Below are 144,179 nucleotides of genomic sequence, written 5' to 3'. Positions count from 1 at the left end.
AACAAACAAAAAAACCCATACAGTTCAAAGATGGAAAATGTTTTAAAAACAATTATACTCAAGTATACTTAGGCATTTGATCACTGTTCAAATCATTTTCTGAAATAGGTGAACTGATTTATAGATTAGGAAATGACAACCATTTAGATTTACTTAATAACCTATTAAATATACATTACCTATATCTGTATCTAGCCCAACTTAATCTGAAAGAATTGAAAATGGTATTCTTTATTACTAATTCAAAAATCACAAGTAAATTAGGTTAATATTCTCAGTGGTATAATTTGACCTATTTAACCTTAACTCTTATTTTTGATAGTAGCTGTAATTTATTGAAATAAAAGATGAGTCACTATCATGTCTTAAGTACTATTTACATACAATTTATAAATATCTCCAAAAGTACTATTCTTATCTTTAACACATTCATTCAGTTCAATAGTAAATCATACAGAACATACTTCTCTTCTAGAACACAGCACGTGTCTTCTTCTGCATAAGTGCTGCTTAAAAATTTTTTTTAATAAGGAAATGTATGCATGTGGTTAAATAACTTCAACAGTACAAAGAAAATAACTCTTTTTTTCACTCCAGACCTCCTGAAGTAACTATAATTAATGGATCCTCAAAGACAAAAAGCTATAGTTTCTCCCCCACGAAAAGCATTTTAGTATGAGACCTTAAGCCAAAGGAGGTCTGATACTAAAGGCATAAGGGTTTGATATTTTAAGTAAAATTCCTAAACTTAAAAACAGAATATATTAATAACAAAGGGTTTAATTGGATTACACTATTGTGATTCAAATCCCATGTAATGAAATACCTGAAGGTTAGAATCAGATCGTTTATGCCACCGAAAAATACAACTGAAAGCCCCCTCAAATAAAATCTGCCTCTAACTATGAATTCATTGGTTAGCATACCCACAACTCATTATATTTGGTATTGTCATTCCACACCCCCAACTGTTAATGCCAAACTAAATACTGAACAATTCAACTTCACAAACATTTCTTACCTTCAATAAAAGAAATAATTTTAAATGACAGAATATGAGACACAGCAACTTCTTTTTAAAGATCAGTTTTATCTTAGTACAAAGTGTCCTTTTGGTGTTTTTAATGTTTTACAAAGGGCTAAAAAATGGTTACTTGTTGGGTGGGTGACAGAGTGGAGACTCCAAAACCATTTCTAAATAAGAGCTTACTAAAAAAGTAGAATACTTTTATAAATTGCTATTTTTCATTTTAAAAGAAATGTAACTTCTCTTAATGACATACAGGTTCTATACAAAGTATAAAGACATACCAAATATAAAACAAGAAAAAAAATTTAAATATTTCCTGATAAACGAATGTTTCCACTTTCATGCCCATTTAAAATCTAAATGTCACTGACACCAATAAAGGTAGTTCTAGTTTCTTTAAAAGGTGGGTGAGGAGGGACTGTAAATATTTTCAATCCTTCTAAGTAAGCTAAAAATCATTAAGTATTATATGCTACAAGAAACAAAACTTATTTTAATGTATAATCCATTCTCAAACAACCAGACACATTAAAACTTAAGAAAATCTATAAAGTTTTGCTATAAATTAAATCTTTAAAATAGTATTTTAAGTGCATACCCATTAAATCCAGTGACAATTTTCAGTATTCTTTCCTTCATTTCATCAAACGGAATATATTCAACATTAGGGTTGGGAGGACCTCTTGGTTCAGGAGCTGAAGTTCTGAAATCATCCATCACTTTCTCCAGTTTGAAAATAAAATAGCCTTTAAATTGGGACCACTGGATCCTAGAACCAAAAAATTAAAAAAATATATAATACCATGTAGCTTTACAATTCTTGAACACAGAGCACAAATACAGAATATACCACGACACAAAATTAAGTGTGAATAATCAGCAATGAGAAGGTCTTTGTTCAGGAGCAAGCATCGGCATGCCTGGTCAATCTCACAGGCTATAAGCTGGTTCCATCCAACTTCCCCGACCTAAACAAAACCCAAATCTCTGATTAAAACCTTTAAAATGAACCACCTCTGGTTGAAAGCCTATGGTGTGCTAGGTCCCATTCTTAGCATGTTTAAAATAATATTTCTTTTTGACTCTATCCCTCATAACAAATCTAACCAGGGAGGTGCTTGTTAGTGTTCCATTAAGGCAAGTCAGAATGAATCCATCCCTTAACCTCTTAACATCCAAACTGTAATGCTTACATGGATTAATAAAGTTTCTTGTCTTGCATCTGCTAAATAACAGAATAAACTTTAATTTCTCCTTTTTCTTTCTCTTTTAGTGAGTATTTTCAGGTTCTTTTGTCACTTAAGAGGTACATGTTATATGTTTTACCCAACCAGTACTTGTGTAGTGAAAATACACAATTCCCTTATGTTTTATTTTCACATGTCTTCATTAAATTAATATAAACACCTTTCTATCCCTCTTCCCTCACATTTTACCACTAATATAACAGGCAATTTTATAATTTTATCTGTCTGAATGGCCTAGCCTCCAGGAGATATAAGAATCAGGAATGCCAACCATTTCCTCAGGCAGACAGAACCAGCACATCAATCTCTTATGCAGGTGGTGGACTACTTAAAATTACACAAAATAAAGGGAATGCTAATCTGTAAATACCCTTCCATCCCATCCAGCAACCCTTAAGTAGGGCAGCAGTTTTCAAATTGTGGTCTAAGAGGTCAAAGCTATTGTCACAGAGCTGACTTTTTCATTATGTTGACATTTGCACCGAAAGGTACCAAAGCAATGGTGGGTACAACTGATGGCAATTTACCAAGAATCAAGGCAACAGCACCAAACTGTACTGCCAGCAGTAGTGGTCATCACCTTCTTCGTCACCACCCTCTCATAGTTTTACAAAAAAAAAGTCTGTTTCACTTAAAATGTAATAAAGAAAAATTACAAATTTTATTAAGTCTCAATCCTTGAATACACATCTTTTAATAGTCTGTGTCACGAGATGAGAAATATACACAGAAGAACTTAAGAACTTATACTGCTTATCAAAGTGGCATGGAAATCTCTTGAATATTGCTGCCAACTAAACTAGCTGCCATTTTTCACGGAACACCATTTTTATGTGAAAGGGCTGCCACACAAAGAATGCTAACAGACCAGGAAAATGTGGTGGACATGTTCTTGAAAATTAATAAAGTGAGCCTAACATTTCAAAAGAAACAGATGAAAATACTTGTTACCAATGATAAAATGTGAACTTCCAAGCAAAAAACTAAAAGTTTGGAAAATTTTTATTCTTCATCAGGAACTTGGAAGGCTCCTGTTACAATCCCAAGACATTTTGAAAGCAATCTATGTTGATACAAAGAGATACTGTGTGACACCAAAAACACAAGTGACAAATAAACTGGTCTACACAAAACTTGAAAATGTTGTGCATCAAACAACACTATCAATAGAGTGAAAAGACAACCCACGAAATGGGAGAAAATACCTCGAAATTCTTATGTCTGTTAAGTGGTTAATATTAAAAAACTCCTACAACTTAACCAAAAAAGACAACCCAATTAAAAGATGGGCAAAGTACTTGTACATTTCTGCAAAGAAGATATGCAAATGGCCAACAAGCACATGAGAAGATACTCAGATCACTAATCTTAGGAAAATATAAACCAAAACCATAATGAAATAAAACATCGCATCTATTAGGTTGGTTATTATCCAAAAACCAAATAACAAGTATTGGGGTTGGCAAGTATGTAGAGAAACTGAAATCTTGTGCATTGCTGGTGAGACTCTCGCCACAATGGAAAACAGAATGGTTCCTCAAAATCAAACAAACAAACAAAAAAACCACTAAACTTATAATATCCAGCAATTCCATTTCTGGGTAGATCCTCAAAAGAATTCAGAGGAACTCAATCAGACACTTGAACACCAATGTTCATAGCAATATTATTCACAATAGCCAAATGGTAAAAATAACCCCAATTGTCCATCAACAGACGAGGGGATAAAATGTGATATATTACATAAAATAAAATACTGTTCGGCCTTTAAAAGGATGGAAATTCTGACATGCTACCTCATGGATTAACCTTGAAGACAGTGTGCAAAATGTAATAAGCCAGACACAAAAGAATAAATATTGTATGATTCCACTTCTATGAAGTATCTAGAACAGTCAAGTTCAGAGACAGGAGAATGGTATTGTCAGGGGCTGAGCAGATGGAGGTGTGGGGAGTTATTGTTTAATGTGTATGGTTTCAGTCTGGGTAACAAAAAGTTTTGAGAAGGGATAGTAGTGATGGTTGTACAACATTGTGAATGCACTTAACAGCAATGAATTGTATACTTACAATGGTAAAGTTTATGTTATATGTATTTTACAATAAAAAGTTTTTTTTTAATGGGCAAAAAATTTAAATAGGCATACATCAAAGAAGTTACACGAATAGCCAATAAACATGATGTTGCTCACCATTATTATCTATTAGGGAAATGCAAGTCAAAACCACAATGAGACACCAATTTCACACCTACCAGGGTGGCTATAGTCAAAAAGATGGATAAAAAACAAGATGTGGGGATACTGGAAATCTCATATACACGGCCTGTTGGAAGGTAAAATGGTACAGATGCTTTGGAAAATATTTGAGCAGTTCCTCAGCAAGTTAAATGTAGAACTGACAATGTGACCAACAATTCCATCCTATTAAATGAGTGAAGTATATGGTGTCTAAAATTTATTATTATTATTTTTAAAACTGGTCAAGATGATCACTAAAAGCTATTTGCATGATTACTTTTTTCCTACTTTCCCTAGTCTATTTTGGATAGGGAAATTTGAGGTTTAACAAACAGAAGCAGCACACATTATAATTTTTGATATGCCAATATTAATTTCTGGTTAATATACAATTGCCAACAGCTCCTAAAATTTAGCTTTCGATTTTATGAGACTCCCTACATGCACTTAATTAATACCTAAACACACCGGGGAAGTTTATACTGAAATAGGAGTTCCCATACTTTTCATTTCCTTATTTATAGTTTTATTAATAATCACCCACTATTCAGAATGTTCTGAGTTTAGATTTCCGTATGTACAAGGTTTGTTTTTTAACCCCATCTTTCCATTAACCACTTGGCATGACATCCATGAGATCCCAGAAAAGGGCATTAACAAGAATAGCCAGAAATGAAGTGAAGGACTTCAGTTAAGGGAAATTATGGAGTGCTTTGAAGACTCTATGACACTTATTCATGAAACAGGAATTAACCCTTTGCACTCGGATGTCGAGTATGACTCGACACGGTTAGCATCGGTGGCAGCAAGAGAAAAAAGCAAGCAAGTGCAAAGGGTTAAGTCCTATAAACTGAACATGAATTGCCCACACATGGTATTTTAACTTTCAAATGCATCAAGCAGAGTTATTTTAAATTAGATTCAAGAGATGCAATTCAAGTGATACTATACCACATACAGATGGGAAAAAAGCCTCCATAAAATGTGAAAGATACAGCTTTTTGTTGGAATACAGCTATTTGATGAAAACAAAAACAGAAAATGCTTCCCCAAAAGTTATATAATACAGGCACAAAAACAGGCCATGAGCAAATACTAAAAATTTGGCAACAAAAATAATATTCTTAGGAAATGTACTCACTGGATGAATAGAAACTAGGAAAAGAACAATTTTAAAAAGCCCTTGTTTTCAATATCAAAATGAAATTCTAAACATGCTCATGAAATACATTTTCACCTTCGGAATCAACTTCCCCTCGAAATAAAACACATATCCAGAATTCAAATCTTTGCTGAAATTAGCTCAAGAATTTGCTGAAATTCCATTACCCATTAATTTTTTTAAGTAGCCTCATCTCTCTTTACTTCCATTTCTTCACTTTCCCTTCCATTTTTCCCTTTTGCAGTTTTCTCCTTTAGGAAGACATTACAGCTTACAGCTCTAATAAATGTATCCTGCTAAAACTCCACACTGACCTATTCTTTTTTCACCACAGAAACTCTTAAGTCCATATTAAAACATGTTTCCCTCACAATTCTCTAAAGGCTAATGGTATTTTTCAGAGGCTCAAGGACAGAAAATTCATCTTTTCCTTTCCCAACTGGTATTACAACAATTTAATGGCCAGTGACCACGACCTTAACTTGTTGCCTCTTACCACTCCAAATTCTATGAAGATTACTCTATGCAGCCCAATCGCTACTCCGCACAAAATCGTGGGGGAGCTAACATAAGCAAGCACCGGAGAGCTCTACTGCTACTACCACCTACTCCAAGGGCACATCAAACACTGCATGCATCATTTGTAAACATCAAAGAGGAATATGAGAATGAATAAATAAAATCTAATGGAGCTGATCACTCATTAAAGGTGACAGGTTTATGTAACAATCTTCAAAAAGCAGATATTTGAATCAGAAGACTTAATTATATGACTTAGGCAAACAAACAGGTAAATTTAATCTGGATATTAAATAAGTAAAAAATGACAAAAATAAGAACATGTGTATCACTTACAAAAATCATGACATATAAAATACTAATTACTAGTTCAGAAAACCTCTACAAGTGGGGCCCCAAACAAGTGAGGGTTCTTTTTACATTAGCATACCACATCATCCTATATTTTACTGATTAATGGAACATTAAAATACATCAGTGGAACAGAAAAGAGAGCCCAGAAGCAGACCCACATGTACGTGAAAACTGGTATATGGTAAAAGACAAATTACTCACTAGTCATAGTCTCAGAACTATTAGGACTACTCCAAAATTTTACTAGAGTTTAAAAATAGAAGAAATAACATGATTTTTTCCTTTTCTGATTATATTAACAGTACAGTCATTGTGAAAAGTGAGAATACAGATAATTATACACACACTAAGAACCAGGTGAAACTGAAAAAAATGCATATATATAATTAAAAAATTAAAATTACCCATGATCTGCAGTCAGCAATCATTACTAAAGTATTTTTTTCAAACTACATTCTATTCCACTTATCTGACATCTAGTCCAGCGCCCCTTTATCCCCCACCTTATTCACTGCAGATACTTTCACGGGACAGTCTTTGAAACCAAGATTTTTAATTACAACACACATTTGTGACATAATTTAACCACCACCATTTTTTAAAAAATTTAGGTCACTTCTAGCTCATTACAATTAAAAGTAGTCAAGAGTATGAAGTACAGGGGAATGCAAATCAAAACTGCGATGAGATATCACTTATCTCCAGTGAGAATGGCCTTTATCAAAAAGTCCCCAAACAACAAATGCTGGCGTGGATGCGGAGAGAGAGGAACACCCCTACACTGCTGGTGGGACTGCAAACTAGTTCAACCTCTGTGGAAAGTAATACGGAGATACCTCAAAGCGATACAAGTAGATCTACCATTTGACCCAGCAATTCCACTACTAGGCATCTGCCCAAAAGATCAAAAGTCACTTTATGAAAAAGATACCTGCACTCAAATGTTTACAGCAGCACAATTCATAATTGCAAAGTTGTGGAAACAACCCAAGTGCCCATCAATACATGAGTGGATTAATAAAATGTGGTCTATGTATACCATGGAGTACTACTCAGCTGTAAGAAACAATGGTGATCTAGCACCTCTTGTATTTTCCTGGATAGAGCTGGAACCCATTCTACTAAGTGAAGTATCTCAAGAATGGAAAAACAAGCACCACATGTACTCACCAGCAAATTGGTATTAACAGATCAACTCCTAAGTGGACATATAGGAGTAACATTTATCGGGTGTTGGGCAGGTGGGAGGGGGGAGGCGGGGATGGGTATATAGACACACAATGAGTGAGATGTGCAACGTTTGGGGGTGGTCACACTTGAGGCTCTGACTCAAGGGGGGAGGGTGGGCATGAGCAATATACGTAACCTTAACATTTGTAACCCCATAATATGCTGAAATTAAAAAAAAAGTATGAAGTATACACATCAAAACATTGGATTAGATCTTCAGTAACTCCCCAGACACAAAGTACCACTTACTTTATTTATAGTGTCATCAGTATACAGAAATACCTATTTAAATTGGAGTACTGTAATCTTTCAAAAATCCTGTCAACTTGATACAAGTAGTCTGCATTTTCTTCATTGCTAGTAATATTGACTCTTTACCTATGTTTGCTGGCCACAGTGCATTTGTTCCCTGTGTTAGCAGGGCCTTTGCAACCCTTCATCCTGGGTTCTCGACTTTAGCACTGCTGACATTTTGAGCCAGGTAACTCTGTGTCATGGGGCATGCCCTGTGTAACACAGGATATTAACCAGCATCCCGGCGTCAACCCCCTAGAAAGCAGTAGCACACCCATCCACCCCAAGTTGTGACAACCATAAGTGTCTCTAAACATTGCTAAATGTTCCCTGGAAGACAAAAATTGTGCCCAGTTAAGAACCACTGCCCACATCCCCACCCTTTTAAAATTATTTGTCTTTGCTCACTCTTACGTTATCATGGAAAAAGTAAATTACTATGTGACACAAGTATTAATATAAACTTTTGGATTCTCATTTTGTACTGGCTGCTTCAAAGTTAATAAGTATTGTTGACATAAATGTTGAAGTGACACTAAGATATTTCTAATTTTTCCTATTTTGAAATTATCTTTGAAGTGTTACATGTTTTCTTGCTCAGAAGCTCATCTGAAGATGGCATGGTACCTGCTCCACAGCAGTAAAATTCTGACACAAATCCTAAAAAAAAAGTATTTGCCACTGAAAGTGAATTTTTCACGTTAGCGTGCTATCTAATGATGGTTGTACACATAAAAGATCCAATCGGATAGAAAGGAAGCTTCAGAAGGTAACACAAATTTTCAGATAATAGTTCAGCATAAACTTAGGTTTCTTTCTTGGCAACTTATATATCTATGATAAGGATTCTAACGTGCCTAAAGATTCAAATTTCTATCCACCCACCCACCTCTCCCTACCAGCTGAAACAAAAAGTCCAACAGTGAGTGTGTTCTGGTTAATTTGACTTAATTCTTAGCCTTTGAGCCATTACTTCTAGATCCCTAAAATCTATTAATATACCAAAGAAAAATCTATTAATATACCAACATAGACCCTTCCCTTCCCTTCCACATAAGCAGCTGAACCAAGATTTATCTCCTCTAACAAACAGTATGGCCCAGGCTGAAGACAGCCTACACAAAGGACTGCGTTTTTCAATAAGCACTAGCTTAATGGATCTACTTTCTTCCCTGCTACTGGGAAGTCACTCTTCTCTCACCACTTTTGCCACTACTGTTATCACTTCTTCCACAATCCAGTTGATACCAATTCTACTTGGCATTAACAAGGACAGTCCACCCCTTCAATATCACATTTGCCAGAGCCTAGGTCGGCCCTCAGACCCTTTATATTTCATGCTACCAAATCAGTCCACAACATCAAGGTTAACAGCAGTTGGGAGGTCCTAAAGAAATATAAGACTATCCTTCACTAACAGAATTAAGTTTGGAAAACAAGATATACAGATTTTAAACAAGTAGAAAATAAGACATCATAAACTATTAATTGCAGGGATTTAAGTGATGGTACCACAGAACCTCAAAAAAGATCACGATGTAGGTTTAGAGCCCATCAAGGAAAGGCCTCATGACAAAGTCTGGACTTTATGCTGGACCACAACAGGGTAAGAATAGAAAAAGGAAATGTAAAGGGATTGGACTTAAGTAGAGCAAAGAGAAAAGGCTTAGTATCGACAATAACTGAGTTTCTCAAACTCAACACGAGTAACACTTTGGGCCGGAGAGTCCTGAGTTTCGATGGCCTGTCCTGTGCATTGTAGGCTATCTGCCACGTCCCTACCTTCCATGGACTTGGTGCCAGAGGCACCCGACCACTCCAAGTGGGAACAACCAAAATGTCTCCAGACACTGCCAAATGAACTGGGAGGGGGCACGAATTGCCCCTGCTTGAGAATCACTGCAATACACAATCTCTCTTGTTGAGAAGTACACTGGTTCCTGAAAAATAATATGGCTGGAAAATTAGAATTGCAAGATCAAAGTCTCACAAATTTGAGGGATAAAATAGCAGGTGGATATATTAAAAAAAAAAAAGAGGGGAAGAGAAATTCTAAAATGTAGATCATTCAATTAAAAAATAAATAAATACTCATTGGCATTAAAATCTATTTCATGAATCTCTTCCAGTAGTACAGGATAATGTGCTGTGAAGAGCTAACCATATTTTTTTTCTTGGATATGCTCTTCTATGTATTAAGAAAGATGGAGGGGCCAGGAGAGGTGGCTCATGCCTATAATCCTAGCACTTCAGGAGGCTCAGGCAGGAGGATTGCCTCAGGCCAGGAGTTCAAGACCAGCCTGGCAAGAGCAAACTCCCATCTCTCCTAAATATAGAAAAACCAGCTGGCCCTCAAGGTGCATTTCTGTATTCTTAGCTACTTAGGAGGTTGAGGGAGGAGGATCACTTGAGCCCGGGAGTTTATGGTCAGGACACTGCACTCTAGCCCAGGTGACAAAGGTAGACCCTGTCAGGAAGGGAAGGGAGGCTTAAGGCTTAAAATTTCTGTTATTGAGGTATAAAAATGAGTTGGCACACACCCATAGGTGGTGAGAGAACACTGTACACTTTAGTACAAAGGTTTTATCCTAGAGAATCTTGAGTTTGAAGGTGAGACCCAAAGTATTAACAGTGTTTACAACACTGGCTTTTAATATTTTGTTACTTATCTTTTTTGTGTAATTTTATATACTGACTTTTTAAATTATATTTTGAAATACTGCCCAGAGTTATGTGCTACTCTGAAATTACCAATCAAATAGGTACATAATTACTTAGAAACCATTTTTCTATATCACATATTCTCAAGAGAAGAAAAAATAATCATTAAAAGCAAAGTACCTACTGCAAGAACAATTTGTACTTTGGTTCAAGAATTGTCTGAATACATGGAAAAGGAACATATCAAGACTATTATATGGATAACCATTCCTGGGAATCTCCATCTACATATGACAAAACTAAAAAGATACATTGGAAACATTTTTTATTGATACTTAGTAATTGTACATATTTATGGGGTACATGTGTTATTTTGATACATGCATATAAGTGTGTAATGATCAAATCAGGGTACGTAGGATATCCATCCCTCAAACAGTTATTATTTCTTTGTCTTGGAAACATTTCGAATCTTTTCTAGTTATTTTGAAATATACAATAAATCATTAACTGCAGTCACCCTACTATGCTATTGAATACTAGAACTTACTCCTTCTAACTATTTTCGTGCCCATTAACCTATTTCTCTTCATCCTAGGCCCTCCAACCCTTCCCAGACTCTGATAACTATCATGCTACTCTCTACCTAAATAAGATCAACTTTTGTGTTTTTAAACTCCCACATATGGGTGAGAACATGTGATGTTTTTCTTCCAGTGCCTGGCTCATTTAACACAATGATCTCCAGTTCCATCCACGTTGCTGCAAAACACATATTATTCTTTTGATGTCTGAATAGTTATCTACTGTGTATATATACAATATTTTTTCATTCACTGATGGACACTTAGGTTGATTCCGTATCTTGGCTATTATGAACAGTGCTGCAATAACACAGGAGGCGCAGATATCTCTTTGATATCTCCAGGTTATGGACAAGATTATGTTCCTCAGTATGTCTTTATGTCAGATTTGTATGTAATTTGGATCCCTGATGAACAGCGCATATATGGTAGTAATAATAACAATCGTAATTACATGATGGCTCATATGTGATAATCATACAGTACAATACTATAATAATAACAGCCTGTACTGAACAGTAAGTTACAGGAACTGTGCTTTCTTTTAATTCAAACAAACAGAACAAAAACAAAGTCATACACAGGAGGCATTTCAAAAATCAATATTAAAGGTTAACACTCACCTAATGCTGCATCACCATCTTGCTTACTATAAGGGGCATTTTGAGGCAAGGCAGGCTACCATTAATTGGAAGATGATGATGGAGACGGGGAGAGGAGAGTGGGTGCTGGAGAATCAGGATTTGATTCTGTTGCTGGAGGAGGAGGGTTTACCACTGAAGTCCATTTCTTGAAAAGGGTATCTAGGGTTGTCTGCACAGCCTTTTTCTTTTTTTCATCATAAATAGCCTTGTAGCGGCTGACGGTCTCAATAACTCCACAGTAAACCTTTATAAACCGCTCAATGTTAGGAACTTGGTCCTCAAGTTTAGCAAATCTTGCTTCAATGAGACCAAAGGCTTCAGCTAATTCTTTTGTCATAAACTTTCTTGGTTCTAGATCCCCTGATTCTTTATGTTCTTCAGTTTCTATCAGCTGTTTCTCTATCCATCTATGAGACTAGCTGCTAGCATAAAGAAGCTGCCCCAATGAACCACTTATGCCATTCGGGTTTGTTTACATGTGTGGAAGAAACTAGCTCCCAAATTATAAATGTAATTCTTTAATTATAAATTATCCTCATAGAAAGCCTTGGAAGCCCATTCATTCGGAAATATGGAACGCTGTAAATTGGGTTGTCTATAATCTGGGCAATGCCTGTACCTATTTCCTTACTTTTGCATATATACCCAGCAGTGGGAATGCTGGGTCATATGGTAGATATAGTTACAGTTTTCTAAGGAACCTGTATGCTGCTTTCCATAGTGGCTGTACTAATTTATATTCCCACCAGCATTATACTAGAATTCCCCGTTTCCTGCATCCTTGCCATCCCCTGCTATTTCTTGTCTTTTTGATAATAGCCATTTAACTGGGGTGAGATGATATTGCATTGTGGTTCTGATGTGCATTTCCCTGATAATGCTAATGTTTTCATATGCCTGCTGGTTGTTTGTATGTCATCTTCTGAGAAAAATCTGTTCAGATCACTTGCCTATTATTTAATCAGATTTCCTTTTTTTTTTTTTTTTTTTGCTATTAAGTATCACATTCTGGTTATTAAACCCTTCTTAAATAGTTTGTAAATATCTTCCTCCTTCTATAGGCTGTTTCTTCACTCTGTTGATTGACTACTGTGCAGTAGCTTTTTAAGGTTGCTGTAACCCCATTTATCTATTTTTGCTTTTGTTGCCTGTGCTTTTGAGGTTTTACCAAAAAATCTTTGCCCAGGCCAATGTCCAGCAGTGTTTGGAAATATTTTTAAAAACGAACTATAGCTTGCTGCAGTTCCATCTCTCCAAAAATAGTTATTCAAAAAGAAATACTCCTAGTTGTCAAACAAAGCTAGGATTTTTGAAGATGAAGAAATTTGAGAAAATATGCCCAAATCACTGATAGGAATCCTGAGTAATTATAGTCAGGGAGTTTTCTCAACACCTGGAAAATTCGCACAAAAAGCCTCATTCAATGATGAAAGTAAATCAGAAAATTAAATAGTAGAATGAGAGGTCCAAAGTCTAAATGACCAGAGTTTAAAAAATAAATAAAAACATAGAGAATGGAGATGAAATCAATGATTATTTTGAATCAAAAACACTTCCCCTGGCCGGGCGCTGTGGCTCACGCCTGTAATCCTAGCTCTTGGGAGGCCGAGGCGGGCGGATTGCTCAAGGTCAGGAGTTCGAAACCAGCCTGAGCAAGAGCGAGACCCCGTCTCTACTATAAACAGAAAGAAATTAATTGGCCAACTGATATATATATATAAAAAAAAAAAATTAGCCGGGCATAGCGGCGCATGCCTGTAGTCCCAGCTACTCGGGAGGCTGAGGCAGAAGGATCACTCGAGCCCAGGAGTTTGAGGTTGCTGTGAGCTAGGCTGACGCCACGGCACTCACTCTAGCCTGGACAACAAAGTGAGACTCTGTCTCAAAAAAAAAAAAACAAAAACAAAAACAAACAAAAAAAAAAAAAAAAAAAAAAACACTTCCCCAAATGGAAAATAAGAAGCATTAGTAAGGATATGGAGAAACTGGAGCCCTGTGCATTGCTATGGGAATGTAAAATGGTCCAGACAATGTGGAAAACAGTTCTTAAAAAAGTTTAACAGAACTGCCAAGTGGGGCCGGGCGTGGTGGCTCACGCCTGTAATCCTAGCACTTTGGGAGGCCAAGGCGGGCGGATTGCTCAAGGTCAGGAGTTCGAAACCAGCCTGAGCGAGACCCCGTCTCTACCAAAAATAGAAAGAAATTAATTGACCAACTAAAAAAATATATACAAAAAATTGGCCGGGCATGGTGGCGCATGCCTGTAGTCCCAGCTACTCGGGAGGCTGAGGCAGGAGGATCGCCTGAGCCCAGGAGATTGAGGTTGCTGTGAGCGAGGCTGACGCCACGGCACTCACTCTAGCCTGGGCAACAAAGTGAGACTCTGTCTCAAAAAAAAAAAAAAAAAAAAAAAAAGAACTGCCATGTGATCCAGCAATTCCACTTCTAGGTATATACAAAAAGTGAAAGCAGAGACTCAAATAGACATTTGCACACGAATGTTCACAGAAGCACTACAGCCGAAAACAATCCTAATATCCTATATCCTAATATCCACCAACAGGTGAACACTGAAAACATTATATACACTTCTCTACAAAGGGCACAGCAATTTTTTTTTAAAAAGCATTATGCTAAGTGAAATAAGCCACACACAAAAGAACAAATATTGCACAGTATATGAGGTATCTAAAATCAGTCAAACTCGAAGACACAGAGAATAGGCAGGGACTGAGAGGAAGAATGGCAAATTATTGTTTGATGGGTACAGAATTTCTGTTTGGGATGATTCAAAAGTTCTGGACATGAGCAGTGATAATGGTTACACAACATTGCAAATATACATAATGCCACTGAACAGTACATACGTAATGGCTTTAAAAAATATTAAATTTCATGTTATGCATATTTTGTCTCAATCAATCAACCGACAAATTCCCAGAATTAAACGATACTAGTTTTCAAATTGAGAAAGCTGGCAAGAATTACTGAGAGTGGCCAGCACATGGGTTAACAGACCCACAGCAAAGCACATCATAGCAGTAAAACTGCATAATTCTGAAATTAAAGAGAAGATTCTACAAAATTGCAGGGATATAAATCGGATCACAAAGCCTTAACCACTGTCATGAAAAAGCAATGAAAAATTCCTTCAAATTTCTTTCTTTTTTTTTTTGAGACAGGGTCTCGCTCTGTCACACCAGCTAGAGTGCAGTGACATCATCAAAGCTTACTGTAACATCAAACTCCTGAGCTCAAGTGATCCTCTCCATTTAGCCTCCTTGAGTGCTAGAATTACAGGCGCAAGCCAGCATGCCCAGCCAAATTTCTAAAAGACTATTATTTTCAACCTATATACCCAAGCTACCAATTAACTAAGTGGGCAGAATAAACACATTTTCAAACACGGAAATTACAAAAAATAGTAGTTGCTATTGTGCCTTCTCTCATGTCACCACAACAATGACTTAAACCACAAAGAGCATGATATGGTATCTAGAAAGCTGAGGATCCAACACAAAAAAGCAAATTTCAGGATATGATGAAGGGAGACCTTTCATCATCATAACATGGTAGGATTTCCATCTTCACCATAAAATGTTAAGATTAAGGCAGGTCTGGAGAGCAACCAGTCTAGAGCGGAGCAGTTAAGCAGGCTCCACAAGAGATTTTTTAAAACATAAAACTGATGTTAAACAACTAAAATTTGGGGCTGAATTAGTCATATATATGTAGAAAATTAAAAGAAAGCTGAGTGCAGTGCCTCATGCCTGTAATCTCAGCACTCTGGGAGGCCAAGATAGGAGGATCACTTGAGGCCAGGAGTTGGAGATCAGTCTGATCAATATAGCCAGGATCCTGTCTCTACAAAAAAAATTTTTTTAAAAATTTAAATTAAATGAAAAAATAGCACTCACAAAGGCAATGTATAAATTGAATGCCAATTTGATCAAAATTTCAATATAACTGCAGAAAATGGGCATGGAAGTAGGAAGTATGTATGTATGTATGTATGTATGTATGTATGTATGTATGTATGTATGGAGAAGGAGCAGGTAAATTAAATCTTCACTTTCATTAGTAAAAAATCAGAAATTCCAAAGAAAAACCAAGGTGAAAAAGTAACATTGTAAGAATTACCTTAGAAATGGGAAGGTAAACCCAAAAGAAACTAAATGATTTTAAAGTGGCTGTATGAGCAGGAAACACAGGAAAGCACACAGCAGGAGGCTTTTCTGCAACCTCTGCTGTATTAATGATTAGTGCATCAAACCATGTGCATGTAACTTTCATAAAAATAAAAATTAAGTGATAAGAAATATATTTTAAAAGAGTCAGGTGGTATTCCGGAGTTTAGAAGTATGGTTGGGGGTTCAAATCTTAGTTTAGCCACTTTTTCATTTGTATAGCCTAAAGCAGATAACTCTAGCCTCTCTGTTTCTCCCATCTGTGAACTGGGAAAAACAATATGCTTCTATTGCTGTAAGCTTCTATTGCTTAACACCAGTGTAAGCAGAATGCTTAGCAAAGTGGCTGACATCTAGTATGCACTCAATGGTTATTCTTCCTCAAATTCAAGACAGGGAGAATATCTTGAGTAATACAGTGGAAATATGCAGAGAGCTTTGGGAATGAATGACCGCAGTGTCCTGAGATGGCATTAGTAAGGTCTGGAACAGAGAGAGACTTCTGTTAGACCATAGTAAGATGCTTGGGCTTATACTGCACTGTCCCATGACAAATAACACTTGAGGCAGTCTCTCTGGCCTGGAAATACCTCAAGAGGCACTTTATTCCTTTTTTATTAGACAGAGGAGAAAATTCTCTACCCAATATTGCTTCTCCACCCATTCCCAAAATTGCCTATTTCCTTGAAAAAAAAAAAAGGAAATATTTCAACAGAAAAGAATTAGAGAATAGGAAAAAAGCCTATATATTACTTAGTGTTGTCAAACCTTAGCTAGTTATATTTTTATAGTTCTTAAAATAGCCAGAAGACATTTACTTATTAATATATTTTGCTTATTCCAAAAATTCTCTGACTCCACCACTGGAAATCAATTTCTAATCCATTGATTCTACCCACCTTTTTACTGTCCCTCATGCCTTTGATACTCTCTGCCCCTTCATTATCTGGTTTAAATTGTAATAATAATTATAATCACTCCCTAGCATATAGTTGATTCTCTAGCCCAAATCTGTCTCAACTATATTAAAAAAAAAAAGAAAAGAAAATCAACTTCACTGGTTAAATGCAATCCCCACCAAATCTGTACCTATACACATGGAGATGAAAATAAGATTAGAGAAAAATACACAACCATGCTGGCTGGTCGTAAGTACACTATTACAGCTGCTGTAATGTTGACAATATAAAACTTTCCTAGTCTATTCAACACTCAGACTCTTCCAGCTAACTACTCCAGCTAACTATTTCTTACTATCTCTCTCCTCAACCCTTCATTTCCCCCTTTCTCTTACATACTCACTTCCTGTTTCACTTATAAAACTGAAGCAATTGGGAGAGAATTAATTAAGTCCCATCACAGTTACCTACTTACTAGCATGCCTGTGTACATGCCCTGAATTTCCACCTGCTATTATAGATGAACTATCCATGCTCTCATCTATTTACATACCAGATTCTCCATTTGATCACCTACTCAAGAGCAACACTTGAAAAACTCTCCCTTTTCTCTTATCAATTACATCTACATTAACTATGTATTTGCTGATGGATCATTCCCACCAGCATACAAATACAAATATGCTGCGATTTCTCCCATCTTGGAAAATGTTTCTTTATTCCACTTACCCTCCACTTCCCACATCATTTGCTGTCTTTTCCAATAAAATTCCTTTAAAGAGTTGTCTCCCTCCCATGATCTCTCAAATTCACTAAAGTCAAGCTTTCAGTCACACCACTAAACCTAATCTGCTCTCATCATCACCAATGACCTCCATGTTGCTAAATCCAATGGTCAATTCTCACACCTCATCTTAACTGGTCTATCAAGAGTACTTCACACAGCTGATCCCTCCTCCTTAATTACTGGGTTTTCTTTTATCTCACTGGTGTTTCCTGTTCATTTTCCTCTTCTGGTTTTCCAAACTGCTTATTACTGGAGCACTCAGCATTTCAGCCTATCTCTTCTCTATCCTCTTGGTGATCTCATCCAATCTGGAGGTTTTTAATACTCCATATAAGCCAGTTATCTCTCTCCTGATCGCCAGACTCATCCATCCAACCACCTGGATAATTAATAATCAGCATGTCAAAACCGAACTCCTGATCTGTCCCACAACTTGCTCCTCCCGCAGGCCTTTCCCCCTCAGGTATGATGAAATCCCGCCCTTCCAGCTGCTTGTGCAAACTCTTGAGTCACTACTGACTCCTTTCTTTCTCTGCCACATCACATCCTACCAGGAAATCCTGTCAGTTGTACCTTCAAAATATATAAAGAGTGTGACTAATCCTTAACCATCTCCTGTTACCACTTAATTCAAACCACGATTATCCCTTAACCTGATTTTAAAAACCCCTGCTTCTAGCTTACTTTACTAAAAACACATTTTCTGCACAGCCATTCACTGAACAATTCTTTTAATACTTCAGTCTGATGTCCTTTCTCTGCTCAAAATTGCAATGGCTCCAGATTTCACACAAAGGAAAAGCCAAAGTCCTCACAGTAGTCCACATCGCTATGTCCCTTATTCCCTTTACGCCTCCTCTCCCTGGTCAGTCTACTCCAGCCACGCTGGCCTCCTTGTTAGCTGTTAAAAGGGTGGACACACTCCTACTTAAAAGGGCCTTTGCACCGTAAGATTCCTCTACCAGAATGTTCTTCTATATGCTGCATGGCTAACTCCTTTTACTTCCTGAGTCTTGACCAAATTTTACCTTCCAAGTAAGACTTCCCCTGACCACCTTATTTAAAATTATAACTACCTTTCTACCCTTAACTCTTGTTCTCCTTACTCTTTTTCTTAGTTGTGCACTGCCCTTATAATCTAGTAACACAATAGAGAATTTATTAATTTACTGTCTGCCCACATATTTGTTCACTAATATTTTATCACAAGTACTAAGAATAGTGTCTGGCAAATAGCAGATGTTTAATTACTTGGTACTGAATAAGTGAATATCCTGAAGCCTACTTCGTGGGAATAATATTCACAATCCACCTAGAGTAGAAGAAAAAAGAAATCAGGTAGAAAAATGCCACTTTCAAAGAAATTTGGGAATTGTGTAACTATTTTATCAATTAATAGGGGGATTAAATTCATATTTGAAATACAATGCATAATAATAATAGCAAATACATAACCACAAATGTCAGGCACTGTTCTAAGCACTCTGGACATATTAATCTACTATTCACAATCCTGCCCTAAATTAGGCAGTACTATTCTCCCCTCATCTTGTTATCAATAAGGCAACTCAGAAATAAGCTAAATAACTTGCTCATAATTGCACAGCTAGTAAGTGGGAGAGCCAGGATTTCAACCCAGGTATTTTGGCTTCAGAATCCATACCTTTTTTTTTTTTTTTTTTTTTGAGACATGGTCTCTTTCTTCCGAAACTTTGGGTAAAACAAAAAGAGAGAGAGACAGAGTCTTGCTATTTATTGACCTGGGTTGAGTACAGTGGTATCATCATAGCTCACTGCAACCTCAAACTCCTGGGCTCAAGTGATCCTCCTGCCTCGGCCTCCCAAGTAGCTAGGACCACCTACAGGAACACACCACCATGCCCAGCTAATTTTTTCTATTTTTGGTGAGACAGTGTCTTGCTCCTGCTCAGGCTGGGCTCAAACTCCTGAGCTCAAGCAACCCTCCTCCCTTGGCTTCCCAGAGTGCTAGGATTACAGGTGTGGACCAATGTGCCTGGCCAGAACCCATACTCTTAACTGCGTTAAAACACCTAGTTAGACACAAAAACAAAGTTAACCCAAATATGTATTTCCTACTTTGTGGTACGAAAAGAGATATGAAAAAGAGTCTAGGTGCCTTCAGGGAGCTCACAATATAAACAAAGAATAGCACAGCAAAATGTATATATGATCATTGAAGTAAGTGAGCTAAGTCACACCTAACCCAGGGTCAAGGAAAGTTTCTCGTAGGAGATGACCCTTAGCATATATCTTTAAAAATAAGCACAAAGGAAAAGGCTTTTGTTCCAGGGAAAAGTTACAACACAATACATAACAAAGTCACTGAGCTGAGTGAGGGAGCATTGTCTACCAGAGGAAACCATTTAGAAAACCTATACAGAAAAGCTCAAGCAGGATGAGAATTAAGAATGAAGAATAGATAGACAATGTCTACAGAACCATGACCCAATGTTGTGAGTCTTCACATCTACTACTACTAACACTGCCCTATTGCAAGTTCTCATTTCCTCTAGCTTAAATACCATAATAGCTTCCTGAGTGATTTCCCTAACTCCTCTGAATTAGACTCAATTTCCCCAGGGCAAAGCTCCAATTTATCTTTCCCTGGCTAAAAAGCCTTCATTAACTTCTAACGTCTTTCTAAATAAAAAATCCTATGTATTAGCAAGACACTCTGATCTATCTTAAATCTACGCCTATAGCCCTGCACTTTTCCCTTACTATTCCTCTGCTCACTGTTCCCTCTGCCTAGACTAAGCTGAAATACCTCCTTGAACTATGAAGCCATAGCTAACACACCTTGACAGAAATCAACTTCTCACTTTACTACTCCTAAAGCACTTTGTTTATAACTTTTTTAAAGCAACTCTATTATATTTTGCTCCAGACCATACTCATTAGTTGTCTTTTTTCCTTATAAGATAAGTTTCTTTTTTTTTTTTTTTTTGACATGAGCTCCTAGTTTCTAATAAGATAAGTTTCTATGATGTTAATAATCATGTAGGCCGGGCGTGGTGGCTCACGTCTGTAATCCTAGCACTCTGGGAGGCCGAGGCGGGTGGATTGCTCGAGGTCAGGAGTTCAAAACCAGCCTGAGCAAGAGTGAGACCCTGTCTCTACTATAAATAGAAAGAAATTAATTGGCCAACTAATATATAGAGAAAAAATTAGCCAGGCATGGTGGCACATGCCTATAGTCCCAACTACTTGGGAGGCTAAGGCAGGAGGATTGCTTGAGCCCAGGAGTTTGAGGTTGCTGTGAGCTAGGCTGATGCCATGGCACTCACTCTAGCCTGGGCGACAAAGTGAGACTGTCTCAAAAAAAAAAAAAAAATCACATACAGAAACTTTTTTGGGAGAGAACTGTTTGTGTCACAAAAACACTTTGATCTTAAATTTGCAGAAGCTACAGCCTAAAGGAATATAACCATTTCAGCAATTCAAAGATCCTGGTAAGCTTGTATGAAAATAACACATGTACCCTGTAAAGATATACAATTATGATGTACCCATAATAATAAAAAATAATAAATAAAAAAAAGACCCTGGTAAGAAAATGAATGCCTCATAAGAGAATAGGGGTTTAGTGATACATTTGTCTGGATCCTTAGCGGTCATGAGGCAATTTCTCCCTGACATTTAAGTGGTGGTTATGATCTTCACAGCAGTTTTAAGACAATTTTAAAACATTTCCCTGTATAACAAATTGGGGATACTATTATATATATGCACACATGCTGGGTACAGCATAAACCACTGAGTTAGCTCCCCAGCTCATGGTTCCCACTTTCCTAGAAAGGGACATAATACACAGGGATGGGCCTCAGAGCTACTACCTGTTTCTCTCCCCGTGCTACCTGCCAACCTGAAAAGAGTGGATTCATGCTGGGGTAGGCCAATCAGATTCTCCCTGAGAAATATGAACTATACAGCAAACCAGACAGGAACTCAGCCCTTGGCAAGAACCTAGAGGACGAGTCTAACAACTCCTGCTGCTGCTGAGGCATCTGACATGCCCATCCTAATAGCCCTGGCTTAGTGGTTTATCTCAATTAAAGTGCTACATCAATATCCTTCCAATAAATCTTACTTTCCCTTCTTTCCTCATTTTCTTGTGGGCTTAAGTGAATCAAAATCAGCTGTGCCGCTTTTGAGCAAAAATAAATAAATAAATAAAGTTTAAAATTTGATGTTTTCAGAAAGCCAACTATTCTTTTGGGTTGAAATCTTGAATGCTCTAGCTTCAAGCAAAAATCTGAGCCATTAAAAAAAAAATCTTTTGGACTTTGAAATTATAAAAGTTTATTTCTTATATTTTAATATTAAAAATGCTATTATACTAAGTAAATTAAATCCAGTCTGAGTAGATGTTCCCAAACGAACTATTTAAATATCCAGTCTACCCAACAACTTAAAGGTGCAGCCAAGGTATTCAGAGAATTTAACTTTTAGTTTTTTGCATGTAGCCCTCCATAATGTAAGAGGTCGTCCTCTCTAGTGTTCCACACGCGGACTATCTCCCTAAGACAGGATCACTACCAATAAAGTAACTTTACTGCTATTTTCCTTCTTTATTAGAACTTTATCCCTTGGTTATAATTTAGTGAATTTTATCTTTTTCCAAAATAAGTATCCTAGGTCTTCAAAAAATACAAATGTTCCTGAATCAAACGTAAAAGTTGATTTTCCTATGTTAGAAATTAAATCTGAATTTATAAATGTATATATTTATAAATTTAATTTTCTAGTCTGAAGTTGTTCATTTCAGCCAATTATACTTATAAAGATTTTTTTTGTTTTTAATGTAAGCTTTTTGCCTTTTAAAATTATTAAAAAGGTTAACTGCTTAGAGACAGTGAAACTACAGCCTGGTGCAGTGGCTCACATCTGTAGTCCCAGCTACTCAGGAGGCTGACGCAGGAGGATCACTTGATCCCAAGAATTTGAAGTTGCTGTGAGCTAGGCTAATGCCACAGCACTCTAGCTCAAGAAACAGAGCAAGACTCTGTCTCAAAAAAAAGAAAATATGAAATTACAAATTGAGAAAAATGAAGCTACTAATGGTAAAACTCTGTAATTCAGAAATAAAAACATTCAAACTGAATACCAAAAAGCAAAGATAATCCAAATTATTCCTTTAAGGAGCTACAAGTATTTCTCTTTCAAGTGTATTATACCTAAAAACCTTAATTTTAATTCCTTAAAATACAGTGGTTTGCTCAAGTATACTTTAGTTTTTGCTGGTGACTTTTTTAAAAGTACCTTACTAAAAGTACCTTACTAAATGTCTGTTTCCATTTTTTATTTTACCGAGTGCACATAAACATTAAGTATATTAAAAATTAATATGCTATTTCACTCTGGGGAATAGAAATGTGGGAGCTGTTATTATTTCCTTCCACGAACTACTACACTGTTTGAATTGTTTTAAATAAGGTATCCTGTTTTTTATGATAAAAAAAAAAATTACAGATATCCAGCCACATTTAACACTCTATGCCTCATATCAACAGTAAATTCAGTATTTTAAAAATGGGTACATTCAGAAAAACCCATGCCATTAACGTGATGCCATAATTTCAAACGTTTGTACTGTTCAACTACAAAATTTTCAAAAGCAAAATTGTAGCTAGGCGTGGTGGCATACGCCTACAGTCCCAGCTGAGGCAGGAGGACCACCTGAGCCCAGGAGCCTGGAGCTGCAGTGAGCTATGACTGTGCCACTGCACTCCAGCCCAGCCAGGGTGACATAGGGGAGGGAGGCAAAACCTTTAAACAGTCACAATTAAGGACACAATTTTATCCACAAATCCCCATATCAACCTGAATTTCTGAAGAATACTAAGTATAAAAGCAATATAGGCCGGGTGCAGTGGCTAATGCCTGTAATCCTAGCACTCTGGGAGGCCGAGGCAGGCGGATTGCTTGAGGTCAGGAGTTCGAAACCAGCCTGAGAAAGAGCAAGACCCCATCTCTACTATAAATAGAAAGAAAGAAATTGGCCAACTAATACATATAGAAAAAATTAGCTGGGCACGGTGGCGCATGCCTGTAGTCCCAGCTACTAGGAAGGCTGAGGCAGGAGGATCGCCGAAGCCCAGGAGATTAAGGTTGCTGTGAGCGAGGCTGACGCCATGGCACTCCAGCCTGGGCAAGAAAGTGAGACTCTGTCTCAAAAAAAAAAAAAAAGCAGTATAATATTTCCTAGAACTTTTTCTTACTTGAAACATACCATTACTTAAATCAGTCTACTTAACACTGAATCCTCACGGGTCTTTCTTTCAAGAGTGATTCTTCAAAATTGCTCCTACTAGCTATCCACCGTATTTAAATATGTGCTTCTCCTAAACCGTCAAAGAGATATTAATACAGCATTTGCTAAATGTAAGTCAGCATCAACTGTAAGACTACATTATTTTAAGGAAGAAAAAAATGCTGCCACCTATAATTCTAAGGCACTACTGATGTCTGAAAGACTTTCTGATTTCTGAGATATTAAATGTGGAAAAAAACAGGCCGGGCACAGTGGGTCACGCCTGTAATTCTAGCACTCTGGGAGGCCGAGGCAGGAGGATTACTTGAGCTTAGGAATTCCAAACCAGCCTGAGCATGAGCGAGACCCCATCTCTGCTATAAATAGAAAGAAATTAGCCAAACAACTAAAAACAGAAAAAAATAGCCAGGCATGGTGGCACATGCCTGTAGTTCCAGCTACTCGGGAGGCTGAGGCAGGAGGATTGCTTGAGCCCAGGAGTCTGAGGTTGCTGTGAGCTAGGCTGACGCCATGGCACTCTAGCCTGGGCTACACAGTGAGACTCTGTCTCAAAAAAATAAAAATAAATTAAAAAACAATAAATGTGGAAAAAAACAAATGCTGACGAGGAATATTAACATAAGTTTTAAAATATCTGGGTAGCAAACAGCTTCTAACATTAAACTTTGATATTAATAAAGTTTGTAAATATGTCAAAATTTTGCAAAATATCTGTAATTTACATATATAGAAAAAATTCTAAAGACAAAAATTTAAAGTAATTTCAATTTTATTCCCATCTAATCTAATCAAGCTCTATTGATCACACTTCTCACATTATGAGACCAAGTAGCCCGTGATATAACAACTTCTACCTCACCACCAAAAGCTTAAAAATAGAAATTCACAACAAAAATAATTACTGACTTTCTATACATCATTGGTCTTAAGCTCATAACATATACTGATGTAAGAATCAACTGGGAAAAAAATTTACTCCCTTAAAAAACTACATTTGTACAAGTTTCCTCCAGGCTCAATTTTAAAAACGAAGTTAACACATTTGATACAGACCAGTGCTCATAAAAGGAGTAAGCAAAATATCTTAAATAATAAATACTACTCAGCAACTAGGATTTGCTCACCACTGCATCCACAGCACAGTATTAGGAACAGAATATATATTCAAGAAATATTTGTTGACTTAAAATAAGTGACAGCTTAATAAAAATGTAAAGGAATGTAAAACTGGACAGTGCACAAATACTAATAAAGAGGCATAACAAAAAGGAGTTCCCCTTTCAAAAAATTCACATCAGTGTTTTTATTTCATAGTTTATAAGTACCTAACCTAAGGCTCCTTGGGATCAAATAAATATAGAAACAGTGAAGAATTAAAATCATTATAAATTAAATTATTAAATTTTATAAATTAAAAAAAAGTACCTAACCTGTCACATACTATGCATTTAACAAATCCCAGCCCTTTCACATTCCTAGTGTTTAAAAAACATGGCTGTATGAATACACGTAAAATGTTTACTTTACGAAACTCAATTAGCAAAAATCTTCCCAAACACACCTGCATAAAGCAACCTACACCTGAATTTAAAAGGGAAAAAATGAGCTGAGCCCAGTGGTGCGTGCCTATAGTCCCGGCTACTCAGGAGGCTGAGGCAAGAGGATCGTTGCCGGAGCCCAGGAGTTCAAGGCTGCAATGACCTATGACTGAGCCACTGAACTCCAGCCTGGGTGACAGGAGGACAGCCCATCTCAAAAGACCCAATTAATTAACTGATTAATTAAAGAGTCAGATGCCAATCATATTTTCTATTATTTTCTAAAGTTAGAGATGATCCTTCTCAATAGATGCAGAAAAGTATTCAACAAAATTCAACACCCTTTTATGATAAGAACGCTTAAAAAAAATAGGCACAGACGGGACTTACCTAAAAATGATACAAGCCGTATGACAAGCCAACAGCAGACTGAATGGGGAAAAACAAAGCATTCCCACTTACAACTGGAACCAGACAAGGTTGCCCTCTATCACTGCTTCTCTTCAACATAGTGCTGGAAGTCCTAGCCTGAGCAATCAGACAAGGGAAGGAAATCGAGGGCATTCAAATGGGGGCAGAAAAGGTCAAACCATCTCTCTTTGCTGCTGATATGATCTTTCATCTAGAAAACTTCAAAGATTCTGCCATGAGACTACTGGAATTGATAAATTCAGCAAAGTCTCAGGTTACAAAATCAATGTACAGAAATCAGTAGCATTCCTACATGCCAACAACAGTCAAACTGAGAACCAAATCAAAGACTCAATACCCTTCACAATAGCAACAACAAAAAAATACCTAGAACTGTTTTTTTTTTTTTTTTTTTTTTGAGACAGAGTCTCGCTTTGTTGTCCAGGCTAGAGTGAGTGCCGTGGCATCAGCCTAGCTCACAGCAACCTCAAACTCCTGAGCTCAAGCGATCCTCCTGCCTCAGCCTCCTGAGTAGCTGGGACTACAGGCATGCACCACCATGCCCGGCTAATTTTTTTATATATATATATCAGTTGGCCAATTAATTTCTTTCTATTTATAGTAGAGACGGGGTCTCGCTCTTGCTCAGGCTGGTTTTGAACTCCTGACCTTGAGCAATCCGCCCGCCTCGGCCTCCCAAGAGCTAGGATTACAGACGTGAGCCACAGCGCCCAGCCTACCTAGAACTGTTTTTAACTAAGGAGGTAAAAGACCTCTACGGGGAGAACTACAAAACACTGAGGACGGAAATAGCAGAGAACATAAACAGGTAGAAAACCATACTATGCAGAATCAACATTGTTAAAATGTCTATACTACCCAAGTGATCTACAGAGTCAATGCAAGCCCTATTAAAATACCAACATCATTTTTCACAGATCTAGAAAAAATAATTCTACACTTCGTATTGAACCAGAGAAGACCCTGTATAGCAAAAGCAATCTTAAGCAAAAAGAACAAATCAATTTACGAGACTTCAAGCTATACTACAAGGCTATAGTAAGTAAAACAGCATGGTATTGGCACAATAACAGAGACATAGACCAGTGGAACAGAACTGAGAACCCAGATATAAAACCATCCTCATATAGTCATCTAATCTTTGACAAAGCAGACAAAAACATACGCTGGGGAAAAGAATCCTTATTCAATAAATGATGCTGGGAAAACTGGATAGCCACATGTAGAAGAGTGAAACAGGATCCACATCTTTTACCTTTCACAAAAATCAACTCACAGTGGATAGCAGACAGAAACCTAAGGTGTGAAACTACAAGTATTCTAGAAGAAAATGTTGGAAAAACTCTTATAGACATTGGCCTAGGCAAAGAATTCATGAAGACGACACCAGAGAATGTATGAAGAAAACGCCAAAGAAAATGACAGCAACAACAAAAATAAATAAATGGGACCAGATCAAATTAAAAAGCTCTGCACAGCCAAGGAAACTATTATGAGAGCCAACAGACAACCTACAGGATGGGATAAAATATTTGCATGTTACACATTCGATAAAGCACCGATAACTAGAATTCTATATAAAACTCAGAAAAATCAGCAAAAAAAAAAATCAAACAATCCTATCACAAAGTGGGCAAAGGATATGAACACAAACTTTTCAAAAGAAGACAGACTAACAGCTAACAAACATATGAAAAAAATGCTCAGGGGAAATGCAAATCAAAACCACAATGAGATATCACTATCTCCAGTGAGAATGGCCTTTATCAAAAAGTCTCAAAAACAATAAATGTTGGCATGGAAGTGGAGAGACAGGAACACTCATACACTGCTGGTGGGACTGTGAATTAGTATCACCTCTGTGGAAAGTAATATGGAGATACCTCAAAGAGCTACAGGTAGAACTACCATTTGATCCAGCAATACCATTACTGGGCATCTACCCAAAAGAATAAAAGACATTCTACAAAAAAAAGACATCTGGATTCAACTGTTTATAGCAGCACAATTCATAATTGCAAAGATGTGGAAACAACCCAAGTGCCCATCAATACATGAGTGGATTAATAAAATGTGGTATATGTATGCCATGAAGTTCTACTCAGCCACAAACAACAGTGATATAGCACCTCTTGTATTATCCTGGATAGAGCTGGAACCCATTCTACTAAGCATCCCAAGTATGGAAAAACAAGCACCACATGTACTCACCCTCAAATTGATTTTAACTGATCAACACTTAAGTGCACATATAGTAATAACATTTATCAGGTGTTGAGCAGGTGGAAGGGGGAGGGAGTGGGTGGGTATATACACAGCTAATGGGAGTGTGCACACTGGGAGGATGGACACACTTGAAGCTCTGACTCACATGGGGCATGGGCATATATGTAACCTAAACATTTGTACCCCTGTAATATGCTGAAATAAAAAAAATTAAAAATTAAAAAGAAATAAAGTCCTTTGGTAGATGAAGACAAGGTTTTTAATTGTTTTCTGGCTGGGCGCAGTGGCTCACACCTGTAATCCTAGCTCTCTGGGAGGCTGAGGCGGGCGGATTGCTCAAGGTCAGGAGTTCGAAACCAGCCTGTGCAAGAGTGAGACCCCGTCTCTACTATAAATGGAAAGAAATTAATTGGCCAACTAATATATATAGAAAAAATTAGCCAGGCGTGGTGGCACATGCCTGTAGTCCCAGCTACTCGGGAGGCTGAGGCAGGAGGATCGCTTGAGCCCAGGAGTTTGAGGTTGCTGTGAGCTAGGCTGACACCACGGCACTCACTCTAGCCTGGGCAACAAAGTGAGACTCTGTCTCAAAAAACAAAACAAACAAAAAAAAAACACAATAAATTGTTTTCCTTCTGTAGTCATGTGTCGCTTAAAGACAGAGCTACCTTCTGGGAAAGGCATCATTAGGCAATTTCATCACTGATCATCATACCTACTAACACAAACCTAGAAGGTATAACCTACTATACACCGAGACTAGACGGTATAGCATATTGCTCCTAGGCTACAAACCCGTACAGCATGTCACCACATTGAATACCACAGGCAACTAACACAATGACAAGTATTTGTTTATCTAAACATGCCTAAACACACAAAAAAGTCTCCAGATACTGTCACCCCAGCTGAGAACCACTGCTATAAAGTACTGAAAAGTGGGCCGGGCGCGGTGGCTCACGCCTGTAATCCCAGCACTCTGGGAGGCCGAGGCGGGCGGATTGCTCGAGGTCAGGAGTTTGAAACCAGCCTGAGCAAGAGTGAGACCCTGTCTCTACTATAAATAGAAAGAAATTAATTGGCCAAATAATATATATATAAAAAACTAGCCGGGCATGGTGGTGCATGCCTGTAGTCCCAGCTACTCGGGAGGCTGAGGCAGGAGGACTGCTTGAGCTCAGGAGCCTGAGGTTGCTGTGAGCGAGGCTGACGCCACGGCACTCACTCTAGCCTGGGCAACAAAGCGAGATTCTGTCTCAAAAAAAAAAAAAAAAAAAACAATAAAGTACTGAAAAGTGAACATTATAGAATCAAATGAAAATCTGGGGAAAAAAATTCCACATCTCAATAATTTCACACATTTTCAATTAATTTTATTTCTGGTTTACTATCAAATTTTATTAGTTTAAATAGACACCATAGTTCAAATATTTTACTTATATTTAAAACTAACTTTAATATTGTCGAGAGCAATCTTAAAATGTGTCAATTTTTGTAAGCAGTGATTTCAATTCATTCCTTCTTTCTGAGAGTAGGATTTTATGACATTTCTGAGATCTCAGAATGCTCTCAGTATTTACTCAACCTAAGAGCACAATTTAGATTCTCCCTACATTCTGTCTTACTTTGGCCTATTTACAAATAAACAGGCCAGGACAGTATATTGAGGAAAAAAACTTCCAAATGTGTAATTTCAAATAGTCATAACGACGATTATATACACTGCTCACATTTTGTATGTAAAAGCTATTTTACTGGCAAATCTGACTTTTTGTCTTTGGTATGTGACTGAAAAAAAAGATACATGCCAGAAATGTTTCAATCCAGCAATCATTACAAATATTATCCTTTGTCATATAGTCATGACCATCCTTTTTAAATAACTTGTTGCTTGAGACCTTAAACTCAGATTACTCCTAACACAACAAAAGAATAATTCATTTAGAAGTAACTTTTTCAGGCTTTTATTATTTCTACCAATAAAAATCTAAAGGTTGGGGAAATGTTAGTCAAAAGATACAATATTTAGGAGGAGTAAGTTAAAGAGATATATTGTATAACGTGATGACTACAGTTAGTAACAATGTATTACATTTCTGAAAACTGCTGAGAAACTAAGTATTCTCACCACAAAAAAAAGTGAGGTAATATATGTTCATTAGATCAATTTAGCCATTCTACAATGTATACATTTGTCAATTTCAGAAAAAATTAACTAAGCTGACAAAAGAGAAAACGGAAAGAATATGTCTAGGTAGTATCTAGTGAAATGAGTAAAACACTGTTCAAATTGAACTTCATAGTAACCAAAAAGTTGATGCAAGTTCTTCTAAGAAATCCAATGAAGTAATTCTAGATTTAGAATATTACCATTTTCAAACCTCCAATGAAATGAAGGACATAGGCAATGAAAAAAAATCTACTAAAAACGTCTGAAGAACATATTTTAATAAATAAGGAAGATAGAAAAATGCAAATGACAATAAAAATGGAAAGATGCTGGCACAAAATTAAATAAAGCAAATTAAATAAAGCACTTTCATCACACAGGGGCTGGGGGGGGGGCAGAGCACGAAGGAAAAAAAACTTTTTTGAAAAAGGCATTTTTCACCTGTCAGTTTCAGACTTAAAAGCCTGACAATGCTTGGTGCTGACACCAAGGTTTCAGGGGAAACGCTCACACACTGCTGGCAGGAGCATATACTGAGAAAGTTGTTTTGGAAGCCCAGCTGGCAGTATCTGTCAAACATAGTAATGTACATAACCATCAACTCATAAATCCCATTCTTGCATCTGTCCCCAAATAAGTAAGTATGCTAATAACTTAAGCACTGTCTGAATTGTTGGTAACTGTAAACAGCCCAAAGGACCATCAAAATAGGACAGGTTAAATTAGCACCCAAAACAATGGAATACTATGCAGCCCATAAAAAGAGATGAATTTTTCTGTTTTGATAAGAAAATATATCTAAATACAGCAAGTAACAAAAAGCAAACTATAGAAATTTGATGCTGTATGTCTTTTAAAAGGATTAATATATACACATATATGCATAGAAAAATTCTGTTAAGAATATACAAGAATCAGGTAGCAGTATATTTTGATTTTTCTTTTTACTTGTGAGCAGTTGGACATTAATAAAATTTTAAATAAGAATTATTTAAAGTCATATTAATTTCAGTAATCTCTTTACATGAGTTTTTTTTACATTGTGGGCACAATAACTACTTAATTCATGAGATCCATTACACTCAAAATGCAGTTATCCTCACCAAACTCAACCAAAATGGAGATGTAAATAGAAAAAGCATGTATATGATTTTCTCTATAGTAAAGATCCTTAAAACTATGAAAGAGTAAAAGTTTTAAAACTAATTTTGAATGACTGTCCATCTATTTCGTTAGAAAATAATTTTTTAAAGTAGCCACATCCTGTCTGTGGCATTGATTTCAGCCATACCCTAAAGCAACCAAAATAGCCAAAACCAAAGACCTGAGACAATGTTTACTAGAAAATTGGATGACAAGGTAACAAGGTATCATGAACAAGTGGGGCAAGCCTAGAGAAGTATCAATATCTGTACAGAAGGAAGAGAGACAGATACTACTTGTCTTTCACTGACCCCATGAACAGGAAAATCCCAAATTCACCAACAGTACTCCGTGGGGAAAAAAGAAAACAAGCTCACAATCTACCTACATTTAAGACTGCTCCTTGCAGAAACACTCCCATATGCAAAGGCCCTAGAAAAGGTGGGCCAGTCTCTAGTTAAAGAGCTACTTTGAGGCAAAAATGGTTAACATCTCAAGTCACCAGTCACCCTTAAAGTCACCATGGACAATATCCCTAAAATAAGACCAGAATAAACTGTCTCTGTAGGTTCCACATCATGCATCCAACCAACCTGATTGAAAATATTTGGGAAAACAAAAAAGGATCTGTACTGAACATGTATAGATTTTTTTTGTTATTATTCCCAAAATGATATAGTGTAACAATTTACACAGCATTTACATTGTATTAGGTATTATAGGTAATCTAGAGATGATTTGAAGTACACAGGAGGATGTGCGTAGGTTATATGCAAACATGTCCTTTTATATCAGGGACTTGAACATCTACAGATTTTGATATCCAAGGTAAGTCCTGAAACCAATCCTCCACAGATACCAAGAGATGAATGTACTTCGCTGTTACTTGACAGAAAGCTACCTCACTCTCCCTCCCAGAGACACACAATAGTACAAAAACCACAATGGCAGCACTTTTAAGACATCCCTCAAACTTCAAATACTTTCTTCAGTTTCATCACCTTTAAATGTGAATATTACCACCTACCTCCCAGTATTGCTGTAAGGATAAGATTTTTTACTAATAACAACAAATCCAGGCTGGGCACGGTGGCTCACGCCTGTAATCCTAGCACTCTGGGAGGCTGAGGCGGGCGGATTGCTCGAGGTCAGTAGTTCGAAACCAGCCTGAGCAAGAGCGAGACCCCGTCTCTATTATAAATAGAAAGAAATTAATAGGCCAACTAATATACATTGAAAAAATTAGCCGGGCGTGGTGGCGCATGCCTGTAGTCCCAGCTACTCGGGAGGCTGAGGCAGGAGGATGGCTTGAGCCCAGGAGTCTGAGGTTGCTGTGAGCTAGGCTGACGCCACGGCACTCACTCTAGCCTGGGCAACAAAAGGAGACTTTGTCTCAAAAATAAATAAATAACAAATCCAAAATACATATATTAAAGAGAAAAGCACTGACACACTTCAAACTAATATGTATCAGTCTCAACACCTGTATGCTTCAAATATATGCCTCTACAAAATCATAATTACTAAAATATTTTAGCCTTTGAGGTCACTGGAAAACAGTCAAAACTAAAATGTTATGGGTACGTCAGTCACCTACCTTATTGACCCTTCCAATAAATATCTCCTAATATAGTTTTCCTTAAGTCACAAATCACCACACCCAACAACCTCTCCATAATTGTCACACCTCCCCCAAACTATATGGTATCAGTGCTTAGGTGATATGATGGTGCACCACAAAGGAAGGAAGGCTGGACAGGTACATGAGGTCAGGCTTAGGTAAGCAACTTGAAAATCTCAGAAATTACAGAAATAACAGTGATAATAGGTTCCTACCAAAAGCATAACTTCAAATTCTAGTGATGGTTTTGAAAGGATTCTGAGACTACTACAATAAAGAAGATGTGACAAGACAACTAGACAAGGGACAATCAGTACATAAAATACACGTTGTGAGAGGATTTGAAATCAGAATTCCTGAGGATAAATCCAAATTCCACCACTCATCAGCTGCAAATCTTGGACAAATTATTAAGCTTTATAAATCTTGCTAGCTTCTTTTTTAAAAAAGAAAGATACCTACTTCAGAGAATGCCTGCAAATTCTAGATTAGGGTGTTCATGGAACATTTGATGATGTGTAGCACAAAATAAATGTTCATTAAATGGTTGCCTTGGGGAGGCGGGCGTAGATTTTTTGTTGTTGTTGAGACAGAGTCTGGCTCTGTTGCAAGGTGCCACAGCAACCTCCTGAGTAGCTGGGATTACAGGTGCGCACCACCACCTGTTTTAGTTGCCCAGCTAATTTTTTTCTATTTTTAGTAGAGACAAGGTCTCATTCTTGCTCAGGCTGGTCTTAAACTCCTGAGCTCAAGCAAACCTCCCGCCTCGACCTCTCAGAGTGCTAGGGTTACAGGTGTGAGCCACCGTTCCTGGACAAACGGTTGCCTTTTAGGAAGAAAAGGGAGTAACAACCCAAAGCAGAATTTCCTGTATGAAAACCCTAATCTATCAAAGACAAATCATTTCAGGTTCACCATTTTAAATCAACAGTTTTACCTAGGTAGGAATAATGAAAAGAACTACATAAAACAAGAAATAACATCAGAATAAAATAACAAAAAGGTCAAAAATACTTTAAAGGTCACAGCTCCTGCAGGGAGCCTAGACAAATCATGGGAGATGGGAAGAGAAGTGCAATGCACTGCATGTCCAACAGAGCCTAAGTCAGGTCTAGTTATAGGAAAGAAAAAAAAAGTAGCTGAAGCAAAGTTTTGGCAAACACAACGAATGGCGAGCTCAGTCAGTCATGAGAACAAAGAAGCTTGATGAGACAGAAAAGTATAGGCTCTCAACAGAAATCGCTGTAACCAGTCAACATGTTTGCATTCTTAAGATTTCATTTCAGTAAGCTGTGAAACCCTTAGGCACCAAAACTGGTTATTAAAGACATGTTTTTACTACTACTAATTTTGTTTTTCTTATCACAATGTATAAACAAACTAAGGAATCTAAGATGTGTTGAATGCCTGTACTTCACAAACACCTCAAGCAGTAAGTGTGGTCACCCACATTTTGATCTGGGGAACTGAGGAAAAGAGGGCATAGATTATTTGCTCCATTACAGTCACTCAAATAGGTCACAGTCAAAACAGAGTTTTAACCAGGACTGTCTTCTAAGCTAGGATCAAAGAGATTATAAACAGAGGCAAAAGAGATACCCAGACATGTGCTGCTCCAAATGGCTCTTCATTCTACCAGCGCCTCTCAATAAACTTTGTATTTTTCACAAAGTGAAAGTGATAACAAAAAAGCCCTATTTGCATTACCACACATGCCACCTTTTTAAAAAACTATTAAGGGCACTATTACTATTGTATCATTACTAATTTGAGACCTAAATTAGCTATTATTCACTTTATAGTCAATGGTGTAAGTTCCCAAAAATAGTTGATATTCAGGTAATAAGATACCCAAGGTATCTTAGGGATAAAGTGTGCAGAGTTGGTTACTAGATTCCATACATACTGCATATACTTAAAAAGTTTAAGTAACTTAAAAAATTGAAAGCAAGATAATTAGTTATAAGCAATGTCAAACCCAAGCAGCCTGAATATATGAACAGGACTGCTGTCAGTGAAAACAGAAAGAAAAGACAAGTAATTAACACATCTGCGGGCCTAGCAAAAATGAAGATCTAAAATACATTTCTCAAGTGCAATATTTTTTTTTTTTTTGAGACAGAGTCTCACTTTGTTGCCCAGGCTAGAGTGAGTGCCGTGGCGTCAGCCTAGCTCACAGCAACCTCAAACTCCTGGGCTCAAGCAATCCTCCTGCCTCAGCCTCCCGAGTAGCTGGGACTACAGGCATGCACCACCATGCCCGGCTAATTTTTTCCATATATAATAGTTGGTCAATTAATTTCTTTCTATTTATAGTAGAGATGGGGTCTCGCTCTTGCTCAGGCTGGTTTTGAACTCCTGACCTCAAGCACTCCGCCCGCCTCGGCCTCCCAGAGTGCTAGGATTACAAGCGTGAGCCACCACACCCGGCTCAAGTGCAATATTTTTTGTAGACACATGTAACAGCTAACATTCTCATCTTCAACTGTCTATGCTCCTTATGTTTTAGTCATTAATTAAAATTATTGATCCTGAAACTCAATTTAGGTAGGTAGGCATGATCATGTGTACTCCAATAATAAACATCCATACCAGAAAGGTAAAAGACCTGTAAGTCCACAAAACAGAGGGAAAGTACAGTAATTTGTGGACTATAAATTCCTTATGTTCTTACTAACGACATGTTTTGAAGCAACATAAAGTTTTTGACAGGCTTTCAGTAACAGTCATAAGCATTATGAACCCATATATTCGTTGGTAGGCAAAAATCGGATCTAGAGCTACAGATAAAAACCACCCATAAATACAGGTAACATTTAGGATGGGCATTGTGGGAACCTCTTTGTGACCCTAAGGAGCTCAATGGTAACTCTGACTGTTCTTTCTCATCTTGTTCTCAATTTTATTGTCTCCAAACCATTCACTTGTGTAACATACTCACTCAACAGTTAAAAATCTCTCATCACCACTAATCACTATGCCCCATTCTCTATCCCTAGTCACTACTGCTATAATACTAACTTCCCACCCACCCAGACAACTCGTGCTGCAACACAAGAGATTCCTGTAAACTTTTCAAGCTGGAAGGAACCTTGGAAATCATATATTACAAGCCCCTCTTTTAGTATCTAAGGAAACCGTGGTTGACAGTAACTTAAGTGAGTTAAAGACCTGTAAGAATAATTAGCTACAGTAGCTCCTATTTGGGGAACACTGACTAGTGCCAGTCACTGTAAGCACTTCATATGTATAAACTCACTTAATCCCTACATCCCCGTAAGTAAATTTACTTTATTTCCCCTCTTTTACACACCAGGAAATTAAGGCACAGAGAACCGAGCCTTTGTCACATACCAACCGGGAGGTGGAGCTGGGAATTCAAACCCAGGGCTGTTTTGTGCTCTGCTGACTGCCAACCCCAGAGCTCTTTTCACAAGATTAAGTACCTCAGACTTATTTCTTGAGCCAAATTCATTGTATTTATGCCCAGCATACAGATAATTGTAATTTTTACTCTCCCTCAAATTTTAATATCTATAGCTATATACTTCATGTATTCAAGTGCTCACAACAGTTGAAGCAATTTTAAGGTATAAACCCCATTTTCAAGTGAGGAAATAAGCTCACAAATAATTTGCCCAAAGTCACACATAAAAACGGCCAAGCTAAATTCACAACTCAAGCTATGGTCCCTCCAATATATGACATTACATCCTCACCACAGGCTAACTCACATGAAATTAGGGCACTAGCCAACAACTAGTAAAAATCTGGACTGAGGCCGGGCGCGGTGGCTCACGCCTGTAATCCTAGCTCTCTGGGAGGCCGAGGCGGGCGGATTGCTCGAGGTCAGGAGTTCGAAACCAGCCTGAGCAAGAGCGAGACCCCGTCTCTACTATAAATAGAAAGAAATTAATTGGCCAACTAATATATATAGAAAAAATTAGCCGGGCATGGTGGCGCATGCCTGTAGTCCCAGCTACTCGGGAGGCTGAGGCAGGAGGATCACTTGAGCCCAGGAGTCTGAGGTTGCTGTGAGCTAGGCTGACGCCACGGCACTCACTCTAGCCTGGGCAACAAACAAAGCGAGACTGTCTCAAAAAAAAAAAAAAAAATATGGACTGAACATGGAAAACATGAGCTCACTTGGGCACCCAAGAGCATGAAGATTAGAAAGCTTAACTCTAGTCAGAAGACAAAGTTGGCATGCCTAAAATCTCATTCAGTAGATTTTGTACACTGTACATGACCCATCACTATTTATAGTATGATGTGATGAAAAAATGAAACTATTAATTTTCTTCATGTTCACAGCTTAATCACTGCACTTATTGGAATATTTAGAAACAAAAGGGCATCCATTTAATATTTCCTGAAAATCTCTGCTCCCTCAGCATACCACCGTGATGATAGTACACGAGGAACTTAGGTGGCACACACATAACTAACATTATTTAGTATTCATCGATTGTGAGGTGACTTAGAAAAATATTGCTATTACATCAAACCAATGATTTCACATCTTATTTCACACAGGATTAAAGAGAAAAAGTCAACATAGCGGTTATTAGGAAACTCACAGAAGGATCTATCAGCCTCCTGGGCCTAAGGAGATTTTGTTTATAATAATGCAAGTCTTAGCTGTTGATAACTCCTTTCAAGTAACCTTTCATTTTTCTTATTGATATGTCAAAATATCTGAACACAAGGAACTTGAAAGTGCAGGGAGAAAAAAGCAGAATCAAAATATGCATTACCAACAACACAGTAACTATTATTTATTGAGCACTTACTCTGTGCACCAAGCACTGTGCTGAATTTTCTATGTATTACCTGCCTACACTTTGGGGTACTATTATTATCCCATTTTATAAATAAGGAAACTGACTTAACAGGGATTAAACGTTTTCCTAAAAAGCGGAATTCTGAGAGGATGGCAGCAACGCTATAGTTTTTCATGTCTCTAAAACCCTACATTAGACAGAACAACTAGCAAGGAAAACCAAAAACCAACGGACAACATTTACGACAAAACTAGATGACTAGGTACTCCTACAAACTCCAAAAAAGGGGGTGAGGAAAAACTGACAATCACATGACCTGTACACAACTGGGACCTGTGCAAGAGAAAACAGAAGTCAGGTGCACCTCAAGGGCCTCGGAGTAGGAGAATCACAAAATAGCCGAAAGGTATTCACTGGAATCATGGCAGGCCAATTTCAGAACAGCAGCTGAAACTGAGATGGGTTTTATCCACTGCACAAGAAGGAGAAAGAGACAATAGAGAAGGAAACACAAAATCCACATAAAAGCAGGAGTGGAAAATAGAACCTGGAATTTCGGAACACAGGCTGCCATGTTCTTAAACACTTCACAGAAACAATGAGGGTTCAGTGTAGTTAGAAAAGCTGCTCTGGGCCACGCCCAGCACTATGGGAGGCCAAGGTGGGAGGACTGCTTGGGCCCAGAGTTCAAGGTTGCAGCGAGCTATCAGCATGCCACTGCACTCCAGTCTGGGTGACAAAGTGAGAGCCTATCTCAAAGAGAAGGACAGGATGGGAGGGGACAGGAGGAGCAAAGAAAAGCTACTCTGAACCATGCCTCCTCCTGAAAGTTGGAGAACACTAATTTCATATAAAAATGACAAATAGCAAAATATTACAGTCAAATTCAATACAAAGATATTACAAGAAAAAGAGAATAAGGATCAGAATAACATCCCTCCAGACAACAAAAGCAAGCCAGACAGACAGACTCATTCAAAAACACATCAGGCCGGGCGCTGTGGCTCACGCCTGTAATCCTAGCTCTTGGGAGGCCGAGGCGGGCGGATTGCTCAAGGTCAGGAGTTCAAAACCAGCCTGAGCAAGACCCCGTCTCTACTATAAATAGAAAGAAATTAATTGGCCAACTGATATATATATATAAAATTAGCCGGGCATGTTGGCGCATGCCTGTAGTCCCAGCTACTCGGGAGGCTGAGGCAGAAGGATCACTCGAGCCCAGGAGTTTGAGGTTGCTGTGAGCTAGGCTGACGCCATGGCACTCACTCTAGCCTGGGCAACAAAGCGAGACTCTGTCTCAAAAAAAAAAAAAAAAAAAACAACACATCAAAACTGCATCATGAGGCTGGGTGTGATGGCTCACGCCTGTAATCCCAGCACTCTGGGAGGCCAAGGTAGGAGGATGGCTTGAGGTCAGGAGTTAGAGACCAGCCTTAGCAAGAATGATACCCCATCTCCACTAAAAATAGAAAGAAATTAGCCAGAAAACTAAAATTATATAGAAAAAATTAGCCGGGCATGGTGGCGCATGCCTGTAGTCCCAGCTACTTGGGAGGCTGAGGCAGGAGGATCGCTTGAGCCCAGGAGTTGGAGGTTTCTGTGAACTAGGCTGACGCCACTGCACTTTAGCCCAGGCAACAGAGCAAGACTGTCTCGAAAATTAATTAATTAATTAGTTAATTAAAAAACTGCATCATACTGTTTAAAAATGAGCTGAAAGACATTGAGAAAAATGACACATAACAACATAAGTCAAAATTAGAGAAACTCAGAAATTAAAGTAATAGAATTCAGGGAAAAAATGAGCAATAAAAAATAGAAACTACTTCCAAAATAAAGACCAAACTAGGAAGTATACGAGAACAAATGAACAAAACACATAATGCAAAAAATGTCTCTCAAGGAAGGAAATTTTTACAAACTTAAATGGAATTAAATTAAAATTTTCTCTTTGAAAGACACTGGTAAGAGAATAAAAATACAAGTCACAAAGTGGTAGCAAGTATTTGCAAATCATGTCAGATAAAGGACTTGTATCCAGAGTATATGAAGAACTCTCAAGACCACAAGCAACCCAATCTTAAAATGGGCAAAGATGTGAACAACCGCTTTACCAAAGAAGATATACAGATGCCAAATACATGAAAAGATGCTCAACATCATCAGTCATTAGGGAAATGCAAACTAAAACCACTATGAAATACGCATCTACCAGAATGGCTAAAGAAAGACCAACCATAACAAGTGTTAGAAAACGTGGAGAAACTGAACACAATTCCCCTACTGACCACAAGTTCAAAGAATGCAAACTAATACAGCCATTCTGGAAAACACACAGTTTCTTAAAAAGTTCAACATACACCCACCATATGATCCAGCCATTCTACTCCTAGATATTTATCCAAGAAAAAAGAATGCCATGTCCTTACAAAGACTTGTACACAAATGTTCACAGCAGCTAGCAGCTTTACATTTATAATATAAAAACTGGAAATAACCCAAATGCCCATCAAAATGTAAATGTATAAGAAATTGTGGCATAGCCATACAATGAATACTACTAAGAAATAAAAAGGAATGAATTGCTGATATTTACGTGTCAATCTCAAAATAATTATGTTGAAAAAAAGAAACCAAAGAATACATAATGTATAATACCATTTATATAAAATCCCAGCACACGCAAACTAACCGATAGTGACATAAAGTTGTTTGCAGGGAGGGGAGCACACACAGGGAGGGAAGATAACCAAATGGCATGAGGTAACTTCTGGAAATAATGAATAAGTTTACGATCTTGATTGTGGTGATGGTTGGGTGAGTGTGTCAAAACTTAGCAACCTGCACATTTTTAATAAATGTAGTGTATTTCATGTCAATTATACCTCGATAATGCTGCTTTAAAAAATGTAACAAAAAAAGAATTCCAGATAAAATGACAAGTGTTGAAGATATGCAAAGAAGATACAATATAGAAACACAAGGACTCCCTAAAAAAGGAAACCAAGAGAATTCAAGAGTTTCCTAATAATGTTCTTAAATTTTTTGAAAAATATGAAAACACTTATCAAAAGAATACACCATATGCCTGAGTATATTGACCCCAAATGCCCAAAACTAATTTTTAAAATCTAGAAAAGTTGCCAGGCATGGTGGCTCATGCTTGAAACCCCAGCATTTTGGGAGGCCAAGACAGGAAGATCACCAGAGGCCAGGAGTTCAAGATTAGTCTGGGCAACATAGCAAGACCTCATTTCTACAAAAAAATAAAAAGATTAGCATGGTGTTACATGCCCATAGTCCCAGCTACTCAGGAAGCTGAGGCAGGAGGATCACTTGGGCCCAGGAGTTCAAGGTTATAGTTAGCTATGATCACGCCATTGTGCTCCCGCCTGGGTGACAGAGCAAGCCTCCAGCAAACAAAAAAAAAAAAAAAGAAATAATCACAAATCCTTGACTCCACTACTTACGATTAAAAAAAAAGGGGAGCGGGGGAATAGTTTACTAAAGTCACTGTGCTTAAAAGAAAAAATCTTTTAAGAAGCTAGGCAAAAAGAGTGGGTGGTTTATAAGGTTAAAAAAATTATCAGATTTTAACAGTTAACACTTTAATTGGGAGTAAACAATAGAATAACAGACTTAAGATACATAAGGATAGAAAATGTGAACCAAAGATTTTATTTCCAGTCAAACTGACCTTCAAGAGTAAGGACACAGACAACAAAGAAGACATATATACATACAAGAGCTCAGGAAATACTGGTCCCATGAGTGCTGCCTCAAGAAACTAGACAATGAGCTTTGGACAACCAAATAGACTAGAAACAATGACTAAGAACTGGTGGTAAGCATTAGATATATAGCTACTATAAAACTAAATTACCGTTAAAAGGAACAATTATGTAATAGCAATATGCTCAGATAATGTAGATACAACTTTTTTTAAATGGGGGCTACAGACTGGGAGAGCAACTGTACAAAAAATTAACATTCTTAGTAATTATACTGGTGGCAATAATACCAGTATTATCATTCTTCAACTTTCTAATGAGCAATGTTACATATAGTCAGGAACTAATTATGGGATATCCTAACTCTATCAGCCTGTGTCCCTGAGAACCAGGATTTGTGGTATGGAAGAAGTTAATAAAAATTCTATAGTACTGAGGTCCTTTCCAAGTCTGTTTGGACAACTGCTGTCTTCAAACTGGCCTTTCTGTCTCCAGGCTTGAATTCTAACTTTTTGCTTAAAGGATTATACGTTATTCACTTTGTATCTCCTGTAGTATCCAAAATAGGCTTCCAATAAATGTTTAGTCGGCCGGGCGCGGTGGCTCACGCCTGTAATCCTAGCACTCTGGGAGGCCAAGGCAGGCAGATAGCTCGAGGTCAGGAGTTAGAAACCAGCGGGAGCAAGAGTGAGACCCCGTCTCTACTATAAATAGAAAGAAATTAATTGGCCAACTAAGATATAGAGAGAGAAAAATTAGCCGGGCATGGTGGCACATGCCTGTAGTCCCAGCTACTCAGGAGGCTGAGGCAGGAGGATCACTTAAGCCCAGGAGTTTGAGGTTGCTGTGAGCTAGGCTGACGCCACGGCACTCACTCTAGCCCGGGCAACAATGCGAGACTCTGTCTCAAAAAAAAAATGAAAGAAAAAAAGAAAAAATAAATGTTTAGTCAATGAATGAATGACTGGGAGTAAAAAACAGGAAAAAGATCATACATGTGTGGAAGTTCTTTTATATATCTGTACTATACTTCAATTCACTTAATCTTTACAAAACTCTTGGTGGTTGTTGCATATACAAGATTTATTAATATGTGCATGTTCTTCCCTTCCCCCTCCTCTAATCGGTTCTCTAGAGAGAATTGTGTCAAGTTTAGTTTCTTCCCTCTCTTCCACGTCTAAGAAGAATTTTTACCCTCTGGTTCCTAGGTTCTTGTTACTCAGGATTAAAGACAATGGAGAGGCTGCATAAATCCAGGCTGAGGGAAGCTTAGTAGGATTTTTGCTGGCAGGATCTCCTTTGTTATGAAGAACTCAAGTTTAGGGCAAATTGGAGAGAACACAAAATAAAATGTAAAAAAAAAAAAAAACCAACCAAACAAACCCTGTAAGTCCTGATTCTAACTTGCAAGCCTCAGTATTTTACCTAGCTCATTAATAATAAGAATCTCTAGAACCTGGATTGTAGACTATAAACACAGTTTCCCACTAAAAGGCGGCAGCTCTTCTTCAGAAATGGCTGATCCCAGGTCTGGGGCAGGAAATGAGCTTACCACATTCATACCAGAGAACAAGGATGCTATCAAAGACTCCTAGGGTTGGCTGGGCATGGTGGCTCACACATGCAATCCTAGCACTTGAGGCCAAGAGTTCAAGACCAGTCTGAGCAAGAGCTAGACCTCGTCTCTACAAAAAAACAGAAAAATTAGATGGGCGTGGTAGCACAGGCCTATAATCCAGCTACTGGGTAGGCTGAGGCAGGTGGACAGCTTCAGCCCAGGAATTTGAGGTTGCAGTGAGCTATGATGAAACCACTGCACTCTATCCTAGGCAACAGAGTGAGACTTTGTCTCAAAAAAAAAAAAAAAAGACTCCTATGGTCTTGTCAAAAGACACTGGCCAAATGAGAGACACTCTGACCATCAAAAAGGATAATAATTGCAACTCAAACCCATCAAACATTTAAATTCATGATTGAAACCCACCTCACAGTCCTGTTTATTCAACACACACTATATATTTAGCATTATGTTTGGAACTTCAGAAAAAAGTAATCTTTTAAAGATTAAAAACAACTTACCTAAGTGGCTAGAAACAATTCAAAGATTAGTTATATACTTACACAGTAACCCTCTAACAATTTAATACACCATGTCTTGGCATCCTTCCTAACTTCCTACATCAGATGTTTTCAGGTAATTTTAATAGACCAGGAAGAAAAACCATTCCAAAGCTCTTTTATTTTCCTACATCCTCTCTTCAGTAAAAGCCTACACTTACAATTCTAAACTTCTCTAAAGCTAAAAATGCAAGTGTCAAATCAATTGTTTTCTGACAAGAAAAACAGCCTCAACTATCACTATTTTCATCCATGAGGTTTCACACACTTCTGTTAATGCTTTCTTGCTATACTGCATCAGTGAAAATAAAAATAAAGATGGAATTTTTATTTTAAGCAACCCATCCACCCTAAAACATCAGAGATCTGAAGTGCTATTTTTTACATTTTCATTCTCTTGTTACAATCTTACAAACTGCAAATGTCAGTATCAAAAGTTAAGGTAGGCCAGGAGCCGAGGCTCTCGCCTGCCTGTAATCCTAGCACTCTGGGAGGCCTAGGCGGGTGGATTGCTCAAGGTCAGGAGTTCAAAACCAGCCTGAGCAAGAGCGAGACCCCGTCTCTACTATAAATAAAAAGAAATTAACTGGCCAACTAATATATATAGAAAAAAATTAGCCAGGCATGGTGGCGCACACCTGTAGTCCCAGCTACTCAGGAGGCTGAGGCAGGAGAATCATTTGAGCCTAAGAGTTTGAGGTTGCTGTGAGCTAGGCTGACGCCACGGCACTTCAGCCAGGGCAACAAAGCAAGAATCTTCCCCACCCACAAAAAGTTAAAGTATGTCCACATTGATAAAAAGAAATCAAAGGCTAAAGCTAAATGTAAAAACACCAGCTGTTTGAATAATAAAAGAAGGAAAATATTTTCCTAACTCCTTTAAACATAAGAATAAAGAATCTACGAACACCAATCACTTCAATACAGAATACTCTAGTAAATACACAAACACCTAATACACAGTGGAGGTGGGGGAATTTAAATCCTCTATCAGGACAAAAACCTGTCCAAAAAAATCAGATAATTTCCCCGGCCACTTGGTGTTCCAGTAAGACAGGATATTAAAAAGCTATCTTTTAAAAACTTTCCAACTATTTATACATCTATAGGCAATGTATTTTATCAAAAAGGAAGCCAGTGTGTACAGACCTGATAAACTGAATAAGAGGTTTTAAGTTATTTATCTCCAAATAGTTTGATATAATCTTGTATATCAAAAAAACTTCTGAAAGTAAAATGCTTTTCATCGTAGAGGGATATATTCGGACCAACAATTGATTCAAGAGGAATAGTGGCAATCTAAGCATTTATGTTTTAGGATGAATTTATTTTTGAAAGAAGGCATCTAGTCATTTTTAGGCTTATCTATATAAATACAAATTAACTGTTCTGCATTCATTTTCTTAAATCAAAATGTTCTTCAAGACACTATAATTCAGATGTAAAAATGACTTTTACTCCTCTAGAGACTACCATTTTTAAAATGTAATAAATAGAAATATAAGATTGAACACATCGCAGTCATGGTAAGTTGACACTAAGGAGGTTCAGCTTGTCTACGTGACTGTTAACTCAAGGATTGGGGCAGCAGCAGTTTTTTTTTTCTTTCTAAAATTAGGCTAGTTTTTAGAAGAACAGACTACAACCATAAGCAAAATCTTAAGAGAAAGGAACACTTGCTAATACAACCAGAGAAATTATACATCATTTAGTGAAGGTTACACTCTTACTAAACAGAGAACCCACTTGTTAACACTGCACACAAAGAAACCTTTCCTCTTTCTGCACCCCAATCCCCACCCAAAGAAAAGACTACAAAGTAATCAGAGATGCACCGTCCTCTACAAATTAACTCAAGAGTGTGAAAACAACTACCAAAAATTCAAAATAACAATGAACTGGGATGTTCCTTTCAAAAAACTTACACTCATCTTACAGCATAAATTTCAGGTTCAGAACATTTGGAAACAAGCCTAATAAAATGCTGGGCATACGAAACAACTTAGCTATCCTAGAAAGTTTACAGGACAGTCAAAACTGTAGCATCTGGAATGTGTCAGATGATCACCCTGAGTCCCCAAGAAAATACACAGAAGTGACACTTCAAATACCCACATATATAAATATGACAACAAAAGGCTGGGTACAGGACAATATGAGAAAATACCACCACCAAGACTCTGAAACAGAATCAAAGCCACAAAATCCTGGGAATAAGCCCATTTGTTATGGCCAAAAAAGGGTCATCCTTCCTTTCCCCGGTTCTTTCAGACTAATGAGCTCCCTAAGTGTGCCAAGCACAGATATAAAGAAAACTTTAACATAAACAAGTTTAAATTCATTACAGAGAATGCACAGAGTATACAAGAAAGTACATACACTTAGTACACTCTTTAAATGACCACGACTTCTACAATTAGGCAGATGCATTATTTAATTCTCCCAACATAACACTTTTCCCCATTCCTAATAGCACTGAATGCATGTTTTCAACTCACATTGTTTCTCCAGTCTTGGCTACATGACAAAGAAACTGGTCCAGGACAGGACAGACTTCCTTTTTCCCCCTCTTCTCAAAATCTAGATAAAGAAAGAGAGAAATGTTATCGGTATCTCTCAAATGCCCTCTAAAAAAACGAACTTTCCTCCCAGTCCTTCCCCGTATTAAGCAGCAATTTTTTTAAAAAATCAGCCTCTCAACGACATAAATGCCCACCCAGACCCTTTCCCAGTCCCACTTCCAACACACCACCCTCGTCACATACTAACAAGAACCCTCCTGGAGGGGGCACCCCACCTCTCCGCGAAACCACCCTTAACCCAGGGCTTCTCAAAGAGTGGCCGAAGGGAACACTAGCAACACATTCATCTGGGAATCCAGTTGAAATTAAAAAAACAAACAAACAAACAAAAAAAAAACACCCCAGGCCCTGACCCCCACAGACTGTTTCATCTAAGGGAAGCCCATAAATCCGTCTCCCTGAGAAGCACCGGCTGCCCCGAGCGGCCGTCCCCCGAACCACCAAAGCCCTCGAGACGCCGCCGCAAGTCAGGCCAAGTTTGGGAACCGGCGCTCTCACGCCTGTTGCTCGCCAGGGGCGCGACCGCGGACCGCGCCGGGAACCCCCTCGGCGCGAGGGCGCGCGGAGGAGGGCTTGGGTGGGGGGTGGCGGGTGTAGAGGGGCCCCCCCAGGACAACTTGGGGGTCGCTCGGCCACCCCCGCCACCCCCTCACGGCGGGCGGCACCCGACCCCGGCGAGCGGGGGCTGGGGGGCGCCGACCCCGCGGGGGGGGGGGAGGGGCGGGCGGGCGGCGGCGTGGCCCCGCGGGAGCGCCCGCGCCCCTCCCCCAGCCCCGACGCCGCGGCCCACACAAAGCCCGGCGCGGGCGGGCGGGCGGCGCTGCCCACGGGGCTCCCCGCCCCCGGGAGGCGGGAGGGGGATGGGCCGGCGAGCGCGCCCCCCGCCGCCCCGCGCTCCGCCCCGGCCCCCGGCGACGCGGGCCCGGGGCCGAGGGGGGCGGGGGGCGCGGGGCGCGGGGACGGCGGCCACCCCACCTTTCAGCGCCTCCTGCAGCCTCTCGACGTCCATGGCTTCCCGGGGCCGCTCGCAGCCTCCGCCGCCCTCCGCGCGCCTCCCGGGCACCGGGGCGCCGCCCCCCGCCCCCCCGACGCCCTCGCCTCCCTCGCACACACGCCGGCACGCAGGCGGCGGGGGGCCCCGAAGGGAGCCGGGGGAAGCGAGCGACAGAGCGAGACCGGCGGAGCGAGCACCTCCCCGAGCCGCTACCACCAGCCCTCCAACATGGCGCCCGGCACGTCACGCCGCGCACGCTCCCCGCCGCCGTGCGCGCGCCCGCCGGCCGTGCGCGCGCGCGAGAGCGAGCGAGCGAGAGAGAGAGAGACACACACGGCCCGGAGCCCGAGCGCGCGTGCGCGGCGGCGGCGGCGGCGCGTGCGGCCCGGCCCGGCCGGGAGCGAGCCGGGGGCGTGGGCGCGGCCGCCTCGGCGCCTCGCTCGGACTCTGACCCCGGGGCCGGCGTGGCCTGGGGGTGAAGACGGAAGGGTAGAGGCCGGGGGGTTACCGGCAGACGCCCTGGCTTTGAGTCCCTGCCACTTGCTCGCTGTGTGACCTTGAGCTACTCACTTGGCCTCTCTGAGCCTCGTTTCCCCTCGGTGTGCAGTGAGGGCGCCGGGGCCCGGTCCCTGCACTCTGCCGTCGTGAGAACTGACCGAGCGTGCACGCAGCGCGTGCAGGGTTTGCACAAATCTGTGCCACCCAGCACTGACTGGTCCCCGGCCCCCCAGGAAGGGAAGCAATGCGTGCATGCAGCAAAGTAGGTAAGAGCTCCATTTTTGCACGCAGCAGGGTTCAAACCCCAACTCTACTGCTCGCTCCCTGGGTCACCCTGGACTAGTCCCCCGAACTGGAGCCTCAGTTTTCTTATTCGTAAAATGGGGATTGGAAAAACAGCCCTGAGGACTGGGTGCAGTGGCGACCTGCGAACCGTCTAGCACAGAGCCTGCAACTCATCTCACTCGATTGAGGAGGCTGCTGTTAATAAAGACAATAAAATAAAATAAAATAAACAATAAAAGCAATAAAGCCATCGCGATCATTATTGCATAAGCGCCCAGGAAGCAGGAAAGGGCGGGCATCTCGAAAGTCATCTTCAGCCCTGACATTTTGCAAATGAGAAAGAAAGCTGGGGCATGGAAAGCCAGTCTGGCAAGACAACGCTAGAACCCAGAACCCAACGCACCTGGCCCCCAGTCACTAGGTGGACAACCTTATACTCCAGCCTGTGAGCTTTTAAAAGAAAACTCTCTTTCTGTAAGAGTTGCTCTGTGCAATACAGTTGCCACTGGCCATGCATGGGGATTGAAATTTAAATTAACTGAAATGTGCTGTAATCCTAGCAATCTGGGAGGCCGAGGCGGGAGGATCGCTGGAGGTCAGGAGTTCTAGACCAGCCTGAGCAAGAGCCAGACCTCACCTCCACTAAAAATAGAAAAAATCAGCCAGGCAACTAAAAATAGAAACAAAAAATTAATGGGGTGTGGTGGTGTGCACCTGTAGTCCCAGCTGCTGGGGAGGCTGAGGCAGGAGGATCGCCTGAGCCCAGGAGTTTGAGGTTGCTGTGAGCGAGGCTAATGTCACGGCACTCTAGCCTAGGCAACAGAGCCAGACTATCTCAAGATAGATAGAAGGATAGAAGGATGGATAGATAGATAGATAGACAGACAGATAGATAGATAGAAGGATAGATAGACAGACAGACAGATAGATAGATAGACAGATAGATAGATAGACAGATAGATAGATAGACAGATAGATAGATAGCCAGACTCTATCTCAAGATAGATAGAAGGATGGATGGATAGATAGATAGATAGATAGATAGATAGATAGATAGATAGATAGATAGATAGATGGATAGATAGAATTTAAAATCCAGTTCCTGAGCTCTTTAATCAAATCCAGTTATTCAGTCACCCCAGCCACATTTCAAGTGCTCAACAGCCACATGTGGCTGGTGGCTTCTGTATGGTACAATGCAGATAAAGAAAATTCCCTAGATTTCAGTTTCTTGAGCAAAAAGAAAAAAAAAGAAAAAAAAAAAAGAAAATTCCCTTGACCCAGTAAGTTCTGTTGGAACTTTCTGTCAGACAACACATGATGCCAATTTCTAACACTTTGCTTTGTCTCTTTCACCACTCTCAGCTCGTCAGACTGAATTCCTTATCGCTTTCACACCTGGTCAAGGCTTGCACCTGTGGTTTTTGTTTTCTTTTTTTTTTTTTTTTTTTTTTTTTTTTGAGACAGAGTCACACTTTGTTGCCGAGGCTAGAGTGAGTGCCGTGGCGTCAGCCTCGCTCACAGCAACCTCAAACTCCTGGGCTCAAGGGATCCTCCTGCCTCAGCCTCCCGAGTAGCTGGGACTACAGGCATGCACCACCATGCCTGGCTAATTTTTTCTATATATATTAGTTGGCCAATTAATTTCTTTCTATTTATAGTAGAGACGGGGGTCTCGCTCTTGCTCAGGCTGGTTTCGAACTCCTGACCTTGAGCAATCCTCCCACCTCGGCCTCCCAGAGTGCCGGGATGACAGGCGTGAGCCAGCGCGCCCGGCCAATCTGTGGTTTTTCTGTTTGAAATCTCCTCTCCAATTCACTTCACTACCTTCCTCTCCTAATTCAGGTCTCAGCTTAAACATCACTTCCGCTGGGATGTTTTCCACGATTCCCTTAGGCTGTCTTTGCTGCGTGCGTTTTGTTTCTTATTACAGATCGTATCCACTGTTTGGAAGTTGAGACTGCAAGGGGAGAAGAGGCAAGAGATGAGGCTAAAGAATTACTTCCTTTCATTCATTTCTTCCTTGGAATCGTTCCCTGGCCAGTGGCGTATCCCAATGCCTGCTATCACTGGCGCTTCCCATTCATGCTAATTCCCTTGAAAGGAAACAGAATATGAACATGGCAGCCAGCCTCCACGACTGCCTCTAATGGACCTCGCACACTGAGGCTCAGGTCCTGTGCAACCTCCTCCCACGCTGGGTCAGAGCTGTCTGGGTGAAGGGACTGGGGCTTCTGCCTTGGACTCTTGGATTGGTCAATGGGGCCTCAAATGGAGAAGCCAGTTGCCATGTCATGAGAACATTGGACAGTCCCATGAAAAAGGCCCACAGAGAGAAGAACTGAGGCCATGGAACTGATCCCCCAGCCTCAGACATTCCTTCAGATGAATGTAGCCCCAACTGCCATCTGAATCACAACCTTACAGTAGATCCCAGAGTGCAACAGCCCACCTAAGCCACTCCCCAACTCCTGATCCACAGAAAGTATGAAAGATGACAAATGTTTATAATTGTACTAAGCCCCTAAATTTCAGGATAATTTATTACACACCAATAGATAACTAATGATGCAACAAATAAGAAATTTGATAACAACAGCTAATATTTATTAGGTACTTTCTATGTGTCTGGCATTCTTCTAAGCACTTTACAAAAACATCTAACTTTTTTTTTTGAGACAGAGTCTCGCTTTGTTGCCCAGGCTAGAGTGAGTGCCGTGGCGTCAGCCTAGCTCACAGCAACCTCAAACTCCTGGGCTCAAGCGATCCTCCTGCCTCAGCCTCCCGAGTAGCTGGGACTACAGGCATGCGCCACCATGCCCGGCTAACTTTTTATAAATATATTAGTTGGCCAATTAATTTCTTTCTATTTATAGTAGAGACGGGGGTCTCGCTCTTGCTCAGGCTGGTTTCGAACTCCTGAGCTCAAATGAACCGCCCACCTCGGCCTCCCAGAGTGCTAGGATTACAGGCATGAGCCACCTCGCCTGGCCAAAAATATCTAACTTAATCCTCAGAAAAATCCTATGACGTAGGTGATATTATTATCCCCACTGAACAAGAGAGAAAAGTGAAATATAAAGAAGTGAATTAACTTGCACAAAATCACATGGCTACCCAGGCAGGTGACTGATCCATGATCCAAACCCAAGCCGGTTTCAGAACCCCGAGCACTTTCTTGTCTTTAAGAAACTTGCAAAATACCAGGAGACATAAGAGTAAGTATAGACCCTCAGGCAGGGTACAAGGCCAGGATGTAGGTCAGGTGTTCAGAGGCCTGCGCATTCTCTTCCAGGGAGAGATGAAAGTTGCTTTTAGAAGGGGCCTCACTTAAAAACTGGAAAAGATTTGCACTGACAGAGAAGAGCTCCCCAGACAGAGGTGATGGTATTAACAAGGTAAGTCTACGAGAGCTTCCTAGGTGCTGGAGAGAAAATGGTACATAGTTTCTCTTTCCTCCGTGGAGCTCCTGGTCTAGCAGAGGAGACAGACCTTAAACCAATACAACCATGAAGGAAGCCTGGCAAGCTGAAGGCCCTGGCTCCAGTGCGTACAAAAGGGAAAGGGCCTGAACTTGGAGAAGACGCAGAGCAGATGGGGGAAGATGGAGACAGAAAGAGAGTAGGAGAGAGAAACTGGCCAGGACTGTGTCAGAGAAAGATGTAGGAGAATCTTCGTTTAACCCAAGAATTACTTGAGGTTGGTGACCTTTCTGAGATGGGTCTGTTGCAAGGAGCAAGAGGAGATTAAGGACAAATTTAGAAAAACCAACATCCAGTCTACATGAGCTTGAGAAGAGGGAACTAGCTGGGTTAAAATGCCACTCCATAAAGCCTCAGAAGTTCTTTCACTCTTGTGGCCTTTCATTCATGCCTGTAAGTCCTTATTTGTGGATCATAATGGGTACCAAAGGAAGCTGAAGTACATGGACAAATTAAACTGAATCCAATTTTCTAAACAAGTATGAGGGTAGTTTCTCACAAACCATCAGGTTTTAACTTTTTTCCAGAGACTTTGGAATGCTCTTTTTTAGTGGAAATGAAAGTAACAAAGGGTCTGTGCAAAAAACACCCTGAATTGTTGTGTCTAGGGCCACAATGGGCTGCCATGGCCATCTTGGGTTGAAGAGCAGTGTCAGAAGGCTGGGCTGGGCGTGGTGGCTCACACCTGTAGTCCCAGCACCTTGGGAGGCTGAGGCGGGAGGATCCCTGGAGGCCAGGAGTTCAAGGTTGCAGTGAGCTATGATGATACCGTTGCACTCTGGCCTGGGTGACACAGTGAGACCCTGTCTCAAAGAATAAAATAAGAAGAGTGACGTAAGAGGAGGGGACTGGCAGAGGGAGGCTGCCTAGGTGGGTGTCATGCTTGTCTGACTGCAGTAATAGAAGTTAGCTTCACATTGTGTGACAGAAAATGGGAATTTGGCCGGGCGCGGTGGCTCACTCCTGTAATCCTAGCTCTTGGGAGGCCGAGGCGGGCGGATTGCTCCAGGTCAGGAGTTCAAAACCAGCCTGAGCAAGAGCGAGACCCCGTCTCTACTATAAATAGAAATAAATTAATTGGCCAACTGATATATATAAAAAAAAAAAAAAATTAGCCGGGCATGGTGGCGCATGCCTGTAGTCCCAGCTACCCGGGAGGCTGAGGCAGAAGGATCACTCGAGCCCAGGAGTTTGAGGTTGCTGTGAGCTAGGCTGACGCCACAGCACTCACTCTAGCCTGGGCAACAAAGTGAGACTCTGTCTCAAAAAAAAAAAAAAAAAAAAAAGAAAATGGGAATTTATGGGAAGAGTAGGGTAGTCCATAGGATCTAGAACTGTCACCAAACTCAATAGTCATCTTCTGTTTTTCTTTTGAGACAGAGACTCACTTTGTTGCCCGAGCTAGAGTGCCGTGGCGTCAGCTTAGCTCACAGCAACCTCCAACTCCTGGGCTCAAGCGATCCTCCTGCCTCAGCCTCCCGAGTAGCTGGGACTACAGGCATGCACCACCATGCCTGGCTAATTTTTTCTATATATTTTTAGTTGGCCAATTAATTTCTTTCTATTTTCTATATATTTTTAGTTGGCCAATTAATTTCTTTCTATTTTTAGTAGAGACGGGATCTTGCTCTTGCTCAGGTTGGTTTCGAACTCCTGACCTTGAGCGATCCTCCTGCCTCGGCCTCCCAGAGTGCTAGGATTACAGATGTGAGCCACCGCACCCGGCCTCAACAGTCATCTTCTTCTTCAGCTCTCCACACCTGTCTCTCTCTCTCTCTACACACACACAAAAACACAACAATTCTATTGGTTCTGTTTCTCTGAAGAACCCTGACTAAACTAATATATATAGTCATATGTTGCTTAACGACAGGGGCACGTTCTAAGTCATGTGTTATTAGGTACCTTTGTCATTGTGTGAACATCATGGAGTGTGCTTACCAAGTACTAAGTACCAAGTACCAAGTACCAAGCCTGGATGGTACTCCACACCTAGTCTGCATGGGGTAGCCCATTGCTCCTAGGCTACAAACTTGTAGAGCCTGTGACTGTCGGAAATACCGCAGGCAATTGGAACACAGTATTGGAACACAGTATTTGTGTGTCAAAACATATGGAAACATGGAAAAGGTGCAGTCAAAATACAGCGTTATAATCTTATGGGATCACCATTGTATGTGCGGCCCGTTGTTAACTGAACAAATGTTATGCAGCACATGACTGTCCATACACATATATTATAGACACACACACATACACACAATATTCAATAATCGAATACAATAAAATTGAATGTCGTACTGGTTAAGAGAAAAAGGTCTAAACTCAGACTGATCTGGTTTGATTCCTGGCTTACCAGTTCCTAGCTATATAAACTCAGATAAAAGATTAATATCAGGCCGGGCGCGGTGGCTCACGCCTGTCATCCTAGCTCTCTGGGAGGCCGAGGCAGGCGGATTGCTCGAGGCCAGGAGTTCAAAACCAGCCTGAGCACGAGCGAGACCCCGTCTCTACTATAAATAGAAAGAAATTAATTGGCCAACTAATATATATATATATAAAAATTAGCCGGGCATGGTGGCGCATGCCTGTAGTCCCAGCTACTTGGGAGGCTGAGGCAGGAGGATTACTTGAGCCCAGGAGTTTGAGGTTGCTGTGAGCGAGGCTGACGCCACGGCACTCACTATAGCCTGGGCAACAAGCAAGACTCTTGTCTTAAAAAAAAACAAAAAAAGATTAATATCAAAATGCCTGATTTTCTTATTTGTAAATTGGAGTTCATAGTGGGTTTTATTTTTCTTTTCCCTTCTCCACTCTGAAGGAAATTAGTAGGTCTTTACTCATTGGTTTGCTGGGAGAATTAAGCCAGTGACATGATTCAATCAATGTTAGGTATTGTTCTTATTTACTCGGGTTAAGAATCATAAAAATAATCTTTGTGGTTTTGTTTTCTTTCTCTCGTTTTTTTTTTTTTTTCTTAGAAATGGGGTCTCTCTCTGTCACCCAGGCTGGAGTGTGACTGCAGTGGCATGATCGTAGCTCACTGCTGTCTTGAACTCCTGGGCTCAAGCCATCCTCCCGCTTCAGCCTCCCAAAGTGCTGGGATTACAGGTGTTAAACACCACACCTGGCCTTCTTTCTCTCTTTTGAAATAATCTCAAACTCACAAGAACGTCCCAAGTACGGTACAAAGAACATTTTTTTCCTTGAACTATTTGAGAGGAAGTTGCTGAACACATACCCCCAAGCCCATGAAAACTTTATTTATTTTACTTTTTTTTTATAAATTCTTTCTTTCTTTCTTTTTTATTTTTTCGTGTATCTGAGGTAAGACAGTATCTGTAGCCTGAAAACTTTAGTACACAATTCCTACAACAAAAATGTCCTCCTGCATCACCCACCATGATGCCAGTCATCAAGACCAGGAAATTAACCAGGAAATTACCAGGAAATTGATACGTTACCTACATCTGATCCTCCCACCCCATTTAAGTTGCACCAATTGACTTATTACTGTTCTTTACAGGAAAAAGAGCCAGTCACAAGCACTTGGTGTATCTTCTTAGTCTCCCTCAGGCTGAGAGACTTCCTCAGTCCTTCCTTGACTTTCATTGCCTTGGTCCTGTTGAAGGTGACGATTGGACACTGTCCCTGAGCTTGGATCCGTGTGTGTTTCCTCTTGATTAGATTCAGCCCATACATCTCTGGCAGGAAAGTCACAAAGGGATGTCGAGTTCTTCCTACTCCGTCCTATGGGATGGGACACCGTTTCAGTTTGTCCCGTTACTGACGATGTTGGCTTTGATCACGTGACCGAGATGGCACCTGCCAGATTTCTCCTCTATACAATTGCTTTTTGTTCCCCTTTGTAATTGGACTCGTTTCCTGAGGTTGCTCTAGTAACAAATTACTGCCAACGGGGAGGCTTAAAACAACAGGAATTTGTTCGCTCACAGTTGTGGAGGCCACAAGTCTGAGATCAAGGTGTCCCGAGGGCCACGGTCCTTCTGAACGCTCTGGGGGACAATCCCTGCTTCGCCGGCTCCGGCTTCTGGTGGCTGTTGGAATTCTTTGATTTGTGGCCACATGACTCCCACCTGTGCCCCTCTTGTCACATTGCCTCTTCCTCTTCTGTCTCCCAAATAGTCCTCAGCCTTTGCAGGGGCAAGATCTCATTATGTTGTGCAGGCTGGAGTGCGATCCTAGCACGCTACAACCTCAAAGTCCTGGACTCAAGCCATCCTCCCACCTCAGCCTCCCAAGTAGCTGGGACTGCAGGCATGCACCACCATGCTCGACCTCATTTATTTATTTATTTATTTGAGACAGAGTCTGGCTCTGTTGCCCGGGCAAGAGTGCCGTGACATCAGCCTAGCTCACAGCAACCTCAAACTCCTGGGCTCAAGTGATCCTCCTGACCGAGCTTCCTGAATAACTAGGACTAGAGGCCTGCACCAGGACAACACCTGGCTAGTTTTCTATTTTCAGTAGAGATGGGGGTCTCGCTCTTGCGCAGACTGGTCTCGAACTCCTGGCCTCAAGCGATCCTCCTGCCTCAGCCTCTGAAAGTGCTAGGACTACAGGCGTGAGCCACGATGCCCAGCCTAAGACAGTAGACTTTAAGTTCTCTCACCACAAATACATATGTGGAGTAATACATATGTTGTTTAGCTTGATTTAGACATTCCACAATGTGTACATATTTCAAAACATCCTGTTGCATAACATAAATAATTTATGTTATTTTTATGTCAATTAAAAAAAAAAAGCTATTCCAGGAATCAGTCACTTGTTTAAGAAGTTCTGATTCTTGGCCGGGCGCGGTGGCTCACGCCTGTAATCCTAGCACTCAGGGAGGCCGAGGTGAGTGGATTGCTCAGGTCAGGAGTTTGAAACCAGCCTGAGCAAGAGCAAGACCCCGTCTCTACTATACATAGAAAGAAATTAATTGGCCAACTAATATATATAGAAAAAATTAGCCGGGCGTGGTGGCGCATGCCTGTAGTCCCAGCTACTCGGGGAGGCTGAGGCAGGAGGATCGCTTGAGCCCAGGAGATTGAGGTTGCTGTGAGCTAGGCTGACGCCACGGCACTCACTCTAGCCTGGGCAACAAAGTGAGACGCTGTCTCAAAAAAAAAAAAAAAAAGTTTTGATTCTTTTTAGTGGAGAATGCTTTTTAGGAGCCAAGATGACAGTGCTAAGATGTTCAATGCCAGCCAGGCGAGGTGGCTCACACCTGTAATCCTAGCACTCTGGGAGGCCGAGGAGGGAGGATCGCTCAAGGTCAGGAGTTGGAAACCAACCTGAGCAAGAGCAAGACCCCGTCTCTACTATAAATAGAAAGAAATTAATTGGCCAACTAATACATATAGAAAAAATTAGCTGGGCATGGTGGCGCATGCCTGTAGTCCCAGCTACTCGGGAGGCTGAGGCAGCAGGATCGCTTGAGCCCAGGAGTTTGAGATTGCTGTGAGCTAGGCTGACACCATGGCACTCACTCTAGCCTGGGCAACAAAGTGTGACTCTGTCTCAAAAAAAAAAAAAAAGATGTTCAATGCAATTGGGCCCTGTTGGCAGACAGAGCTGAAAAATATTATACATGTAGTGATATATATGTGTGCATACACATACATTTATTTCTTTATCTTTCTATATGCACATATATACAGTATTGGAAACTATGAGTTCACAGATTCTAATTCCAATCCAATGATAGAAGATTCATTCTAGTTTTCTCCCTTTCCATACACCAACTCTCTTCTCTAATAGGAAAGACTCTGGCTGCCACTATCCTCGATATATTTATTTATTGGATCTCCTGTCGCTACCTCAAGTTCCCTTACCAGTTGCCCTTTTTACCTCTCTTGGACTCTTGACATCCTGCACCAGGCTACCCTGCCCCACCTCCTTGCAGATTCCTACTTTTCTTGGCTACATCTGACCGCTTTAAGACTGACTTCTTCTGCTAATCTCCAAATAAAGATGATTTTTTTTTCTTTTTCTTTTTTTATTTCAGCATATTATGGGGGTACAGATTTTAAGGTTTCAATAAATGCTCTTTCCCTCAAAGACAATTTTTTTTAGAAAGACTAAATTCTTCCAGAAAAGAGGGTAAAGAGTGTCAATATGTATATGATAACAACAAAAAATATAATTTTTACTACACTTGATCTTAGCCAAAAGGCCAAGAAGTGATGGGAGAAAAGTAATTTTTTTTTCTTTTTTTGTTTTCTTTTTTTTTCTTTTTCTTTTTTTTTCGTAGAGAAAAGTAATTTTTAATTACTCAAATATCCCATGAATAATGTTCCAGAAAGCAGCTCAAACAACAGGGCAAGCAAAACTCTGACTTCTCCCGGACCCAGTACCGACCACAGCTGGAAGGAGTATAAGGAGTTTGCCGTGAGTCTTTCCAGCTGTTTATTAGTTGTCCACATGTCTCACCTGCATTATTGCAACGGCCTGCGACAGCGCTCATGCCTCCCGCCCTTGCTTTCCTACCTTTTCTTTTCAACACAGCAGCTGGGGCCCTTCACCGAGATAGATCATAACAGGCATCCGCTCACAGCTCTGCACTTGGCCCCCATTTGACTCAGGGTAGAAGTCACAGTCCTTGCAGGGGTCTATCCGGGACCCTGTGGGTGTAATCTGCCACTTCCCTCTCCCCAGTCTGCTGTCTTATAACCGCACGGCCACGTGACCCTTCACCTTCTGCAGCACATGGTCTGGGGGGGGGGGCAACCCTGGCCACCCTCACCTGGACTTCTGGTCCCTTGCCCTGCTCCATGGTTTTTCCTCATAGCCCCTTTCATCTCCTAACATTTTAGGTAATTTACTTTTTTTTTCCCCCCGAGGCCGAGTCTCACTCTGTTGTCCTGGCTAGAGTGCTGTAGCATCAACCTAGCTCACAGCAACCTCCAACTCCTGGGCTCAAGCGATCCTCCTGCCTCAGCCTCCCGAGTAGCTGGGACTACAGGCATGCACCACCATGCCCGGCTCATTTGTTTCTATATATTTTTAGTTGGCAGATTAATTTCTTTCTATTTTCAGTAGAGACGGGGGTCTCGCTCTTGCTCAGGCTGGTTTTGAACTCCTGACCTTGAGCGATCCTCCCACCTCAGCCTCCCAGAGTGCTAGGATTACAGGCGTGAGCCACCACACCCGGCCTATTCTTCTGCATTTTGATTATTTTTTTTTTAACAATGTATCTTGGGATAGTTCCTTTTGTGTGTGTGTGTGTGAGGGGGTCCCACTATGTTGCCCAGGCTGGAGTACAGTGGCTATTCACAGGCACAATCGTAGCACACTGCAACCTCAACTCTGGATTTAAGCTATTCTCCCACCTCAGCCTCCTGGGTAGCTGGGACTATGTACATGCCACTGTGCCCAGTGTGCCATCTTGTTTTATAGATACTAATTTTCATCATATTTTGCTTAACACTTTGGAATATAGATGAAATATTATTATTTAACTAGTCCTCAATGAATGACAAAGAACTATCCAATTTTTCTATATTAAGAACGATGATCTTGGATAATTTGAGATTCAATTTCTTCTTCTTAGAAGATAGTGTTCACCATGCAAAAAGACTGAGAATTAAAAGGGACCCTGGTGCAGTGCCTGACAAATATTTTATTCTGTTTTTGTATTATTATTATTATTACCTGTGCTGCTACTATTACTACTACTTGCCTCTTCAGGCCTACATGGTACTAGCAATTGCTGGACAGGCGTCTTGCTATTTGAAACTGCCACCAGACTTTCTGCAAACAGAGCTGTCACTGTCCCAAAGTGTATAAGTGCACACACACTTGTAAACTAGGTGATTTGTGTCAACTTTATGGCTTAACAAAATACCTCTGTGTTGTTTTGCATTTCACTTTCAAGATTTATCACTTATTTTGAGCATGTTTCTCATGTCTTTTGGCCAAGCGTATAGTTTCAACTTTCTTTACATTTCACTCCCCAAAGACCATTGAGCTAACACGAAGTCATGTCGATTGGGTGTGGCAGGCTTCCGGGGTGTCTTAAAGCATCTCACTTCTGTAACTGCCTAATTATGTGTTCACAGGGTTAGTGTCACCGCCCCAGAAGGGCGGAGTAGGTCGGGTGTGGAAGGAATCAGCCTGTATTTCAGGGAAGTCACAGGCTCTGAAAATAAACCTGACCCAAGGAAATTCTCCGGGCAAGATATTTCCCAAGTGCATATTTTGCATCAGGAACTGGGCAGATAGGTCCCTTGCCCTCATGAATCTTACAGACTATGTGACAAACAAACATAAAGGAAGTAGACAATTAAGTAAAAGCCCCAGCAAAGCCTGTGTAGGAAATACACGTGACATGGGAGCATTGTGGAAGGCCACTTTGGATAGATAACCAGGCAAGACCTCTCTGAAGAGGTGACATTTGGGTTGACATTTGAAAATGAGCCATGTTGGGGCAGAACGGGGCAAACAAGATGCAAAGTCTTGACAGGAAAGGGCATGGTGTGTTCAAGGAACCCAGAAAGGGTTTGGAGTGTGGTAGGGACGGGGAGAGGAGAGAAGGGATGAGCTAGGCCGAGGCCGAGTACCAAGTTCCTGCTAAGTACTGCTAAGGAGTTTGTTTAGTGGTCATCTCTTATGGGTGGTAGACAGTGGGATTTTTTTCTTTTTTTTTTTTTTTTTTTTTTTTTTTTTTTTTTATTTATTTTTTTTTTATTTTGGATTTTTTTCTTTTGAGACAGAGTCTCACCCTGGTGCCCGGGCTAGAGTGAGTGCCGTGGTGTCAGCCTAGCTCACAGCAACCTCAAACTCCTGGGCTCAAGCGATCCTCCTGCCTCAGCCTCCCAAGTAGATGGGACTACCGGCATGCACCACCATGCCCGGCTAATTTATATATATATATATATATATTAGTTGGCCAATTAATTTCTTTCTATTTATAGTAGAGACGGGGTCTCGCTCGTGCTCAGGCTGGTTTCGAACTCCTGACCTTGAGCAATCCGCCCGCCTCGGCCTCCCAGAGAGCTAGGATGACAGGCGTGAGCCACCACGCCCGGCCTGATATTAATCTTTTATCTGAGTTTATATAGCTAGGAACTGATAAGCCAGGAATCAAACCAGATCAGTCTGAGTTTAGACCTTTTTCTCTTAACCAGTACGACATTCAATTTTATTGTATTCGATTATTGAATATTGTGTGTATGTGTGTGTGTCTATAATATGTGTGTATGGACAGTCATGTGCTGCATAACAATTGTTCAGTTAACAACGGGCCGCACATACAACGGTGATCCCATAAGATTATAATGCTGTATTTTGACTGTACCTTTTCCATGTTTCCATATGTTTTGACACACAAATACTGTGTTTCAATACTGTGTTCCACTGTGTTCCAATTGCCTGCGGTATTTCCGACAGTCACAGGCTCTACAAGTTTGTAGCCTAGGAGCAATGGGCTACCCCATGCAGACTAGGTGTGGAGTACCATCCAGGCTTGGTACTTGGTACTCGGTACTTAGTACTTGGTAAGCACACTCCATGATGTTCACACAATGACAAAGGTACCTAATAACACATGACTTAGAACATGTTTTTCTATATGTTTTTAGTTGGCCAATTAATTTTGTTCTATTTTTAGTAGAGACAGGCTGGTTTCGAACTCCTGACCTTAAGCAATCCTCCTGCCTCAGCCTCCCAGAGTGCTAGGATTACAGGTGTGAGCCACTGTGCCCGGCCGACAGTGGGATGTTTTTAAGCATTGAAATGGCAGGTTCCAATTTATGTTGGTCAAAATGTTACGTAGATAGCAAGGGATTCTGGGTCTCCTAGGGAGGAAGGTGGGTGTGGTTGACTTGGGGCAATCGCCCCACCTGGGAAGAAGGAGAAGGCTGGGCCCCAGGCCTCCATCTTGGTCCTGTCCCAGCCTAATCCTCTCCTGAGAGACTGCTATACCTGGGGGAAGAGGGAATACTCTACCAATCAGCCAATCAGAACTTGGCATGTCAGCTGCAAAGAGTGCAGAGGACTCTCTAGCCCATGGGCTAAGCAGCAGAGGTGCCATAGAGTCCAGAAATTGACCTAGAACAGTACGAATGCATAGTAATGCAACTCCCAGCTGAGCAATCAAAGTGGTTCCATGGTGACGTCTGAGCCACCAGGAATGTCCCAATGCAGGCACTATAAAACAAAACAAGCTACAGGCCGGACGTGGTGGCTCACGCCTCTAATCCTAGCACTCTGGTTGGCTGAGGAGGGTGGATCGCTCAAGGTCAGGAGTTCGAAACCAGCCTGAGCAAGAGCGAGACCCCCCATCTCTACTAAACATAGAAAGAAATGAATAGGCCAACTAAAAATACATAGAAAAAATTAGCCGGGCATGGTGGCACATGCCTGTAGTCCCAGCTACTCGGGAGGCTGAGGCAGGAGGATGGCTTGAGCCCAGGAGTGTGAGGTTGCTGTGAGCTAGGCTGACGCCACGGCACTCACTCTAGCCCGGGCAACAGAGTGAGACTCTGTCTCAAAAAAAGAAAAAAAAAAAAATCAAGCTACAGACCATAACCAAGACCCCTCCTGCACCCTTCCTTTGCTCTCCTTTTGATGGGACAATGGGTCTGACCGTCATCTGTGGCATTTGTATCATGCTCAGCTAACCTACACATCTTGCTCTTGCCCTAGAATCCTGTCTTTCTGTCCTCAATAAACCTCATTTTCATGCTTAGCCTTACCTTGGTGTGTCTGGTCATTCCATCGGCGCACCCAGAACTGACATTTCGGACCAAAACCTGACAAAAAATGATCTCTTGTTCAGTCTTCCTTTCCAGCCACCCCGAATGGGACATCTCTTTCAGGGATGCTCCAGTTCCCGACATTTCCTCTGGCATCTGCGACTGCCGACATGCCTCCTAGACCTGCCATTTTCAAAATTTAGAGAATTACTTGGGGAGCTTGATTTTGGTGGCGGTTGTTGTTGAAAAAGGTATTCAGGCTCCTAACCCAAGAAATTCTGATTTATTAGGCCTGGGGTGGGAGCCAGGCATCTCCATTTTAGCAAGCTCCTAGCTCAGTGGTTCTCAAACTTCAGTGTGCATCAGATTTACCTGCAGGGCTTGTGAAAACAGAATACTGGGCTCCTCTCTCAAAGTTTTAAATTCAGTAAATCTGTGGCAAGGTACAAGAATTTTTATTTTTATTTATTTGTTTTGGAGACAGAGTCTCGCTTTGTTGCCCAGGCTAGAGTGAGTGCCGTGGCATCAGCCTAGCTCACAGCAACCTCAATCTCCTGGGCTCAAGCCATCCTCCTGCCTCAGCCTCCCGAGTAGCTGGGACTACAGGCATGTGCCACCATGCCCGGCTAAGTTTTTCTATATATGTTTTTAGTTGGTCAATTAATTTCTTTCTATTTTTAGTAGAGACAGGGTCTCATTCAGGCTGGTTTCGAACTCCCGACCTCGAGCGATCCACCTGACTCGGCCTCCCAGAGTGCTAGGATGACAGGCGTGAGCCACCGCGCCCAGCCAAGAATTTTTATTTCTAACAAATTTCCGGGTAATACTGGTACTGCTGGTCCAGGAACTGCAGTTTAAGAACCACCGTCCGGGCGATTTTAAGAAAGGCAGTCCCTGGGGCCACACTTTGAGAAACGCAGGCCCAGGGTCTAAAGCTAATCTTACCCGTATGTCACAAAAGGCCCTTCACAGTATCTCTCCAGCCTCTTTCCAGCTTCCTCTTGTTCCACTCACTCTCTGTCCTGGGCCACCCACTAGCATTCGTCACTCTAGACGCAGAAATCTTGCCCTCACTCCTAGAACTTGCCCGGGCTGTGTCTACACTGACAGGCGTTTGCACAAGCTGTTTCTTGTCCTTGCAATGCATTGTCCCCAAACATTCCCTGAACACCCAGTTCGGCTGTTATCCCTTCCCTGTTGAGTGTCCCCAACTTCCTGCTAGGTGTTACTTGTATCTTTTATTTGGATTGCCTATCACTTTGTGTATATTTCTTTTTTTTTTTCTTTTTGAGGCAGAGTCTCGCTTTGTTGCCCAATGTGGCATCAGCCTAGCTCACAGCGACCTCCAACTCCTGGGCTCAAGCGATCCTCCTGCCTCAGCCTCCCGAGTAGCTGGGACTACAGGCATGCGCCACCATGCCCGGCTAATTTTTTCTCTATATAATAGTTGGCCAATTAGTTTCTTTCTATTTTTAGTAGAGACGGGGTCTCGCTCTTGGTTTCAAACTCCTGACCTTGAGCGATCGTCCTGCCTTGGCCTCCCAGAGTGCTAGGATTACAGGCGTGAGCCACCGCGCCCGGCCACTTTGTGTATATTTTTAACACAGGGGCTTGAAAACTTTTTTGACCAAGCTCTGTAGTGAAAAATTCATTTTTATATCACAACCCAATGAACATTCCTTTTATAAAACATGACTTTGTAAATATATTGCTATATACTCTGATTCTATGCTATTCCATTTTTTAAAAAATGCTGGCTGTAAATTTTTAAATTAACTACGGTATGAAAACCACAGCTTCAATACATTTTTCTCATATTACATAATTATTTTTTATATTTGTCTTCACAATTGAAGTATAATCTATTTGAAGGTAGGGTTGTATCTTATTGCTCAGGTGTCTACAAAGCCTACTAGCGGCTTTAATAGTAGATAATCAACAAATATTTACTGAATGAATGAATAAAAGGGTCTTTGATTTTCTTTTTTTTTTTCTTTGAGACAGAGTCTCACTTTGTTGCTCAGGCTAGAGTGAGTACCATGGCGTCAGCCTCGCTCACAGCAACCTCCAACTCCTGGGCTCAAGCGATCCTCCTGCCTCAGCCTCCCGAGTAGCTGGGACTACAGGCATGCGCCTCCATGCCCGGCTAATTTTTTGCATATATATTTTTAGTTGGTCCATTAATTTCTTTCTATTTATAGTAGAGACGGGGTCTCGCTCTTGCTCAGGCTGGTTTCCAACTCCTGACCTTGAGCGATCCGCCCACCTCGGCCTCCCAGAGAGCTACGATGACAGGCGTGAGCCACCGCGCCCGGCCAATATAAGGGTCTTTGATTTTCTTTATCCAACATTGATCCAAACATTAATGTCGAGCTAAACATAAGTCAGTTGGATCAACTGTTGAATCAGCTGGATCCCTGCATGGAAACTGATGAATGTCAACCCTTGTCTCTCATCAGACATAAAAATTAACTCAAAATGGATTATATACTTAAGTATATATCCTAGTCAGCTTGAGCTGCTATAACAGAACCATAGGCCGGGTGGCTTAAACAATATTTATTTCTCATAGTTCTACGCTGGGAAGTCCAAGGTCAAAGCTCTGGACTATCTGGTGTCTGGAGGGGGTTGTTCTTCCTGGTTTGCATGCCACCATCTTCTCATTATCACATTACATAGCTACCCGAGAAATCACCTCTCTTATGTTTCTTCATTTATTTTTCCCATAGCCTTTTGTCAAAGCAATTATGTTTCTTCATATAAGGACACTAATTCCATTCATTCTATTCATGAGGGCTCATCCTCATGACCTCATTACCTCCCAAAGGCCCCACCTCCTAACGCCATCATACTGGAGGCTGAGATTTCAATGCATAAATTTTGGGGTGACATAAATATTCAGTCCTTAACAATATAAACCTAAAACTATAACATTTCTGGAAGAGAAAAATCTTTGCAACTTGAGACACGCAATCATTTCTTAGAGCATAAACATAAAACAAACAAGAAAAAGTGGACAAATCACTTTATTAACACAAAAACCTTTGCTCTTAGAAAGACATGATTAAGAAAATAAACAGGCCGGGTGCCGTGGCTGTAATCCCAGTACTTTGGGAGGCCAAGGCAGGAAGACTGAGGTCAGGAGTTTGAGGCCAGTCTGGGCAACATTGAGACCCTATCTCTATAAAAAAAATGTTAAAAAATAAAAAGATTAGCCAGTCATTGTGGCCTACACCCGTGGTCTTAGCTACTTGGGAGGCTGAGGTGGGAGGATCACTTAAGCCCAGAAGTTCAAGGTAACAGTGAGCTATGATCGAACCATTGTACTCCAGCCTGGATGACAAAGTGTGACCCAGTCTCAGAAAGGAAAGAAAGAAAGAAAAGAAAAGAGAAAAGAGAAGAAAAGAAAAGAAGGAAGGAAGGAAGGAAGGAAGGAAGGAAGGAAGGAAGGAAGGAAGGAAGGAAGGAAAGGGAGGGAAGAAGGAAGGAAGGAAGGAAGGAAGGAAGGAAGGAAGGAAGGAAGGAAGGAAGGAAGGAAGGAAGGAAGGAAGGAAGGAAGGAAGGAAGGAAAACAGGTAAGCCACAGACTAAGAAAAAATAATTGCAACATATTTTTTGAAGGACTTATATCCAAAATATAAGTAAAGACTCCCAAAACTCAGTAATGAGACAACCCAATTTTTAAAAATAGGCAAAAGATTTGAAAATACCTATCACCAATGAAGACATATGAATATCAAATAAACAAATGAAAGGATGTTCATGTCACTAGGAAAACGCAACCTAAAACCACAACGAGATACCACTTCACACTCATTACATTGGCTAAAATTAGAAAAGACTGTGTACATGATCTTGCCAAGGATGTGGAGCAACTGGAACAACTGGTGGGAATATGAATAGCACAATCAATTTGGAAAACAGTGTAGCAGTTTCTTAAAAAGCCAAACATATACCTACCATACTACTCACCCATTCCGGTACTAATTTTTACCCAAGAGAAATGGAAACATATGTTCGGACAAAGACTTGTTCACAAATATATTTTTTTTTTCACGTGAAAGAATCCTTTAAAGATATGTCATAAGATATTTGGAAGCTGACTCAAACATAAAAAGAAATATGGATATCTTCTCAGACAGGTGAGTTAAAAAAAAATTAAAAAAAAAAAAAAGAAATATGGCAATTCAACAAACCACACGAAAGATGCTTCTTCTCTATCATAAGTTATACAGCAAGATGATGGCAATTTCCCTTAGCATTTCCTTTCGTGCAGGCCCGGCAGTGACAAATTGGTACAATTGACTGTTTTCCACATTAATTTGTGGGTATAGTTTTCCATATTAAGAGTACTTTTCTGGCCGGGCGCGGTGGCTCACGCCTGTAATCCTAGCTCTTGGGAGGCCGAGGCGGGCGGATTGCTCAAGGTCAGGAGTTCAAAACCAACCTGAGCAAGAGCGAGACCCCGTCTCTACTATAAATAGAAAGAAACTAATTGGCCAACTGATATATATATATAAAAAATTAGCCGGGCATGGTGGCTCATGCCTGTAGTCCCAGCTACTCGGGAGGCTGAGGCAGAAGGATTGCTTGAGCCCAGGAGTTTGAGGTTGCTGTGAGCTAGGCTGATGCCATGGCACTCACTCTAGCCTGGACAACAAAGCGAGACTCTGTCTCAAAAAAAAAAAAAAAAAAAAAAAAAGAGTACTTTTCTTTCAGCATTTTGAAGATGCCATTCCACTGTCTTCCAGCTTCTGTCCATTCTATTGAGAAGTCAATTCCCAGTCTTATTGTTCCTTGTTTGAAGGTTTTGTTTTGCTTTTTTCCTAGTTGCCTTTAAGATTTTTCTTTCTCTTTGGTTTTTAGCAGTTTTACTCTCATATGCTAGGAATTCATTTTGCTTTGGGTTTCCAGCACTTCTGGAATCTACTTGGTTCCTAGCATTTCTTTTCTTTTTTTTTTTTTTATTTCGGCATATTATGGGGATACAGATTTTAAGGTTTCAATAAATGCCCATTTCCCCCCCTCCCCCCAAAAGTCTGAGTCTCCATCATGACCATCCCCCAGATGGTGCACATGCCACTCAAGTGAAAGAAACCAGGCAAAAATAATGCAGACTGTATGGTTCCATTTATATAAAGTTCGGAAACATGCAAAGTCATGCATTGCAACTGGAAAGCACACAAGTTGTTAGCTGGGAACGTGGGTGGAGAAAACAAAGAATTAAAGGGGCGTGAAGAGTGTTTTGGGAACGATGGAGATATTTGTCATCTTGAATGTGGAGATGGTTTTAAAGGATCATACAGAAGCCCTTATTAATCAAATCATACCTTTAAAATGTAAGTAATTTATTGTATTTCAATTATGTCTTAATAAAGTTATATAAAAGTATTAATGATTAACTAAACACAAGTCAGAAATGCAAAAAAAAAAGCAAAAAGAAAAATAAATAAGAACCATAGTCTACAATACAATGCATTTAAAATATATACCTTAAAAACGGAAGAGATAATAAAATTCAAAGCATTTGGGGATCTTTGGCGTTAAAAATAAATCACCCAGCTATATTATCATTCATAATACTATTAAAATAATAGCCATGCTGCAAACTGAAAGATAAATATTATTATAAACCTTGATTATGTAACAAAAAAAAATAGCTAAGAAAATCCAATGACGGGAGAAAACTTGGAATGCTAAATTCCAAATATTTTGTGCAGAGAGTTAACATAATTCAAATTTTCTCCAATGCAAACAGAAATGAAAGAGAAGCAGGAGGAGGAAAATTATTCTCATAATTAGCAAAAAAAAAAAATACAGTTTAGGTATTATTAAAATTCCATTTTCTACTCACATGCAAAAATTAACCAATTGCAGATGATGAGACAAAGATTTCAGTGCCAGTAGTTTACCTGGTGGCCAAATCCAAGGCAACACCGGCGTAAGCGTGGAGGATGGAGACAAGGAAGGCAAAGAGGCCGGTCGATGCACTGTGAAGGAAGTTACAGTACTGTGGGCAAGTTGAGCTTCCTCCCACTGGGAGATTCTGGAACAGAACTAACAGTGACCCTACCAAGAGAAGAGGGAACTGGGTTATAGATTTGCCGACCTCTCTCAGTGGACGTTTGGGGGCTGCTCCAGGACGTGCTAATTTTCCTGCAGTTTTAGCCTGCCTGTAGGCAAGCAGGGCAGGCTGCAGTGGCGGAAGGGAGCCTGGCATGCACAGGAATAATCCGTGTTAAGGGAATAAGACAGGGCATGCTATGCTGGCCACCAGCCAGAAAACCAGTGAGGTCTAAATTAAGAGATAGAAACCTTAAGACACTTAAATTCCAACACTGCACACCGACTGTTTTCTTAATTGGCTCTTGACTTTATCTAAATTTCCTCTCTTTTAAACACGTCTTCTTAGTTTTATGTTTAAAACCACCAGACAGGCCAGGTGCAGTGGCTCATGCCTGTGATCCCAGCACTCTGGGAGGCCGAGGCGGGAGGATCGCTCGAGGTCAGGAGTTCGAGACCAGCCTGAGCAAGAGTGAGACCCCGTCTCTACTATAAATAGAAAGAAATTAATTGGCCAACTAATATATATAGAAAAAATTAGCCGGGCGTGGTGGTGCATGCCTGTAGTCCCAGCTACTCGGGAGGCTGAGGCAGGAGGATTGCTTGAGCCCAGGAGTTTGAGGTTGCTGTGAGCAAGGCTGATGCCACGGTACTCACTCTAGCCTGGGCAACAAAGCGAGACTCTGTCTCAAAAAAAAACAAAACAAAACAAAAAAAACACCAGACACTGCAAACAATAGCAGAATATCGGGGTAGCTGTCATAAACAACTATCAAGTTTTAAATACTTAATACACCAAAGCCAGTATCAGTCCTTTTATTTTTCCTTCAACTCTGTGTGCTTGCCATTATTTCTAATAACCATAACTTATATGAAGAAGAATCCGATTTCCTAATATGGCATTGAGACTTGCTTTGTCACTTGATCCAAAAGAGTAATTTTGGAAAAAAAAAAAAAAAGAAAAAAGAAATGCTATTGTTTTGATAAACCCTAAATGCTCAGTAAAGAGACAGGCACGGGCATTCCCGGGAGTGTCCTTATAGTCATAGCCTGTACATCATATATATGACACAGAGCCCATACGAGGGTAGAAGATGCACCCACACTTGCGATTTTGACTGTCACCTCTAGGAATGTATGGGGACTGTGGGGCTGAGGAATTAGTAAAGTACTCCTGTCCAACAGATCAAATTTATGGCTATTCATTCATAGTCATAATTCATTCATTAGATTGCTGATTATTTCCGGTATGAGGGCTTTATTCGGTTACCAGTAGTTCTCAATGAGGGGAAAAAGATATATGACAGTTGTTTTAAGACAAACACCAGGGGAACAATTTTCTTGATATTTTGACCCAGGCTGGCAAAATTTTTTCAGCTGAACATGGAAACCATGTATTCTTCCAAAGATAGAATGATTCTATTAAAATGATGTGGAAATTTTATGAATGGAATCCTGGAAGGATGGGTGGTTTTCAATAAAGTATATATATATTAAAAAGAAAGCATTGTTGAGATGATACATTTCCTTTGGCCTCATTTGAGCCTTTAGATTTGCAGCTATTTCTGGACTTTTCGCTTACACAAGACGATCTCCATTCTCTCTTCTTTTTCTGTACTAGCTCGAGTTGTGTTTTCTATTACTTACAATCTAAAGAGTTTTAAGTACTACAGAAATGGGTATCATACATACTAAGTGACTAGGATGTGACAAAAAAAAAATTGGTACCAGGAGTGGGGTGGTTTTTAGGCAGCCAAAATCCTACAAATGTCCCCCACAGAGCCATAAAGAATAGATTGTGGAAGTAAAGCCAGGCGTGGTGGCTCATGCCTATGATCTTAGCACTTTGGGAGGCCGAGGCAGGAGGATCGATTGAGGCCAGGAGTTGCTCCATCATCTGGGCTGGAGTGCAGTGGCATCTTCATAGCTCACTGCGACCTCAAATTACTGGGATCAAGTGATCCTCCTGCCTCAGCCTCCCCACAGTGCTGGGATCACAGGCGTGAGACATCTTTTTCTGGTTGCTCTTTTTGTTTCTGTACAAGTTAGAGTTACATTTGCTGTCACCGGCGACTCAAAGGATTTTAGCTACTACAGAAATTGGTACTGGGGGTGGGGTGCTTTAGTGGCAAAGTGACAATTTAGTGATGACGAAATCATGGAGAGGAAAGAAACAAGGATAATGGCCAGGACTCTGGGATAAGGCAGGGGCTGGATGTTGGTAACATTTATGACTTAATGGAACCATGAAGGAGAAGGAAGGGAAATATTAGGAGATTGTGATGACAGAGGAGAGGCTACTTTTGAGCTGTGTTCTAACTACAGGACTTGATATGGAAGCAAATGGAAACAGGATTGCACTGGGAATGGTAGAACTATTGCAGCCAGAGATTCTCGAACTTTCCCACCTAAGTTCCTCTGAAAGATAAGGAAGGCAGAACTTCTGCGTATGGACCCTCTGGCAAGTAAACATTTGACATCATGGTAGACTAAAATCTCATATGCTTTGAAAAATCCATTAGCCATTTATTTAGTGGAGTTTGGGGACACAAGTCATTTTAAAAATTTTTGAAATTTCATGTTTTCCTTAAATTCACTCAGATTTTGCTATTTCCACACTAAGAGTAATAGAAGCAATAGTAAGGCATGCTTTTACTTTTACTTTTTTATTTTTATTTTTCCAGCAGTCTACCTAGGTTGCTAAGCACTGCTGGATATTTTTATTTTTTTAGAGACAGGGCCTTGCTCTGTCACCCAGTGCAGTGGTGCAATCACAGCTCACTGCAACCTTGAACTCCTGGGCTCAAGCGATCCTCCCACCTTGGCCACCCGAGTAGCTGGGACTACAGGCATGCCTGCTTAATTTTTTTTTTTTTTTTGTAAAGACATGGTAACAAGGCATGCTTTAAAAATAATGCTTTGACTCAGCATTATGCTAAGAGTCTTATTTACATCTCATTTGTAATGTCTGTTATTTAAGGCACAGAGAGGTTAAGATATTTCTACAAGGTCACACAGCTACTAAACTTATAGAGCTGGCATCTGAGTCCAAGTTTGTCTGAATACAGAACTTACCTTTTTTTTTTTTTTCTTTTTTGAGATGGAGTCTCACTCTGTTGCCCTGGCTAGAGTGCATATTTTTTAAAATATGTAGAAATACACATATTTATGAGCATGTTGTCACATTCTCCACTTACCTTCAACCCTCGCCCCACCCCAGGTATTCATATGAGCCTGGAACGTTGGTCAATGTTTGTTAAATGAACAAGTGAAATCAGAGTCTCTGTTGCCCAGGCTAGAGTGCCATGGCGACAGCCTCGCTCACAGCAACCTCAGACTCCTGGGCTCAAGCGATCCTCCTGCCTCAGCCTCCCGAGTAGCTGGGACTACAGGCATGCACCACCATGCCCGGCTAATTTTTTCTATATATTTTTAGTTGGCCAATTAATTTCTTTCTATTTTTAGTAGAGACGGAGTCTTGCTCTTGCTCAGGCTGGTCTCAAACTCCTGACCTTGAGCGATCTCCCGCCTTGGCCTCCCAGAGTGTTAGGATTACAGGTGTGAGCCACTGTGCCCGGTCAGTACAATTATTTTTGATATGTGTACTCAACTAAAAAGTCAGGCTCGATTTTGCTAAATAAAATGTAGGAACACGAGGAAACCAATGTACGTTCTCCCAACTTTGTTCATTCTATCTCAAACGCAAAACATCATTTAAAAAAAATAACATCATTTATAATATGGCATTTTTATAAACCAGGCAAAAGTTTAATGACTGTTTAAAATAAACTAAGCTACTTACTAAGCCAAATGCTTCTTAACTAGTTGTAATAACTTAAATGCTACCAATCATAACATTTTAAACTTGAAACCTTAAAAAGGAAAAGAAACACACCTTCAAAATAATACCAAAAGACATGTTTTGAGCTTTTAATTTAAAAAAAGGTAAAACAGGAGTTGGCATTTAAAAAGACAAGACAGTAATTAAATCATAATAATTGTGTTCCTTTTCATTTGTTGTAATAAATCCTTTTTCTTTGGGAGTATTCTTTTTAATGCTTATTTCTTAGCAAAGAAAAATTACACACACACAAAAAGAAGTTTTCCAACATAAAAAATGCATTCGGGGTCTCCTTGGGAGCTATAAACAAGGGGTGCACTTTTTCAGTGACAACATGAACGTGTAAAACTGATGAAGCGGAAATTGCAGCTGATTCTTACATGTTTATGCATATGGTGACACAAACACAAGCACTTTATCTTGAAGGCTCAAGAGGATATTTCCACTTTTGACCTGTGAAGAACAAAAACTAGGACAAAGCTCTCTGCATCTTTAGCAGAGAAATCACATCGGTTTGAAATAACAGCAATGCAACTGAGAAATGATCTGACCTACGGTTTGACTATCCACAATTCTTCAATTCACAGGTACAACACACTTTGGCTGTCCCTTTTAAAGGCACAGTGTGGTGTGTGTGTGTGAGGGTGTGTGTTGCGTTGATTGTTTTTTCTTTTTATTCTGGAAAACTCTTAACATAAGGTTGGATCTAAGGATTAGAACTTGCATCTGCCTGCACAGGAATCCCCTAAGTTCTGTCATTCTGCCACGAAAGCCAGGCTTCTTAGCACTCCTCAGAATGCTACATGATAAACAGAAAGGGAAAGGCAAAAATGAAAAAGAGGAATAGGAAAGGTTGGAGAGAAACGGACAATCTTAAGATTCCCTTCCATTCTATTAAATGAGAATATAATGACTTGTGCTCACATGTAACTCAACATATTTCTGAATTCAGACATGAAATGATGTTCATTTTGGTTTATCAAACATGAAATGTATACCTGGTAATATTTATACATAAATCTAAATTTGTATAAATGTTGTCCTGTTTTCAGGGTGGGTTGGGTGATTATTTTGTCCTCAAATCATTATTTTGTATTCACCCACTGTAGATAATGTTTCCTGTGGCTTGATTTGCTTGTTTTTACATATGAACACCATAATTTTTTTTTTTTTTTTTTTGAAACAGAGTCTCACTTTGTTGTCCAGGCTAGAGTGAGTGCCGTGGCGTCAGCCTAGCTCACAGCAACCTCAAATTCCTGGGCTCAAGCAATCCTCCTGCCTCAGCCTCCCGAGTAGCTGGGACTACAGGCATGCACCACCATGCCCGGCTAATTTTTTTTTTATATATTAGTTGATGAATTAATTTCTTTCTATTTATAGTAGAGACGGGGTCTCGCTCTTGCTCAGGCTGGTTTCGAACTCCTGACCTCTAGCAATCCGCCCGCCTCGGCCTCCCAGAGTGCTAGGATTATAGGCGTGAGCCACCGCACCCGGCCCTGAACACCATAATTGCAATGAAAGAAATACTCTCAGACCTCTGAGTCCATATCAGTATGCCTTTCAATACTAAATTCAGTAAAAGTTAACAGCAATTTGCAAGGGAAACACTAACTATGAAATAGAGATTTGATACAAATAGGAAAGCTTGGAGCATTGTATCGAAAATGCTAAGTTATCAATTTGGAAGTGGCAGAAAAACTTAAATCAATTTTGTAGCCAGTTCATCTTTTAAAGATTGGAATTTTCAACACAAGTCATGATTTCTGAGATCTGTATTAGGGAAAAACTCAGCAAGGAAAATACTGTCAGCATTTCTAGTGACTCTGCTGTCCGAAGCCTCAATCTCAAGGCACACAAAAACACTGTCACGTTTTGCTATTAGAAGTGCCCTCTCTCATTCTCCAATGGAACACCACAGTCGTGTGCATTAAACAGAATGTGCAAAGAAACGAGTAAAGGAGGAAAGAGAGGAGAGAACAGAGAACAGAGGGCAGAACAGGGGGGAAAAAGCAGCTCACATTCTTCCCAGTATGAATGCAAAATGCCACACAGGCAACACAACGTTTGGCGAACTTCAGACCAAAGATCGAATGTTCTAGAAGTCCACTGAATTAAAATTTGTGGCTCCCAGATTTCAAAGGTGTTAATGTAGTTTTCTGGGAACTATCAAAGGCAGAGAACATATTGCCACATGGCAATATCCTAGCTATAGAAAATAATTAGCACTTTCAGGCAGCAGGGATTGGAAGAGCAAATTTTTTTTTCTAAATTCTCTACCAAACTCAACTAAAATTTCAGGATACAACACAAGAATTCCAAGGGAGAAAACCATACCAGTTTCTAAGGTTTTCACTGTCTCATAATTCATCAGGGTATAATGTCCTAGGGTTCTAAACTTCCCTTTGCTGGGAACTTTCTTCTTGATGTACATACCAGCACCCGTAGTTGAAAGCTGACTCTCATGAAAAAAAATGAGGCATTGTTATATTTGAAATCTTTACAGCAGATATTTTGTTTTACTAGCTAAAAGAGGAAAGGAACTTCTTTTGGTTTGTGAGCCATCAACAAATCTGAGTGACATTTTTGAGTTTTACTGGCCATTCTGAAGAATTAGGAAAAAAAACTAGTATGGAAGTCAGGAAATTATGTTCACATCCTGACGTTTTTCACTAAAACTCTATTTGTAGGTATATAGGATGCATTTTCCCCTGCGTAAAAGACAGTTCAGAATTGCTCCATATCCTATGTGCCCAGATTAGAGATGGAAGGCTGGTACTAAAGTTGTAAAATAACGAATTATGTCACCTCTAGTGGCGAAATGAGGAAACATAAAATATAACATCAAAAATAAGAGTTTCACATCATAATGGCAGTCTCCTTAACAAAAATGACAAACCACAGGCCACACAAATGGTCAGAAGGAAAGTATGGGGTATTACCCTAACATTTTAGATTTAAATTAGTTACTACATAATGATGCTACATACCAATAATGATGGATATTTATATATTTCTGTGTGGTGCTGAGATTTTCATATGCTTTTTCAACGTAAGACTTTTTCTGCTGATATAGCACCTGACTTCCTACTGGATTCCAATATATAATAACACATTTACATTAGCAAGATAATATTTTTCACTTTATACTTTCAGATCACTTTCTATATTTGACAAAAGGTATTTAATATTCTTATTTCCAAAAATTTCTCTGTATAAGAGGATGCATCTTACAAAGAACTGCGTGTCTTATAGAACAGCAATTCTATTGGGTATATTCATTTCTTTGTGTTACAATTTTCTTATTTACCTTATAAAGGTGATACAGGCCCCTACTAAATTCACCAGGCTGTTGCAAACATCAAGGAGATCATTTATGCAGAAGTCATTTGAGATAAATAAAGCATTATGCAAAACGTCCCTGCGCTGATACCAGCGATAGGAGCAACTAGGGATCAATCGAAACAGAATATAGAATTTCCTCACTGTAGCTAGGTGATAAGATCTACAAGGTTCCCTGTCTTACAGCTGGGTAACCCCAGGGAAAAGTTTAAAGAGAACTTTCTAAGGCTATCAGGAAGCTGAATTTTCTTGCCAATGGAATCAGCTGAGCTATTAATATTTATATCGGATGCATTAAATTTGAAGTTGGCCTTTGATTTCCACCCATTGCCCAAAAGTTGAAAGAAGAGAGAAGACCACACTATTGACTTTTGAGAGATCAAATGTCTTTGTGGGTAAACACAAAATCACAACTCTTGCTAAAGAGGCCCCGTGGGTTTAATATAATTACTGAATTTCCTTTCAGAAACCGCTGTTGCATAGAAATTTCTTATGATTTAGTCCTCCACATATCCAATTTTTCTTGAGATACACCTCCAGATACATGCTTGATCCTTTAACACTGTCCAGTTAGCTGAAATCTGAATGCTTCTCTCAGATGAATTTTAAATAAAATGATGTAAACATAATCAACTCGTCTAACTTTTTTTTAGTCTCCTACATAAAAAAAAATCTCAACAAAAGGGCTGGCTTTTATTGAGGCGACCTGTTTTATGTTTTAGATAGCCATATCTAAACGGAAAATACAAAAGTAGGAAAAAAAATGCTAGAAGGAACTACATTAAAATGGTAACAATTGTTTCCACTGGTTGGTAAGATTATGACTAATCTAATCTTGATTTGGTTCCAATGGCCCATATTTTCTCTCTCTTTCCCTTTTTTATTGTGTTCTCAGCCATGATCAATCAAGAAGGCCCACATTTTCTACAAGTTTGCTTCATAAGTACATATCACTTTGATAACCAACGTGTGGGAGAGCCAATTGCATAGAAACTGACCCAGGAATGCTAGATAAATATATATAACATCTCAGATGCCACTGAAATAAATGGTCTCAGACACTTAACAGGAATTGGAAGGCTCAGAAAAGTTCCTTTTCACAGCTGGCTCGATCTGCTTGAACAAGGTTAAGTGCATAATCATGTGTTTTTTTTTTTTTCAGAAGTAGGGTCTCATTCTGCCTCAGTTGCCTAGGCTGGACTTAAACTTGTGGCCTCAAGCCATCTTCCTGCCTCAGCCTTCCCAGTAGCTGGTGTTGTGCCCATTGTTTTGTTTGTTTGTTTTTAAACAGAGATAAATAGCATTTAGGAAACAAACAAAGTAAAGCATATTCCCTTATAAGGGCAACTCATTTAGCAAAATTTAACAAGGCGTTTTAAACTCAACAGTCACGGAGCACCATTAAAATAGTCACACAGAAAGATCCAGGCAGCTTAAAGATGAATATTTCCTTGATCATGAAGACACCCCATTGATTTGCAACAAGACAAATTATTCAGTGCATCTGGTTGGGGCCGACACGGATGATGACGTGTCTCTCATAAGCCCTTTTCATTGTTTTCTCGATCTGCTTCAGAAAAACTTGTGGGATTCGCCCACATAAAGTGTGCACGGTCTCTAGAAACTTCAGCTGAAGGGGGTAGTACATAGATTGAAAGAGATTGTCTTGAAAGGGAAACTGAAAGATACAAAAAAAAAAAAGGAAAAAGCTTACGTTAGTTACTGAAATTCCATTTTAAATGCAAATCACTTTTACTGAGAAATGACACAGCATTTACTGTAAGCACCCAGGCGTGGGATTCTGTGTTCTTAAACAAGCCCTTGGGATCTAAGTTCAAATCCTGACTCAGCTCGTGCAAACCCAGGCAATCATTTAACATGTCTGGACCTCAGCTTCTTTACTTCTTTAAAAAAAAGAAAAGAAAAAGATTTACTTGGGTCCTTAAGGCTCTTAAATTTTAAAATCAGGCCGGGCGCGGTGGCTCACGCCTGTGATCCTAGCATTCTGGGAGGCTGAGGCAGGCAGATCGCTCGAGGTCAGGAGTTTGAAGCCAGCCTGAGCGAGACCCTGTCTCTACCAAAAATAGAAAGAACTTAATCAACCAACTAAAAAAATATGTATATACAAAAAAAAAAAAAATTAGCCGGGCATGGTGGCGCATGCCTGTGGTCCCAGCTACTTGGGAGGCTGAGGCAGGAGGATCCCTTGAGCCCAGGAGTTTGAGGTTGCTGTGAGCTAGGCTGAGGCCACAGCACTCACTCTAGCCTGGGAAACAAAGACTCTGTCTCAAAAAAAAAATTTTTTTTTTAAATCAAAGCATATCTTTACGGACAGGATAAGTCTATATATATAGCATGCTCATGCTGAGTGGAAGGAAGACTCTAGCAGATAGATACTCAATTGACATCTACTACAACAAAACACTGAATTCTTCATATTTTTTGCCTTTGCAGCAATCTTTTTCCATTTTTAAAATTTACATATTTATTTTATTTTCTTTCTTTATTTTTATCATTTTTTTTTTAAGAGACAGGGTCTTGTTCTGTTGCCCAGGCTAGAGTGCAGTGGCACAATTATGGCTCATTGTAACCTCAAACTCCCGGGTTCAAGTGATCCTCCTGCCTCAGCCTCCCAACTAGCTAGGAGTACAGGCGTGCACCACCACACTCTGCTAATTTTATTTTATTTATTTATTTTTGAGACAGAGTCTCACTTTATTGCCCAGGCTAGAGTAAGTGCCATGGCATCAGCCTAGCTTGCAGCATCCTTGATCTACTGGGCTCAAGCGATCCTCCTGCCTCAGCCTCCCGAGTAGCTGGGACTACAGGCATGCGCCACCATGCCCGGCTGATTTTTTGTGTATATATTTTTAGATGGTCAATTAATTTCTTTCTATTTTTAGTAGAGACGGGGTCTCGAGCAGGCTGGTTTCGAACTCCTGACCTTGAGCAATCCACCGGCCTCAGCCTCCCAGAGTGTTAGGATTACAGGCATGAGCCACCATGCTTGGCCTCTGCTAATTTTATTTTTAAATTTTTTGTAGAGATAGGGTCTTGCTATGTTGTCCAGGTTGTTCTCAAATTCTTGGGCTCAAGCAATCCTTCTGCCTCAGCCTCCCAAAGTGCTGGGATTACAGGTGTGAGGCTCTGAGCCCTGCCTGAGGCAATCTGGATGCAGAAACTGTAGGGTGTGTCTATGGTGATCTCATAAAGCCCAGAGTTTAGCATTTACTCGTGCAATTTATTAGCAATGAACTTTAACAATTCGGGGACCAAATATTGGTGGTTGTTTATTTCCCACTTGATATTGGGTCTTTGAGGTTGTTCATCTATTTTTAAAATTCTCTTGTTTGCTCATGGAATTTGTCCATGAGCAATATTTTTCAAAATAAATCATTCAGACCACTTAGTTATGAGCATGTGTCAAAGTTCTATTACAATCTTATTGAAAGTGAAAAGGCTGTTAGTAGATCAAGCCAAAGATCCATTCTTGACAAGGACATTTTATATGAAAAGACTAGAAAGAAAAAAAAGGGAGAGAAGAATGGTTAAAAGTCAGCACACTCTTTCTGATGACAGAATGGGTGGGGGATGTCTGGTTTCTTAGAACAAGTCTTAATCTCTTTAAAGTTCATCGGAAATATTGCTTAAGCACGTTTATTGGAAATGTCAATTTCTACCCAGAAGATTATGCATTATATAATGCAAGAATGTTCTGTCCAAGAGGTTTGGGACAATTTTTTTTCATTGTGCAATTGTTTTTAAGAGACAGGGTCATGCAGCTTTGTCTCCCAGGTTAAAGTGCAGTGGTACAACCATAGTTCACTGCAACCTCAAACTCCTGGGCTCAGTGATCCTCCCGCCCCAGCCTCCCAAGCTGTTGGGTCTACAGGTGCATAATACCGCACCTGGCTAATTTTTTAAATTTTTGTAGAGACAGAGTTTCACTATGTTGCCAAGCTGGTCTGGAACTACTGGCCTCAAGTGATCCTCCCACCTCTGCCTCTCAAAGAGCTAGGATTACAGGCCACTCCTCACCTTGAGATGCAATTTAAACCATTGATAAACACCTTGAGGCCAGGTCTGAATCTGTCCTTTTCACCACTCTATCCCCATCAAGGGGAACAGAACAGGTCAAAACCTTGGAGTCACCCTTGGTTCCTCTCTTTCCCCCACATCCTTCATCTAATCCATCAGCAAGTCCTGTACACTTCTCGACAATACATCACAAACATGGCCACTCCCTCCCTCTTCCCATTGCTCAAAAGCTGCAATCAGTCTCACAAATGACCCTGTGTTTTCACTCTCGCACCTCTCTGCTACACGTTGCCAAGGTGATGTTTTTGAAGCATCAGTCCCAGCCTATCACTCTGCCACAGGGGCTTCCATGCCATTAGAATAAGGTTCCAAATCCCCCCTTGTTCTAAAGGCTCAAGGTGACCTGGACCCTTCTCCTCTCAGCTCCTCCTCTCTCCTCTTATCTCCTCATTCTTGTCACCTGTGACCTCGTCCTTTGGGCATACCGAATCCAATCCCTGCCTTTGGGACTTTGCCCTGATTGTTCCTTCTGCTTAGCGGGGTCTTCCCCAGATCTCCCCAGAGCTGCCTCCATCTGACCCTGTCTCAGCCTCACCCAGCCCTTCCCCATGACCCCAACTAGCGAACACTCCTCCCCACCCGGGGCCGCTGGACTCATACCCTGCTCTTTTGATATCTTTCCACCTTTCACTATCTCAGAGGACTTCTTTTCTGTAACCTAACTAGACCAATCTGGCTTAACTATTATGCCATAGAGCTGCGAGGTGTTTTTCAGTTGCCATGGATGCCCAGGTTGAAGGTCACATAACCTGAGCATGCCCAGATGAACCAAGCTTGCAACCATGGGCGGAACCTAAATGCTGCTGTCAAAGAGTGGGGACTGAATTAAGAGGTGGACACCACAAGGTGGGATCCAGCATCCAATCAGATTCAGCCCTGACGTCACATGGCAACATACAGCCAGAGGATGTTTCCTGGCGTCACCCCTTTGCAAGGTTCTATCATTTTCTTTTTTTTTTTTATATATATTTTTTTCCTCTTTTTTTATTTTTTATATTCACTCTCTTTTTTTCACACAAAAGACTTTTTTATCTTTCTTAGGTAGCAGGATTCTATCAGATCACACTTCGTTTTTACCCTCTGACTATAAAACCAGCCCAAGTCCCTTGTTGGAGGGGACACACTGCTTTGGGAACTGTCCCTGGTGTGCTCCTCACTTGTGCCAAGTCATAAAACCCTCCCTGCTGTATGTAACTAAAGAAAGAGATGAAGGGAGAAAGAGAAAAAATATATACACACACACAGAGAAAAATACGTATAAACAGGAAGAGACCATGAGCAAGTGAGAAAATGTGAGCAAGCTAGAGAAAGAGAGAAATGTGAAATGGTATCATCAAAACAACTTCTACTAATTATTGAGCACAACGGTAAGACAGGTGCTGTACTAAAAGTTTAATGACTGTCATTTTATTCAATTCTCATAACACTTTTAGGAAGTAGATAACATTATTATCTCTGGTTCCAGGATGAGGAAACTGAGGCCCAGGAAGGTAAGAGCACAGTTAACGACTTCATCATCAGAAAGTGACAAATTTGGGATTTTTATTTTTAATTTTTAAAAATTTTTTTGAGACAGTCTCACTCTGTTGCCTGGGCTAGAGTGCTGTGTTGTGAGCCTAGCTGACAGCAACCTCAAACTCCTGGACTCAAGCGATCCTCCTGCCTCAGCCTCTCGAGTAGCTGGAACTACTGGCATGCACCACCATGCCCGGCTAATTTTTAGTTGGTCAATTAATTTCTTTCTATTTTTAGTAGAGACAGGCTCTCACTCTTGCTCAGGCTGGTCTTGAACTCCTGACCTTGAGCGATCCTCCTGCCTTGGCCTCCCAGAGCAAATTTGGGATTTGAACCCAGGTTTGTTCAGGCCCAAAGCCAAGCTCTGAGCCACTACATGATGGTGCACAGCATTATAGAAGATAAGGAAATATAATGCATCTTTTATGTATTTACTCACGTTGCGGGTTGGGGTTAGTGATTTTACTGATTGAAATGCCTGAATGAAAACTGTATTTTTAGGCCCAACTTAGGAACATTATTAAGTGCATTATACAGAATCATTTATGAAACAAAATTGGCTAGGTGCAGTGGCTCATGGCTGTAACCCCAGCACTTTTGGAGGCCAAGGCTGGAGGATTGCTTGAGGCCAGAAGTTTGAGACCAGCCTGGGCAACATAGCAAGACGATGTCTCTAAAGGAAAAAAAAAAAAAACAACAGAAAAAAACTAGCCAGGTGTGGTGACGTGCACCTGTAGTCCCAGCTCCTTGGAAAGCTGAGGTGGGAGGATTCTTTGAGCCCAGGAGTTCAAGGCTCCAGTGAGCTATGACTGAGTCACTGCACTCCAGCCTGGGCAACAACAACAACAACAAAGAAAAAGAAAAGGAAATTATTCAGCCCTGTTTCTGATTCCCCACCCAGAAAACAAACAAGATAGGTTGTAACTCAAGAGACGCAATTGCTCAATCCAAATCGGGGCTGACAGATGACAAAAGAAACCCGAGAGTGGCTCTGAGGGACACACAGCTGCTGCACACTTATTTAACTTCCACTTGCACTCCTGCATGGGTTTGCCCTGGAGTCGGGGTTTCCATATCTAGACGTGAGGGTATCGTTAAGCACAGAACAAATTTTCTGCACAATTAAATCACCCGGCCTTTCAAAACCAAATAATAGGAAATATGGGAGAAGAAGGAAGTGTGCTTAGATGCATGCTAAAATCTTTCCCTGCACAGAACTCTGGGAATTCCAGAGTTGAAATCCTCTGGGACTCTCCCTAGCAAATGCACATTTGCAAAATTACTATGTCTTGGGATTCACCCCCGACTTCACTGTTGCCAAAGCCTGTTTGTGAAGCCCTGAGGGTTCCTGGATCCTTAGGAAAAAATAAAACTAATAAAGTCTACCTATTGATGTCAGGGGTTGGCAACTTTTTCTGTAAAAGATTAGATAGGGCCGGGCGTGGTGGCTCATGCCTGTAATCCTAACACTCTGGGAGGCCAAGGCAGGAGGATCGCTCAAGGTCAGGAGTTTGAAACCAGCCTGAACAAGAGCGAGACTCCCATCTCTACTAAAAATAGAAAGAAATTAACTGACCAACTAAAAATATGTAGAGAAAAAATTAGCCGGGCATGGTGGTGCATGCCTGTAGTCCCAGCTACTCGGGAGGCTGAGGCAGGAGGATCGCTTGAGCCCAGGAGTTTGAGGTTGCTGTGAGCTAGGCTGACGCCAGGGCACTCTAGCCCAGGCAACAGAGTGAGACTCTCTCTCTCAAAAAAAAAAAAAAAAAGATTAGATAGTAAATATTTTAGAGTTTGTGGGCCATATGGTCTCTGTCACAACTAATCATCTCTGTCGTTATAGCATTAAAGCAGCCATAAACAATCATAAATGAATGGGTGGCACTCTGTCCCAATTAGGCTTTATTTATGAATGCTGAAATTTGAATTTCATACAGTTTTTTCATGTCATGACATATTATTCTTCTTTTAATATTTTTCCATCTATTTAAAAATGTAAAAACCATTCTTAGCTCACATTTATTTTTTATTTTATTTATTTTTTTGAGACAAAGGCTTCACTCTGTCATCCCGGTTGGAGTACAGTGGCATCACCATAGCTCACTGCAACCTCAAAGTCTGGGACTCAAGCTATCCTCCCACCTCAGCCTCCCGAGTAGCTGGGACTACAGGTGTGCACCACCATGCCCAGTGAATTTTTCTATTTTTTGTAGAGATGGAGTCTCGCTATGTTGCTCAGGCTATTCTCGAACTCCTGGCCTCAAGCGATCCTCTAGCATCAGCCTCCCAAAGTGCTAGGATTACAGGTGGGAGCCACCACACCCAGTCAGACCACATATCTTACAAAAATAGGCAGCAGGGCAGATTTGGCCCAAGTTTGCTAACCCCTGCTTTATGTCTTAAATTATGGTTTCAAAAGGGTACTCTATAAAAGTACCCGTTGCTGGTTTCCCCTAGCAATCTCAATCTAATGTGAAATACACCAGTACTGAGTGACTGAGGTTGGGGAGAACTGGTATGACTCAATGCTTTGGGAATGTGTGGCCTTCGAAGAGACCGATGACCAAGTGCCTGCACTGCTGTCTCACGCTGATGAGCACGTGTCTGCCAAACTTACGTCCCGCACCGCTTCGTAGAGAGCTTTGAAGGTCGGCTGCTTGTCGTCGTGGTAGACGCCCCGGTTGCCATGCAGGACGGACACGCCTTCCCGCTCGGCCTCTTTGCAGTTGCTTCCGTACATGCAGTGGTCGGGGCGGTAGTTCCACTGGCAGGGGAACACATAGAGACACTCTGGTGGGGACAAGAGAAAGACATGTGTCCACCGTCAGCGCCAGCTGCCACCTGCGTGCCTGGCAGTTCAACTACCCTTTCTATTAACTGTACACGGCATATGATTGCAACATGCAGGAGTGTGACAGTGAGTCACGGGCCAGACTGCATCACACTTGTCAAAATTCTGGGGTCAAGAATTGAAGGGACACAGCGATGATGTAGGTTTCATCCACCGAAGGAAGCAAGGCAGTATAGCATCCTTTTTGTTGTTGTTGTTGAGACAGAGTCTCACTCTGTTGCCTCAGCTAGAGTGCGTGGCGTCAGCCTCGCTCACAGCAACCTCCAAATCCTGGGCTCAAGCGATCCTCCTGCCTCAGCCTCCCGAGTAGCTGGCACTACAGGCATGCGCCACCATGCCCGGCTCATTTTTTCTATATATTTTTAGTTGGCCAATTAATTTCTTTATAATTTTGGTAGAGACGGGGTCTGGCTCTTGCTCAGGCTGGTCTCGAACTCCTGACCTTGAGCAATCCACCCACCTCGGCCTCCCAGAGTGCTAGGATGACAGGCATGAGCCACCGCGCCTGGCCCAGCATAGCATCTTGCACAAGAAGGCAAACACAGGCATCAGATAGCTTGGGTCAATCTCAACTCTCTTACTCACTCAAAACCAAGGAACTCTAGGTCTAGTAACTTAACTTCCCTGTACTTCAGTTTCTTCTGTAAAATGGAAATAACAGGATTTTCATCTTATTTGGATGACTACATTTTAAACATACAGGTAAAATGATTTGTAGACTGTCAACTACACTGTAGTGTTCAATAGTGTTAGCAGTTGCAATCAATTCTTTGGAATGGTTTTGTGAAATGGACAGACCCCAAAAATATACAAAGACTCCTCAGGTTTAAAACAAGCAAATAAAAACAAAACAAAAGGGAAATGATAAAAAATGCCCCAATTACAACAGCAAAGGGAAAAAAACCAAAGCAAAAAGCAAAAAACAAACAAAAAACTCCCCAAACCCTATGCCAAGGTAACTCTATGCACTGTGGCTATATGTGTGCACATGTGTGTACATACATGTTTATCTCTAAAGAAGTAGTTCTTAACCAGGGCGGATTTTGCCCTCTCCCCATCTCCCCGGGGCTATTTGGCAACATTTGGAGGGAGACATTGTTGGTTGTTATACCAATAATGGGGGGACGGGGGGCTGCTACCAGCATCTAGCAGGTGCTCTGGTTTTTTTTTTTTTTTTTTGAGACAGGGTCTCACTCTGTTACCTGGGCTAGAGTGCCGTGGCATCAGCCTCGCTCACAGCAACCTCCAACTCCTGGGCTCAAGTGATCCTCCTGCCTCAGCCTCCCGAGTAGCTGGGACTGCAGGTATACACCACCATGTCCGGCCAATTTTTTCTAGATATTTTTAGTTGGCCAATGAATTTCTTTCTATTTTTAGTAGAGACTGGGTCTTCGCTCTTGCTCAGGCTGGTCTTGAACTCCTGACCTTGAGCGATCCACCAGCCTCAGCCTCCCAGAGTGCTAGGATGACAGGTGTGAGCCACGGCGCCCGGCCTAGCAGGTGCTGTAAATATCCTAAAGGGACCAGCGATGCTCTAAACATCCTACGAGGAACAGGACAGTCCCCTGCCAGGGTAGTAGCGCTGATGTTGAGAAACTGCCGTAATCCTGTGGGATTCGGAGAGCTTCCCTTTGGTGAACCAGGATTATACAATTAGCAACAAGTTCCTGACCCACTAGCTTCCTGGCTCCTCAGCTTGATGTCACTCAGGGCTGGGGTGGGAGGAGGGTGGATCAAAGCTCTCTGCAAACGTGTGTCACTGATCACGGGAAAGGCCCCGAGAAAGAGTGCACAGAAGGATCACGGTACGTCAATTACATGCCACTATGGGAAAAGCAACTTCCAGACGCGCTTGTCCCTTGGGTGCATGGCATTCTCTTCCCACGGGAAGGGTCGCTGCTTGGACATTACTCACACAGAGTTAGAAGATGGAAAGCAAAGCACGAAGAGATGACCACACATCCCGTGGGGCAGACTGTGCCGGATGTGTCCCCGGTCCCATCTATCACGGACCCGTGACATCGAGGCACTCTCTGGCAAACTCCTAATTGTTCACAGCACACCGTGACATCCTCCTTTTCTCAGGAGAACGCCATCCCACCATGACGTCCCTCCTACTGGCGCGTACTTCCACACCCGCACATACATCGTCCCCACCTGGGATAGAATAGTGGTGCCCAAGCCACCCTACCTAGACTTGGATCACGACTCCTCTGTCAGCTGTGTGGCCTTCCTGCACTTCAGCGCAGAGGGTAGATGCGAGGATTAATGAATGAAAATCTACGAAAGTGCTTTTGAACCGTGCTGGCCACAGCCCAGGTTCTTCCCTTTGTCACTCATGGGTTACGTCGCTCATTTGTGATGCCCGCCTGGGCATTTACGTTGCACTGTGTAAGCATCTGCTATAGTCCCCAGCTGGAAAAATAAAAAAAACTGTCCCAGAGCCCTTCTCTATTTTGTCAATATACTGATGGGTTGAATCAACAAATGTTTATCAGATGCCTGTTGTATGTAGGGGCAAAGCAAATAATATAAGAGTCCAGTCTCTGCCTTCAAGGACTTTATTTTTTTATTTTTATTTTTTTTGAACAGAGTCTCGCTTTGTTGCCCAGGCTAGAGTGAGTGCCGTGGCATTAGCCTCCTCCAACAGCAACCTCCAACTCCTGGGCTCAAGCGATCCTCCTGCCTCAGCCTCCCGAGTAGCTGGGGCTACAGGCATGCACCACCATGGCCAGCTAATTTTTTCTATATATATTAGTTGGCCAAGTAATTTCTTTCTTTTTTTAAAATTTTTAATAAAAAGTCTTCAATGGTAATATTTTTTTAATTTTTAATAAAAAGAATTTCTTTCTATTTATAGTGGGGACAGGGTCTTGCTCTTGCTCAGGCTGGTTTTGAACTCCTGACCTTGAGCAATTCGTCCGCCTCAGCCTCCCAGAGTGCTAGGATTACAGGCGTGAGCCACCGCGCCCGGCCCTTCAAGGACTTTACACCAGTGATGATGGTTTTTGTCACTTTCCAAGTAGTTTAAGAACCGACTATAAAAGAAAATCATTTCTCTCTTTGCAACCTCCTTAGGGGACTGAGCCCAGGGCAGGAGACACATACAAAAGGCATGGGCTGTGGAATCAGACGTCCCTAGGTTCCAATTTGGCTTCTACCCTTCCCCAGCTCTGCAACGTTGGTGAGTTACTGAAACATTCGACCTCAATTTAGAAGCAGTGAAGAGAAGTGAAATGATCCAGGTTTGAACCCCAGCCTTGCCGTGTGTTAGCTGTGACTTAACAGCAGAGTGGCGAAGACAGCGAGCTCTGTAGTCAACTCACTGGGTTTGAATATAAGATTGGTCACTAGTTGACTAAACTCAAATAAATTACGTAACTTTTATGTGCCTCAGTTTCGTCATCTGGAAACTAGGGGAAAATTGCAAATATTACCTGTCCAATAGGATTTAAAGGAGTATTAAATTTGAGTTTTATGTACGTGGTTGGAATGGGGGTTGGCATGTAGAAAGCACATAATAAATGGAAACTGTAATGACTGTCATTATCATAGTTATTGTTACAACAGGAGCCACCGCACTGAGTTGCTGGCAGGGAAAAACAAGACAATTGAATGAGCTTCGCATCATTTCTGGTGTGTAAATGGTATCCCTGCGATCAATGTTTTACTCCACTTGCTTTTTAGACATGCAGGTAGCCTGTTACTCTTAGCCTTTTAGGGGGCGCAGATCTCCCTGAGAATCTAATGAAAGCTTCACACCCCGACTTTGGGAAAACACAACTGGGTACATAGAAAGAACATTTGCTTCCAAGATCAGGGATCTGTAGACCTCCTAAAGACCAGCTAAGAACTCCAGTTGTCAAACTTAAAATAGCACACGGGATTCCAGACAGAATTCAATTCACATTTTTACATCTGCCCCTCCGAATTTTCTAGAACAAGAAACACAAAATAGACTGAGCATAAAAGTGGAATAATTATTCATTCGCCACATGATTGTGAGGCATTGGGGGCGCTGGATATAAAGGGGAATTTATACTGTCATAAGGGAGATGGCATAAAACACAGTGTGGTCAAAGTGAACACATTGCATCAGGGGTCCCAGAAAGGAGAGTTCATGCCCGGGAGGTGAGATGAGAGGAAGTTTCACTGAATCTCAGACTTTTCGTAAAGCTGGAATTCTGACAGTCAGAAACAATGGCCTGATGGTGGTAAAAGGTTTGGAAATCAGCGTGCATTTTAGAAAGGATGAGCCGTCTTAGTTTTGCTGGGGCAAAGGTGATCTCTTCAAAGGAGAAGATAACAAGGGAAATATTGTCAAATAAATACATTGCTTTCACCTAAATATTCAAGAAATAGAAATCTATATTAGATTGCATGTAACCAACTTTGGTTCTAGTTTGAGAAGCAAAAAAAGAAAGAGATTTTTTTTTGTTTCGAAAGGAGATGGAATAGGTCATAAAAGCAGAGATGAAGCTGGTGCAGCTCCCGGGGTCCGGGCAATGGGAATTAATGAATGTCAGCTTGCCAACATTGCTGCCACCGTAAACCAGCGTGGCCACTTTCTGCTCTTGGGCTCTCAGACTTCAGTTCCCAATATTTTTTCAAGCCAATCTATCTTAAGACCTTTGGTCTTTGCTATGGTTCTCTCAATTTTACATATATGAAGAAGCTCATTCACTGATCATCTATGAGTCTGCAATGCCTTAGTGATACCTTTAGGGGTCTACAGTTTCTTCCACAGCCTCCTGACTCTTTGCAAAGCATTGTGCCAATTGATGACTCCTTACATTTCTAATTATTTCATACTCTTGGGGTCTCTAAAATTATGAAATAGTTTATGCCCCACCATTAAAAAAAATAATTTTTAAGAGACAGGGTCTCATTTCTGAGCTTGAAAGATCCTCTCACCTCAGCCTCCCAAGTAGCTGCAACTACAGACATGCACCATCACACCGGCTATTTTTTATTTTTTTTTAGTAGAGACAGGATCTTGCTATGTTGCCCAGGCTGGTCTCTAACTCCTGGCCTTAAGCAATCCTCCTGACTCAAGCCTCCCAAAATGCTGGGATGATAGGCATGAGCCACCACGCCTGGCTTGCCTGATCATTTTTAATTTCATGGCAATATAGGTTTGCTACTTGCTTGCTACCCTGTATCAACAGAATGGAGGCTGTTTGATTGCACTAGTAATTGTTTTTTTTTTTTAAACGTCCCATCTTGGAACTGCACTTTCCTGGCATTCCCTTCTTCCTTCCTCCAGAATATACCTTGCTCCAGGAAAGAGCAATTAATTCTTCCAAAGAGACTTCTCTGATTACACAATCCAAGCAAGCTCTTCTCTTCTTCCAGCCTTGCTGGTCTCTTTCTCAATCCCTCATTTGTTACCTTCATAGGAAACAATCATCTTACTGGGTTAGCAAGAGTCCTGGGAGTGCAGGGCTCTAAGACTGCAGGCAATGGGGGGAGAGTAATTTCCCTAAAGAAAACGGGGCGTCATTACCCAAAGACAGGAAGTAACCAGTGGGCAATTAAAAGTAACAGAAGAAACAGACTCACAGACAAATTTCTCATGGGTCACCCTTTGAAATCTCCACTATGTGAATGGGGGGAGGAGGCGGAGAGGGAAGTCACGGCGTGGCTGGGGCGGAAAACCTACTGTGACCATCAGAGTGTGGAGAGTGGGCTAACAGCGTTAGTTATTTGGCTGTGATCAATAACCTGTTCTGAGATGGATCTATTTTAAACATGATTCTCAGGGCTGTCAAAACCTGAAGTTTAGGGCCGGGCGTGGTGGCTCACGCCTGTAATCCTAGCACTCTGCGGGGCCGAAGTGGGAGGATCCCTCAAGGTCAGGAGTTCGAGACCAGCCTGAGCAAGAGCGAGACCCCCGTCTCTACTAAAAATAGAAAGAAATTAATTGGCCAACTAAAAATATATAAAAACCCCTCAAGTTTAAAAAAGAGAGCACAGTGAAATGCTTAGGTTGTTTTTCCCACCGCTGAGGAAAAATGACAATGAACAGTTTTAAAATCCTTGAAACCTCGAACAACTACAATTCATTTAAAAATAATTTTTTTCAAGCCAGCCTATCTTCAAACCTTTGGTATTTGCTATATTTCTCTCAATTTTACATATATAAAGAAGCTCATTCACTGATTATCCATGAGTCTAAAATGCCTCAGTGATACTTTTAGGAGTCTACAGTTTCTTCTACAGACTCCTGACTCCTTGCAAAGCACTGTGCCAATTGATGACTCCTTACATTTCTGATTATTTCATACTCTTGGGGTCTCTACAATTATGAAATAGTTTATGCCTGCCCATTAAAAAATTTATTTTTAAGAGGCAGGGTCTCACTCTGTCACTCTGGGTAGAGTGCAGTGGTGTGATCAGAGCTCACTGCAGCCTCGAACTCCTGAGCTTGAAAGATCCTCTCACCTCAGCCTCCCAAGTAGCTGGGACTACAGGCATGCGCCATCACACCTGGCTAGTTTATTTTTTTTAGTAGAGACGGGATCTTGCTATGTTGCCCAGCCTGGTCTCTAACTCCTGGCCTTAAGCAATCCTCCTGACTCAAGCCTCCCAAAATGCTGGGATGATAGGCATGAGCCACCACGCCTGGCTTGCCTGATCATTTTTAATTTCATGGCAATATAGGTTTGCTACTTGCTTGCTACTCTGTAGCAACAGAATGGAGGCTGTTTGATTTGCACTAGTAATTGTTTTTGTTTTTTTTTCTAAACGTCCCATCCTGGAACTGCACTTTCCTGGCATTCCCTTCTTCCTTCCTCCAGAATATATCTTGCTCCAGAAAAGGGCAATTAATTCTTCCAAAGAGACTTCTCTGATTGCACAATCCAAGCAAGCTCTGTTCTCCTTCCAGCCTTGCTGGTCTCTTTCTCAATCCCTCATTTGTTTCCTTCATAGCATTCATCACACTTTGTGATTTTGAACAGTCTAGTTATTAATATTATCCTTCGGGAGTCTACCTCTTTCAATAAAAGGTGGTCTTGTGAAAACAGACACTTGGTCTCATCTGATGTCATGGCCCTGGCACCGAGCCCCGTGGCTGGTACACAGCAGGTGCTTAAAAAATATCTGCTGAGGCCGGGCGAGGTGGCTCACACCTGTAATTCTAACACTCTGGGAGGCCGAGGCAGGAGGATCGCTCAAGGTCAGGAGTTCGAAACCAGCCTGAGCAAGAGCGAGACCCCCGTCTCTACTATAAATAGGAAGAAATTAATTGGCCAACTAATATATATAGAAAAAATTAGCCGGGCATGGTGGTGCATGCCTGTAGTCCCAGCTACTCGGGAGGCTGAGGCAGGAGGATCGCTTGAGCCCAGGAGATTGAGGTTGCTGTGAGCGAGGCTGACGCCACGGCACTCACTCTAGCCTGGGCAACAGAGTGAGACTCTGTCTCAAAAAAAAAATCTGCTGAATGAATGAATGAAATGAGCCTTATACCTTCTACCGCATGCATCTTTTTTCTCTTGCTGTTGCTTTCTTCCTCTCCTTTCTGTCCCCATTTCCCTTTTCTCTCATTTTCCTGGCTGTGGTCTCTTTCTCTCCCATGCATTTCACACCCTTGCACCGTCCTCTTAATTCCATTTCATTCAACCAAGCAACACTTCTGAAGACCGACTCCACTGAAAGCACTGAGCACTGAGCACTGTGGAAGACACGAAGCAGACACAACCCCGTCTCACGCAGACCCTACAACTGCTATCCTTTTCCCTTGTGCTTTATGTCACCGCCCATGATCGTCCCAGATTCCCCAAACAGTGATTTGTTAGCAGTTTCCCGGAACAGCCCCGATATCCAACAACCGGGCCTGCCAACCCCGCTGCACAGGCGGCTGCCTGCCTGTCGCCGGGCTTTCGGTGCGCTGAGTACATGACGTGGTAGCATGCGCAAGGGCAGGGGGCCAGTATCCCGGGCAGGATGGGAATCGGGCCCTCGTGGGGCCATTGAAGAGACTTGTCCCTGTGACAACGAGTCCTGCTCTGAGTGACTCCCTGCTGACCCCCTAGTGTCACACAGCCAAGTGCCACTCTATGGCTGTCCCACAAGCATTCCAGCTCTTCTCTCTCCCCTTTGGCAGAACTCTGCTGCTTCTCCTCTGGCCGCATGCCCTGCCTTGCTTGGCTCGTTCCATTGCCTTCCCTCCACACAGCCCACTTTTCTAGAAATTTCCCCTGAAGAAGAAACAGACCCATGTGGTCATGTTTGGGAGCGAAAATGCCATATGACCATTCTCCTCTAGTCCTTGATGAGTAGATCAAGACAGGTCTTGAAATCCAAAGAGAAACTGAGTCACAGGTGGGCTTGGCCAGTCTCTGTTAAGTCAAGAATTTCAAGCAGGAAACAGAGGAACTCCATCATCACTGGTTGTGGACTTGTGAGGTTGGAGTGACTTGGGGTTGGCAATCAGGTTGGGTTGTGGGCAAACCAAGAATGCTGTCTGAGAGACAGAATGGACTCAGATGGGCATGGCAAGAAGCAAAGATGACAGGGACCAGGCTGGGCATGGTGGCACATGCCTGTAGTTCCAGCTACTCAGGAGGCTGAGGCGGGAGGATCGCTTGAGCCCAGGAGTTTGAGGTTGCAGTGAGCTATGATGATGCCACGGCACTGTAGCCCGGGCAACAGACTCTGTCTCCAAACAAAGAAACAAACAAAAAGATGACAGCGACCAGGAGGTCTCTGAGGATGAAGAAATCACTCTGGCTCTTGGCTGCTTCCTATGGCCACTTCTCACGAAGCCTGGATTGACCCAACCCATGTGGTCATCAAACTGCCCCTGGCCTCTGACAGCATCTGCCCTCACTCAGCTGGCCTGAGTGGAGTTTTGTTCCCTGGAACCCAAGCACATTCGTGCAAACTCATCTTTCTACCGAGAGTTCTCTTTTGGCTCCTGTCGGATTTGCCCCTTCTATAGACCTCTGCTCTCGCCTCAATCTCACTTGTAAAGATGTGAGCTCAGTTTTCCACCCCTTGAGGAAGCTGCCTGGGCTCACCCTCCCGGAAATGTCCTGCGGGCAGAGCTACCTGCAGGCCCCTTGGGCTTTAACTAGCTCCTCTCAAAGCCTACTCCCGCACCCCGACAATTACACACCCGCAGGCACTTGCCACCTAATTATAGCAAGAGTTTTAAAAACATTTTTTAGCTAATGACTTTTAAGCACAGCTTAAAAAGCAGTCTGATTGGCTACAGGAGCCTGTAATAATAACAACATTCCAGGCAAGCACTACAGGTTTTATGTGCATCGCTTCACCCATGGCAACCCAAAGAGCCGTAACAATAAACATGTTTATCTCCTGGGTCACGGCCCCTATGTGTCCCTGTCTCCTTTCCAGGGATCAAGGTGATGAATCCTTTCTGCAAATATCGTTTGTTCTGGTTTGTAGAAAGTGCTCACCACCGATATCAATGGAGAGAAACCTTATAGTTTGCAAGATCTCATGTTTAGATCGCTCAAGGTCAGGAGTTCGAAACCAGCCTGAGCAAGAGCGAGACCCCCCCCATCTCTACTAAAAATAGAAAGAAATTAATTGGCCAACTAAAAGTATAAAGAAAAAATTAGCCGGGCATGGTGGCGCATGCCTGTAGTCCCAGCTACTCGGGAGGCTGAGGCAGGAGGATCACTTGAGCCCAGGAGTTGGAGGTTGCTGTGAGCTAGGCTGACGCCACGGCACTCTAGCTGGGGCAGCAGAGTGAGACTGTGTCTCAGAAAAAAAGATCTCATGTTTAATAAAGTACCTGGGTAAAGCATGAAATAGGAAGATCGAGCACAAGCCACACGAAGAACAGTCAGGCATTTAACCTAACACCTCACTGATCTAAAACCAGAAAACTTGGTTATTTACTTGATGCTGCTCAGAGCTAGGATTTAGAACGAAGAACTCTGCAATTATTTTACAACATCCTTTTTACTCAATGAATCTAAGACGGGCAGAGCAGAAGCAATTAAGATCAGTTGGTTTCAGCCCCAATTAAAGACAAGGGGCTCGTGTCTAATTGCAAAGCTGCTTACGATTGCCTTTGGGTATTATTCACTCGCTGATCACGTCCTCAAATTATCTGCAACAGGCTGGGAGCATTTCTGGGGAGGCAGCTGTGTGCATTCCTTAGTTTGGGAATGTGGACAGAGAGATTTACATCAGGAAAATGCAATATTTAAAGGAAATAAATAATAATGTGGCAGAAAGGTGCATTTTGGGATACGCAAGTTAGAGTGGCCTGGGTTTGGATGCCAGCTCTCACACTCGTTAGCTGTGCTGTACATTATTTAACTCTTTCCCCCCTGGCACCTTTATCTGTAAAATGAGGATTATATTCTCAGTGTTGTTGTGAGGCTCAAGTACGATAAGGCTTAGAACAGCACCTGCCACTAAGTCCATCAGAAATGGCAGCCATTATTCCCTAGCTCCACGTGGCCGGCCTCACTTGTCTGATTTCTGATCGGACCTGATCCAAGAGAAACCATGCTAAGGTATGAGAATGAACAAAAAAAAAAAAAAAAAAGAGAGAGATGAAAATGATTTAAGAATTAATAAATGTTAAAATTATTAAAAAAAATAAACTATGTGATTTCTCTCCTTGGAATTTGGAATTGCGATGAGGTCAGGCTTTCTGTGTGGCTGTAGCATGAAACCTTGGTACTCTGTTTTGAGAGCAGAGGAGCAGAGAATGACAATCTTCAAAGACAGGAATAGGCCTGGCGCGGTGGCTCACGCCTGTCATCCTAGCACTCCGGGAGGCCGAGGCGGGCGGATTGCTCCAGGTCAGGAGTTTGAAAGCAGCCTGAGCAAGAGCGAGACCTCGTCTCTACTAAAAATAGAAAGAAATTAATTGGACAACTAAAAATATATGTACAAAAAAAATTAGCCAGGCAGGTTGGCACATGCCTGTAGTCCCAGCTACTTAGGAGGCTGAGGCAGGAGGATCGCTTGAGCCCAGGAGTTTGAGGTTGCTGGGAGCTAGGCTGATGCCACTGCACTCTAGCCCAGACAACAGAGTGAAACTCTGTCTCAAAACAACAACAACAACAACAAAAACAAAACAAAAAAACAAAGACAGGAATAAACAGCTTCAATGGGAAAAAGTAAATCTCACCAAGGTCTCCCACTTTGCTTATTTAAAGAGTATCTTTTGTGCTTCAACTAACCCCAGGGTCTTCTATTTGCAGCCAAGAGTCCTAACCAATACATTTACATGTAGAAAAAAGATGAAATCTGCTTAGGAAGAAAAATGAGGAGGTGTAGACTAAATTCCCTGTTAGGGTCAGAGTGAAATGGATTAAAACACACAACAAGTGCACAGCCAAGACCATTCCCTTCCTCTCCTGGATTAGTATTGGGAGTCTTTCCTAGAAACTCTGTATCAACCTGTTTTTCCTTTGCCTTTGCCTTTCCCTTTCCCTTTCCCTTTCCCTTTCCCTTTCCCTTTCCCTCCCCTCCCCTCCCCTCCCCTCCCCTCCCCTCCCCTCCCCTCCCTTCCCTTCCCTTCCCTTCCCTTTCCTTCCCTTTTCTTTTCTTTTGTAGGATTTGATCCTTTTTGATCTAAACACATATGAAATGAGGTTTTATACCAGATTTTTTTTCTTTTTAAACAAAGGTGACATGCAATCATGGGCAAAGTCTTTATAAACAGTAATTTCTGCTTCAGGGTTTTTATTTATTTATTTATTTTTTATTTATTTTTTTCTTCTCTTTTTTTTTCTTTTTATTTATTTTTTTGTTTTTTTATTTCTTGTTTTTTTTTGTTTGTTTTTTTATTTTTCTTTTTTTCTTTTTTTTCTTTTTTTTATTTGCTTCAGGGTTTTTAAAGACAAAGCAAAGGCCTGAATAGGGTGGGTAAGGATTGCTTTTGCCCTTTTTTTTTTTTTAACCCCAAAGATCTCTCTCAAGAAGAAAACATGCTTTTAATTTTTAATGACATTAAATAAGGTTTTAGCAAAAAAGAGAAAAAAAGATATTTTATTAGCTTTACATGTTAATATAGAAATATAAGCCAGAAATTTTCATCTCCCCTTTCCTCCCCAACTCTATCAAATCACTGACTTAATAATATAAGAGGAGTTTCTTTTGCCCCATATTGGAGGGGGGAGAAGGGATTTGGGAATTTGAGTCTTTATTCTAAGCTTTATTAACCTTGTACAAATCCCTTAACTCTGAGGACCCTCAGGATCAGTTCTGTTCAGTCTTGTAATTGTTCAGGCTAGGGAGGGTCTCTTGCCTAGATTATAATATTTTCATGTAGTTTGTGCTTCACATCAATTCTTTTTAAAAGGCAAAGCTAGGCCGGGCACGGTGGCTCATGCCTGTAATCCTAGCACTCTGGGAGGCCGAGATGGGTGGATCATTTGAGCTCAGGAGTTCGAGACCTGCCTGAGCAAAAGTGAGACCCTGTCTCTACCAAAAATAGAAAGAAATTAGCTGCACAACTAAACATACATAGAAAAAATTAGCCGGGCATGGTGGCGCATGCCTGTAGTCCCAGCTACTCGGGAGGCTGAGGCAGGAGGATCCCTTGAGCCCAGGACTTTGAGGTTGCTGTGAGCTAGGCTGATGCCAAGACACTCTACTCAGGGCAACAGAGTGAGACTCTGTCTCAAAAAAAAAATAAAGAGGCAAAGCTAGCCATGCATAGTTGTGGGGGCTCACATCAGTTTTGACTGTACTTCTTAGAAGAACGGTGTAGCAAAATCTAAAGGATATTCTCTAAAAAAGGAGTCCAGTGTTGGAAGTTTCAGCATTTGGCCTTTTGTGTCAGTAGCATGAGGACCCGCCTGGGCCGGACACCCAGGGTGGTGGGAGAAAGGGTGGGCTTCCCCGGGGAACTCGGGTGCCTCTGTGCACAGTTCGAGCCTGGCCCACAGCACCAGGGCCTGGAATGTTCCGGGGTGGGGGTGGGGGGGCAAGCTGGGCGCACTCCTACACAAACGGCATTCTTGGAAGAGGACCTACCTGGATTGAAGGAAAAAATGATATTCAGTAAATCCTGGTCTCCCCAGGTGATGGCATTCTTGTACTTTTGGTACAGAGGGTACAACATGTCTTCCCAAGCCAGGCCTGTTGGAATCACGCTGTTCTGGAAAAGAGAAAACCGCCAGAGCAGCTGAAGCCGAGCAAATACGTCTTGCCCACTGAGAAGCCAGGTAGAGAGAGGGACAGGCGCTCTGTCCTTCTGAGGAATGAAGCAAATAGAGGAAGGAGGCTCCTGCTATCCTCAGGGCATAAGACAAAGCAAAGAAGGGCCGTCAACTGTAGCGTTTTGCTAGATACACGTGCAGATGCTAGCTGGACCGAGAACTCGGAGTTGGGCCCATGGTCTCTACTCAGAAAACCATGCCTGAGCTCGAACCTCTCTCTTAGGCTCATTTCTTGTCTGTGAAGTGAAGGAACAAAATACAGACAGCAGAATTAAGGGATCTTAAGGAAGAGCACCTTTCCTTGTCTTAAAATAATGAATTACATTTAACAGAAAAGCAACACATTCATAGACTAAATATTCAAACATCACAGAAAGATATAAAATAAAAAAGTAAAAACTATTCTTCCCATATATCTCATTCCCACTTTTCCCCAGAAGAATCCACAACGAACAATTAATGGTCTCTTTCGGTATTCTTTTGGAAATTTCTTTTTTTTTTTTGAGACAGAGTCTCGCTTTGTTGCCCAGGCTAGAGTGAGTGCCGTGGCGTCAGCCTAGCTCACAGCAACCTCAAACTCCTGGGCTCAAGCCATCCTCCTGCCCCAGCCTCCCCAGTAGCTGGGACTACAGGCATGCGCCACCATGCCTGGCTAATTTTTTCTATATATATTAGTTGGACAATTAATTTCTATTTATAGTAGAGATGGGGTCTCGCTCTTGCTCAGGCTGGTTTCGAACTCCTGACCTGGAGCAATCCGCCCGCCTCGGCCTCCCAGAGAGCTAGGATTACAGGCGTGAGCCACCGCGCCCGGCCTCTTTTGGAAATTTCTAAGGCATAAAAGCAGTCACATTGTAGAGTATCATGATGTGCTGGCATTTAAATTTTTTTCCCTTTATATTTTCTTAGAGATCTTATTAGCTCATTTACAGATCAATCTATTCTTTTGAATAGGAAGATCATGTTTTGTTTTTTGACTAGTTCTCTACTGATATTCTCTTAGGTTCTTTCCAGTTCTTTGCTAGGATAAATTACGAGATCACAAACACTCTCGTACAAATATTTCTCTGTCCTTTCATATATATATAAATATATGCCTAGGGTCATTCCAAGAAATTTTGCATGGTCTTTAAAGCCTTGAGTATGCAAAGGAGTTAAAATATCATGAAATTCAGAAATGCAAAATAATATTCCTGAATGGTAACCGTGCCGAAGCTTTAAATCCCATAGCCCTCTGGGCTTTTCCTAAACAAACAAATATTCCAGAATTTTCCAGATACTTTTCTCTGGCTCTTTCCATCCTCACCCAGAGGCCACCTATTTCCAAAATCGGCAGATCCACTCTCTGGGAATGTCACTGTCGCGAAGACTTAACTCCCGATCCTTAAACGTGGCACCTTAAAGCACGTCGTTACCTTGAACTGGGCGCTTCTTATGCGAGTCAGGTTCATGAGCATGACGCCCGAGTTGACCCCCGCGGCGCCGTAGAAAGGGTGCCTGGCGAAGCGGCTGTACCAGCCGATCTTGGGGATCTCGTGCTCGGGAGCCATGGCTGCCAGCTGGGTGGAATTAAACTGCCTCAGAAGCTTCCAGATGTCATCGACAGGTCTCAGAAAGAGAACGTCGGTGTCCACGTAGAGAAGTGAGTCCACATCCTTCAAAATCACCTTTGGGGGTCAGGGGTTGGGGCGCAGGGGAGGGAGGGGAAGAACACAAAACAAAAGCAGGTCAGAAACAAAAGAAGTGGCATGAAAGGTAGATGATGCCACCGGTTTTCGTTGATGAGTGTCAAATTCTAGAAAGGTACCACTCTTGGAAACCATTCCTCCCTTCTGCTTTGACTTGAGGGTCAAATCAAGGCGTGTCAATCAAGTGTCAATCTAGTGTCAATCAAGGCGTGGGGACTTAAAAGAAGATAACTCTTGGGCCAAGCACGGTGGCTCACGCCTGTCATCCTAGCACTCTGGGAGGCCGAGGCGGGAGGATCGTTTGAGTTCAGGAATTCAAGACCAGCCTGAGCAAGAGCAAGACCCCCGTCTCTACTAAAAATAGAAAGAAATTAGCTGGATAACTAAAAATATATAGAAAAAATTAGCCGGGCATGGTGGCACATGCCTGTAGTCCCAGCTACTTGGGAGGCTGAGGCAGGAGGATCGCTTGAGCCCAGGAGTTGGAGGTTGATGTGAGCTAGGCTGATGCCACAGCACTCTAGCCCAGGCGACAGAGTGAGACTCTGTTTCAAAAAAAAAAAAAAAAGAAGAAGAGAACTCTTCATGTATGGTGGCCCAACTCTGGGACCCAGGGCTATATTTGATAGGGGTTGGACTTTCAAAGGGATGAAAACAACAGACCGTTATAGTGGCACCCTCTTCTTCCATCCTCTAGTAAGGCCACTTGTCCTTCTCTGTTAGTTGTCCCTGGGAACAGCTGGGTCTGGCATTGGAAAACTCAAAGTGGACAATCTCTAAACCAGCTCATGCTAGGCCTTACTGGTAAATACTCTCTCTCCCCAGAGCTCTTTCTTCCAGTGTTGCTGGGTGGCTCTCTAGTTTATCAAATGATATTTTTAGCTAAGATTTGCACTTGGGATTTTACGAGCTTTGTCTGTATATAAGGGATTGATAAACTTTTTCCTCTAAAGAGCCAGCAAGTAAATATTTAAAACTCTGTTGCAACTCCTCAACTTTGCCCTGGGAACACAGAAGCAGCCACTGACAACACGTAAACAAACAAAAGGGCTTGTGTTCCAACAAACCTTTATTTCAGGACACTGAAATTTGAATTTCATATAATTTTCAGATGTCACAAAATATGCTTTTGATTTTTTTTTTCAAGCATTTGAAATGTTAAAACCTGTTCATGGCTGTGGTTTGTGAACCTCAGTTGTAGTTATTCAATCAGGTAAGAATGAGTTCTCCTGTGCTAACTGCTTAGCTTTCCAGAGCTTTGTCCTGGGGGCTGAGACTTCAAAGCCTTAGGGTTAGTCAGGCATAGTGGCCCATGGCAATAGTCCCAGCCACTGGGGAGGCTGAGGCAGGAGGATCGCTTGAGCCCAGGAGTTGGAGGTTGCTGTGAGCAAGGCTGACGCCACAGCACTCACTCTAGCCTGGGCAACAGAGTGAGACGATGTCTAAAAAAAAAAAAAAAAAAAAAATCCTGAGTCTGGAGGTCCTGAGTTCAAGTCTTGACAGCATGAGGCACGAGCCCTGGGACTTTGGACAAGGGGCTCAGTCTTTCCCCGTCCGCACAAAGCAGAGAGCGAGATCGCCACCAGCACTGGCGCCCGGGCTGTCGCAATGAGGCGTTTCAATGAAACACACAGGGGAGCCAGCACAGCGGCTGCACATAGTAAGCACTCAAAAAACAGCGCTTTGGTAAGACATCTCTGTGTTGTCCCTTTTAAAATGTCAAGTGTAATTAGCTGCTACACGCACCGATGCCCACGGTGCTTCCAAACACGCCCGGCCACAAAGAGCTTCTATGCAGTCAGCAGCAAGTGGGGAAGAAATGAAGTTTTTAAACCTTTCTAATATTATAATCCACTTGGCACCTTGGCGGCAAACAAGTACATAGGCCTTTTTCCTCTTTATCTGAAAAAACAAAAGGCCAAAAAAAAATCACTCTTTCTACAATATTGCATCTCTGGAGGCGAATTCTGCAGCAATTATTGCTGGTTATTAATTTGAAGAGGATCATTGTTGGCCACCTTATAATGGGAAGAGAAGTATTTACCAAAAGGATATAAAACTAGCCATTCTGATTCCCTTATGCAAAAGAGTCAGCACTAGAAACGAGGCCTTTGTTTTTGCAGAGTAAAGTTGGGGGAGGCGGCACACAAGGGCCATCTGTGCGCTGCTGGCTGGAATGTAAGGCGGTTCCCGCCCCTGCTCCGTGCTCAGTGCTCCGCCCCACCTGGGCACCCTCCCCCAGCCACCGCTCTGCAAACTGTGCCAAGCGTGGGCCAAGGCCCGGCCATAGGCACAACACGGTCAGGGGCTCACCGGTTCCTCTTCAAGTGCATTTTTATTTATTTATTTTTTTTGAGACAGTCTCACTCTGTTGCCCGGGCTAGAGTGCTGTGGCGTCAGCCTAGCTCACAGCAACCTCAAACTCCTGGGCTCAAGCGATCCTCCTGCCTCAGCCTCCTGAGTAGCTGGGACTACAGGCATGCGCCACCATGCCCGGCTCATTTTTTCTGTATATATTAGTTGGCCAATTAGTTTCTTTCTATTTTTAGTAGAGACAAGGTCTTACTCTTGCTCAGGCTGGTTTCAAACTCCTGACCTCGAGCGATCCACCCGCCTCGGCCTCCCAGAGTGCTAGGATGACAGGCGTGAGCCACTGCGCCTGGCCTCTCTTCAAGTTCATTTTGCTCCAATCCTGGTCTGCCTCTTTTTTTTTTTTTTTTTTTTTTTTTTTTTTTTTTTTTGAGACAGAGTGTCACTTTGTTTCTCAAGCTAGAGTGAGTGCCATGGCATCAGCCTAGCTCACAGCAACCTCAAACTCCTTGGCTCAAGCCATCCTCCTGCCTCAGCCTCCCGAGTAGCTGGGACTACAGGCATGTGCTACCAAGTCCAGCTAATTTTTTCTATATATTTTTAGTTGGCCAATTAATTTCTTTCTATTTATAGTAGAGACAGGGTCATGCTCTCACTCAGGCTGGTTTCGAACTCCTGACCTCGAGCGATCCACCCGCCTCAGTCTCCCAGAGTGCTAGGATTGCAGGCGTGAGCCACCCTCCCGGTCCCTGGTCTGACTCTGACAGTAAAACTTGGTGGGTAAAAGATTTCGGTTTGAAATCTGTGTTCAAATTCTGTTTCCACCATGAACTGTGTGATTTAGGGCAAGCTGCTTAAGCCTGCTAAGCCTCAGTTTCCTCTTCTTTTTTTTTTTTGAGACAGAGTCTCACTTTGTTGTCCAGGCTAGAGTGAGTGCCGTGGCATCAGCCTAGCTCACAGCAACCTCAAACTCCTGGGCTTGAGTGATCCTTCTGCCTCAGCCTCCCGAGTAGCTGGGACTACAGGCATGCGCCACCATGCCCGGCTAATTTTTTATATATATATCAGTTGGCCAATTAATTTCTTTCTATTTATAGTAGAGACGGGGTCTCACTCTTGCTCAGGCTGGTTTTGAACTCCTGACCTTGAGCAATCCGCCCGCCTCGGCCTCCCAAGAGCTAGGATTACAGGCGTGAGCCACAGCGCCCGGCCAGTTTCCTCTTCTTATAAATGGAACTCATCTCATCGCGCTGCTGGGTTGATGAAATGAGATCATGTGTGTGAAGCTCCTGGCACACATGTAGCAAGGGCTTGATAATTGTTCAGGGATATTATTAGGGTCTCACTCTCAAGAGGGCTGAGTTCCTTGACTCAGAGCCCAGTGAGCCAGCAGCTGGCTACAATAATAGTAGCAGCAGTGAAAGAATGAGACCTAGTCCCCACTCTCAGGAGAGTTATGGGGGAGACAGAGAAGGGGCTAAGCAAAGTGAGGTGCAGGCGATGACTGGGGTAGCACAGAAGCACACAGCAGAGGCCCTAAGCCAGTCTGGAGGGAAAGCTCGGAAGGCTTCCCAGCAGAAGTGACACCTAAACTGAGAGATGAGTAAAAAGCAGGGCAAAGCATGTTGAGCTAAGTGGAACAGCATGTGCTAAGACTGGGCATGGCAAGGGGAGAACTGCCAGGGGCTTGGTGGGGCTGGAGTTTCCAGCAGGAAAGTAAGGGGTGGTGGAAGGTTAGGCCACCAAGGCAGGCAGGGGCCTGATCAGGAGCTATGGCAACAAATTCAGACTCAATCCTCAAGCCTCAGGGAGATGTTCAAGGACTTGACTCAGAAACCTCGAGGTCACTGTGGTTTCCATTCCTACCCACGTGGCTCACATCCAATCCTCAGCAAGTCCCACACACAGGCTCAACCTCCCGGATTCCTGAAGGTGTCCATTTCTCCCCCTCTCCACTCCCTCACCCAGAGTCCAAGGCACCACTGCAGCTCCTCCAGAATTCTAGAAAGTTCTGCTCACTGGTCTCCCTGTATCCATGCTCGCCCTGCTCCAACCCATTCCTCACAGATCAGCCAGAGGGATTTTTATTTTCCACTGTGATTTCTTCTTTATTTACAAGTGTCTCGTGTAATTTCCAAATATTTGCGATTTTTCAGGTATCTTTTTGTCATGCATTTGTATTTCAACTCCCTGGTGGTCAGGGTGCATACTCCGCGGGATTTCAGTCCTTTTAAATCGACCGAGACTTGTTTTACAGCCCAGCATAGGGTCTATCTTGGTGAAGGTTCCCCAGACATTTGAAAAGCCACGTCTGTTCTGCAGTTGTTGGGTGGAGTAGTCCGTAAATTCTATGGCTGTCCATCAGGTTACGTGGTTGGTAACGTCGTCAAAGTCTTTAATATCCTCACTGGTTTTCTGACTGTTTATTATGACCACACAAGCTCCACAGAACCTCATCTCTAAACACAAAGACAGGGTGAGAAATGTAAAGTCGCTGCAAATTCATTCACAACAACAGCTGTGATTTGGGAATCATTATTAATTTTCACACTAATCAGAGTCAACTCCCAAAAGAGGCATGTTGAAGTCTCCAACTCTGTGGATTGATCTGTTTCTCTGCTTGTCTAGGAAGGCTTTTAATTCATGGATCTGGAAGCTCTGTTATTAGGCGTGTATTCCTCTGGGATGGTTACATCTTCCTGATGGAGTGATCATTATATAATTACGAAATGTCCAGAGGGCTTAAAACAAACCCCAAAATCTACAACAGATCATACCGGGGTCCTCAAACTTTTTAAACAGGGGGCCAGTTCACTGTCCCTCAGACCATTGGAGGGCCGGACTATAGTTTAAAAAAAAAAAAAAAAAACAATGGGACTTTACTGCTTTTCTTAAAAAAAAAACAAAAAACAAAATAAATAAATAAAAAAAAAACAAAAAAATAAAAAAAAAACAACTATGAACAAATTCGTACGCACACTGCACATAGTCGGCTGCTAAGCAGGACAGGCAGCGGCGGCAAAAACACCCGGTGGGCCGCGGCCCATAGTTTGAGGACGCCTGGATCATACCATTTTCATCCTTAAATCCATTCAAGACTTTTCTTCACTGCACTTCAAATAGTCACACCTGTCCTCTTCTCCAACCTATTCTGTTGTCACTGGTGTTCACCTCCGAGCACAACCCAAGGGTTTTCTGGCTTCAGGGCCCTAACACCTATCATTATTGCTCTGCTAGTGTCCAAGTCAGTGCAGGGCAGGGAGCTAAATGAACCTACAGGAAACCAATGAGCTCCCAATTCTCTTCCTGTCTATGGCCAGGGTCTCCTCCATCTAAGATGCTCTTAAGTCTTCTTAGGTAGAATGCTCTTAGATAGAAACAAATATATAAGTCCTCTGTCAGAAAGAAAACATCAAATTGAAACTATGCATTTCTCATTTAACAAAGGAATCATCTTATTATGGACCAAATGTTTATGTGTCTCCCCACAATTTGTATGTTGAAATCCTGACACCCAGGTGATGGTATTAGAAGGTAGGGTCTTTTTTTTTTCTAAGACAGAGTCTCACTCTGTTACCCAGGCTAGAGTGAGTGCCGTGGCGTCAGCCTAGCTCACAGCAACCTCAAACTCCTGGGCTCAAGTGATCCTCCTGATCCTCCCGAGTAGCTGGGACTATAGGCATGCGCCACCATGCCCCGCTAATTTTTTCTATAGTTGGCCAATTAATTTCTTTCTATTTTTAGTGGAGATGGGATCTCACTCTTGCTCAGGCTGGTTTTGAACTCCTGACCTCGAGCGATCCTCCAGCCTCGGCCTCCCAGAGTGCTAGGATTACAGGTGTGAGCCACCGTACCTGGCCAGAAGGTAGAGTCTTTAAAGAGACCCCAGAGAGCTCTCTTGTCCCTTCCACCATGTGAGGGCACAGTAAGAAGGTGCCACCTATGAACCAAGAAGCGGGTCCTCACCAGACAGACTCTGAATCAATCTGCTGGTGCCTTGATCATAGACGTCCCAGCTCAAGAGCTGAGAAGTTTCTGTCGTTTACACGCCACCCAGGTTATGGTATTGTTTTACGGCAGCTCCAACTAAGATACACCTTCTGTGGCCAGGCACGGTGGCTCACGCCTGTAATCCTAGCACTTTGGGAGGCCGAGGCGGGCGGATTGCTCGAGGTCAGGAGTTCGAAGCTGAGCAAGAGCGAGGCCCAGTCTCTACTATAAATAGAAAGAAATTAATTGGCCAACTAATATATATAGAAAAAATTAGCTGGGCATGGTGGTGCATGCCTGTAGTCCCAGCTACTGGGGAGGCTGAGGCAGGAGGATTGCTTAAGCCCAGGAGATTGAGGTTGCTGTGAGCTAGGCTGACGCCACGGCACTCACTCTAGCCTGGGCAACAAAGCGAGACTGTCTCAAAAAAAAAAAAAAAAAAAAAAAAAAAAGAAAAGATACACCTTCTGTTATGTTCTTTCTCACTTCTCTTCCCAAGTTCATGGCGCCTGAGGTGAAGACAGGAAGTCTCTCCAATGCACTTAAACACAGCACCTTTATTGATTATGAAATGCACGTGCAGCTTGTGAACTACTGTTTTAGACAATTGCCTACAGCGCTAAAACTGCAGTGAGCGTGAACATTAGCGCTGGCTCCCAAGTCTTATCTGTTGATGTGAATGAATTAGCCAGTCCCTTCACATTTCTGTCCCCTTTCCTTGGGACAGAGATAAGGCTCCGTGGAGCTGCCTGGTTTATGATAAGCGGCTTCCCAGACCTAGAAGTGGAAACTATCAAAGGCCTCCCAAACGCCAGCCAGGGCTTTTCGCTTATTATTCTCCAACACCCAGCTCTGACTCACCCCTTCTAAGACTCTCCCAAGGGCTCCCTGTTCTTTCCCTCCACTTTCTCTTCATCACACCACCTGGCCTCCTTCCTTCCATCACTGCTCGCCATCAGTGGCCCTCAGTTAAATTACCTTCTCATTTATTGCTTGCCTCCTCCGATTAGAATAGAAGGTCCATGAGGGCAGGGACCTGCCATATCTAGTTAACTTCTCTTTTTTTGTTTTTTGAGTCAGAGTCTCGCTCTGTTGCACGGGCTAGAGTGCTGTGGCATCAGCCTAGCTCACAGCAACCTCAAACTCCTGGGCTCCAGCGATCCTCCTGCCTCAGCCTCCCGAGTAGTTGGGACTACAGGCATGCGCCACCATGCCCGGCTAATTTTTTCTATATATATATATATATATATATATATATATATATATATATATTTTTTTTTTTTTAGGTGTCCAGATCAGATAATTTCTTTCTATTTGTAGTAGAGACAGGGTCCTGCTCTTGCTTAGGCTGGTCTCGAACTCCTGACCTTGAGCAATCCACTGGCCTTGGCCTCCCAGAGTGCTAGGATTACAGGTGTGAGCCACCGCGCCCAGCCGTATCTAGTTAACTTCTAAAGTCCATGTGCTGGGCAAAATGCTTGGCACATATACTAGGCATCCAATAAATGTTTACATGATCTAAGGAATTCAGCTGTTGACCTGTCTCAGAATCGTTGTGATTTTAAATACGCTTCGAGGCTGACTGTAGAACAGGAAGACAGGTTCTGAGAGATGAGAAGGTCTATGAACAACTGACAAGCAGAAGACCCCAAGTTCCTGAAAGGAAAACCAATAGAACACCTACCACAAGGACTATCATTCTTGTGCTTGTGTAGACGGGTACGTCACCCTCCAGGCCTCTGTTGACAGGAGAGCTAGGTCTCTCAGGACATCATCCTATTTCTTTACCTCTCAAGCATTTCTAAAACACCCTCCAAACTAAAAGGATACAAAGGAAGCAGAGGCCGGGCGCGGTGGCTCACGCCTGTACTCCTAGCACTCTGGGAGGCCGAGGCGGGCGGATTGCTCAAGGTCAGGAGTTCTAAACCAGCCTGAGCAAGAGTGAGACTCCATCTCTACTATAAAAAAATAGAAAGAAATTAATTGGCCAACTAATATATATAGAAAAAATTAGCCAGGCATGGTGGCACATGCCTGTAGTCCCAGCTACTGGGGAGGCTGAGGCAGGAGGATCGCTTGAGCCCAGGAGTTTGAGGTTGCTGTGAGCTAGGCTGATGCCACGGCACTCACTCTAGCCTGGGCAACAAAGTAAGACTCTGTCTTCAAAAAAAAAAAAAAAAAAAACAGAGAGGCTGGGCATGGTGGCTCACACCTGTAATCCTAGCACTCTGGGAGGCCATTGCAGGAGGATCACTTGAGCTCAGGAGTTTGACATAAGCCCGAGCAAGAGTGAGATCTTTACTAAAAATAAAACAATTAGCCGGGCACGGTGGTTCATGCCTGTGGTCCCAGCTACTAGGGAGGCTGAGGCAGGAGGATCTCTTGAGCCCAGGAGTTGGAGGTTGGGAAAAAGATATTTAAAGAGGGTTAAAGCAGGAGGTAGAAGCAGAGAGGAGGAAAGGAAAAGTTTTGAGAAGAAAAAAGGAAGTCCCTCCTTCTTGCCAAGTGAAGACATCTACATCTCAACAAAGAGACTTGAATAGAATGAACAGAGCAATAACAAATCTATACTGAATCAGAAAGTCGCCGTCTTGATATACACTAAATCGGATTATGACTAAACAAATGATGCTCCCATGAAAGGCACAGGAAAACCCAGGTTCTATGTCACTGTGGGAAGATGGAACATTCTGGAGATGGGTGCTTGGTGATGGTGATACAACAATGTGCACGTATTTAACGCCACAGAATTGCACACTTAAAAATGGTTAACATAGTACATTTGTTATGTATATTTTACAACAATAAAAAAATGGGAAAAAAGAAATGCAGATATCACGATTACATTTTTCAGTTAAAATAAAGATTGCTTTACACAGTATACTCCATGGTTATTTAATGACCTATTTCTGCCTTTGTAAACTTTCACTTCCCTTAGCCAAATACATTTCAGAATGTATTCCAAGATCATTTTTAATTCCATAATTATATCAAGTCCCTGTGCTTTTTATTTATTTATTTTTTCACTTTTTCTTGTTTTGAAGCTCCCATCATTCCTGAAGCATGCGCGTCTCCGGGTAAAATGTGTTGTCACAGCAGACAGAAAGGCCACCTGTGCCGAGACATGGGCATGGCCAGCACCCCTCTCTGCCTTGCCCTCTTTCTCCAACAGAGCTCTTTCTCGTGGGATTCTGGGGGGCGTAGCTGGAGGCTGCTGCGCCCTCTCATTCTACAGAAAGAGAAGCTGGGCAAAATAAGGAAGGCTTCTAAGTCTGTTTGCACTTTCTCCTCTGGGACTACAATTCCTACGTCCCCAAACCAAAATCAGCAAGCAAGGGAAACTCGACATTTCAACGCACATTTTCAGTTTGATAAAATAAGTTCCCTTTCCTCCACCATTCTGTCATTCTGTCAAATGCACAGGGGACCTATCTCGAAGCAGGCCACTACGGGGACAACAGTTCCTGAGCAAAGGCAGAAAGCTAGTTAACAATGAACGTTTCCACAGATGGGCGGGCGACCTCGGAGAGTTCCTCTAGTCAACAGGTGAAAATCTGGAAGGTGCAAAACCCGAGTTGAAGGAGGTTAATATCCCAACACTCCAATGTAAACAATAATCCCAGAAAATAATAAGGTAGATGCTATTCTGAATAATAATTATACTAATTATAAACACTTATATAGCACTTACTGTTTGCTAGGTACTGTTCAACAACCTTTCCCATATTGACTCATTTAATCTTCAGCACAATCCAATGAGGCAGTACTATCATTATCCCCATTTTATAGATGAGGAAACTGAGGCACAGACAGTTTAAGTAACTTACCCAAGGTCATACAGCTATACTAAACATCCAATCACAAATATGTATAAAGCAATAATCATCCCATTTATTAATTAATTAATTTATTTTTGAGACAGAGTCTTACTGTGTTGCCCGGGCTAGAATGCAGTGGCATCAGCCTTGCTCACAGCAACCTCAAACTCCTGGGGTCAAGCAATCCTCCTGCCTTAGCCTCCTGAGTAGCTGGGACTACAGGCCTGTGCCACCACGCCTGGCTAATTTTTTCTATATATATTTTTAGCTGTCCAGCTAATTTCTTTCTATTTATAGTAGAGACGGGGTCTCGCTCTTGCTCAGGCTGGATTCAAACTCCTGACCTTGAGCGATCCTCCGCCTCGGCCTCCCAGAGAGCTAGGATAACAGGTGGTGAGCCACCGTGCCCGGCCCCTTTCATTTATTTAGCTTTTGTTATGTGTTAAGCACCATTCTGGGTATTTCATATACATCGTTGCCAGCGCTTCAATAACCCTGTTAGAATGGGATTATTACCCCATTTAACAGATGAACCTCACCAGTTTACCCAATGTCACCACCAGTAAATGGCAGTACAGGGGTGATACTGCGGATCTCTGAAATAAAGCTCATTGTCCTTGTGCTCTATGTTGATTTTCACCTAACACGGAGCAGTAACAGTACACGCTCACAATGCCAATGACAGACGTGCTCTGAGGCTGTCACTGCTTGCAGGGGTCCTCAAACTTTTTAAACAGGGGCCAGTTCACTGTCCCTCGGTCCGTTGGAGAGTGCGGTGCACTTTCCACACATGCGCACTGTGGGCCCGGGACGAGTCGGCTGCTAAGCAGGACAGGCAGCGGCGGCAAGAACACCCGGCGGGCCAGATAAATGTCCTTGGGGAGCAACATGTGGCCCGCGGGCCATAGTTTGAGGACGCCTGGCTTATAGCCCCTCTCAAAGGAGAGAGCTTAGAGATACAAGTATGCATACAAACTCAGGCATATCACATACCTATAATTATTTCTATATCTATTTATCTGTGTCTATACATATTTTTTTAAAAAAAAAACCTGAGTTCACACTGAAAGTGATCTCAAGAAACTGTGTGTGCATATGTCTTAGAGAGTTAATTTGTTAAAGAAAAAGAGAATTTTGAGCTTAGATTGTTAGAGTGTTGGTCTGAATTTTGAAGACATAGGTATGATTGTAATAAGCAAGGCTGGAGGTGGAGGGGGGAGTGGTTAGGGTGTTGTTTACAGACAATAGCATGGGGAGGGTGACAGGCACAGCAGCTGGGGAGGACAGTGACAGACCGGTCTGGCTGGAATGGGAAATGCATGATCTGGAATAATGCTTAAAGTCGACAGGTAAACCCAGTCAGCATGCAGAGGGCCCTGAACACCGGGCTGAGAGGTTTAGACCTGGCCCCACAAGGGAATGGGGACTCTAGCAAGATTCTAAGCCTGAATCCATCTACTGTGAACAGCATTCAAAAACCCAAAATGCAGGAGTGGCATGCAGGAGGGAAGGGACACAGGTGGCAGAGAGATGAGTAAACAGGTCAGTTTCATAATCCTTTTATCTATTATCGTCGTCACATTTATTTTTTTGTCTTAATGTAAATACGCTCAGACCCAGAACACCTGGTCAAAAAAGGCCTATTAATTCTGGCACAACTGAATGTCCTTGCAAATGTGGACAGAGAGCTTCCAGACATTATAAAAAAAAAGCTGTGATGTTCTCTTTGTCTTTTTTCTCTTATTGGTTTGCCATTTAAAAAAAATGTCTAAATTGACACAATGCACACATTCATGCTTGTGTGTTGCAAAAACATAAGAACAACTCTGCAATTGACAAGCTTCTCTCCTTTCTTTGGAATTAACCAATGTTAGCAGGGCAGCGAGCCATCCCGGACTGTCGCTGTGCATTCTCCTGTACGTAGGCCCTTCGTGTGGCCAGCAAGTCAGATCTCAACTGTGTGTTGCCTTCTCAGAGACCTTCACTCCCATCACTCTCTAACCTCTTCTATTTTTTTCCACAATTCTTATTACTACCTGAAATTAACTTATAGGTTACTTATATTTTGTCATTCTTCTCTGACTTGAATATAAGGTCCATGCAAGCAGGAAATTTGGATTTTTTTTTTTTTTTTTGAGACAGAGTCTTGCTCTGTTGCCTGCGCTAGAGTGCAGTGGCGTCATCACAACTCAAAGCAACCTCAAACTCCTGGGCTCAAGCAATCCTCCTGCCTCAGCCTCCCGAGTAGCTGGGACTACAGGCGTGCACCACCATGCCTGGCTTATTATTCTATTTTTAGTAGAGACGGGGTCTGGCTCTTGCTTAGGCTGGTCCTGAACTCCTGACTTCAAGAGACCCTCCCATCTCGGTCTCCCAAAGTGCTAGGATTATAGGTGTGAGCCACCTTGTCTGGCCAAAATTTGGATATCTTATTCATACTCATATTCTAGGGCTAGTCACATAATTGAAGCTCAATAAATATTATTGAATAAATGGTTATATGTGTGTAAATGTTTATACACACATGAACACATATACTTTTGCATTTAAAGAAATACCAATAGAATCATGCTATACGGACTATGCTTTCTCATTGCCTACTTTGGGATATTTCCCTTTCATTTTATATGTGAGAGAACAAAGAACATTCTGTTCAAGGCGGTATATTCTCAAGTACCCCCTTTGATATTGTTAAAATAGTTAAAGCTAGTGCAGAGAATGATAGTCACTTGGAAAGTACTGTTCCTATAAAATGTTTCCTTTCCTGGTTTTACTAGGAATCTGTACAAAAATGAATACACACTCTTGATTAAACAGTGTTCTCCCATTTTGACTGTTTTAATCTGAGATTTTAAGGTCGTTTGTTTCATTAAATTATTAGCTTAAAATAGGGTGTTACCAGAGAAAATTAAAGCGGATCAATTTTTATTTTTGCTTCTATTGTGCCCCCTTGTGGAATTACACATAGCTTACAGACTCATTTTCGTGACGTTTTAACAAAGAGCAGGGTGTACCAATGCCCTGGCCAAGTTCACACATGTTCCTACCAGTGAAGTGGACTCTTCTGGTCTTCGAAAACAAGATTCAGATTGCCTCTGAGCTGGGCAAATCAATGATGGCTTTGTTCAGGATGGTTCTCCTGAGATTCCGGCTCATTAAACTTGTGTTTGGTCTTTGATTTCATCATCTCAGCTATGTGGCCAACTGTTAGATCCGCATGTGGGCCGTTTTCCACAGGCCTTGCGTAACTGAAGGTGTCTGGTTGCTCTGGCATGTTCTGAGATAATGGCTCTCCCAGATCTTCCATCTGCTTCCATGCTCCCTCTTGGCTTGCGTCCCCCTCTTATCAGGTGTTGCGATCCCAGCCGGCAAGCACAGAGCATCTCTCCTTGTTGGCCGTAGACATTCCGTTAGCCATGGCAACTGTCACTTAAGGCAGAGTCTAGTTTCCTGGTCAGATGGTGCCTCCCCAGGGAACTCGCTCTCTGCTTAGGGAGCTGCTGAAAACAGGATCATCGTGTCACAAGGAACCGGGGCTCTTCACTTGAATTGGACTAATTTCCCAAGATTTCCCTTTCCTTACATTTGTGCATCTAATCCAACTAACATTTATTAAATGGACACTGGGTCCAGGGCTCAGAACTTTTATAAGGGTTATATCTTTAAATCCTCCCTGCCACTTTTTGAAGCAGTTGTTAAAGCCTTTTTTATAAGCCCATCCATCCGTTCTTCTGTCTGTCCATCCAGCCATCCATCCATCTGAAATGTTTTACAGGGTGCCTTCTGTTGATATACACCAGGCATGCTCTCGGTGCTGCAGATCAAAGATCTCTGCCCTCACAGGGCTTACGTGCTCATGAGAGAAGCCAAAACATAAGACAAATAAGTAAATTATGTAGCATTCTAACTTTGAAGATAGTAGGCTAGGGAAAAAAGCAAGCAGGGGCGGGGAGCAATTATAAATACAACAGCCTCACTCAACTGGTGAGTCTGAGCAAAGGCGTATGTGCTATTTTTAAACCCATTTAACAATTAAAGAATGGAAGGTTTGGGGGAATCTTTCAAAGGAGGTATTTTTGGAACACTTCGGGAATGTTTTCTACACACACAGGAGAAAACATTGGGATTAATACACTAGGAGAAGTAGGGCAGAATGACTACACTATAGGACAATCTCAGGCTCCAATCTAAGCTCTGAGATTTACCGCAGGCAAAGGATTTTATTTCTCTAAACTTCAGTTTCTTTACTGGTAAAGAGGATACAAATAAGTACATTTCCCAAAGAGCTGTGAAGACTTAGTGAAATCATAAAAGATCCAAACACGTGGCAAGGGTGGCAGACTGGGTGGTCTTTGGCCACCCACCATACATTCCTCTTTGTTCAGCGGTAAGTCTGGAAGTCATGTTTTGAAGCCAGTATTTCTCAGACTATTTTCAACTGTTAAGAAATGCATTTCACAGTAAGAAATGCATGTTTGCCACAATTCTACTACATGCATACATAAATATATAAACAGAAATGTCAAAAATAGTATTTGTCTTTGTTATACGTAATGTGTCTCTGTTATTTTCCATTCTATTCTACTTTATTTCGTTTTTTTTTTTTTAAAAAGATGATAATAATCCATTACATTGGTTTCAGGAGTCATCGGTGGGTTATTTCCCACAATTTGAAAAACACAGGAGAGTCAAACAGTTAAAAAAAACACTTGGTAAATAATATACATAGGTAAATAGATAGGCAGACATATGGACAAATAAGCAAAACGGTCTATACCCCACATCAGGTTTCTCACTCTCAGAGAAAACCACCAATTCCAATTCTTTGAATTGATTCTACGGCTATGGACCTTCATGTCTGTAAATAATATACCTCATCTACTGGCTTCCTACCCTAGAAGAATAGGATTTAGCTTTCTTTCCCACAAACTCCCAACCCCACTGCCCACATATACACACTTCCTATCCCCCAATACAGTTATAGCAAAATATCGTTCAGATCAATACACAGTGTTATCTTACGATGACCACATAAATGCTATTTCCAGTTAAGCCATGAAACCAACCATATTTTTCCTCTCTGTACAATTCTGTTTCCCTTGCAATTAATAATTGCCCTTTTCATTGTTGTTAGTTTGCTTGGTTTTCTTATTATTTTCTTTTTGATTTTTTTTTTTTTTTTGAGACAGAGTCTCACTCTGTTGCCCAGGCTAGAGTGAGTGCCGTGGCGTCAGCCTAGCTCACAGCAACCTCAAACTCCTGGGCTCAAGCAATCCTTCCGCCTAAGTCTCCCGAGTAGCTGGGACTACAGGTATGCGCCACCATGCTTGGCTAATTTTTTCTATATCTTTTAGTTAGCCAATTTATTTCTATTTTTTAGTAGAGATGGGGTCTCGCTCTTGCTCAGGCTGGTTTCGCACTTCTGACCTTGAGCGATCCTCCCGCCTTGGCCTCCCAGAGTACTAGGATTACAGGCGTGAGCCCCCGCACCCAGCCATATATTTTGATTTTTTAAAGATCGCTTTTGTGTCCATCCTTGTGCCGGGGCCATGCTAATATTCTCAGTACCATGCCAAAGTTTGCTTGGTTTTCTATATGTTTATTAACGTTTCTTCCACAGCTTCCTGATTCACTCCAGCCAGAATGCTGTCCAGCTATCATCGCCCTTCCCCTGAGACTCCTTTCCCGTCTCTTTTGAGTGGCAGTCCCTGCTTCTTGGTTCCCATTTTGGCAGAGCACATACCCAGTAGCTCCTTGAGAGAGAACTCATAGCAGGTTAAATATTTTGAAACTGTACACATTTGAAAATGTCTTGATCTTCCCGTATACCTGATTTATAGTTTGGCTGGGTATAGAATTCTAGATTGGAAATAAGGTTGCCTTATGAATTTTAAAGGCATTGCTCCAATATTTTAACATTTTGCACATTGCTGTTAAGGAGTTTAAAGCCCATATGATTTCTAGTCCTTTGATGTGACCGTTTTGACCCCTCTCTGAGAGCTATAGTATCTTCTTTTTCTCTGTATTGTTCTGAAAGTTCAAGTCAATCTGCCTGATGCTGTTTGGGTTGTTGTTTTTTTATTCATCAAATATGTTAAGTCTTTGGGGGATTCTCTCAATCTGGGAATCTATGTCTTCTTGTTCTGGGAAACTGTCTTGAATTAATTTCACTGTTGATTTCCTATCCATGGTGTTCTCTCATTTTTCTTTTCAAAGCTCTTATTGTTCAGACATTGGACCAGTCCTCTAACTTTCTGATCATTTTATTGCTATTCTCCATCTCTTTAGTTTTTGTTTGATTTTTGCTCTACTTTCAGAAAGATTGCCTCAATTTTTTCTTTCAAATTCTTCTATGGAGCTGTTCATTTCTGCTATATTTTGACTATACAAGAGTTTATAGCCTCTAAATATTTCATTTTTAATAGAATCACATGCTTCTTTCATACATGTAATGTTTTCTTTTATTTCTCTGAGAATCCTAATGATAATTTTTTTAGAAGTTTTACTTATCCTGCATATGTTATTTTCTCTAGGTTGATATTCTGCTTTTTTCTTTTTTCTTTTTTTGAGACAGAGTCTCACTTTGTTGCCCAGGCTAGAGTGAGTGCCGTGGCATCAGCCTCGCTCACAGCAACCTCCAACTCCTGGGCTCAAGCGATCCTCCTGCCTCAGCCTCCCGAGTAGCTGGGACTACAGGCATGCGCCACCATGCCCGGCTAATTTTTTCTATATATATTAGTTGGCCAATTAATTTCTTTCTATTTTTAGTAGAGACGGGGTCTTGCTCTTGCTCAGGCTGGTTTCGAACTCCTGACCTCGAGCAATCCACCCACCTTGGCCTCCCAGAGTGCTAGGATTACAGGTGTGAGCCACCGCGCCCAGCCGATATTTTCTGTTTTGAACCCTGTTTGAACCCTTTCCTATTCGAGGTTTCTTCAAATGTCTAGTGATTGCTGAATCACTATTCACACTGAGGAGCTGGTTTAGAAGCAGGAGGAGGGGACTGTCAGCTATGAATGTCAGTGGAGCAAACTCTGGTGGGCCACCCTAAGGGGACATTCCCTGACGTCAGTATCCTTCAATCCTCACAGCTATTTCTTCCAAATCCCTGTCTGGAAGTCATCATTTTCTTTGCAAGATTCTGGCATCTATGTGAGAAAAAAAAGGCCTGAGGTTTTAACACTCATATGGAAGTTTCTGGTTGAATCTCATGTTTTCAACATGATGGATGCATTCAACTGTGCCTGCATTCTCCTAGTCCAGAGACCTTCTCTTTTCACCTCTGTTAGCAATCTAACTTCCAATATTTTGCCCAAGGAGGGGAGAGAGTCAGATTCCCAGTTAAATGGTGTAAAACAGGCAACCTGGGGGTCCAACTGCTTCGCAAACTGAGACGCAACTAAACCTCCCGATCTTAGGCTCATCTTCACTGTCCTTCCCAGAGGTAGCTGGTGTCACCAATGCACTGGCTTTTGAGGGGTTTTGTCGTGTATCTCATTTGCTTCTAGGCTTTCCCCACTGGTGGTTAAAGATTTAGCTGTCTCAGGCTTGACTAAGTTGGTTAACATCACTCAAAATTTACTTTTAAGTTTAATTGCCACTGCCTCCTCTCCTGTTCTTTTTATCCTAGAATAGACTTATGGTTTTTAAAAAAATTAATTATCAGCTGGGTGTGGTGGCACTAGCCTATAGTTCTAGCTACTCAGGAGGCTGCTATGATTGTGCTACTGCATTCCAGCCTGGGTGACAGAGAAAGACCCCCAAAAGGAAGGGAAGGGGAGGGGAGGGGAGGGGAGGAGGGGAGGGGAGGGGAGGGGAGGGGAGGGGAGGGGAGGGAAGGGAAGGGAAAGGAGAAAGGAGAAAGAAAGAGAGAGAGAAAGAAAGAGCAAGAAAGAGAGAGAAAAAGAGAGAAAGAAAGAGCAAGAAAGAGAGAAAGAGAAAGAAAAAGAGCGAAAGAGGGAGGGAAGGAAAGAGAGAAAGACAGAAAGGAAGGAAAGAAGAAAAGAGAAAAAAGAAAAAATGATCAATTTTAGGGTAGTTGTAGGAAAGAATGAACATAAATGCAAATGATTTGCTTGCCATCTTTAACCGAATACAAGGCTAGTTAGCTAAGCCTCTCTTCCATTCTGAGAGCTCCCAACATCCTCTTAGTCAAGTCCTTTTCTGATTAACCCAGCCTGAGTTAATTATGATTGCCCACAACCAAAGAACTATGTTACCATAGGTAATCAACAAATATTAGTTATAGTTCTTGCACTATGCTTCATAACACACATGCTGACTCTTCAGTTCTAGAACTACTAGGATGGTAATTATGCTGGGGTCAAAAAGACAATTCCCTACCGTGTGACTGATGTCACAATTGCAGTGCTATCTGCTGGGGCATGATACAATTGTTCTGTGTTGGTTAGCGCTTGGCCAACTGGGCCAAAAAAAATGTTGTTGCTATTAACTAAGATAAGGTCCTTTTTGGGAAAAGAGTTAATGAGTTCAGTAATGTCGTGCCATACATCAATCTTAATAAAAATAAAAATAACAGCTAACACTTACTATGTGCAAGGCACTGTTTCTTAGAGTATTAAATGCATTAACTAATTTCAATTTTCACAACACTGCAAGCTAGGTAATATTCTTATCCCCATTTTACATAGAAGTAAATTGAGGCAAAGAAAGGTTATCATTTCCTCTGGTTACAAAGTGGAAAGTGGTAGAAGTAAGACTGGAACACATTTGGGCTGTTTCAGAGCCTGTAGTCTTCACAACTACACTACGCTGCCTCTATGTACCTCTAATTAATTTCTGTCTCCATTAAATGCTTCCTAACGCTGTGGCTATTACATTTTCTGAAGGCCACATCTTCTTCTATGTTATTTCTTACTCCTCACTGTAACAGAGTAAAGGGGCCTCTCTGGAGGCTGAGAAGAGACGGATAAGTCGAGTAGACCTTTATAGTTTGCCCTCCCTTGAACAGCTTCCTCCGTCTTCCAGCAAGAGCAACTGTGGTAAGATTCTTTCCTGTGGTCAAACCAAATCCACGTGGTTTAGATACAGTTGATCCCTGCTGCTCATGGGAGACAACATGACTCAGGTGGAGACAATTTATGTATCCTGTCTTCCTGGACATAATGATTGCTGCAGGGGTGAGTATAATACATGAATCGTGACCTTGGATTAGACAATGGTTTCTTGGCTATGACACCAAAAGCATAACAATAAACGACAAAATAGATGACTTGGAATTCACCCAAATTAAATACTTTTGTGTGTTTAAATGACACCATGAAGAAAGTGACAAGACGATCCATAGAATTCATATTTGTCCATTTCATCTAAGTCATCTAATTTATCGCGCTCCAGTTCTTCACAGTATTGCTTTCTAATTCTTTTAGTTGGTAATGTTAGCAGTTGTGTCCCTTTCTTTCCTTTCTTTTTTTTTTTTTTTTTTGAGACAGAGTCTCGCTTTGTTGCCCAGGCTAGAGTGAGTGCCGTGGCGTCAGCCTAGCTCACAGCAACCTCCAACTCCTGGGCTCAAGCGATCCTTCTGCCTCAGCCTCCCGAGTAGCTGGGACTACAGGCATGCGCCACCATGCCCGGCTAATTTTTTCTATATATGTTAGTTGGCCAATTAATTTTATTTCTATTTATAGTAGAGACAGGGTCTCGCTCTTGCTCAGGCTGGTTTCGAACTCCTGACCTCAAGCAATCCGCCCGCCTCGGCCTCCCAGAGTGCTAGTATTACGGGCGTGAGCCACCGCGCCCGGCCCCTTTCTTTCCTTTCTGATTTTAGTAATTTGAGTTTTCTGTTTTTTTGTGTGTGTTCAGTCTACCTAAACGTTTGTCAATTTTATTGATATTTTCAAAGAACAAACTTCTGGTTTTGTTGTTGTCTTCTAGGTGGAAGGTGTAGGGTTATTCATTTGAGATCTTTCCTTATTTGTACTCTTGTAGTTTACAACTGTAAATTTCCCTCTAAACCTTATTTTAGCTGCATCTCCTAAGTGTTGGTATGTTGTGTCTTCAATTTCATTCTAATTTCCCTTGTAATTTCTTAAGTCATTGGTTATGTATGTATGCATGCATTTAAGACAGAGTCTCCCTCTGTCACCAGGGCTAGAGTGTCATGGCGTCAGCCTAGCTCACAGCAACCTCAAACTCCTGGGCCCAAGTGATCCTCCTGCCTCAGCCTCCCGAGTAGCTGGAACACCCAGCTAATTTTTCTAGTTTTAGTAGAGACAGGGGTCTCACTCTTGCTCAGGCTGGTCTCAAACTCTTGACTCAAGCAATCTTCCCACCTTGGCCTTCCAGAGTGCTGGAGTCATTGATTATTTAGAAGTGTATTAAATTTCCAAATATTTGTGAACTTCCCAAATATCCTTGTTACACACTTCTAATTTCCATTCTCTTGTGGTCAGAGAACATACTTTGTATAAATTCAATCCTTTTAAGCTTATTGTGGGTTCTTTTATGGCCCAACATGTGGTCGATCCTGAAGAATATTCTAAGTACACTCAGAAACATATGTGTTCTGCTGGTGGTGAGTGGAATGTTCTACAGATGTCTGTTGGGCCAACTGGATATAGTGTTATTCTTCTATTTTCTTGTTGATATTCTACCTAGTTGTTCAATCCATTATTGAAAGTAGGGTTAATGAAGTCTCACACTGTTATTGACTGATGGATTGCCTACTTCTCCTTCCAATTCTGTCAGTTTTTGCTTCACGTATTTTGTAGGTCTGTCGTTAAGTGCATATATGATTATCATTGTTATAGATGGACTATCTTGATGACAAAATAGATGACTTGGAATTCGCCAAAATTAAATACTTTTGTGTTTTAAATGACACCATGAAGAAAGTGACAAGACAATCCACAGAATTCATATTTGTCCATTTCATCTAAGTCATCTAATTTATCGAGCTCCAGAAAGTGACTATCTTGTCACTTTCTTCATGGTGTCATTTAAAACACAAAAGTATTTAATTTTGGCGAATTCCAAGTCATCATTTATACCTTCTTGATGGATTGTTACTTCTATCATTAAAAAAAATCTTTGTTTATCTTTTAGTACGGTTTCTTTTTTTTCCCTACAATTCTATTTTGTCTGATATTATCATAACCACTCCAGCTTTCCTGTGGTTGCTATTTGCATAATAACTTTTTACACCCTTTTACTTCTAACCTATTTGTTTCTTTGAACCTAAAGTGAGCCTTCTATAGATTGCACACAGTTGAATTGCATTCTTTATCTGATATCTCTGACAGTCTCTGCCTTTTAATTGGACTGTTTTATCCATTCACAGTCAATGTTATTTATATAGTGGAATTTATGTTTGCCACTTAACTCTTTGTTTCCCATTTGTCCCATGTCTTCTTTGTTCCCTTATGATTTTTTTTTGCATTAAGTGAATATTTTCTACTATAGCATTTGAATATTTAATAATTTTTTTCATTTTTGGGGGGGAGCTATTTCCTTAGTGGAGCACAAATTGCTTCACAGTCTAATCCAGTTAAATTCAAGCCAATTTGCAGTTTTGAGGCCAGTCTGTGAAGCTAGTTCTGACATCATGAGGGCACTTGTTACCTGCCTTTCCCCTGGTTCTCCCCTACCAATTAACTGGCCTGTGGTTTCGCTTGTTGTTCTTATGGAGCTACAAGCCTCCCCTTAATTAAGAAAGCCCTTTACTTCTGCACCACACTTGCCTGGAATTTAGGCTCTGCCTCACATAGCTGGTAGAAATGAGAAACGCTGATGGTCTGCCCCTGCCTAGAAGATACCCCATCCCTCACCTGGCGGCTGGGGAGGAGGGATCCCTGTGCTCTTGAGTGAACTGCCTCAAGTTCACTTTCCATCAACTTGGCTGGAAAGGGGGAGGGAGGAAGTGGGTCCACAGTTCAAATGTCACAGAGTCTCACTATTCTTACCGAGTTTTGTTAGATTTTCTGTCTTTCTTCTTCTTCTTCTTCTTTATCTCGCTCTTGCTCAGGCTGGTCTTGAACTCCTGACCTCAAGCGATCCTCCCACTTCAGCCTCCCAGAGTGCTAGGATTACAGGTGTGAGCCACTGCACCCAGCCAGGTTTTCTTAAATAAATGTTTCTCCATTTGCTTAGGTCCTTACAACAATTTCCAATTAGATAGTTATTTGCAATTTAGATGGTTATTTAAAAAAAATAATTTTCACCAGTTGTGCTTGTTTCACTGGGGAGTAATTCCACAGAGCTCCTTATGCTATCATTTTGGCAGTTGCCACTTTGCCTTGTTCTTTTTCAAGAGGGAGAAAGAGAGAGAGAGAGAGAGAGAGAGACAGAGACAGAGACAGAGACAGAGAGACAGAGACAGACAGACAGACCCCTGGATCTGGCTATGCTTGGAATCAGCCCTATTGTCTGTACTTTGCAGTTAGATAAGCCAATAAATTGGTTTCCTTCTTTGCTTAGCTAGTTGGAATTGAGTGTTTCTCACATGTAACCAAGAGTTGTAACTAATACCTTGAATGTCAAACTTTTAATACCATGCAAGTAAACGATAAGTACTATGGAAACCTCTTCAACAAAACTGATATCTAGGGTCATTTCATGTAATCATTTCAGCAGCTAATCTCATCCCAATAATTTATGGCCTCCCGGGGCTTGATGAAATGAATAGACATCATTTATGGTGATTCTAATTGATGTTCCTCTTAATAAGGATTTTTATTTTTTTTTTTGTTTTGTTTTTTTTACTTTCCATTTTGCAGATGAAGTAATAAGGATTTTTAATATATTCTTATATGTCTGTCAATATTTGTTAATATCCAAAGGGTTGGTTCTAAGGATGTCTCAATGTTAATTGCTAATGCTAGGGTATAATATTAATGATAATACAGAGGTCTGGCCTTAATTATAAAAAGTTCTAAAAAGTATGATGAGCCTCCCTTTTCCATTAGCCCACAGCTAACTCATGAATATATCTCTAGTAAACATACAGATCTCTAAACACCAGAACCAGGTACGGGCCTCTTTAACAAAATATAAGTGGAAAAGGGAAGATTATATGTATTGTCCTTTATGTGATGTCTAAAATCTAGGTAATATAAGATTTTTGTTTATCTGGCATGATCCTCCTTTAAAATATTAAAGAATGGGACAAGTTTTTAAAAAATATAGAGTCAGAGGCTGGGTGCGGTGGCTCACGCCTGTAATCCTAGCACTCTGGGAGGCTGAGGCAGGAGGATTGCTTAAGGTCAGGAGTTCAAAACCAGCCCGAGCAAGAGCGAGACCCCATCTCTACTAAAAATAGAAAGACATTAATTGGACAACTAAAAATATGTAGGAAAAATTAGCTGGGCACGGTGGTGCATGCCTGTAGTCCCAGCTACTTGGGAGGCTGAGGCGGAAGGATTGCTTGAGCCCAGGAGTTTGAGGTTGCTGTGAGCTAGGCTGACATCACAGCACTCTAGCCCGGCAACACAGTGAGATTCTGTCTCAAAAAAAAAAAAAAAAAAAAAATGTGGAGTCAGAAAACTTACAGGATAAATTTGTAGGTCAAGGCTATGTTAACTTAAATAATAAGATACTGAGAACAAGAGTCACACTCAATTGAGGTTTTTAACATTTTTTAACATTTTATGACTAAATAAACAATATTTATAGTTGAGCTATGTCTAGTTCTATAGTGACGTTTCCTTTCTTGTACAATAATTTTCCTGGAGTTAATCAATTGCCTAATTTTTTCATTTTTCTTTGTCTTCTATGTACCTATCAATCCGTTGATCATAAACCCACTAATAACACTCTACTGCCAGTCCCTTTTTTTTTTCTTGAGACATTTCCCTGCAGCCTGTGCCGTCCTGCCACTTTTCAGGCAAACCTGCTCTCAAGGATTTCCGAGTGTTCCTTCCCCATCATTTTGGGAGTCCCATTACTTTTTTCTTGTATCTTGCATCCTATGCCTTTGTTTTGCTTTCCCCACCTCATGTCAATGAAATGCATCCTCTGCTAGCTTCCTGTGCAAAGATGCATGGCAGGTAACATTTTTGAAAAATTCACTGTCTAAAACTGTTTTCATTCTATGTTCATACTTGATTGACAGTTTGGGCAGTTTCTCTATGACTGTTAAAGTCATTGCCTCATTTGCATATAATTACTAGTGCTGAAGTCAAGAAGTCAAAATCTATTAAAATAAAGCTTAGCTTTACCATTAGTGATCTAAAATTTCATGATTTTAAAATATCACCTGGAGAAATAAAAAAAGAAGAAAATAATAAAAAATAATAAAATATCACCTGCACAACTACAAGGATATACCCTGGTGTGGTCCTTTTTCAGCCATGTAGCTGGGTACTCGGTGGGCTCTTTAATTTGAAAACTTGCACCCTGCAGTTCAGCAAAACTGTCTTGTGTCCTTTCTCTGATAGCTTCTTCTCCTTCATTTTTCCCGTTCTCTCTTGCGTCTGTGCCCACTAGACTAACACTGGACCTCCTGGATCGATCTTTATTGTGTTGTTTCCTCTCCTATTGTCCACCTTGTAGTCTTTTTGAATCACTTTCCACGTAGAGTTGATGGTATTCTCTTTCTTGCCATGTCTGAATATCCCCTCTTTATATAACATCGCGATTGTTTCATTATAGACAGCATAGCTTTTCTATGCTCAAGTGTTCTGCCCCTGCATTGTCTCTGCCCCCTCGGGGAAGTTTCTCTCTGGATTATTTTGTTCTCTGTCTTAAATGTTGAAAGATTTTCTCAGCCATCTGGATGATCCATGGACGCCTCCATTGAGGTTTATTCTGAGCTTTTTATATTTCCTTTACAGCCCTAAGCAATTTTATTCTGCCTTTCTTGATAACTTTCTTCCCTAATTCCTTCCTTGAAGGTGTATATGTATCGCGAGTGTTGGGAGCAAGAAAGACATCAGACATTATAATCTTGAAGCTTATTAAAACTTGGTATAAACAAAAACAAAACAAACAGGCTGGGTGCGGTGGCTTACGTCTGTAATCCTAGCACTCTGGGAGGCTGAGGCGGGTGGATTGCTTGAGATCAGGAGTTTGAAACCAGCTTGAGCAAGAGTGAGACCCTGTCTCTACTATAAATACGAAGAAATTAATTGGCCAACTAAAAATATATACAAAAAAAAAAAAATTAGCCGGGCATGGTGGCGCATGCCTGTAGTCCCAGCTACTCGGGAGGCTGAGGCAGGAGGATTGCTTGAGCCCAGGAGTTTTAGGTTGCTGTGAGCTAGGCTGACGCCACGGCACTCACTCTAGCCTGGGCAACAAAGCGAGACTTTGTCTCAAAAAAAAAGAAAACAAAGACAACTTTTCTCCCTAGGCCCCTAAGTGAGGTTTGGATAGCACCTTACCCTACCTCACATAATTATTTTGGGTACCACTTACCAATAAAGTCTTTGAAGATTCGACACTACAGTGATCTCTGCCATGTTTTAAATATCTCCAGGCTCCTCAGAAGACCACAATTACTGAGAAGTCTTTATAATTAAACAGGCAGAGCATGTAGCAAAAGGCACTGATGTAGTACAAAAATCTCACTACTTCCAATTAATTGAGGGAATGGTGATATGAATTCATAAAACTCATTTATTCTTATAGGAGTAAAGGCCTTCTGTCCCTTTTTTTTTTGAGACAGAATCTCACTGTGTTGCTCGGGCTAGAGTGCCATGGCGTCAGCCTAGCTCACAGCAACCTCAAACTCCTGGGCTCAAGCGATCCTCCTGCCTCAGCCTCCCGAGTAGCTGGGACTACAGGCATGCACCACCATGCCCGGCTAATTTATTTTTCTATATATATTGTTAGTTGGCCAATTAATTTCTTTCTATTTTTAGTGGAGACTGGGTCTTGCTCTTGCTCAGGGTAGTTTCGAACTCCTGACCTTGAGCTATCGGTCCGCCTCAGCCTCCCAGAGTGCTAGGATTACAGGCATGAGCCACCACACCCGGCCAGCCTTCTGTCCTTTACTTAAAAAAAAGGGAAAAGTCTTTCAGAATCAATTTGAATGAACAAATTTGATTTCTTTGTAATTGGCATATTATTTTGAATATTTTTAACTCCTGGATTACCTGAAAGAAATATGCATTTTAGAGAAGTTAATCAAGCCATTTGCTGTTCAGTTTGCATTCATAATAGTCCCACTCGTAAGACCATTATTCACATAAGTCCACTGATTTCTAAGGCTTCAGCTGGAGCCCATTCTACTAAATGAAGTATCACAAGAATAGAAAAACAAGCACCACATGTACTCACCATGAAATTGGTACTAATTGATCAACACTTATGTGCACATATGGAAGTAACATTCAACGGGGATGGGGGGGTGGAGGGGATGGGTAAACTTACACCTAATGGGTGCAGTGTACACGGTCTGGGATGGGTACACATGTAGCTCCAACTCAGGAGTGCAAATGCAATATATGTAACCTAAACCTTTGCACCCCTGTAAAAATTTTGAAAGTAAAAAAATAGTTTTAAAAAATCTTGAATTGGTGAGATCTGAATTCTGCTCATTGTATCTGATAATCTAACAGGCTTGAGTTGCAAAGACTTGGATATTATTTTGACAGTTAAATCCTAGTGGAGAAAGGGTCTCTTCTGTAGGTTTGGGGTAAATGACAGCTTCTCGGAAAATGGGTGAGACTATGGTCTTTAAGTTAACCGACCACTTGCTAGGATGTTTGCATTTTAGGGTCTCCATTTTCTCTGTGCTGCCTGAGCAGCACCCCTGATCTGGGTTTTTAGGGATGCATTTCAAGGAAAATATGACCCAGGCTTTATTTCACAATATGCTGAAGATCAGTACATCTCGCCCATGCCCCCACAAAATGCCGTATTCATAACGTGCTGTTATGACATTCAACTGGGAGAAGGTAAATGTCCTGTCAACCACAATCTCTCTTTATTATTTTTAAAGAAAGGCTAGTTTCCATTATCAGAAGCAGATAAGGAATGCCAGCACCCATTTGTCATTCAAAACAGAACACTTACTTAGCTGGGAATGAATGAAAACTATCAGGTGGTAGGTTTGTTTTTTTTAACAGTGGTAATAAGGTCACAATTCAAGGTCAGAGAAAATGCAAACGTAGTTCCACTGGATTGCTAATATTTTGGATAGAGTGGGCAATTTCCCAGCATTAACTTTGCTTTTTTAGTATTTCTTTTTTTCTGAAAATGGAGATAACAAGCAGAAACCTAACGTTTTTTTCTCACTTTCTCAAATGCTAATTCATTTTTACATCACCAACCTAGAGATTTTAATTTTTTTTCTTAGCAATTCTTTTTGTTTTTTATTTCAGCATATTATGAGGGTACAAATTTTAAGCTTTCAAATAATGCCTTTTCCCCCCTCCCCCCACAAGTCTGAGTCTCCAGCATGACCATCCCCCAGATGGTGCACATCTCACTCATTATGTATGTATATACCCGCCCCCCTCCCCGCTCCCACCTGCCCAATACCCTATTACTGTAGTTCCTATGTGTCCACTTAGGTGCTGCTCGGTTAATACCAGTTTGCTGGTGAGTATATGTGGTGCTTGTTTTTCCATTCTTGGGATACTTCTCTTAGTAGTATGGGTTCCAGCTATATCCAGGAAAACACAAGATGTGCTATATCACCATTGTTTCTTAGAGCTGAATAGTACTCCATGGTATACATATACCACATTTTATTAATCCATTCTTGGATTGATGGGCACTTGGGCTGTTTCCACAGCCTTGCAATTGTGAATTGTGCTGCTATAAACATTCGAGTGCAGGTGTCTTTTTTGTAGAGTGTCATTGGATCTTTTGGGTAGATGCCCAGCAATGGGATTGCTGGATCAAATGGTAGATTCACTTGTATCGCTTTGAGGTATCTCCATATTGCTTTCCACAGAGGTTGAACTAGTTTGCAGTCCCACAACCTAGACATTTTAGTACTAATTTGAGGTAAACTTTTCTTGCCCCAGTTTTTATGCAATTAATCCTATCTCACAACATGTATAAAGGTCTGTGGCATGTGAAAAACAGGTGACAATGAGTGAGTGAGCTTGGACAGCGAATCAGCGCCAACAATACATCCAGGCCTTGTCCTGCTCACGGGTCTCTGTGCAGGAAATGCTAAAGGTGCCACTTGCCATTTAGGGCTTCCAGACCAATAGCTGGGGGGACCTCCTCTGCTGGAATGGCCCCAGGCACTTCAAAATCAGAATATGACTCAAACTCATCTTTCTCCTTTACCAAAAATGCTTTTCTTCCAGTCTTTTCCATCTCTAAATGATACTGCTATCCATTTCTTAGGTTGAGCCATAAGAAATTGCCTTTTGTGTAGGTCATGAATGGTTGAATATTGGCAGGTTCAAATGGATCAACCTTAATAGTTGTTCAGATCGGAAACCTGGGTGAAATCCTTTTCACTTCCCTCCTCTTCAATGATTACAATGAGCCTGGTGGCACAGCGGCTCATGCCCATAAGCTGAGCACTTTGGGAGGCCAAAGCGGGAGGACTGCTTGAGGCCAGGAGTTCAAGACCAGCCTGGACAACATAGCTAGACCGCATCTCTACAAACAACAGAAAACAAAACTAAACAAACAAACAAAAAACCCCACCTGTTTACAATGACCCAATCATAAGAGCTGGTAAATTCTATTTCTCAGGCATGTTCCGAATCTATCTCTAAGGCAACCACCCTAGCCCAAGCCATCATGGACTGGCCTCACCAACTCCACTGTCCACACTGCACTGAACCAGCGTGTCCTCTTTAAAACACAAGTCGCGTCATCTCACTTCCATGCTAGAACTCATCCAATGGCTCCCCACTGTCCTTAAGACAAAGACCAGCTACTCTAACATGGCTTACAGGGCCTGCTCATTTCTTCAATCGCATCTCACTTTCAATTTTCTGGTTACTGTGACCTTCTTTTATTTTCTTAAATATGTCCTTTCCCAGTTCAGGGTCTCTGTAGGTACTGTTCTATCTGGCTGGAACCCTTCTCTCTCTAACCACCCCCAGGCTCTTGGCAGCTAGCACTCTCTACTTCTCATTGATATGCATGTCTCAGCATCAATGGTGCTGCCTCAAAAGAACCCTCCGAAATCTCTCCCAGATCAGGATGGAACCGCTGTGTTACATACATCCCTGAGACTGTTCTCCACCTCGGCACCGATCACACTTTAAATTGCTTGTTCAATGCCCTGCTAGACAAAAGCTCCAAGAGAGAAGCATAGCCAGGGCCTAGCACCTAATGGGCACTCAGCAAATGTTTACTGAAGGCATGAATCCTTCACAAATATCACGGCTGCAACTCACCATTCAAAGTTGCCATCTTGGCCAGGTGTGGTGGCTCATGCCTGTAATCCTAGCACTCTGGGAGGCCGAGGTGGGTGGATCGCTCAAGGTCAGGAGTTCGAGACCAGCCTGAGCAAGAGCGAGACCCCGTCTCTACTAAAAATAGAAAGAAATCAATTGGCTAACTAAAAACATATAGAAAAAAATGAGCCAGGCATGGTGACGCATGCCTGTAGTCCCAGCTACTCGGGAGGCTGAGGCAGTAGGATGGCTTGAGCCCAGGAGTTTGAGGTTACTGTGAGCTAGGCTGACCCCATGGCACTCTAGCCTGGGCAATAGAGTAAGACTCTGTCTCAAAAAAAAAAAAAGTTGCCATCTCTGCAGAATGATATTCTCAGTTTTGATATATCTTAAGTGATCTTTCTATTTAGGATTTTTTTTTAAAAAAAGGAAACAAAAACATGTAATTTAAAACTTCAAAACTGAAAGGCTAAACTAATACTCTGGATCATTTCTGCATTACACCCTAGCATGACTACAACTAGCAGTTATTATTGTTATAACAGAAATAACAATAGCCAAAGCTAACATTTATGAAGGCAAACTATATGCCAAGCTCCGTGAAACTGAGGCTTAGGGAAGTTGGGGGATTTCCTGGGGTTCACACAGCCAGTAAATGGCAGAAACAGAGTCACAAAGACCCATAATTCAAGACAAGATTTGGATGTTCTCAGACCCTCAGTCTTTGGGAAAGGCAACCCCAACGACACAGGGACCCTACACACGGCATGAACTATAGCATCCAAGAGAGACACATTTTCAGCTGTAAATTAAACATCCATAAACACACTCCAGCAAATTGCACCAGGGTTCCAAGAGCAAGTCTCTTCCAAGCTACTCCTTATTAAAAACAGGTGTTCCTACCGGAAGAAAGAGTCTCTGGGCAGCGCAGGGTTTGAATAATTTCTTCCATTCCTGAGGGTTTCCAACAGAAAATGTGATGGGGTAGATTCTGTGTTCAAACTTCTTTGTATACGAGTCGGGCCACTGTCGTAACTGAAACACATGAATGGCAAGGGAGAAGTGATTAGACGCCAGAAAAATATGGAACCCACCTGGAAGGCTTCTGGATGGCCAAATGGAAATTATTCAGGCAACATACACAGAAAGTCTAACTTTGTCACCACTATTAACGTCCACTAAATGAAACGGCATTTTTCTCTTACTAAAATTGCTAGGATTTAAAAAAATAACATTCCCAATTGGCAAGGGTGTTGGCAAACCAGCACATAGGAACTGCCAAGGCGAGTATGGATTGGAACAAACTTTCAGGAGGGCAATTTGGAAATTGGTAACAACAAAGCCCCAAAGATAGAGATACAAGGATGTTCACCACAACCTAGTTTGTAATAACAAAACTTGGGAACAATCTAAATGTCCAATCATAAAGAATTAATTATGATAGCACCATACAATGCAATAATGTGCAGTTAGAAGAAAGTAGATAATAAAGTAGATCTGTATCTACTGACATAGAAAATGGTTATGATACATAGTTAGGTTTTAGAAAACGCAAAGCACACAAAAATTTCATAATATGGTTCTTTCTTATAGGAAAAATATACATTTTATATGAAGAGAAAAATCTAGATGAACGCATGCCAAATGATTAAAAGTGGGCATCTCTAGAGGTAGTGGTGGTAGTTTCATTTTCTCAGTTTATTTTTCCATATTCTTTGGAACTTTTTCAGTAAGTATATATTATATTTTTTGCATACATCAATTTTATAACAAAAATTTAAAAATATACTCTAAAGAGTATTTTATGTTTATAGAAAAATCAGCCAGAAAGTGTAGAGTTCTCATATAGCCTCTCTTCCTCCCCCCTGCTAGTTTCCTCTAATATTAGCACCTTGTATTAATGTGATATGTTTGTCACTACTGATGAACCAATATCAATACAGTATTATTAACTAAAATTCATAGTTTACATTAGGGTTTACTCTTCGTGTTGTACAGTTCTATGAGTTGTGACAAATGCATAATGTCATGTAACCACCATTACAGTGTCATACAGAACAGTTTCCCTGCCCTAAAAATCCTCTGTTTCACCTGTTCAACCTTCCTTCCCCCCCCCCCCCCCCCGATCTCCTAGAAACCACTGATCTTTTTATCGTCTCTTAGTTTTACATTTTCCAGAATGTCATATGTTGGAATCATACAGTACGTAGCCTTTTAAGACTGGCTTCTTTCACTTAGCAATATGTGTTTAAGGCTCCTATATGTCTTTTCGTGGCTTGATACCGTGTTTCCCCAAAAATAAGACCTACCCATAAAATAAGCCCTAGCAGGATGTCTAAGCATTTGCGCAATAGAAGCCCTACCCCGAAAATAAGCCCTAGTGATGGGCGTGGCTGTGCAGCGCATCTACACAACCCATGCATGTTGTCGCAGAGCCGGAAAGAAGATGAGCAGCCCTTCTCATCTGCCCCATGACAGCTCTAGTGCTCGACATGAGAGATTGGGGCCGATGGTTCTAAAGGAAATAGAGTCGCAAGAAATTCAGGGTGGAATTCGGGGTTTGGAGAGTTGTGATGATATTCCAGAAGACGACGATTTAACTATATTTGAATAAATGTAGATTGTTGTACCGTACTTAAAAAAAATAACACATCCCCTGAAAATAAGCCCTAGGGTGTCTACTTGAGAAAAAATAAATATAAGACCCTGTCTTATTTTCGGGGAAACACGGTAGTTATTTTCTTTTTAATCACTTAATACTGTATTCCATTGCATGGATATACCACAGTTTGTTTATCCATCGATCTATTGTCTTGGTTCCTTCCGGTTTTGGGAAATTCTGAAAAAGCTGCTATAAACATCTGTATACAAGAGTCTGTGTGGATATAAGTTTTCAACTCATTGGGGTTAAATACGTATGCATGCAATTGCTGGATCGTATGGCAAGCCTACATTCAGTTTTCTAAGAAACTATCAAACTGTCTTCCAAAGTGGCTGTACCATTTTGTGTTCTCATGAGTAATGAATGAGAGCTCCTGTTGCTTCACATTCTCACCAGCATTTGGTGTTGTTAGCGTTCTAGATTAGCCATTCTATTAATAATAGGTGTGTAGTGGTATAGCATTGCTGTCTTAAGTTGCAATTCCCTAATGCTTTATGGTGTTGAGCATCTTTTCATATGCTTATTTGCCACCTATGTACCTTCCTAAGTTTTTTTTTTTGTTTTTTTTTTTTTTTGAGACAGAGTCTCACTTTGTTGCCCAGGCTAGAGTGAGTGCCGTGGCATCAGTCTAGCTCACAGCAACCTCAAACTCCTGGGCTCAAGCAATCCTCCTGCCTCAGCCTCCCGAGTAGCTGGGACTACAGGCATGCGCCACCATGCCCGGCTAATTTTTTTTTTTTCTATATTAGTTGGCCAATTAATTTCTTTCTATTTATAGTAGAGACGGGGTCTCGCTCTTGCTCAGGCTGGTCTCGAACTCCTGACCTCGAGCAATCAGCCCGCCTCGGCCTCCCAGAGAGCTAGGATTACAGGCTTGAGCCACTGCGCCCGGCCTCTTCCTAAGTTTTTGAGTCAATGTCTTCCCATTGCCATAATAATTCTACTTTTAAGAATTTATCCATGACCAAGTGTGGTGGCTCATGCCTGTAATCCTAGCACTCTGGGAGGCTGTGGCAGGAGGATTGCTTGAGGTCAGGAGTTCGAGACCAGCCTGAGCAAGAACGAGACCCTGTCTCTACTAAAATGAGAAAAATTAGCCAGGTATGGTGGCACACGCCTGTAATCCCAGCTATTTGGGAGGCTGTGGCAGGAGGATCGCTTCAGCCCAGGAGCTTAAGGCTACAATGAGCTATGGTGACACCACTGCACTCTACCCAGGCCAATAGAGCGAGACTCTTGTCTCGAGGGGAAAAAAAAAATTCCTCATTCTTTTTTGGTTACTTTGTGTTATTCTCAGGAGGCTAAGTCACATACAATAAAACCAATCCAGGCTCTTAAAGCCAAAGAAGAATTTAGAGAGAGGATATTGGGTAGCTCAGAAGACCGCCGGGAGGGCTAGAGAGCCAGACTCAGGGGCTACACCCTGATCCAGCCAGAGCCAGGCCCAGGTGCCGCCTGTGTCTTGTCTGCTAATCAGAAGCGACTTACTACAAACCAGCCTGGGGGAGTGGGGAACCACAGCCACTGTCGCAGCCTGCCCCACGGGGTCCGGGCACTGCAAGTTCCTGCTGACACCTCTTCCCAAGGTGGTCTCCCGCTCCGCCCGGACGGACACACACGCACTGTCCCCACCTGTCACCGTGATGGACGGCAGCCTCCCTACTTTTGTGTCCCTGTGTTTCCTGACTCTGAGTCTGGGGCGGAAGCACAGGTGAGCCAAACCTAAGCCACACGAGCCACCCCGGGCTGCCAGACCAGGCTTGGCCATCAACCAGCTGGCATTTTCCACTTCCTTGTTAGCAGACGACAAAAATAAACGAAACTTTGAAATATTAAATATCTACGATGTAGACGGTAAACACCACTTGACATATTGTACATGGTGCAACTTAAAAAAAAAAATCTACTTAAATAGAGAAGAACTCACCCACACTGCAACCCCTAGAGCAGGCGTCCTCAAACTACGGCCCGAGGGCCACATGCAGCCCGCTGAGGACATTTATCCGGCCTGTCGGGTGTCTTTGCCACCGCTGCCTGTCCTGCTCAGCAGCCGGCCTGTCCCCGGCCACAGTGCGCACTCTCCAACGGTCTGAGGGACAGTGAGCTGGACCCCCGTTTACAAAGTCTGAGGACCCCTGCCCTAGAGGAATCATGAGAGCAACTGGCATTTTGTTTTATTTTCACCTGAGATTAAAAAAAAAAAAAATATGTGTCCCCAAGCTTCCCAGGAAGTTGCCCCAAGGAACCCTGGATGGCCACAAGGCCTCCAGCCAGCACTGAGCGGCTGAGAACGGGGACAGGGCCTGGCCGGGCCTGTCCTCACCCGCGTCCGCCCGCGGCTTGGCGCGAACCGGCTGCCACCGTCCTCGGGCCGGCGACACGTCCCCCGCGCGGGAGACGCTGCGAAGGAGCATTCCTCCGTGGAAGGGGGGAATAAACAAACCCACCGTCGGATCCGCCTCGCCCGCACGCCCTGCGGCGCAGCGCCCCCTCTGCTCCGAGATGCAGACGGCAAAGCTGGGACGGAGAGAAAGTTCCAGAACTCACACCGGGCTCGGGCTCTCAATCGAAACGGGCACCGCGATCCCTGCGTGGGAAAGCGGCGACGCTGCCTGGTGTCTGACACCCCGAGGTGCGCTCCTTCCTCGCCTGAGCTTCGCCGGCCCGCCGAGGACGCGAGGACCCGAGGACGAGAGGACCCGAGGACGCGAGGACCCGAGGACGAGAGGACCCGAGGACGCGAGGACCCGAGGACGCGAGGACGAGAGGACCCGAGGACGCGAGGACCCGAGGACGCGAGGACCCGAGGACGAGAGGACGAGAGGACCCGAGAACCCGAGGACCCGAGGACGAGAGGACCCGAGGACGAGAGGACCCGAGGACGAGAGGACCCGAGGACGAGAGGACGAGAGGACCCGAGGACGCGAGGACGAGAGGACGCGAGGACCCGAGGACGAGAGGACGAGAGGACCCGAGAACCCGAGGACGAGAGGACCCGAGGACGAGAGGACCCGAGGACGAGAGGACGAGAGGACCCGAGGACGCGAGGACGAGAGGACCCGAGGACGAGAGGACCCGAGGACGAGAGGACCCGAGGACCCGAGGACGAGAGGACCCGAGGACCCGAGGACGCGAGGACCCGAGGACGAGAGGACCCGAGGACGAGAGGACCCGAGGACCCGAGGACGCGAGGACCCGAGGACGAGAGGACAAGAGGACCCGAAGACGAGAGGACCCGAGGACGAGAGGACCCGAGGACCCGAGGACCCGAGGACGAGAGGACCCGAGGACGAGAGGACCCGAGGACAAGAGGACCCGAGGACCCGAGGACAAGAGGACCCGAGGACCCGAGGACGCGAGGACGCGAGGACCCGAGGACCCGAGGACGCGAGCTGCAAGGGACGAAGCCGCCAGCGCAGGGCAAAGCGCGGCGACCACGACAACCGGCTCTTGGCTTGCAGCGCTCCAGCTGCCGCGGCTCATGCAAGACCACCCCAGACCTCAGCAGCGCAGGACGGCCTTCTACCACGCCCGCAGGCGCCCTGGTCGGGACGCGGGCAAGGCGCGGCGGGGACAGGGCGCTCTGCCCCACGACGACTGTGCCTCCGCTGGAGGCCTGCGGGCTGGAGCCGTCTGAGGGCTTGCTGGCCCACAGGTCTGCGAGGTGAGGCTGCCCGGGGACTGGAGGACTCAGCTCCTCTCTGCGCCATCCTCCCGGCCTAGTGTCGCCAGGGAGGCTACTTCCGGCTCCCTCCAACATGGCGGCCAGCGGCCCAACATGGCGGCCGGGCTGCCCAACATGGCGGCCAGCGGCCCAACATGGCGGCCGGGCTGCCCAACATGGCGGCCGGGCTGCCCAACATGGCGGCCGGGCTGCCCAACATGGCGGCCGGGCTGCCCAACATGGCGGCCGGGCGTCCAAACATGGCGGCCGGGCGTCCCAACATGGCGACCAAGCAGAAGGTGAATCCTATTTATTTTTATTTAGGTATGTATTTATTTTTTTGAGACAGAGTCTGGCTCTGTTGCCCAGGCTAGAGTGAGTGCCCGGCCATCAGCCTCGCTCACAGCAACCTCAGACTCCTGGGCTCAAGCGATCCTCCTGCCTCAGCCTCCCGAGTAGCTGGGACTACAGGCATGCGCCACCATGCCCGGCTAATTTTTTCTATATATTTTTAGTTGTCCAAATAATTTCTTTCTTTCCTTTTTTTTTTTTTTTTTTTAGACAGAGTCTCACTCTATTGACCGCGGGCTAGAGTGCCCTGCCATCAGCCTAGCTCACAGCAACCTCCAACTCCTGGGCTCAAGCAATCCTCCTGCCTCAGCCTCCCGAGTAGCTGGGACTACAGGCATGCGCCACCATGCCCGGCTAATTTTTTCTATATATATATATTGGCCAATTAGTTTCTTTCTATTTATAGTAGAGACGGCCTCCCTCTTGCTCAGGCTGGTTTTGAACTCCTGCCCTCTAGCAATCCGCCCGCCTCAGCCTCCCAGAGAGCTGGGATTACAGGTGTGAGCCACCGCGCCCGGCCTAATTTCTTTCTATTTTTAGTAGAGACAGGGTCTCGCTCTTGCTCAGGCTGGTTTTGAACTCCTGACCTTGAAACCTTGAACCATCCTCCCGCCTCGGCCTCCCAGAGTGCCAGGATTACAGGCATGATCCCCCTCGCCCGGCCCTCCTTTATCTGTTTTAAGTCCACATCTGTAGTTTGTTCTGTTTCATCCCCATACTCCAGCTTCTGGCATGCAGTAGGCACTCAACAAATGCTTAGATGGGGATTGTACAGGACGTGACTAGCGTGTGCCCATAGCCCACTTCCCTTTGTTCCTGCACGCAGAGCAGCGCTTCCCAGACCACTGCAGTTGCATGGGCCTGTGACGGCTTCTGCCAGTTAGACGTGCACGGGAGACCTGTGTCATTGTCACGCTGCGGGAGTGAGAGGCACAGTCATGATCCTATAGCCTCTCTTTCCTGCAGTGACATTGCAGGAACTGTAGGTGCCAAATGCTCCAGCCGGTGCAGCTACGGGCGTGAACAGCCTCCTGGACTTCCGTCTCAGACCTAAGAGACTACGTGGGACGGAGACCCTGTCCCCTGGGGTGGCAAGTGTCAGGCATGACGAAAGTCTCCGAACCTCTTGAGAGCTGTTACCGCAGCCTGACCGACTGTGATTACAGATCTACCATCTATTTTATCAATCTTGCCAGCCTCAAGTTGCAGGTGGGGAAACTGAGGCCCAAAAAGGCCAAAACACTTACTCAAGATCACACAGCAGGTAAGCAGTGGAGCTGAGTTTTGAATTTGAGTTTTCTGTCTACTAGTTCAGGTGGAAGTATGGTACAGTGGTTAATCCCAAGGGCGTTTGAGAAAGTAAACATGACATGACACCTAATGAGCAAATCACTAAAACTCTCTAAGCCTCATTGATCTCAGTCTGTGAAATGGGGCCATAACGGGTACCTTCTTCAAAGGGTTGTTGTGAGGATGGAATGCGAGGAAATGATAAAGCCTAAGCCCTTGGCAAATGCAGTGTGTCGCATTATCATTTCCCTTTTATCACCGCTCCTGAGCGAACTGTGAGTTTCCACCTTTTCCCTTCCCACTTCCCCTGACTCGGGTCTTTTATAAGACAGTTTTTCCAATCAGTTCCAGAGCCCCGAGACTCTTCGCTCCTTGGCTTCTCTTGGGGAAGATGTCAAAGTAATTTTTTTTCCTTTGAAAACAGGACACGTGCTCTAGCTTTCTGTTCTTAGCCTTTCTCTGCCCAACATGCTTCCGTGGGCATCTCCCATCCGAGCAGCTAGCCTGGTGACAGGACGGGCGCTGCGGGCTCAAGCTGGGAGACACGAAGCAGAGCAGCTTCTTGCTCTGCCAGCATTCCAGAACTTACTGCAGGAGAAAACTCTCAAGGAAAACAAAGCTTGGTCTGCTAAGGTCACACATGTACCCCACTCGGGGAAGGGGCCTTTCCAAAGCTCCTCTTGCCTACTGGTAAAAACTCATTGCTCCTTTCTCTCAGGTGGGAATAGTCAGATAAATGATGATCCAGCCACTCCATAAAATAATATGTAGTCCCCAAAAAGGGTGAGGTACAGATGTAGGAATATTGAATGGGGACAATGCTGGTGACACAATTTTAAGTGTGGAAAAGCAACACATACACTATAATCCTCATTTTGTAAAAGAAATACATTTTAACCTGGATTCATATATATAATTATATATATGTGTATCTATGTATACAAACATACCGACACATGTACACCTGTATATTAAAAAAAAAAAACATGGTAGAACTACTCAAAATTTTTAACTCTGATCATTCCTTCTGGTGGGATCAAAGGTAGGAAGGGGCTAGGTGCGGTGGCTCACGCCTGTAATACTAGCACTCTGGGAGGCCAAGGCCGGTGGATTGTTTGAGCTCAGGAGTTCGAGACCAGCCTGAGCAAGAGCGAGACCCTAGTCTCTACGAAAAATAGAAAGAAGTTAATTGGACAGCTAAAAATATACAGACAAAATTAGCCGGGCATGGTGACGCATGCCTGTAGCTTCAGTTACTTGGGAGGCTGAGGCAGGAGGATTGTTTGAGCCCAGGAGTCTGAGGTTGCTGTGAGCTAGGCTGATGGCCGGGCACTCACTCTAGCCTGGGCAGCAGAGTGAGATTCTGTCTCAAAAAAAAAAAAAAAAAAAGGGTAGGAAGGACTTCCATGTTTTAATTTATCAACTACATTGTTTGAATTTATGTCAATGAACATATACTACTTGTTATTTTAAAAATAACAGATATAGGCCGGGCGCGGTGGCTCACGCCTGTAATCCTAGCTCTCTGGGAGGCCGAGGCGGGCGGATTGCTTGAGGTCAGGAGTTCGAAACCAGCCTGAGCAAGAGTGAGACCCCGTCTCTACTATAAATAGAAAGAAATTAATTGGCCAACTAATATATATACAAAAAATTAGCCGGGCATGGTGGCGAATGCCTGTAGTCCCAGCTACTCGGGAGGCTGAGGCAGGAGGATTGCTTGAGCCCAGGAGTTTGAGGTTGCTGTGAGCTAGACTGACGCCACGGCACTCACTCTAGCCTGGGCAATAAAGTGAGACTCTGTCTCAAAAAAAAACAAAAATAAAATAAAATAACAGATATATATACATATATAAAATATAAATATTTTATATTTATATAAATATATAAATATATTTAAAAGTATATAAATATATTAAAATATATAAATATATTAAATATATTTAAATAAATATATAAATATATTTATAAATATATTAAAAAATATAAATATATTATAATATACATTACATACTATAATATATAAATATATTAAATATATATTTATATAAATATATAAATATATTAAAATATATAAAATATATTTGAATAAATATATTAAATATAATAATATATTTATAAATATATTAATAATATATAAATATATTAAAATGTATATAAATATATATTATATAATATATATTATAAATATATATAAATATATTAAATATAATATATAAATATATTATAATATATATTATATGCTATAATATATAAATATATTAAATATTATATAAATATAAATATTTATATAAATGTATAAATATATTAAAAATATATAAATATATTTCAAATATATTAAATATATTTAAATAAATATATAAATAAATAAAATATATATTATTTATAATACATATTATAAATATATAAATATATTAAATATAATATATAAATACATATTATATACTATAACATACAAATATATATAAAAATAAATATTTATATAAATATATATAAAAAAAGCTACCTGCCTCTTGAATGAGAACAACGTCAAGAACAAAGTGTGTCATCTCATGGAACCCTGACGGCAGCTCTGCGAGGCAGGTGTAATTATCCCTGCATCTGCATCATAGATGGGAAAGCAAGGCTCGGAGGCGCGTGCTCAAGGACAGGCCACCGAGTCGGCAGCGCAATGCACCAGGGAGGAGAGCGTGCAGCCCCTAACACGCAGTGTGCGCGCTGGGTGAATGCGGCGCCACCGTTGTCGCGAACTCACCTGCTCGTCGAACTCGGGCCTCAGGGCGTCCTCAGTGAAGATGTGGAACTGTATCTTCCTGTGGCTGAACAGCACGGCCGATTTGAGCATGACCAGCGTCTCCTCCAGCCGGTCGCCGCAGGCCACCACGGCCAGGTGGATCCAGAGCTCGGGGGGCAGCGCTGCTTGGAAAGCCCTGGCTCCCCCGGGCCTCCTGCAAAGAGGAAAAGCAGGTCCCAGCTATTACTAAACTCAAAAAAAAAAAAAAAACAAACCGAGCTAGTGAATGGTTAGAACATTTCAAAACATGAACAGGCACAATCTGTTATGTTTTATAAAGTGATAAGCATTTTGACAATTCTTCCTGCTTAGAGAAAAATACCATTTATTCCCATATTTGTTCTGGCAATGGCAGGATGAGTCACTGTTTGGACTGCTATAGGTGTCTGAGGCTTTTTGCTGCCAGCACTCAGCTGTCTGGTGCCTGCTGGCTGCCTGTGGCCCGTGTTTGGAAATAGTATTGCTAAACTTCGACAGCTGACACCAGGGACACGGAGCTCCCCACTGCACGGGCCATGGAAATTCGATTTGAATGCAACTTGAACAAGAGGAGGGTAGCTTGTGGCTTTCCCATGTGAAATGAGCAACATGATACTCCCATCATCTGGATGTTTTTAGGTTGTGGAGGAATGCATGACCACTGGACCAAAGGAAAGCCACGCAAGTCCGGGAGGTGAGCAGAGGAAACAGCCTAGTGCTGCCCCACTGCATCTCGGGAGAGTCTGGAAGAAACAGGTGTTAATCCTGACTGTCTCGCCAAAGACTGGTGAGGCGGTGGGTATGAAATGCATCGTCCACTACGGAAATTCATATTAACGAGAACCAGGCAGGAGGGGAGGCAGGTTAAAACTGAGACTGATCAAGGTAACATACACTGAGCCAACAGCTGAGAAGGGAATAGGGACCAAGAGTCCAGAATCATCATCCAGCTATTTCCTAGTAATAAAAGATTTGTTCCAGACAAGGAGATGCAGCCAAGCCTCAAACGCACCACTGAGAGACATTTGCAGGCAAGTTGGAAGGAGCTGACCGTGGAAAAGTTGCCCTGAGACAAATGAAACTAATTTACTTGCACAAAAGATTTGGAGACCAGGGGAACTTGGATGTCAAATGCCACCTTCCTTCCAAAAACTTCGAGTCCAATCAGCCTGTTGCTCCATTATTCGCTGCTCGGTTGAATAATGGCAGCCTGGCTCCAGATTTCTTTCACCAGGAGGAAAGTCGAAGATGTGGGTGGAGCACTTTGGAAATCTTTCCAATCTGATTACTTAAGAGCATGCTTAGCAGGAGCACGGCCTCATGGCACGGCTAGGTGCAGATCAGAGAGTTCCTTGCATTTCGCTTTCTTTGGGGATCACAGGAGAAGACAGTAGAGGTGTCCTAGGTATCCTGGAAGTTGTCCACTTCTCGCTATCCCCCTGCCATTACCTGGTGTGGCCACCATCTCCCCTCACCTCCCTCCCTGGGACAGCCCCCTGGGTGGTCCACCTGCCTCCAATCTTATCTTTAACCCCCAGCCCATGTTTTCTCCTTGTTGGTGCCAGAGTGTTATTCTTCTAAAATGCAACTAGGATTCTGCTATCTCCTTTTTTTTTTTTTTTCCTTAGAGACAGGGTCTTGTTCTGTCGCCCCAGCCAGAGTGCAGTGGCGTCATCGCAGCTCACTGCAACCTCCAACTCCTGACCTCAAATGATCCTCCCGCGTCAGCCTCCCCGAGTGCTAGGATTACAGGCGTGAGCCACCACGCCTGGCCGTGTTATTCCCCTGATTAAAATCATGCAAGGGCTTCCCACTGCCCTCAAGATCAAGTTCAAACTGGTGATTATGGCTCCTGCTTATATCTATTGCAACTGCTCCCGGCTTCCCAGTCTAGATGGGCAACCATGCCTGCTCACAGTCATTGTCACACTTATATCCACACTCTCTGTTTCATTTCCAGTTCACAACACCATGCTGTGCTGGCTCCGGGTGTTGGCACACACATTGTGTGTCTGTCTGTCTGTCTCTCTTAGAAATGCTCTTCCTTGGGAGGCTGAGGCCGGAGGATTGCTCGAGGTCAGGAGTTCGAAACCAGCCTGAGCAAGAGCAAGACCTGTCTCTACTATAAATAGGAAGAAATTAATTGGCCAACTGATATATATAGATAATATTAGCTGGACATGGTGGCGCACGCCTGTAGTCCCAGCTACTTGGGAGGCTGAGGCAGGAGGATTGTTTGAGCCCAGGAGTTGGAGGTTGCTGTGAGCGAGGCTGACGCCATGGCACTCACTCTAGCCTGGGCAACAAAGTGAGACTGTGTCTCAAAAAAAAAAAAAAAATAGAAATGCTCTTCTTTGCCCTCTTTTCCTTGCTAACTCGAGCCTGTTTGTTATCGACAAATCTTTACGGAGTCAATACTATGTGCAGGCACCACGCTAGGAAGAAAGCAGTAAACAACAACAACAAAAAAGTTGCATGCCTCTGCAGAGGTCACCTTCTACAGGGGATAAGGAAAACACAGAAATAAATAATGGTCAAAGTAGATCGTCACTAAGCGACTTATACATAAAGTTAGACCGTGCTAAGAACTACAAAGGAAATACACAGTTGAGCGGGACGGGGACCAGGAGCGCGGGTGGCCTGGTGCGGTGTTATGCAGCCCCAACACGGGACAGGCCCAAGACGAGCTCTGCCAGCCCCATGAAGGAGGGGAGGGAGAGAGCCACGTGCATTTCTGGGGGGATGGCAGAACGTGCATTTCTGGGGGGATGGCTGAGGGGATGGCAGAACAAAGGCACGAGGTCAAGGGTGTGCCTGGAGAATTCGAATCTCGTACCCCTGCCTACGAGACTCAAATGCCCACTCTCTTCCTTGGCTTCATGGGTGGCTTTTCATACCCACTAGTAAAGCCAACTTCCAATTAACTCATGTAAAGGAGTGGGAAGGGCATGTCAAAGACCATGCTAAAATGACAGTCGATTAAAAGAATCGCAGTCAAGACACTAGCCAAAATATGCTACAAAAGAGATTTTAATGGGAACTCATTTGCTTTAAAATTATGCCCAATATTTAGATAAATACCTTTATTTAGATAAATACCAATACCAATATTTAGATATAAATACCAATATTTATTTAGATATTATATTTAAATATAAATACCAATATTTAGATAAATACCAATATTTAGAATCTTACCTTTGAACATAAGATTCAAAGGTACTAACACAGTAAATGAAATGGCTTAGATATCTTAAATATGAAAATCCTCTTCTGCCCCCAAACAGAACAACTCCACCTAGTTTAGCATTACATGCTGGGCTTCTGCACAAATATCAGTTTTTTGTTTGTTTCTTTGTTTTTTTGAGACAGAGTCTCACTCTGTTGCCCAGGCTAGAGTGCCGTGGCGTCAGCCTAGCTCACAGCAACCTCCAACTCCTGGGCTCAAGCGATCCTCCTGCCTCAGTCTCCCCAGTAGCTGGGACTACAGGCATGTGCCACCACGCCTGGCTCATTTTTTCTATATATATTTTTAGTTGACCAGCTAATTTCTTTCTATTTTTAGTAGAGATGGGGGTCTCACTCGTGCTCAGGCTGGTCTCGAACTACTGATCTTGAGCGATCTTCCCACCTCGGCCTCCCAGACTGCTAGGATTACAGGCGTGAGCCATGATGCTCAGCCTGAATAACAGTTTTAACTTTAGTAATCAGGGAACTACAAATTCAAACCATAAAGAGACTCAATTTTATTTTCAGATTGGCAGAAATTGCAATTCGCAGGCTTCAGTGTGGACAGAGGACAGGAACGGCTCAGGCACTGCTGGGGGCAGGGTAAGTTGGCCCAGACACTTTGGAGAGCCGTTTGCAACATTTAGCAGGGGTGGAGACGGATACACACCCTCCCGCCTTCCAGTTCTACTCCTACGTATACAACCAGAAGAAATTCTCAAGCATTTGCACAAGACCCGTGCAAGAATGTTCACAGCAGCCCTGTTGACAACAATAAAAAATTGGAAATAAACTTCACAGCCCATGCAAAGGAGACTAGGGAATACATTTGCTGGCCGGGCGTGGTGGCTCACGCCTGTCATCCTAGCACTCTGGGAGGCCTAGGCGGGAGGATTGCTCAAGGTCAGGAGTTCGAAACCAGCCTGAGCAAGAGCGAGACCCTGTCTCTACTATAAATAGAAAGAAATTAATTGGACAACTAAAAATATATAGAAAAAATTAGCCGGGCGTGGTGGCACATGCCTGTAGTCCCAGCTACTCGGGAGGCTGAGGCAGGAGTATCGCTTGAGCCCAGGAGTTTGAGGTTGCTGTGAGCTAGGCTGACGCCATGGTATTCTAGCCCGGGCAACAGAGTGAGACTCTGTCTCCAAAAAAAAAAGAGAATACATTTGCTGTGTTTAAAGAGTGGAATATCATATAGCAGTGAAAAGGAATAAACCATCAGAAGGCCAAAGAGGGGGAAAAAAGCCATTGTAGGATAGCAACAGACTGATAGTATCTAAATGAAGCTTAAAAACAAGTGAAATAGCACCGTATGTGATTCACAGATAAAAGTAGCAAAAAGAAAATGCATGCATGAGAATGAAAAACATCAGACACAAGATAGTAGTTATTTCTGGAGACTTAACATTTTATTCCTTAAGCTGAGCGGTGAGTACACAGAAATTCATTTTGCTATTACCTGTATTTTTTCTGTCCCCAAACTATTTGACAAATACTTTTTTTTTTTTTTAATTTAAAAAAGTGTCCCTACAGGACAGCAGGCCACCTTATTTCTTCTCTGCAGGCCTCCGCGATTTGGGCCCGCACAGCGCAAAAGAGCAGGCGCTGGGCACTGCAGTCCTTCATGGTGTCTGGTGACAGGTGCTAAGAAAGAAAAAGCAAAGCCTCTCCTGGTGCAGGTCAAGTACCAGTGGTTTGGACTTAATGAGAGACCTTTGTGGGCCTCCCTCGTTCTCTCACATTACACGAAAAAAAATCTCAGGCTTTGGCCGGGCGCTGTGGCTCACGCCTGTAATCCTAGCTCTTGGGAGGCCGAGG

The 144,179-nt window shown here is 42.2% G+C and overlaps 2 protein-coding genes and 1 pseudogene across 2 annotated transcripts in view; all 3 read right to left on the bottom strand.

The window, feature by feature from the left end:
* The window catches only part of PPP4R2 (protein phosphatase 4 regulatory subunit 2), a 63,126-nt gene extending 15,403 nt beyond the window's left edge, over positions 1-47,723 (bottom strand). The window contains exons 1-3 of the mRNA XM_012787414.3: positions 47,454-47,723; positions 46,395-46,476; positions 1,629-1,799 (exon numbers count right to left, since the gene is read on the bottom strand). Coding sequence (XP_012642868.2) covers positions 1,629-1,799; positions 46,395-46,476; positions 47,454-47,487 — 287 coding nt within the window. The 5' untranslated portion in view covers positions 47,488-47,723. The remainder of the gene's footprint in view (positions 1-1,628; positions 1,800-46,394; positions 46,477-47,453) is intronic.
* A 10,127-nt stretch (positions 47,724-57,850) lies between these two features.
* LOC142865513 (uncharacterized) lies at positions 57,851-57,933 on the bottom strand (annotated as a pseudogene).
* A 14,318-nt stretch (positions 57,934-72,251) lies between these two features.
* GXYLT2 (glucoside xylosyltransferase 2) lies at positions 72,252-139,334 on the bottom strand. The gene is made up of 6 exons (XM_012787412.3): positions 139,113-139,334; positions 129,297-129,428; positions 98,729-98,980; positions 97,129-97,252; positions 83,917-84,089; positions 72,252-77,364 (listed from the first exon to the last, which is right to left on the bottom strand). The coding sequence occupies exons 1-6, from the start codon at positions 139,200-139,202 to the stop codon at positions 77,182-77,184; spliced, it is 954 nt and encodes a 317-aa protein (XP_012642866.3). The 5' UTR covers positions 139,203-139,334; the 3' UTR covers positions 72,252-77,181.
* Between the last annotated feature and the right edge of the window lie 4,845 nt (positions 139,335-144,179).

The sequence above is a fragment of the Microcebus murinus genome, chromosome 28 (assembly GCF_040939455.1).
Source record: "Microcebus murinus isolate Inina chromosome 28, M.murinus_Inina_mat1.0, whole genome shotgun sequence".
NCBI lineage: Eukaryota > Metazoa > Chordata > Mammalia > Primates > Cheirogaleidae > Microcebus > Microcebus murinus.
The sequence above is the reverse complement of the archived record's forward strand: the minus strand, read 5'-3'. Positions and strand labels throughout refer to the sequence as shown.

Coding starts and splice junctions, on each gene's coding strand:
- GXYLT2 (XM_012787412.3), bottom strand. CDS start 139,202: ATGCTCAAATCGGCCGTGCTGTTCAGCCACAGGAAGATACAGTTCCAC. Junction 129,429..139,112: donor GGCCCGAGTTCGACGAGCAG/GTGAGTTCGCGA, acceptor CATGTGTTTCAG/TTACGACAGTGGCCCGACTC. Junction 77,365..83,916: donor TCTACGAAGCGGTGCGGGAC/GTAAGTTTGGCA, acceptor TGTATCTTTCAG/TTTCCCTTTCAAGACAATCT.